Raw genomic sequence first — 121,896 nt, forward strand, 5'->3', positions numbered from 1 at the left:
CAGTGTCTGTCTCTCTCGGTGTCTGACAAGATGGAAATTTTGACATTTCTATGGCTTTGGAATTGGTCTGGTCCTCTATGGAAGGCTGCTTTGAAAATATTATGACCATATAGCTATAATGCGCGCTAACTTGCCGAAAAGAAAAGCAGCAGTTTTATTAAAATAATTCCAGGATCGGCACAAGCAGGCTACAGTCCCTTGACTACACCTGTATGGCCCATCCCAGTGTTTCCCTCAGGCATTAATTAATGAGAGTTATTGTCAGCTAATATCCATTTATGATAAAACAAAGAGTTCTCGATGCGTCATTAGTCTTAATTCAACTAGTTCTGTCTGTGAACAACATTAGAATGTCTGAGGGATCAATCTTTAAGTTGACATGATCACAATTTATTTGTTCAATAAAAGGACAACTGACGCTCGCACTGACAAAATCATGATCATTGGAAGCTGAGACTTGCATTCAGAGACAAACCTAAGAAAATGAGTCAGTCTATGCTATATCCTGCCATCCAGTGTGCAGTTCCCCCCTTGTTTTCTACACACTACAGAGATTACATCTTGTTTCAGTTATAACGCATCTTAAAATGTGCTTAAAATGCAGTTTTGATGCCCTTTGAGGGTCACACGTCCCCTACATGACAAACCAAGCAGACTTACTTTGGAATAAACTTAACATCACACACAGACCCCAAAGCATTAATCAATTGAAAACCATTCTGTTCCGCCATTTATAAAACGCCACGGCTTTGATCCTGGTGCAATTTCCCCCCAGTGAAAAACTTTCTCGTCCTTTCATCTGAGCAGCAGCTGAACGAGCAACTCTGTATGGAAACAGGTGTTCTGGTTGTTTGATGTTAGCCTGCGGTGGTCCAGCAGGTTTAGAAACATGAGGCAATCGTGACCCCATTCTGGAGACCTAACCCCCCCCCCTCTCTTTCTGATAAGGCAGCCAGGTGCCAAAAATACACACAGCTGTGTTGAATAAAACATCTGACACACTGACTCCCTGACTGATAGTGGGACAGAAGGAGCCACCCAGGGGACCGAGGGGTCTGGGACTCGCTGTATCCATACACTCAACTCATTACACAAGTTCATGAGAAAGTTTCTGTAAAGTCGGCTGCCGCGACGAGGCTCAGCCTCGACTGCTGCGGATGAGGAAGGGAGCTGTCCTGTAGGCTGTGGTGCTGAATCCGACTCTACTCCTGCCTCTGTGCTTATTCGAGCATTTAGCTTCTGCTCTGCAACATAGGGACTTTCACTGAGTAAACAGGGGAGTGTTTTGTTTGCTATAGCGCAAAAACATGGGACACAGTGGCTTGAGCCACTTGGACATACTGTATAAGGCACAGGTATTTTGCTTACCAATTTTCAAGTCAAAATATCCATATTTTATATGATTAATTTAACAGCATTGTTGTCACACACCCCTAAACCATGGCTGTAGCTGCTCGCAGGACGTCGATTGGTCCGATACACTGTGGCTCGAACACAAATGCATGATTTGAAGCCTGACAAGATGGATTATTGCGTGATCTTGTGTTATTGCGAGAATCAAGCATATTGTCGGAGTCTCTGGAACTCTACTGAAGGATGGACACCATTTTTATTATATCTGCTCATTCAGTGTTTCGAAGATGGTGGGTGAGAGCACGGTCTAACATAGTTTGGCCAAAATCTCCCATATGTATTCAACTGATGCTGAGAATCACATCATTTTCATACACATCAAACCATCAAGTGACCCCTTGTGCTCTGTACGGATGCATCTGCATTCATTATGTTTCTCCGCTTATTTATTAAAGTGCTTTTTCTTAATTTGTGACTCATCTGTATGCATATATTACATCATTTGGAAGGATTATATCATCACCTGCTCTGAGTCACAGATGATAAATGCATGTGTTTAGGGGTTGTTTAGCATTTGAAAGCAATTTATTCCTGGTAACACCATCCCACCATGTCATTAACACACTTCCTATTCATGACAGACGGCATCTCCAGGCCTGTGGAGGTCGACCTCATAGGAAGTGAAAAAGTAGTGCAGTTCCCACAAGGTTGAAATGGGACAAAACACAGCTATACACAGACAAACTGAGCCTCAAGTTATTTCTATTAACAGCCAAGGAGTCATTTTGATCCACATGCTGGCACACCACCAAGACCTAAGATCCAGCGTATTTAGGTACATATCGATTCAGATTTAAAAGACTAGTTCACTGGCTGTATCAGATTATGGGAGTCACTGCCCCTTTAAGCCTTTGAGCAACACCAAATCCTGTTTAAATAAACTAGGCTTCAGCACTTGGTTTTAAAACACAAGAATCAGGAAAGCAGGATTTACTGACTCTTTAGTAATTGTGCAGACCACCTGATGATCCAAATTCTGTTGAAGAATCTGTGCCATATTCAATAAATATTATGTCTGCTATGTTAACACAGATCTGGCCTGAGTCCCAGTCATTCAAAGAAGTCTGCAATGATGTCTCCTAGGCACAACGTCAAGCTCACAAACAATGTCAAATAAACATCAAGGGAGGGTTGGTGAAGCAGGTCAATGCAGAAAACAATGTAGCCTCTGTGGGACCATTTTAACAGACATTAAATTAATAATATTATACGCCAGTGAAATACGGTGTGCTTCTGTATTTCCATGCTCTAAACATCTACACATCTTGCAAATTCAACAAACCAGACATTGCCCTGTGGCTGTGTGTTTTCCACCAAATCTCTTGATATATGCATCCAGAGAAAGGATTACACCCAGAGAGAAACTGGTGGACATAGTCAGATGGGGAGAGATAGCAAAGAGGAGTGCAGGAGATAGGAGGTAGACTGAGGGTAAACAGAGAGCCAGTTAGTATGTAGTGACCCCAAAGCTTGGGATGGAGTCATGAGTCACTGACTGTGTTTACTGTACACAGAAAGAGACAGTGAGAAAACACAGAGGGACAACATAATTTACTGGCACACCTCTGAGATACGGGGACAACCAGCAACTGGTGATTTTCAGTAAGGATGCGAGATAAGAGGGTGTTTTCTGTCCAGAGGATATATTTTCCTGAGAGCAGAGCAAACCGCTTCTCACAATAACAAACTGTGTGCAAACAATGGGCTACTGAGAGGACAGAATGGTGACACATTTCTTGGATTTTAAGCTTCTCCAAAAAAAAGATTCCTAACATATCCAATTCATTTTTCACTGCTTGACCGGTCAAAGTATAGTATCTACTTTTTTTTCTTCTCAAATTATCAACGCAATGTGTGCGCGCAACATTGAAATCCATGTGCACCAGTGTTGAACCGAGGCCATTTAAGATATGTTAACAGCTCTTCAGAAATTAACACGTCAATGTGTGTGCTGCCGTTTGACGCTCAGCGGCAGGTCCACAAGTTATTCAAAAATTAAATTGTGAGACATTTAATTAGTGCTGATAATTTAGACGTAGACTTTTTCTTTATTTCTAAACAAAATAAGAGTTTAACAGGTCGGGGCTAAAGCATTTATGTAGTTGTGTATCATCTGTGGAATCTCGCCCGAGCTATCCTTGATTGTTCGATTCTTGGGTATTTACAGATGAAGGTGTTGTTGAGAGTGTATGTTACGCAACACTCAGTGGCCGCCAAATGTCATGTCCGATTCTCCAGAGGGATAGCCAGATTTCAGGTTGCAGCAGTGATTGTGATGTTTCACACTCTTCTCAGATCTGCTAACCATGGCTCAGGTTGGTGGGTTTATGGTTTCATAAAACTATGCTTCCTATTGATTTCAAAACAATGACACGTGAGCAACAGGTCCACAGCCAGTGCAGGGATTTCTGTCTGTGCTCGTCTGGTGCTCAGGCCCCACAGGGGCTCTTAGCTGGTTAGCCAGCCAGAGTGGGAGAATGGGCTCCAAAGTTATTGATTGAAGCTTCTCATAATCTGTGAGCAGGTCCAAAGGTGCTGCAGGGCTGAGTGAGGCGAGGATGTTTGTGTGTGCTGGTGTGATGCTCTGACATAAAGCCTTGCCCTTCCTTCTGCCACTGAATAGGTTCACCGTCTTTTCTTAAGAGCCAAGGTGTCTTATGCTTCCTGCATTTATGGTATACAGTAGGGATCGACTGATACTGGTTTTTCAAGGCTGATACTGATACCGATTATTAGTAGTTAATAAATGGAACCGATATGCATTTACAGTGAAAAGGAAAATCTTTAATTTAAAATTAAAATTTTAGAATGTTTAAAACTCCCAACACAAAACGTTGTTTAAATGCTTTAAGCAATTATTTAATAAATTAGAAACTTTCAACATAATACACAGTAAAAGATAGTCCGATAGTGTTGTGGGCGGGACATTAAGTCAGACTCAGTGGTGAGTGAAACCGAAGCAGAGAGACAGACACAGAGCTGTAGTGGAGCCAAAGTAGCACACTTTTTAATTAACTTCATCGGTTATCAGGCAAATAAAAACTGTCAAAAAACGGGTCAATAATCGGGAAGGGCCGATAATCGGGCTGATAATCGGTCTCTCTCTATTATATAGTGAAACAGAACACAATTCTAATATATTAAGAGCAGAGGTGTCAAGTAAGGAAGTACAAATACTTTGTTGCCTTAACAACCGTTATCTACCGGACCAAAGAGCAACGTGGATTTCGGTGCCTTATTTAGGTGCCACTTAAATGCCTTCTCTCTGATGCTCCAAAAACGGACATTAGAGGGAACTGAAACATCGCCGCACGGGACGCTAGTTAACACTACACCCGACAGCAAGTAACGTTAGCCTACTGCTAGCTAGCAGCTGGAGTAAACACGGTTAAAATGCTGACAGCTAAACGGTGTAAAAGTGGGTCTGTATTTCTCTGTAGGATTTAGGGGTGGTACGGTTCATGAAAAAACACCCGAACCGCTCGGTTCGCTAGTCTCGGTTCGGAGCGTGTGTGTACCACACGGTTCGTCAGTACACTGTTAATGGTCACTAACCTCTTACTGCCGTAGTGCCCACTTTTGACACCTACGTTAAAACACTTACTGGAAATGACGAGCGGGATGGGCGTGACAAACGCAACCCATGGCAGCTGATTGGACGATTGCGTCACATGGGTCTGGCTGGTCCCTAATTTCAAAACAGACTGTCATGGCGGCTCATTCAGAATACGATCTCATATTGAACTAAAATAGTTCACCGAAACGGGTTTCTGAAAACATTTTAAGCGAGAAATAGGCCGTGCAGTTGCTAAATCTGTCTTCATTTCAGATCAACAAAGGTCAGTTTAAAAGATTTTCGTCAGATTTTGGGAGACACCGAGCCGACCGCTCCTCAAGTGGAGTGGGGTGCCGCTGCAGGTCACGTCACGTCACCTGCAGAGATGTCCAGTGGGAGAGAGGCTGCCCAGAGCTGGAGGATGCGCCAGCGTCGTTTATAGTCTGGCGTGTGGGAACATTTTGGATTTCATGTTACCTATGATGAAATAAAACAATATAGAACTGCCACTGTGTGCATGTTTTGTGCAACATGCATTCAATATGCTAATTTTAGCTATATGCTGAAGTATATTCTGGAGTGTTAAAGATTAAAAGAAAAAATAAGAACCGTACAGAACCGAAAACCGTGACCCTAAAACCGTGATACAAACAGAACCGTGGGTTTTGTGAACCGTACCACCCCGTTGTCTGAAAAACACAGACTCAGAGATGTGTCACCTTTTTCAGCCCTTCTGAGTTTGCAGGTATGATTTTAATATAACATTATCGTCATTATTGGCCTTTAGAAAAATGTTTTTTTTGTGGAGGTGGGGTAGTGCACTATAGGACCCTGTGGGGCGGGCTAAGCTTTTGTCCTTAATGGCATTTTTTCCGCCTTACATTACTTTTATACTTTAAGTTGTTTTGAAACCAGTACTTTTACACTTTTACTTGAGTAAAAAGCTAGAGTTGATACTTCAACTTCTACAGAAGTCTTTTCAAACCCAAGTATCTATACTTCTACTTGAGTAATGAATGTGAATACTTTTGACACCTCTGATTAAGAGGGTTTTAGGTTTTGGACAAAAGATGTAAGAGTTTTTACAACAAAAACAGATAAAAAAAAAATGTGGTACAAAAGGTGCGTCATTGAATTTGGACTGCAGTGTGAATGGTCTTTGCTGGGGGGGAAAATAAATCTAATAATTGGTTGTGTTGCCTCCTGGAGAAGCTTTTGCTTTCTAGTTCATGGCTCTGTTGTTGCCATCGTGGTGCTTACATGTTGTCAGCGCTTATCAAAGTAAGTCGACTGGCTGAGCTTGTTAGAGGATCTCTGCACCTTACGACTGATCACATGGCTTCTAAATCTTCATTTTCCTTCAGCTGCCTTTGTTGCTGCTCCTCTGCAACCACTGTTGTTGTACCCAGTTTTTGGTTTTCCTGGGTTATAGTTACCTCTTTAATCTTCATAAAACGCCACTAGCATTGGTTATTAATAACCAAATGATTTTCACCAACATACATGGTCAATGTCACTCTTTGTCCTCCAGAGAAAACACACTGGACACCAGACTAAAAGAATCCAAAGCCTCAGTGGCAGGAGCCACAGGGGAGAAGCAAAACAGATCAATAGGGACTTAAAAAAGGGTTAGTTCACCAAAATCACAAACCATGTCATTTTATTTTCTCACTTACCCCACGTGCTATCTAACTCTGTCTCTAACCTAATACAATGTTGGTAAATGACATTAGAACATCATTTTGGAAACAATATCCTATTTATTTGGGATAATCAATAGATCTTAATGTGTTATTTCATCTTTTTGTGATTTGGCAGCATTAAAAAGGTTGAATAAACTGCAGTCGGCTACCACTTTTAATTGGAATACTTGTCGTTAATGGCGTCAAACTTGCAGAGTTTGTTTTGCAATGCACAATGCATACATAATCCACATTTGTAAGTGGCTGCCTCTTTATTAACAAGGTTTAAGAAATGAATGTGAGGAAATCCATCATTATCACAACTCGCAATCACCAAACCCTACAGCGGGTGCAAACTCATAATCTTAGGCAATTTGCATTTGCAATTAGTGTAAGCTTCAAGGAAAGGATGTGATTGACAGAACTGAAATGTTTCGCCTAGTTGGTCTGATTGAACCCAATTTAGAGAGTAACCATGGTCGACTTTAAGGGAACTGTTTTGCACAATGTATCTCTCAAGCTGGTTTGAGATACTACAGCAGATAAAGAATGACAATGCTATTTGACAGCTTGACCTCCAGGCCCCTATTGCAGCAAATATGTCCAAGAGATGGAATTTGCTCACCAATTTGTTGGCCAACAGCACTGTATTACCTCAACACACTTCCACTTTACTGGTGCACACAGCGACAACAAATACAACGACAATAAGGAAATTTCTTCAATTGTACGGCACCGTGCCCATTTTTCAGGATAGATTTGATGATTTTGCCACCATGCTAAAAAAACGAATGAAGCCAATTTATTTCATGTCAGAGGAGACACAGACAGACATAGGAGGCATTCTATTTTTTTTCCCCCCATTCTATCAAATTTTTCGCTCCACATCTTAAGATTATTCATCTTGCTATGGAGTGAAAATCAATGGCAAGAACAGGCCCGAGAGTTAAAGACCTGCGCTGAATCTCTGGCTGTGCATATGGGACGTGAGGGGGACAGCCATGTTTCATTAGAAATTCAAGGCCAGTCTGTTCCCAGGGAGGGGAAGCAGAATGTCAAGGTAATGAGTTAATTTAGGAGATAAGGAACAGCAAATGTAATCTCTGAAATTTCACCAGCAGCAAAATGGCTCCTCAAGCCTCAAGCCCAACCTATCAAACAGAGGGGGGGGGGAAAGTCACTCGTTATCATGATAGTCTTAGGTCTCGGTTCTCTACAGAGCAGTAAATATGGGTAATCATCCTCTCAAAATATTGTAAGTTTAACCTGAGGCTTCATTGTAAAGATCACATTGAACCCTCTGGTATGAATAACGGAGCGGGGTTGCTTCAAATGCTTTAGCAGCAAAGTGCAGGAGTCGAACAGCTTAAGATACCACAATAATTTCTGCCACTATCGTAGACTCCAGACTACCCAGTACGCCAGCATTATATTAAATTTAAGCAGATGCCTAGTTATTATCCCCAAGTGGGCCGGGTTGGACCCCGTGGCGCTGTGGTAATGAGTGTTTTTTTGTCTGACTGGGTGGACATGTTTTGGAAGAAAGGCCTCTGTCTGCCCCCCAATAAGCTTGGCTTTGAGAATGAACTCTGCTCAGCATGGACCTTTATGCCTCCACATTTGCATCATCCTTCATGGGAGCCCCAAACATGTAAGGCTGCTCCATTTTTCAAGGATGAAGGGGTTTGTAGAGTAAACAGGAGTAGAAATCGAGGCCACTTGCTGGTATATCTCTCCGTGTTTTGAGCTGTGGGCTCCTGCTGGTTGTACCATTATTCCAGCAATTGGCAGTGCCGGATGGTGGTTCACTCAGGTGAAAACATTCCTGTAGTTGAAGGTGTAATACTATGCAACATTTTTGAGGAGCTGCTTAAAAAGAGGACCACCTCAAGAAGGGGGGCAGGGACAGCAGTGCGGTGTCATGACAGCAGCTTATGAAGATAACTAGACGGACCGCGTAGAACGGTGTACAGCGCTCGCACATGGCATCTACAGTACAGCGCTAATGGGTGAGGGAGAGCATGGGGGAGGCGGCTGGCATGACAACCTACAGCAGGCAGGAGACTTGGTTGCCATGGCGACAAACAAGGATGTTTGCATCAGAGGCAAATCTCAGCGGTCGGCAGCAGAGGGCACACATGCCGCTCAACTAACAGTGATGGAGAATCGTTGGGGCCAGAGATGAGAAAAGGTGGGGTCAGAGGAAGGAATGCCTTTTCCTTATCACTCGGCATTCCCTCGCAATCTCTTTTTCCCCAGCAGGGCTGAGCCACACTGTAGGAGGGGGATTCCTGTCCAACAGGGGGACAAGGACTCACTGGTTCAACAGCTAATGACCCCGCTTGCCTTGCTGTATTAGAGAGAATAATTAAATCATCTTCACAGTAGGGTCACTTGAAAATATTAAGGCTGTAACGCGGACTTTGTGCCTCTACACGTAATTCATCCAAAATGAATTTAATAAGCATGCAATGACCTTGATTTGTAGCGAAACATTAGAGCAGCATTGTCGAACTATGCATGCTTTCCATCACATGTTGAAATTATTTTGACACATTAAATCCACCAAGGTCATTTGTGTCACGGACAGGGCAGTGCAGGACAACACTGATTTGAATTGTTTTTTTTGTTTTTTCCAGCATGCGCATGTATCTATATTCATCTTGCACACACTGCTGGGTGTCGTGTTGCTTTATGACTCATGCATCCTCCGAGGGCGCCCAGAAGCAGCGAGTGAACTGTAACAGAGCCAAGAGGTAACTTACTAGGACAAAGGTAGCAGAACGAGGGGTCACAGAAAAGGCTGAAATTCTGGGGACAGTGAATGCGTCATTTTGCTCAAATTGATTTGAACTGATTTGCCTTTGTGATACTCACTCCACATTACTTAATTCCCATCAAAAATGACTTTTTTTTACTCTTATAAACTCATGAATGGAAAATAGGCTGAAGAGTGGACACTAGTAATTTGGATTCCAGGCTCATCTCCATGCTGACACTTACTGTCTATACAGAATGGCTAAATCAACAGGGACCATCGTTGAGCCCCTCTAATCTAATCATTTCAGACATACAAACTGAACAATGTGAGCCAAAAAGACAATTACACAAAGAACAGCAGTTGGTTAGGTTATCACTGACATTATCCTGGAGGTAAGATGCCACTTCCTCCTCTATTTTCTTTTCTACTAAGTCACTGCCTTTATATCAGCAGGTGCATCATGGGATGCCCCCACCTGTCGTTAGGGCTGGGTGGATGTGCATGTGAGTTTCAGGTAAGCACAGGAAGGGAATAGTGGCCTTTTTTTCATGAAACATTGAAACCTGTGTGCCCTTCAGTAATAATTAATATAGTCTTTCATTAGGCAAAAGGGATGTTTCACCCACTACAGTATGTAGAGGCAAGGAAGGGTATCCGGAGAACAGACATGGAGCACACAGGGCAGGGCTTCTCTCCCCTCAGCAGTCCCACACACCCAGATGGTATTAATCTCTAATAACTTCCCCATAAAGCACCTTCGGGCAGCGGCAGGAGAAATGTTATGGGTAGATGATGCGTTTTACCAGCCCTAAGTATGAATCAGGATATTAAAAAATTGTAGGAGGGCAAAAGCAATTTCCCCCTAAAGGGGATTTTAAAATTACAGCTTTCAGACTGGAAGTTTTGCCATAAAATCACCGAAGATAACTTCTGTAAATGAAAATTTCTGACAGACAGCCATGAAATAAAGCCTCCTTAATTACACTTTGTATAGGCTATTGTACATTTATGACAGGCAGTCAAAATTAATAACATCCTGTAATAATATTTTTTTGCAAATACTTGCAAACCCGAATGAAGCCATTGTAACATTTATTTACTTGGACTACTCTGAAGCCATTCAACTTATGTGTATTTAATTAAGCAGACTGCAAACCGAGGCAGACATATCAGACACAGACTTGTTTTCTGGCTGGCTTCATTAGACATTGTTCCGACTGTGCCGCTGATCCTTTCCAACTCACTGCGACTTAACGGCAACTGTTTTGACCAAGTTGCAGCTGATAAATATGAATTTAAATGCAGTTGCATACAGCTGGAAGAATGGGCTTTTGTCGCAAACCAAACAATGCTTTGGTTCTTCTGCACAAATGAAAACATCCTTATAAGCTTTGTGGTATGGTGAGGAAAAGACCCACTCATGCTCATTGAAATTCAACAGCTGTACACCATGTGATGTTACTCTGTCAAATAAGCTGTGTGATTGAATACCATTGAAGTTTAGGTGACATTTTTTGGTGCCAAATTATTTATTATTTATTATATATTTTAAATTTCTGTAATGTTTGTGTAGTGCAATGATCAAACAAGGTTTTTTTTCTAAAAGTTGGCCTTCTTTATTTGCCTAGGCATGGTTGCTGCAAGTACAAAACAAAGAAACTACCTACTTTAATGGCATTATTTCTGTAAATATATGTGTCTCTGTTTAGCTATGTCAATAGAACGTGTATGTGTGCATTTGTGAGAGCATGTGCATGTGAATTGATCATGTAATCTGAGGCTTATCTCTGTGGGTCTACAGATATCAAGCGGTCCTGAGTTCTATACACCCTGTCAAACACTGAGCTTAAAATCAGGACTTAGACCAGCATAATCAGCTTATCAGTGTCAGGCCTTTAAAACAACCACCGACACCAGTTAGCCTAGCAATACAAGCTATGGGGAGGATCTTAGGGCTTAGTAGGTTAAATTGTCACCAGGATGCAAAGCAAGAGTTCAGTAGGGTGACAGCCGCAGGAAAGAAGCTTCCTCTGAACCTGCTGGTACGGGTGCGGAGAGACCTGAGACACCCCCCGGACGGGAGTGGGGTGAACAGGCTGTGGTTGGGGTGAGTCTTTGATGATGCTGTGCGCCTTACGCAAGCATCGCTTGCCCTGGATGGTATCGATGGAGGGGAGTGAGGAACCGGTGATGCGTTGGGCAGTTTTCACCACCCTCTGCAGTGCTTTCTGGTCATGGGCAGAGCAGTTGCCATACCAAACTGTGACACAGTTGGTAAGGATGCTCTCGATGGTGCAGCGGTAGAAGTTCACCAGGATCTGATGAGACAGGTGGACCTTCTTGAGTCTCCTCAGAAAGAAGAGATGCTGGTGAGCCTTCTTGATCAGGGTAGAGGTGTTGAGGGTCCAAGAGAAGTCCTCAGAGATGTGGACACCCAGAAACATGAAGCTGGTGACACGCTCCACCTCAGTCCCGTTGATGAGAATGGGGGTGTGTGTGCTAGCTTTAGACTTCCTGAAGTCCACAATGAGCTCTTTGGTCTTCTTGGTGTTGAGAGCCAGGTTGTCATCAGTGCACCACGATGATGATAGGTGCTGAACCTCCTTCCTGTAGGCCATCTCATCGCAGCAACAGTAGTTTTAGTTTAAGTTTCACTTAAGTTGTAAATTTCCATCAGATGTTAATTAAGTGTGCATTATTTCTTCTCACATTGTTGCCTTGGATACTATTTCTCCGTAAGTACTGTATATGTTACTACAAATCTTTTAAAAGTAATTGTACTTGGCTTATCTTTGGTTTATTGGAGTCTTCTAATGTCAAATCACTAAATTGATAGTTAACATGGCTATTAGTTGTGACTCAGCATTTTCTGTTGCTATAAGTTGTCGGTTTGCACTATATTTGGCTATCTGTATTAGTTTAATCTCATTTCGGTTTGTCTTTTGCTCTTTGTTACAGTTTTACAGTATAATAAGGAAAGTAAAGTTTCGTCATTGAACCTCAAGAAAAGTTATGCCTTGTGTTTTTTTTGGAGAACTTTACACTGTTAGCTAACTGTCGAGTTTTGAAGAAGCAACTCGTTACAAGGACAGTATAGATAGAAATGCTGTTAATGCTTGCTAGGTACACAGCTGCCGACGCTAGCTAGCTAATGTCACTTACTTGTCAGCCAAGTTGGGTTGCCCCCGGCAGACGCAGCAGAACACTACTTCTTCATAACGCACCAAGTCGAATTCATCTCTCCAGCTGTTCACAAATTTTCTTTCCATTTTTAACTCGTATGGTGCCGTTGTTGTAAGGTTAATTGTTCTTGGTGCTTTCCCTGGCACTTGGCCGGGCTGCGGAGCCTGAAGAAACATCACTCCAGTCTCCACCACTGTTCTTCTGAGGCAGGTAAAAATGTATAAACCCCGGGCGATTATTACTTGGACCGACAGTTCGATGGATTGTGGGGAAAAAAAATGTATTGGTTTCAAATCGGTAAAATAGACGTAATAAGTGGCACATAACGTGAAGTGACATGGCATTTTATTTTGTTTGAGTTTTAACTTGTCCAGTGGGGCAAGTTAATTTCTCTTCTACTTGCCCTACAAAAAAATCCACTTGTCCCGTACAAGCGGACAAGCCTTAATGTCGAGCCCTGAGGTTGATTCTGACCAAAGTGCTACAAGTGCCACTGAAAGCATTTGGAACTCTCCCTAAAGTATGTTGGAGTAGCTTCATCATGAAGCACTTAATAGGATTTTGGCCAGAAATGATCAGTATGATTGAAATGTCTGGGTCGAGCATGAACATAATATGCTGTCATTGTCAAGAAAATCAATTCAGGTAAATTATTTTGCTCTTTTTTTTTTAATTAAGTTTATTTAATTGTGTTCGACCAATAAATCAGAGTTTGATTTATGCACAACAATCTCCCTTGTTTTGTGAACAAACTTGAGCCTTCAATAGAAAAGACAGGATACATGGAGATTTGCATTCAAGCTTGAGAAGAGATTTAGAAGGCATATGAAAATATGTTTATATCCAATGTACATGCACTAAAGGTTAATTTGCAAACAACATTGTAGAAAATGATATCAGTCAGTGATGCCACGCTGGCTGGCTAACGGGCGCTGTTCAATATTTCATTTCCATGAAGAAAACAAACACAGTTAATAGAAAACTGTGTGCAGTCGTGTTTATTCAGAGAAATCGAAACACTCTTCAAGTTAATTTAGCTAGACTTCATTCTTAATGATAGAAGACGTTAGGGCTGCTCGATTATAGAAAAGAACATACTCTCAATTATTTTGGTCAATATTGAAATCACGATTACTCATTGACTTTTGGAAAGATGTTGCATTTATGTGCATAAAATACATAATGTGCAAAATAATCGTTCTTCTCGATTACATTGTTTTTGTGATCGTTAGGAGCTGAAAACCTTAACAGCCCTAGAAGAAGTACATTTGAGGAGTGATGCATATGAACTTTGTGTCATTCTTAGCATTAGTTTGTTTTACACAGAAAGCTGCCTCTCTCTTTCTGCAGCGGAACATATGCAGTTTAAAATGTGAATGAAAGATTTATCAATTATTGATTGTAGTGTCTTTTGCTGGTTCTCATTTCAAGGTCAGCTGGATTGCATACTACTTACCTACTGACCTACTGTAGCAGTGGCACAGTAATAGTGACTGGACTGTAATTAATAGTCAATTAATAATCAACTCCAAAAGGAACTCATTATTTCACATAGGACTCAGCTCCTTAAAAAAAGTATAATCCTGTAATCCATCACCACATTGTTATACTATTGTGCATTGTATTTATCTATACTTCCATTGATTGTGATGGTAAAAGGATGAGAAGATGATGATTATAGGGAGGTACTTGGCCATGGAGAACACACCCAGAAAGAAAAGCAGGAAAACTAGTCCAGAGGCATCCATCTCCCCCAGCACGAGTCGCTCTGTGTTGATAGTGTCACTGATCTGGGCATGTCCCTCCTCACAGGCGCCCACTACCAAATGGCCACACAAGGTCAAATCATAACACAGATGCCATTTAATGTCCTCCATTTTATATTCCAGAAACAAATCCTATCTCATTATTTTTCTGTCCTGCTGCTTCTGTTACACTGCTACACTTACACTCCCCTCATTCTCTAACTAGAATTACCACCTTGTGGTTCTCTGCCAGCCAGTCAAGTTGCAGTTTACAGTTTACATTGATGTCTGTCCAAACTCAAAATACATGTAGTCAAGACTTTGAGGCACTATAATAAAAAGGTATTAAGTGTATTTTTTGGCAAAACATGGCTGAGACACAGACACACACACACACCTTTAACCCGGCAGCACAAAAGATCTATACAACCACCAAGGTGGGGACCCAAGATTAGTGTCACCAATTCAGTATCTGACCAAATGTTTCCCCTTCTGAGTTATGGCCTTGAATGATGGCAGAAAAGTAGTTTTGCAGAACATTATGATGTCACAGTGAAGTTGACCTCTGACCTTTTAGCTATAAAATGTCATCCCTTTATCATTATTTCCTACTATACATTTGTGTGAAATGTTATATTTAGCGTAGGAATCCTTGAGTTATGGCCAAAAATGCATTTTGTGAGGTTACACGGACCTTAACCTTTGAACTCAAATCTAATCAGTTCATCCTCGAGTCCAAGTGGACGGTCGTGCATATCTTAAGAGATTCTCTCAAGGGGTCCTGAAATATCGCGTTCACAAGAATAGGATGTACGGACAACCCCGAAAACAATCCCTTCAGCTATGGCTGTCGCCAGCGCAGAGGCATAATAAACTGATCATAAGTGAGAGGCGTCAGCCAAATGCAAAGTAATCTTGGCAGATGCCTTTTTAATCTTTGCTTTTGGCTTTTTGAAAAGTTCACAGAGGATTACTCGGCCCAGACAAAAGGTTAGCATTGCTCGGACATCAGGTTTAGGACTAATTGGGCCTGTACTGCACTTCTCATTAACAACTCGTTAACAAACCTGATAAAACATGACGACACCTACGGTGACTGCTGACTGGTCACTTGTTTGGTTGTCAGTATATGCACCCACCCTCTCAAGCTTGGTGTACTGTAAAGAAGATTTAAAAAAAATAATGTGTTGAGCTTTTTACAGCTAAAAATAAAACTCAAAATATATGTAGATCTTCATCATGTCCTAAACTCATAGTTTATTTTTATCAATTAACAAAATGCAGTGAATGAACAGAAGAAAAATCTAAATCAAATCAATATTTGGTGTGACCACCCTTTGCCTTCAAGACAGCATCAATTCTTCTAGGTACACTTGCACAAAGTTTTTGAAGGAACTCGGCAGGTAGGCTATTCCAAACATCTTGGAGAACTAACCACAGATCTTCTGTGGATGTAGGCTTCCTCAAATCCTTCTGTCTCTTCATGTAATTCCAGACAGACTCGATGATGCTGAGATCAGGGCTCTGTGGGGGCCATGCCATCACTTCCAGGACTTCTTGTTCTTCTTTACGCTGAATATGGTTCTTAATGAACTTGGCTGTATGTTTGGGGTCGTTGTCCTGCTGCAGAATAAATTTGGGGCCAATCATACGCCTCCCTGATGGTAATGCATGATGGATAAGTATCTGCCTGTATTTCTCAGCATTGAGGACACCATTAATCCTGACCAAATCTCCGACTCCATTTGCAGAAATGCAGCCCCAAACTTGCAAGTAACCTCCACCATGCTTCACTATTGTACCGCTCTCCAGCCCTTCAGTGCTACAGTCAAATATTTCAAATTTTGATTCATCAGTCCAGAACACCTGCTGCCATTTTTCTGCACCCCAGTTTCTATGTTTTTGTGCATAGTTGAGTTGCTTGGCCTTGTTTCTATGTCAGAGGTATGGCTTTTTGGCTGCAACTCTTCCATGAAGACCACTTCTGGCCAGACTTCTCCGGACAGTAGATGGGTGTACCGGGGTCCCACTGGTTTCTGCCAGTTCTGAGCTGATGGCACTGCTGGACATCTTCCAATTTCGAAGGGAAATAAGCTTGATGCGTTTTTCATCTGCTGCACTAAGTTTCCTTGGCTGACCACTGCATCTACGATCCTCAACGTTACCGGTTTCTTTGTGCTTTTTCAAAAGAGCTTGAACAGTACATCTTTAAACACCAGTCTGCTTTGAAATATTTGTCTGGGAGAGACCTTGCTGGTGCAGTATAACTACCTATATACTATAATTGGTTGATTATACACCTGACTACAATCCCACAAAATCCCTGACTTTTTGCAAGTACCTATAAGAATTGATGCTTGTTTGAAGGCAAAGGGTAGTAACACCAAATATTGATGTGATTTTAGATTTTTCTTTTGTTCGCTCACTTGGCATTTTGTAAATCGATAAAAATAAACAATCATTATTTAGATTTTTGAAAGCATTCTTAGTTTATAGCAATTTGTCATTCCTGCCTAAGACTTTTTTTTTTTTTTTTTTTTTTTTGGTGTGCTGGTCTAGGGATTGAACCAGCAACCTCCTGGTCCCAAGCTTGCTTCCTTAACCCCTAGGCCACCACTCCCTGACATAACACAATAAAATAAAATAAAAAAGTCCTGGTCAGTGATTACACTCAGTCAGGGTTCCCTGAACACCAAACATGAAAAATAGCCTTTATGGGTTTCAAAAAGCTATTGCCAGCCAAGAGTCCATGATGCATCCATTGGTGCAGGCACAACCTCGGCCTGTCTGATTTAGTTAGTGCTTATGAAATGGAGCATCTGCAGAAGCTCCCAGAGAGTATGTAAACATAAGCTCTGCCTTGGGAAATGAGCTGAGGGGTCATTTAGACTTGGGTGGGGGAAAAGCATGGAGTGCTGCCTCGCTCGCACTCCCTCTGTCACCTGGTAACAGTTTGATACACGGGAGCTTCCTGGTTAATGTATTCCAAGCGCTAGGCTAAACAGCAACACCTGAGCAACCCCAGCCCACTCCCCTCCTCTCACTCTTCTTTCTCTCCCATTGGCTGATCCTGCCTCCTAAAATATTAGGTAATCCGGGAGTAGGCGAGAGGTGATAGGCCACCCATCTTTTAACGATACATTATTTGTCAGCGAAGCCACACTACAATCACCACGGATTTGCTTGACATGTTTGCCGAGAGCCAGGAGCCATCCATTCCATGTGCAGTAGCCATTCGGCAATCTATCAGTGAACCTGCGGGAGGTGATAAGCCTCCTTTACAGCACAGGGGGTTCCCGCCAATCACAAAAATAGCAGAGATATTGTATAATGTATGCAACTCAAGTGGCTTTTCAAATTGTATCTGCTCACTGTATAGATTCCTAAGCTTAAAAGATTGCGACTATGAGCAGGAATTCATTATCACTGCTGAGTTTGTATATTAGATTATCAGCACAAGGTAAAGAAAGGAACAAAAGCATGCAAGAGAAAAGTCAGAGGATTTTTTTGTTCTCTTTTTAAATGGCATTACAGCTCATTTCCGAATCAATAGCTTGCCTCTTTCCTCCTTGCCCAAGATAAACCCATCACAACTGAAGGATGGAGAAGAGTGGAGAAAGAGAGAAAAAAAGGAGGAGAGGGCACTAGAGCCACAGCCGGCCTATTTTATCTGATGGAGAGAGGTGAACAAACGGAGGGATTAGCTTCCATGGGATGAAAGCAGCTGCTCGTCTTCCTTCTCCATTCCCCTCGCCTCCCCTCCTCGTCTCTCCATCCGCCCCCACACATCCACACCGTGGTCTCCCCTCGCAACCAGAGACATGCTCTATATGTTGTTGCTGATCTGATATTGCCAGCTGCGCTCCACCCTGTACCTACAGCAGTTTCACAGCAAACATGCCAACACAAAAAGCCTTTCAGTGCACATGTTGATAAAAGGCACGGCGAAAACGGGCGCCAAAAACTGTGTCGTGGGAGAGGGGTTGAGAGTTGTAGCAAAGTGTACTTCCCCTGTGGCACCCTCAAAGCACCCACACTTCCTGATAATGTCACCTAGACACCGATACATCAACACACACCCCGCCACAAAAACACACCCACAAAACCAACAAGGGACACCCCATTTCTTTGTAACTTCTGTGGTAGCCCAAAGAGGAAATGTGCGCTCTTACCTGGCAACAACAGCACACCTTCAGCTCCAAATCTGCTCGCCCTGACAAGAAGGCACGCTCATCTGGAGTAGGAGAAGATAGTCTTGGAGTGAGAGTGTTTGTGTGTGTGTGTATGTGTGTGTGTTGTGTATGTTAGTGTGAGGCTGGGAGAAAAAGAGAGGGGGGACAGAGAGAGAGAGAGAGAGAGAGCGAGAAAGAGGGAGGGAAAGTGAGAGGTGGAGCTTGGTTTGGAGGAGAGAGGGAGGAGGAGAGAAAGAGGGCTGGATGATGACTCTGTCTGCTGTCTATACAGCCAGTCTTGTGGGAGCAGTGTGGATGGCGCTAGTTCACCTTCTGTTCAAACACAAGCGGCGGATGCACCTCGTAAAAAGCTGGGAGAAAAAGGAACCCCGGGGCAGAGAACGGGAGGAGGAGAAGGAGGTGTGAGAGAGACAGGAGAGACTCTGGGTTGTTTAAGCCAGCATTGTCACGCAGCAGTTCCTAGGAATCCCTCCAGTAAGAGGGGCACTGCATCACTGAGTCCTTGGCTGTGATTGGCTGGGTAGTGGGGAGACGCAAGGATGTTTGGCAACAGCGTGTAACCTAAGATGACCCTTTCTACACATATTAACATGCCCTGTTTGTGTTCCTCAGCCCCTCTGGGCACCCGTCACTTTCAAGGACACTTCAACAAAATCCCCTCCCCTAGGATCTGTGGATCCCTGGGAGTGTGTGTGTGTGTGTGTGTCAGTTCATAGTAAGCCAAGCCTGCCCTTACACATGAACAAATACAAAAACACACACATGCATGCACACACGCAACATCCTACAAGAAATTGTCCATGGTGGGAAGATGATTTCCCCAGAGGAAAGCCAACAAACACCTGCAGAGACAACCTTTGATTAGAGGGATTCAATATGTTGTCAAACTGACCTTAAAACCACTGCAGATATGATATAGTATAGTGTATATAGTGTAGATAGGCCTATAACAATTATTACATAATTGTCTTATTGTCAATTATTTTACGTAACTGCGGTTTCTTTGTTTAACCAAAATGTATTGCTAACATTAGCTAAGGTCTTAAGGGGTATGACTGTTGATGGGAATTGTTGATTCAGTTTGGATGTGCCAAACTGTAATTATATAAGTGATTATTGGTCAGACTGTTGAGCTTAAGCTATGCTTTTTGTTATTGGTTGGCACCCAAAATGACAAGGGGGGGTACAGTTAGAATTTTTTTTTTTATCAAAATAAAGAGGCATGGTTTACTTCATAGGCAGTGTATTTGTGTTATTACATTATCTGGGTCACATAACAGTGATATATAACCAAACGATGTATCCTGGGATTCATTCAAAAAACTTTGATTTGTGTAAAAAAGTAATCAAATAAATATTTTTAAATTTGACTGAAAGAGACATTATATTGTTAATCGCAATTACTTCGGAGACAATTAATTGTACAGGAAAATTTGGAATGGTTACAACTAAGTATACACAAAATCATATCCAATGGGTAATTTAACACTACTGATGTTGTATAATTCAGCTGTGCATATGGGTTGATTTATTATGTTTAATTATTATTGATGAACTTTAATTTAATTTAAACACAATTGTCATTAAACCCTCAATCTTATATAAAGGCTTAATTTCAAGAGGAGGAAATTGCTCCAGCAAAGTGATCATGTGACACGGGATTCATGAATATGGAAAGTGGCTGATGAAGCCATTTTTAGCTGCCTCAGGTAGCAAACCAGGTTTTCTATTGGCTGCACAAGAGAACTGAATAAAAGCAGCGCCCAGCTGCACTCATAAAGGTCAGACAGAAACCGACAGGCTGCAGGATGAATAGAGCTCTCTGTCTTGTGTTTTCCCATGAAAACATAAAAACAGTCCACATGACGTGTTGCTCAGGAGGAGCCATAAGGGTTTTAAATAGGGCTGGGCAATATATCGATATTATATCGATATCGTGATATGAGACTAGATATCGTCTTAGATTTTGGATATCGTAATATCATGATATGACATAAGTGTTGTCTTTTACTGGTTTTAAAGGCTGCATTACAGTAAAGTGATGTACTTTTCTGAACTTACCAGATTGTTCTAGCTGTTCTATTATTTGCCTTTTCCCCACTTAATTATATCCACATTACTGATGATTAATTATCTAAAATCTAAGTGTGAAGATATTTTGTTATAGCACCAATTGTGAACCCTAGAATATCGCCGCAATATCGATATCAAGGTATTTGGTCAAGAATATTGTGATATCTGATTTTCTCAGTCCTAGTTAAAAAAAAAAAAATATATATATATATATATATATATATATATATATATATATATTTTTTTTTTTTTTTAGGTGTTTTCCTTTATTTAAAACAGCTGAAGAGAGACAGGAAATGGGGGAAAGAGTGCATGGATGAAATGATATGTCTATATGTTAAGTCCCCCACGACCCTGCAAATGATAAGCAGGTACAGACGGATGGAAGTGCAAATAATTTTCTTAAAATATAACTCAAAATGATACGGTCAACATAGGTTTACATGGTTCAATAACTTTAAGGTATTTTAAAAGCTAGATAATATATGGTAATATATTCATATATGAATATGAACCTCTTAACATAAAAAAGGTATGCACTTGGATTGAAAATTGTATTTAAATATTTACTCTGCATGGTAAATAACACTTCTGATGCCCAAATGAAGACACAAAGTCAATTTCAGATTTAGACATTGATGCTCTCAAAACATTTCAGTTATGTCAAAAATGTGACTAAATATGATCAGTAAAAAGCAATAGTAAAAGTAGAATTCTAGCTCAAGCCCAAATCTTGCCTTGTAAAACATTTGGAATGGATAATAGGGAATGATTGTACAATTTCTTTTTTTACTTCTTTTGAAATTCAAGTCTTGGATAAAAAGTGTAACACTGAGTATGGCTGTATATTAGCTTAAATCAATCCCAACATAAGGTGTATAATGCATTTCTTTCTTATCATATCATTGTTTTATGGAATCAGTCTGGTCAAACCTCCAAAGAAACCATGAAAAGACAGTCTGTTTCCACTGGTGAGTCACATACTGTAGCACCCTGTGGAGATCTCTTTATCAAGCACTTAAAAAGGTCACCCTTGTCTCCAGCATAGCTTTGTTTGTTTTTATAATAATCTAACAATCAATAAGGTAACAAAACATTTTCATTCACAACAAAGTGAGCATATTCTGGACATGACCAAAAACGGTCTTCACTGATAACTGAAAAAACAGTTTTACCATAAGATAGATGTAGTACGGGTTCTGGAGCTTTAGTCCATATGACATGATGATAATTTGGAGTAAGATTAAGTGAATAGTGAGGATAATGTATTGCCTAAAACAAAATGGACATTTGAGCATCTACAATTCCATGACAATTGGGTACAGTCCACTTGCTGATGAAGATAATGTGGTAGGACTGAAAGATCCTAAACAGCTACTAAATGGACCTTATTTTGGGATTGTTTTCTCAACTGCTGTTTCCAAGGTCAAGAATGAACTTTGAAGCTGAACTGACTAATGTCTTATTAGGACTTCAAATGTTTGTGCCATGATCAATGAGCCATTGACGCTTTGCATTAATACCAATGGTAATGTAACCAGGTTGCTAAGCAGCTGTTAAGGCAAAGTGAGGCAGTTTAAAGCTTTTCCTCAGTAGACCGTGGTATTGAGGGAGCAATGTTTACTTTTGTGTAAAGCCCGATACTGGCCTCAGTGTATTAGTCTACCCGAAACAAAAAATCCTGCCAAAGTAAAACCCCTTGTCCTTGCTTATCCCCAGCCAAAGGCTCTGACCATGGGTTGTACAGTGATTACTGGCCTTAATGGCGGTTTGTCTTGATATGAAGGAGCTCATTGGCTCTGGAGGAGCTCCACTGGCACACCAACACTGTCAACAACAGGAACACCAGCTGCATCCTCCCTGGTCCTGTTCAGAAATAGCTTGGCACCAGTCCTGGCCCTCCCTGTCCCAGCCAGAGGCCCCCCACCAGGCAGGCACCAGGCCCAGCCCCAAAAGCCTGGCTCAGAGTCCTCCCGTTCGAGGACAGAGGTGTCGCTGAGGACAGGGAACGATTGGGCAACAAACATCACTAACCCCTCGCTGTATAAGCAGTGTCCTCTGTGACAGAGTCTCTCTTCTAATGGGCTCAGAACAAAATCAAAGTGACAATATTAATCATGTGATGGGGAAAATAATTAGAGGGGCAATAAAGGACTGAGTCCCTTCCCCCCCATCTTCCACCACACAGCAGATAACAGATTACTGCTTGGCTCAGTGAGTGATGAAAGGGTGCTGGGATGGTTTTGATTGTGGCCATCAGTAGCCAATTACTTCACAGACACCTGAGATCTGGCAGCAGCTACAGCATAGGTGCTATGGTAGGGTATCGTTCAAAGATTTCCGATACCATGAATTTGATACCAGTTCCTTTCCAGGTCCTTTACACCTATGTGATGCACACTGTATTCAAGCCTCTCAAAAATACACACACAGCGTATTGGAGTGTTTTTCCTGCATGCCTCTACGACGTGTAGACAGCCAATCACAAGCATTATTAGATCTTGGTACAAGCATGCTGCATGCTTATTGGCTCACTGACGAGATCTACCCCTTAGGTATTAAAATGTAGTATTGAATTAGAGCTGCAAAGATGAATCGATCAATCCATTAGTGATCAACTATTAAATAAATCGCCAACTATTTTGACAATAGATTAATTGAGAGAAAAGGTACTTCCAGCTTCTTAAATGTGAATATTTTCTAGTTCCTTCACTCCTCTATGACAGTAAACTAAAAGTATTTGAGTTGTGGACAAAACAAGACATTTCAGGACTTCATATTAGGCTTTGAAAAACACTGATCAATAATTTTCTGATATTTTATAGACCAAACAATTAATTGATTATTCGAGAAAATAATCTCCAGATTAAGTGAAAATAAAAATATGTTAGTTACAGCCCTATATTGAATGACAAGGCTTTTTCAATACTTCAGTACCCAGACCTAATAGGTGCCAATCAATAGAAATCCATCACACTAGTGTCATTACTTTGTCATCAATAATAGTTATCTTGAGAAAAAACAGACATTGTAGAATTAACTGTACGCCGCGATATAAATCTGCCGATATGTATTTAAAAAAAAAAAATCCAGAAACATGTAACAAAACAAACAGATTTCCCTAACAATAGTTATTTGTAGTTAGTCCTCACTAAAATTATTAGTGATTTATTTTAATGAGTTGTTTGAAGGGTGTGTTGTGTATAGCCAGACGGATATATCTGTAGGCCGATAATATTGGCCTACAGATATATCCGTCTGGCTCTAGGAAAAACTCCTGTTGTCAGTTTCTCCCAGTCGATTCATTCCCTCATTAAAAATAAAATGTCACAAAGGCCATTGATTGTTTACATGCTTCCAACACGGCCAGTTTCTCATAAGCAGTATTCTTGGGGAGGCATTAGTCATCCACCCCTAGCTGTCAATCAAAACCCTGCTTTGGTCAAACCAGCCAGTGTGCGATTCATAGAGAGAGAGAGGCTTTCCCTGCCCTGACGTGCGCATGCTGCCCCAGGAAGCCTGGTGTTTCTCGCTCTCTTGTTTACAGATCGACAGCATCTCTGGGAGAAGCTGGGAGACAGCCTGTGACAGACTGATGGATGATGTGACACTCATGCGCCACTGTGTCATCCCTGCATCTACCTCGCCCATTCTCCCCTCACCCACTCTCCGCCTGAGGTGAGGATGGAGGATGTGGTTATGCATGTAGATCAAGCTTCAAAGTAGCACCTTTTTTCCCCAAATCATTCATGTGTATGTAGAGAAAAGCCTGATGGGTAAATGGTGGGTGCCTGTCAGCTCGCCTGATTGTTAACGGCCAGATGACAAGGCTAGACCCGCCGCAGATGATGATGCTCATGAGCGGGTAAGAGCAGACAAAAAGGGTGGCAAATAGAGGTGACAAGACTCAAGGGTGCCAAATGAATCTGCATAAAAATGAGCAAGCTCCCCCAAAAAATGACACCGCTCAAAATTTCATTGCAAAGAAAAGATGATGTTGGTAAACCAACTACCGCTACGTTCAGCTAATGAACTCCGCCTGAGAGATCCCCGACTGTAGTCATACTCTGGAGAAAATGTCATGCGTTAGTAACGGCCATCGACTCGTCAATGCTGTGGCAAGTCACATCAGCAATCAGCAGGATGAGTCACAGTGTAAATGCTCAACATGCAATTTGTTGTATTTTAGCAGAATACTAAAAGCAGCAAAAATGCAGAACTGGATACACTTTTATATCTTTTATCGCAAGTAATATCGTTATCGCGATATTCGCACAACGCCCATTTTCCTCATATCATGCAGCCCTGCACCTCATCTGAGAAAATGAGAGTGAATAAATAAGAATAAAGAAGTATGTCTCTGCCAATTTACCAGATTTCTAAAATGAGTAAGCATGATTTGTATACTGTTAGATGGTCTAATCTTCCCATATTGATTTTACCTACCCTGCCATCACTTAAAACCCTCCAACCACATAGTCATAGAAAAGATGGCAATTAGAGGACCATTGGGCTCAGAGTCAATATTGAATGACAAAGCTTTCTTATGACACCTTCTATGATTCTCAATCACAGCAGCAAGGGAGATCAATAACTTCCTCCACAACACTCAATGATGTGGAACCTGTTACTTTGTGAAGTTGTTATTTGCCTCCCAGCGTTTCCTACAGGACTTTTTTTTTTTTTTTTGGGGGGCGCTAACTGAAGGTCCGTCTCCGGAGCTGGCCCCAGCCCTCTCCTCCCGGCAAAGTAGTCTTCCTGCGGCGGGAAGTGACCTAGGGGTGCACTAGCTAGCAAATTCTTTTCTAATTTTGTGGTCTGATAAAGACTAAATTCATCAAATTCTGAAGCAGCGGAAAAACTGCATTAGGAGAAACAAGTCTGTTCGTACTCACAGCCAGGTCTTTGGATTTTGTAAAGCCATTTTAAGTCATCACAATTATTTGAGGTGAAAAGGAAATCGATAGTGCTGCTTACTGTCTTCCCCACTATTCACCTCCTCTCCTGTGAATGATTACTGTCAGAGGTCATCAGTTACTTAGTTCCCAGTAAATTAGGCTCTGCTTTTAAAGGCAATCAGATGTGGCTTGGCAGTAGTCCCAGTGGAATTTGTCACCTCCTCTCTGCTTCCACAGTGGCTGTGGCCTCTGCTTTGCAATAGGTCAATGACGCTGCAGTGTTCCATGGCTTCGTTGATTTGCTAATCCACCTCTTCACAGGACTCTTCCCCCCCTTTTTTACAAAAAGTGAGAAAGCCTCAGTGGAATGCAGGATTGTCACTCAATCTTTCTAGAAGTCTGTATGACAACTTAATTGGTACAGGATGAAAATACATAATTGTAAGATCCACGGCAAAAACAAATTAAATTTAATTTCAGAAAAAAAGTAAAAACAGAGTTATATATTGTTTATAAACTGACTAAGCAGTTTTGGCACTTAACTAAGCCAAGAATCCTGAGGCGGTAAAACTCCTGTAATGTTTTCCCATCACTGACTTTGCTAATGGTTTCTATTGTGATGGCAAAATTGAGTTCTGGAGATTAGTTTTAAGCTGAGACATAGTGAGGTAATTCTCTAAATACATTAAGCACATCACTGACTACAATAATATCTTGTCTGTCACGGAGGAGCAGGGATCCTTATTGGTGGCTATTTTTAATGACAAGCAGTCGTGCATGCTTATGTCATCAAGAAGTTTTAAAGATAAACATACTGAGACGATGGCTGTTTTTCAATCTCAAGAATGCAAAGAACGGACTTGTGTTCTTGGGGAGAACGTTCTTGCTGGTTGTTCTTGGAAGAATTGACTCGCAAGTTCACAAGCACAGAAAACGCTGTTAACAATTTGAGACGATGAGTTCTTGAGAGGCTACCTGCAGTAGAAATAAAAAGCTAGAAATAAAAACCACAACAATATAACCACTTTGTATTTAAACAATCTCCGGACAAGAAAACCTCACAATGTTGCAATAATATTGAAAAATAAAACTTATTGATCTTTAATTTTATTGTTTAGGTCAAACACCCCTAACTTATTCAAAAGAGTGGAACGCGATCCCTACTATTATTAGTGTATAAGTTTAAGTCAGTTTAAATTAAAAAAAGAAGTAAGCCTACGCATTGGCGTGTCCTAGGTGTCCCTATTAGTGTTATGTGGAATTATCATTTCTATATTATTGTAGTGAACTGTATATGCCCAGGGATAACAGATGGAAATTAGCAATTAAAATTATAAAAGATTGGTGTCTCCCCTTTAGTCTACATAACATGCCATAGAATTTATTCACAACTGTTCATTTATCATACAGACTGAAACTCAACTTCTAATAAATCAGAAAACAAATACACAAAAAAAAAGTATGAACTAAATACTAAATCTAATATAGCCTGTGTCATAATTTAAACATGTCTCCCGAAGAGAAACGGGTATCTCTTTAGCCCGCCTCTGCCTGTTGCGCTGTGGTCGTGTGTGTGTGTGTGTGTGTGTGTGTGTGTGTGTGTGTGTGTGTGTGTGTGTGTGTGTGTGTGTGTGTGTGTGTGTGTGTGAGAGAGACGGCTGCTTGTGGAGTTTAACTCTGAAAAATGAAGGACACGTGTTGTGATATTTAAACAACGATCCGTCAACGGCGAAGTAAAAGCCTCTTATTTACGGGATCGGTCTAAAAGACCTCTGGGGTCTCCGAGCAGGACTGTCCGAGCAACGAGGTAGCAGCCCGGCACGCACTAGCTGGCTGTCGCGTTACTTTTTTTCGGAGTTTCTCAACTCCAAAAACTTTGAAGCAAATTGTCAATTGGGCAACGATTTTCGCAAGACTACCTATATTCAAAATCTAAACCGTTCATTTCTCGCCTAAAACGTTCTCATAAGTGAATTTAGTGATGAAATTTTTTTTAAATTGTCCCGTTAATGGTCTGTCTATGTACCGGAAACCCAACCCTCATTGAATGCCGAAATCAATGTTGGGATACGGTTGCTGCCAAGTTCATACAAGTTACCAACCAATGCATCCTCGGTGAAATGGGCGTGCCAACTTGTGTATTGGGACAGTACACAAGATGACGTTTCACAGGGACACAAGAACACAAGTCAATAGAAGAACATAGACTGAGAAACGCCAGATGTCTGCAAATCAAATCCTCCACTTACAAAAATATATATTCGAACGAAATCAGCTCAACGTAAACACAGCTATGAGGAAGTGTCCCGCACAGCAGCAGTCCTGATCCTCTCAGGGGTCATTTAAGTAGAAGGTGAGCCACTTCCTCTTATCAGTGAATCCAGACCTCCAACAGGCCTTATCACCAGACTTACCCCCGAGATGTTTGGACCAGCCATGCACCAACGCCTCCACTTGACACATGATAAACCTTTGATCATACATTGACCGGTCTGTCAGCCCAGTCGTTTTCAGGTGGTGATAAATGGGGCTAGCATGTTTGCCTGAGGGCATATTGTCTACTTATAGGAACCAAGATGGCTGCCTGTCTGCCTCCAAGTGACAGGGCAGCAAACTTCACATAAAGTGCCTTAAAAAGGTAATATATAGCCTGCCTGTTGGATACACTGATATGCTACACTGTGGTTCAATCCCATGTGAAATAACCCTTGATACATGAGATTTTTTCTCTGCTCACCCAAGGGCAACAAATCTTGCCCATACAGGAAATAATGTGGGCAGTGTCGTTATCAAATGACACATTTCTGAAAAAAAAATGGTGGTCTTTAAGTCTTCTTACAAAGATGGAATCTCATATACAATAGTATTGTCAATTAGAGCTGTCAGTCTTCCTCTATAATACCATTTAATTTCTTTTTTTTTTTTTTTTTTTTTATATTTGAATATTTAATGCTCATATGCAGCCTGTTATTAATATGTACTACACTACTCAGGCTTATGCATTGGCAATGCCACTATAACCATGTGATTGTTGTTACACATTCTGTCCTCTAGAGGGACTTCCAACATCAGCTTGGCCTTGAAGGGGACCTACGTCAAGGTGCATCACATTTCTGGTACGCCGCTCTCCGTTTACATTATATTCCACCACGCACACACAGCAACAAACACAAATCAACAAAACTCTGTACTGAAACAAGTGTAGTGAAGCGGCTCTGTTGTAAAGGCTAACGGTGCTCAGTTAGCAATGACATCATGTTAGAAAGCACAAACGAAACGATTCGTCATAAACTAAGTAATAGTAGTAGTCATGTTACTGAGAATACAGCTGTTAGAAGGTAATATATGAAGTCAAAGCTAACGGACAGCTGTAGGGCAGCTAACATTACCTTTAGCTGTCTCCATGAAGCTCCCAGCTAAGCTCCTATAACTCGCGACGCAGTTAGGAAACCAGAACGAGTTAACTAATGATAACATTAGCATTTTGGCTCGGTGGATGTCGATTTTAAAGTCTTTGCCTGGGTCTGATTTTTCCCGCAATGTCACAAAATGATTTACGGCAGGTAGACTGCGCTACAGAGCACACATTCTGATGGGTCACAGATTTCGTCTGAACACCGGAAAAGCCTGTGTTAGTGAGTATGCAGGTAAAAGGTAGCAGGAGATTTCTTTATATAGGCTTAATTGTATTTTAATTTTATTTTAGTTATCTGTTGCAGTTATGGCCGATACTGGAGCAGGGCCATTACAGAAAAGAAGTAAATTAAACGAAGAACAACTAAAAGCTAAAAAGGGAAAGTGAAAGACGTCGGGCAAACCCCGAGTCACACTTGGTCGGGCTTTCAACAGATGACAATTACAGGATTGTAAATGATTGAAAACCGAAACGGAATTGGCCCTCAGGTAGGTTATGTCTATTTCATTCACAAAATAACTTTAGTCCGCGTTATGTGGTTGTATGCCAGTAGCCCACATTAAATTACATCCCCCTTTTATTTAGCGCGGGCGTTTTATTCATTTTTGTCCATGTTGGTCTACTGTTTTCCCTTGTCCCCCTGTACCTGTGTAAAGGGTCCTTGGGTTTCATGAAATGCTCTATATTAATCCAAGTTATTATTACGTTGATTGCTACAAAAAAACTCTGTTGCTTTGGCTCGTAACACAGTGACAGTGATAACATTATCCGTTTAAGCTCACGATACATCCAAAGTAGGCCAAGTTACCGTGTGCAACACTTGAAATGCAACAATGCATCTGTAAGCTATTCTCTTATTGTAAATGAATGATTTTCTGTCTGAGCAAAACGTTTATCGCAACTATATGACCTCCCCGTAACACTAACTCCTAGACCTTTACTACAGCAGGTGTGGTAGCAACACTACCACATTTGTCCAAAGGGGCCGCTGAAATCAACACAAACTGAAAGTTACATATAGCCACTTTAAACACCAAAAATGCCAAAGTCACTGTGTGAGCCGCCTTTGTTTACTCAGCCCTCCAAGGTTACAGCTAGATTCATTTTCTACCGATCCATTCTCAAGTCAATTAGCAGCATGCACACCTGACAGATACCTAGCAATAGCTGCATCGAGCAAATTATTCTGTCACAGGCTTCGCTGATATCGTATTGTTTCAAGGCCAAATTATTAAACCCTCTCTCTGTTGCACTGCAGCCGCTGCTTCACTGATGATTTACCATCATGTCGTTTCCCTCCAGCGGGCCTATTCTTAGTCCCGGTATCATCCTCATCATGTGTTGGAGAGAGGGTTATTTTTAGTCAGGCTGTCAAGTGATGTCAGTGCAAGTGGAGTCTCACAGCTGTAGGCTACTGGTACAACATGTTACAGATCCACAGATCCCAGCCTGGCACAAAGGAGCTAGCATCCTGTGGATATCAGGACCTATTGAGTAACATCTCCTTAATAATTCAGACATATTCATCTACTACATTTTTACTACACTCTGGTGCTCTGGACCAAAAAAAAAAAAAAAAAAAAAAAACCTAGCCACTGAGGTTTCCTACTGCATTAACGCTGTTGGAAACAAAAATGTACAGCCATATTTCCAACAGATAGATATAATTTTGATGGTCTGCAATGAAGGGGCACAAGGGCACCTTGGCAGTGCCCAGGAGGTGAACTGGCACCTCTCCAGCTACCAGTCCACAATCAGTATTTCAGTCCGTACAGGGGACTTAAACCAGTGACCCTGCGGACTGAGCTACTGCCACCCCCAATATAATAAAAAGATTGGATTTCATACTTTGCATTTAAACAGTTCAATCTCTGAACAATGTCCGCTGACTTTGTCCTGCTTTGTAATTCATAATGTGTGAACAACCCACACACTTGATTAAGAGTCATTGAGAAACAATGACAAAAAAAAAAAAAAAAAAAAAAAAAAAAAAGGTAATGTAATTACTAATTCTAGATAGAGGAAATGTTCTTGGTCAGAACTATAAGCCCTACCATAAATTATGAATTAGAACAGTTTGTATGCTGCTTAAAAGGGGTTTGAATAATTTATTTTTTATGTTTAGGTACCAAATGTATGCAAAAGTCACAACACTGAAAACTTCTTATTTAAATGGGAATTATTCCCACTAGTATTGCTGGAATCTCTTCTATAACTTTTAATTTATTCAGAAAGTTAAGTGACTATTAACATAAAGAAATACTAGCTATTTGAAGCACATTTTGAGGCACCGGTCCAAAGGAGGTAGTGTAATTATAAAGTATCACTCTGCAATTAATGTTTTGATTACCACCTGTGTTCTAAATAAACCGGAGCAAAACTAGTTCCCCTGAAGAATAAACAGATTTATTGCAAAGCAGATCCATCCACACCTGTAGGGAGCAGAGCTATTCTCAATGCCAGAACAATTAATCACAGGATGGTTAAGTAGAGATGACAGGAGCGACTGACAGCCTATAATTTTCCTGGGCAATAATTTAGCTCATTACATAACACACAGAGACTTCTATCATTACTGAAATGTGCTCATTTAGGTACCATTTCCCACCACTTTCTGAAGAAGGGAAGGTTTTGTCATGCCATCTTCCTTGATACGGCTGGTGGTTCTGCACTGTAATTTTCATCTCCGATCATCCGCGGTTATCAGTCAGGGTCAACAGACCCACTGGTCCCAACTCCCCCATCAAAAATAGTTTGCCTTGATGGTTTCAAAAAAGTGGAGGAAAATGAAAAGGAGGTGGACCCGCTTACAAAAAGTTAGACGAAGAGGAAGAGCCATCATTCTGTCAAAAGGCTGTAATCTTAAAATTTCTTTTCTTGAAAGTTTTTTGACAGAGTGTCACAACAGCAGGGGAAAGAAAATGGGAGGTCAGGCATCATGTCAGCCTTAAGCTTCTTCCACAGATGCTTCTGCGCTACGGTCTTTAGCACTGTGCAAGACTGCAGACTGGAGTGCAGCACTTGTTATAGCTTAGGGGCATTTTCAGTTTGTCTGCTCTGGTTGGAATCAGTCAATGAGTTCATAAACTGTGTTTTTCCCTTGGCTCAGTTTCTTTTTACACAGAGAAAAATCCAAGTGAACCAAAATGCATCACTACAAACCATGGGAGAAAACCTTCACTCCACTTATTGGCCAGTTGTGTCTGGGAAGTAAATACAGGAAGAAGGTCCTGTGTTTTAGACTACTGCATATTTCTGACTACAGTCAAGCTAGCCATCTCTTGCGTTTCCACAGTCAAACAAGCCCATGTAATTCAAATTAAATCCAGACATTGCTTCGCCGAGACGTTGCTGCTTTGCCTGTGGGCTGTGCGACTTCAGTGGACATCGTGATGTATTAAGCCGTGATTGGCCGGTTGGAAGGAGAGTTAAAAGTTAGTTTCAGAGTTCTGATGGCGATATGGGATTTCTGCTTTATAATACTACAGTGTTTTTTTTATTAGCAATAGCGGAAATGTGTAGCTATATAAAGTTTTTATTGCATAATCCTGTCGAAGTTTTAACTGACAAGCCAACAGGCCAATGAGAGTTTGCTAGATAGGGATTGTATGCTTTATATTTAGGTGGATAAAATAACAAAACCACCTGGCAAAATCATTCAATATAGTAGTACATGCGTAAGGCGGCCCCCTGAAAGTCAATGGAGGTGAATCACTCGTCAGTAATCCTCCGAGCCCTTCTTTTTTGTTTTAGCCAGTCAGTGTGCATTACATTATATTTTTATATTCTCTGAGGCAAGCGCGCAACAGTGTTTCCTATTGGTGGTCTATAGATTAATAAAAAAGTCACACCCACAAAGAATGGTAAACAAGACAGTTCAAGATGGGTCGGGTGGGTTGCTGACATCACCGAAGACCCCTGGCGTAATGAAGACAGTCCGCCTCGGTTGACGGCTGCCTGCAGGCAGGGAGGGCACAGTAAACGTGGAGTCTGCGGCCCCGGGAAGCGGCGAGGTGCTGTAAAGCTTACGGACGGAGCTGTCAGCCACCTTCATCCTGAGCCTCGTCAAGCCGCAGTAGAGCCGGTCGCGCGCACCGCCACAGAGGAAATTCCGAAAGACAAGGGGGATCCTCTCACACCAAGAGGCCGCCCTGATGAGTTGAATCCCCCGGGCAAACTACTCCAGTACATTATAAAACTGTGGCGGGCCGCATTTGACCACACTTGACTATGTTAATATGGTTGAAATCATCCCCGAAACTCATGCCGATGGATTTTCCGATTGCCAATCGGTCTGTAGGTTATGACGAATAGTCAAATAGCCAAATCCGATTCGATGATCTTGGGTACAGCCCTAATAGAACAGTAACACCAATGTAAAGCACTAAAAATAATCAACACAGACTCACCAAAATTGTCCAATATGTTCCATTTTCATAAATATAGTACACATGGAAGGCTGTAGTTTTTGACTGCATTAGATTGTAAGGCGCACGTCATTTTGTCCGCTTCCTGTATAACGCATTGAATCACAAGATGGATATGGTAAGAGTAGTTCCCCATTCTTGAATCTCATGAAACTGCATTTTCTGTACAAACATGTACAAACAAACAATCTTCCTCTCCTGCTTTAAATTAGAGGGGACATTACCAAAGCAATTTTACTTTGCGTATTATGTCGGTTAGGCTTTTAGGAGAACAACAGCTTCAGCAGCTCTGGTAGTCATTTACTACTGAAATAACAGGCATGTCTCATTTTAGCCCATTTTCCAACAGATCAGAGCTCTCAATCCAAAATGTGAACGGGTGTAAAATGAACCCTGAAGCTCTCAGGTTATAAAATGTCATTAACAGTTTGGCGAGGCAGCCTATGGAAACTGGTGAAGGGCATGAACGTGTCATCTGGTGGCCCATAATCAACACGATGACATGGTCATCCTGACACACATTGTTAGATTTCAAAATAATATAAAATGACCTTGTGAAAAATCTTATTCTAACAAATAAGCAGCTAAAGGCCACAAAGTGGGTAACCATTCCTGACCATTATGTGCTGCTCCGTTTAACACTTAACTGTCCGTGACATTTGTGACTTTTTGTATTAAAGAATAGGAATACGATTGGAAATGCATGGAACATGCATGGACCAGTCAGAGCAGGAGGGCTGATTGCGGCTCATCAGCCTGTCAGCTGGACGTGAGTGGAGCCCATGGTCGAGTGGCTTTCCCCGCTGCCACATTTTCCTCACTCGAGTGCAAATCACTCTGTTGTTTCAGTGTTAAGATCAGTTAAGTTGTAGAAAAGATGAAAGAAGGTCTATTATTTGGCACGTCTCTGCCTGTTTACAGCCTCCATTCCCACGTGGTAAGAGAGGCTGAGAGAGGCTTATCATTTGAAAAGCAGATGAGGCCCCACTGAGGCAAATGCAAATGTGCTCTTGCTGTCCTGTGCCTGCAGCTAGGTGCCATTGTACGACCCATTATAGCTGAGTCTCCATGTCCGTACATTCCAAGCTGAGCTTATCCTACAGATTTCACTCCTTGGATCCTATAGACACATCTCCCAGCATGCACTGCAATCCACTGGCTGTTTAACACGATTAAAAGTAATGGAAGTACACTTGAGAATCTCCGGCCTCCTCGAAACTGAGAGTGAAGCACTCCATCTCTTTGTCCAGCCCAACACATCGGCTGTGCAAGCTTAACGCTGCTTCCTGCTGAAGCACTTTTCTCATGATAACGTGACCGATTCAGGCTGCACCAGCTGCAGAAAATGGACATAACGTCACGGGAGTACATTGAGAGAACTGCCAAACCCTAAAAACAACCATTAGTACAGCAATGTACATCAGCACATTATAAAAACAGCCCAGAAATAAAATGCTACTCTATGTACTAAGCACATTTAAAGGCTTATGAGAATGCTTATGTCCGTAGGCCAGGGGTGGTTTTCCAATTTTGGTAATATGCCATATAGTAGCTGTTCTACATTTCCAACAACTGGTAAATACACACTTTTATAAATTTAGGGATCCCAGGCAGTTCACGAAGAGCTACAATATCTTCAAACACCAATTACTCCAGTTGCAAATATAGAAATAAATTAGCAGCAAATATCCCATTATGCCTCTCAATTACAGACTTTTTAATTAGGGACAGTAAAAGTGTTTTGGGTACACAGAGATGCCATCAATTCCAAATGTTTTCTTTTCATTTGATTGTCTCACGGTCTATAAAGAAATGGCAGCTCAAGCAGACAACCTCCCACATAAGTGCATACCAAAGTCCTGATACCAACATTTTAAATGTGTTTTTGAAAAGCAGTGATTCTGGTAAATGCCAATGTTTAGGACCGGTGAGAAGTGTTTGGGGAGATGTACTTTGGAGAGAATAACGCCCATATCTCAGCTGAGAAAGAAAATTGAAGAAAAGATAGTAAAACCACAGACAAGGCGAGGTCATCTGTGTTTGTGCAAAGAAAAGCCGATGTGCTGTAAGAAAGAATGAATACCGCTGTGTCAAATCAATAGTTAGAGGTTTGTTTCTCTGTGGTCTAACACAATCACAGCAACAACTCAAACTCTGGGGGTTTTAGATGAACGAACTACAATAGCACAGCTCAGTCAGCCAAATCATGGGTAGCAGATTATTTTATGTGAATGCAGAATATACAGTTGATATTTAAGTATCACTGCCAACAAGCCAACACCAAGTGCAGCACAGAACAGATGTGGGAGTGTGATAATGAACTTCAACACAGGGGAGTTAGGAGCCTACAGGTGGATTCTGAGGTAGAGATAGGACTCTGCAATGAGTGCAGCAGCAGTGTACTGTAGAGCACAAGCTCAGGTATAACTTCACACATAAATCTATTTACTTGACAACTCATTTCTCTAATAATACGTGCATACAGGATGGGGTTGAGTATGGGGATTATGTAAATGTGCTTACACGGTATGAAGCACATGAAAAAAAATGGCCATGTCTAGTTTTACAGGAAATGCAATATCACAGTTTCACAGTAAGCCAACAGAAAACACCAAAACAAGGAAACAACCTGCAGCAAAACCCGTTTAAAACATAGAGCAAAACGTGGGAAAACGAATGCATTCGATGATACTAAACTGCAACATTAAAATGCTCTTACATGTCTTCGTTAGTGATAAAAAAAAGAATAATTTAACAGCCCATTATATAATATTGCATTTTGAAAGAAGCCATTCTGCATAATAAGTAGGCTACTTTTATTTTTGATACTTTAAGTAAACTTTTCTGGTAATAGTAATATACTTTTACTTGTAACATTTAGGACTTTTAGGCCTACTCGTAATGCAGTATTTTTAGACTGCCATTAACTCGATTTATGCTAGTTACTGGTTACTGTAGCTAACTGTTGGCACCGGCAGCATATTCTTACCTTGGTGTTGTGAAGCGGTTGGTATCCTAATAAATCCTTTGGGGATGTTATTGGGAATCAGTAACAGCAGGACAGGAAAACTCCATAGACAGTATGGAAAACTCCGGCTTGGAGCCATGACACTTGACGACGTTAGTTTAAAGTGTCGCTAATCTACGAAGCAGCTAGCTAGCTAGCTATAACTGTTAGCGGCAGCAGGTAGTCCTATTACTTCTTCTAGAAAGTCCCGAAGCGACATGTTCAGACTTTTGGTAGTCAGACTTGCTTATTTAATGGCACATAAGCAGCAGTGGTAGCAGCAAGTGTTTCTAACTCAGTTAACAAACCGAAAAAGAAAATAAAAAGCTTAGAAAAATAACACAACGGAGAAAATAAGTCAGCTGGTAAAAACCACCTCATCATGAAGGGTCAGGTGCGTTAGATTTAGCTATGCTGCAAGTCCTAAAGGCTTTTATTTATTTGATTGGGCAGGTGTAATTTCGGCTATTTTTTGTAGGCCATAATTAATATCGCATTGCCAGACCTACTTCCACAGCGATAGGCAATGATGAATCGCCCCCTACTCTGGAAGTGGTGGAAGAAGTAGCCTTCTCTAACCCAGTCTTACGGTTATGGCGGCCACTAGAAAAAGTAGCAATACCATAGTCACGGTGTCGAAATACATAACAAGTCAGAGGGATGCATTCAAAATTAAAAAGTAAAAGTAGCCTACCAAAGTATTATACTTACATAAGTAAAAGTAGGCCTACTCATCATGCAGAATAGCCCATTTCAGAATAATGTATATTGTTTGGATTATAATTATTGATGCAGTCATGTGTACATCACTTTAAAAGTGATTTAGTTAGCTCTGTGATAAAAGGCTTGTAAAAGCTCACATCAGCTTCTAATCAGCCCAGTCTTCTGATTGGGCGACTTGGTGTCAGTCAAATCTAGCAACTTTGCATGTGCTTGAACCAGCTCTATTTCAGCCATTAATTTTTCAAGTTCATATTTCTTACCAATAACCAGTGATCAAAGCAGACAGGTGCAATTGCAGGTGGTGGAGTGGCTATACAGTGCCTGTAAGGGTAACATAATGTCTTCAACAAAGGCCTTGTGAGGCTCTCGCTGTCTTTCATCTGGCTGAGGCGAGGGATAAAGAGAGAGAACATGCGAGAGAGCATCATTACAAGTCCATCTACACTCTTTATCTAATCACTAATGGCTTTGGAGAGGAGTTTCAAAACCATCAACACTGCTGTTTCACAATGTTTCCCGCAATATTGCCCTTGCAGCCAGCCATTATGTAAACTAGAGTAGAAAATATGCTGCTCCAGACCATTCTTGCTCCCTCTCTGTCTCTTTCACTCCATATGCCACTGTCAAGATGACCTTTTCCATGGTGATGGATGCCAAAATTACAGTGGTCTCTTGTGGACTGGCAGAGATTTTAACATCTGATGTGCCAGATTTTTAAGTCCTTCGGAATGGATCAAGGTGACCCCCATATCTGAGAAAAACAATCTTGATGTGTAGACTGTCATACAATAAGACAGACAATGGAAGAAGAATGACGTTTGATGGAAGCTGCTCCTCTTTGTGTTAAAGGTCAATATTTCACATGCCTTCCTGAAGGCTACTTCTTACCAGCCAGGTACAGCTTATCCTGGATCTATACAGTACCATCATGTGCCCAGTGGATGATTCCTGCTAGTATTGGATCATGGGTAGCACCACGTGGAGAATGACCTTTACAGCCATGTGTCACCTGCCCGTGATGCTCTGGGTGGCCTTCTCAGCATAGCGTGTCTGAATGTGTGTGTTGTAATGCTCCAGTGAAGCAAATAGACCTCAAAAAATGGGAAAGAGGATTACAGCAAGATATAGGAGTCAAGCCAATGGCGGTTTAAAGAGGGGCCAGTCCGCCTGTAATATTAAGCCTGGACCCCTCTCTGCCAATGAAAAATTGTCATGGGCATTTTCAAAGGGGGCCCTTGAACTCTTATCTCACGATATCTGAATGAAAATGCTTTTTTTTTTGCATGCCGTATAAATGTGTTATTTTTGCCTATTCTAAATATGGTGTTTTTAAATATGTCTGCATAATGGGATCCCTAAACAGTCTTGGAATTGCATACATTGGGTATGACTGGAAAGCTGAGACTCTACACGTGTGATGATGTTAGTCCCCATAGTAACCATTTCATTGTAGTGAAAATGACCTGTTGTGACCTCACTGCCTCATGAAACATCACAACCATGCACTCGAGACCTAGGGCATTCGGAGGATGTATGGATAAATGCTCAGCAGTATGTAATAAAATCCAAGCCATTAATGAATGGGCTAAAACATCCATGTGGAGCTTTATACATGAACATTAAACTTGTTCACCTTCTGTGAGCAACAAGTCTTGAGGGGAGGTTTCCATGCATATAAAGTCCAACCCCTCCAGGATAGTGCACTTTTTAGCTGGAGTCAAATGACACCTAACAGGGATAATTACCTTGTTTGGACTTCCTATGAAGTAAGCTCCCCAGTGTGCTGCCACGGGAAACGTCATGCATATATGGATGAATCCCACACTCCTCCTCCTCCTCCTCCTCCTCCTCCTCCTCAGCTAGTAACCACCTGTGAACCGTCTGCCAATGCACGTATTTCATAGATAGAGCAGGTAGCTGTGGGTGGAGATGGCTGACTGGTGAATGGAAGGACAAAGAGGACGGAAACGGCCACGTTTTAGTGGTTGACAGACATTTTTCAGAGTAAGTGAGGGTGACAGATGGGTGATCAGTGTACGTGTCTGGCTTATCCATCTGAACAGTCTATTCATACTTTGTTTACATATTGCAGGATGGTAGAAAGAGGTGAAACTCCAGCCACTTTGGCTTCTACACACCCAAGCAGATTAATTTTGATTGCTTGATGATGATGATGTGTGTGTGTGTGTGTGTGTGTGTGTGTGTGTGTGTGTGTGTGTGTGTGTGCGTGTGTGCTTCTCCCAGGGGAAAGCTCAGGGCTGAACATGCACCTCTGCCTCTCCCCTGCTGACTTGGTAGTGCTGATGAGGAGCTCGAGGACGACGGTGACAGGGGACGTGTGTTTGTGTGTGTGTACATGCCGAGCAGGAGTTGTTGTTTTCGCACGCATCCCAAGGCAGGTCCCCCTCTTCCATCACGCTACGCAACAACAACACCAACAACTTCTCAGAGGGAGGCCGGCGCTGTCATGGTAACAGCGTAGAGTGACCTTCAGAGGCTGTTGATGCTCCCCAGAGCCGCTTCCTATTCTGCTTGGCATGGAGTTTGTGAGTCATCAACAACATTCATATTCACATGCTCCCTCTCTAGAGCTTTGGGCTTATTAAAATGGATGAGCAAATGGGAAAAAAATGATGGAAATGGCAACAACTGAACAGAACTAACAGCATTTGGAGCTTGCGCAACCCTGATTACAAAAGCCAACGACAAATCTATCGTAAATAAGATTATTATAATAGCATGTGAAGGATCAAAGGGTGTTGTGTTCCACCATTAATATATCCACAAGGACGAAGGCTGTTATGTAACAGTAATTCAATATTTTTTTTACAAGGAAGTGCTTCCTTGCTGACTAAGAAGACACCCCACTGAAGAAACCACATGTGGAGTATGAAATAACTCTTTACATCAGGAGGATTTGGAACTGGATACCCATACTAATCACTGCCTATACCTGTTTTATTATTAGAGAGTTCTGACAGGAGAGCTAGTTACAACGGATCACATACGCCTGTAAAAAAAAAAAAACACACATCAAAGCCATGATAGGCAACCTCTTGGTATCACACTGATGGGCTCCAGACCTCCAGACTGGGAACAGTGCCACCCACTGGAGGAGAACAGGAAGTGAGGCGTGGTGTGTGTGTGTGTGTGTGTGTGTGTGTGTGTGTGTGTGTGTGTGTGTGTGTGTGTGTGTGTGTGTGTGTGTGTGTGTGTGTGTGTCTGTGTGTGTGTGGGGGGGGGGAATCTATCCACTTTCTTCAGGATGTCTCGCAGGCCTAGGCTTAGTTTCTGGAGCACAAATGCTCATTTTTAATCACACAGTTCACATAAATGACGGCAGTGCATTCAAAAGATAAAGCATTGATAATGTTTCCAGCAACCATTAAGAGTCTGTGGGTGGCAAATGTAGAGCAGCACTTTGTCATTACATTTATAGTAAGTCTGAGTCATCTATCTGGCAGTCAATACATTGGCATTTTGTGCACAGTGTGATGGCTTTATATAAATCCTGTGTTTTTGTTTTTGTATGTGTGTGTGTGTGTGTGCAATAGAGGGGGGTCCTCACAAAGCATGATGTGTCTTAGATGGATGTGATTGGACAACCAGACACAGAATTTTTTTTAAAGATTGATTGGGATACACATGTCGTATCCCGTTGCTATGGCAACCCCAGGGGGCCGGGAAAGATATCTTCGGAACAGATGCCTTAATTCCCAAAGGAGAAAAAACAACCCACTGAAATCTGTCATCCTTCCCCTCTGCTGTAAAGGAGTGTGTGTGTGTGTGTGTGTGTGTGTGTGTGTGTGTGTGTGTGTGTGTGTGTGTGTGTAGCTACGGTTAGTTTACCATGCTTAAACCAAATGCAACATCCATGTGAAGCCCATGCTAATCAGATTGTGCGTGTGCGTGTAGATTTTTGTTGTTTGCCTCCACAGGACCGAGTCTCAAGGTGACAGTGGCATTTCACTTCCCACAAAGGTGAGAGATTGAGACGATGGTGAAAAAAAGTGTATGTAATTGTACAGTTTGCCTCTGGGCACAGAAACTGGGGTGCTGATATTAATATTTTTTGTAATTTTTAGGTCATAATTTGTGCATAGGTCAAACAAAATATGGCATGCATTATATTGTTCCTTTAGAGTGGTAATCTGTCCATTCTAGGACACAAAAACTAGAATGGACACAGAATATTTAAATTCATGACTGAAAGAGCTCTTTGAGGGGAATTACAGCTTTTTTGGATTGCTTAAGCACGATTTTCAAAACAGGGCCCGTGTTTTCAAAACACTACACACAATTAGCACAACCACACACCCAATTAGCAAAACACTACAGATCCTTTGCATAATTAAACACTTTACATCACAAAAATACACTTTTGTTTAAAAACCACACTTTGTTACCATATGAAACACACGTTTCACATTACTATACTCTGTTTGTACGAGTTACACTCCATCCATCCATCCATCCATCTTCGTCCGCTTATCCGGTGTCGGGTCGCCGGGGAGCAGCTCCAGCAGGGGACCCCAAACTTCCCTTTCCCGAGCAACATTAACCAGCTCCGACTGGGGGATCCCGAGGCGTTCCCAGGCCAGGTTGGAGATATAATCCCTCCACCTAGTCCTGGGTCTTCCCCGAGGCCTCCTCCCAGCTGGACGTGCCTGGAACACCTCCCTAGGGGGAGGCCCCAGGGGCATCCTTACCAGATGCCCGAACCACCTCAACTGGCTCCTTTCGACGCAAAGGAGCAGCGGCTCTACTCCGAGCTCCTCACGGATGACCGAGCTTCTCACCCTATCTCTAAGGGAGACGCCAGCCACCCTCCTGAGGAAACCCATTTTGGCCTCTTGTACCCTGGATCTCGTTCTTTCGGTCATGACCCAGCCTTCATGACCATAGGTGAGGGTAGGAACGAAAACTGACCGGTAGATCGAGAGCTTTGCCTTCTGGCTCAGCTCTCTTTTCGTCACAACGGTGCGATAGATTGAATGTAATACCGCACCCGCTGCGCCCGATTCACGACCAAATCTCCCGCTCCATTGTCCCTCACTCGCGAACAAAACCCCAAGGTACTTGAACTCCTTCACTTGGGGTAAGGACTCATTCCCTACCTGGAGAAGGCATTCCATCGGTTTCCTGCTGAGAACCATGGCCTCCGATTTAGAGGAGCTGATCCTCATCCCAACCGCTTCACATTCGGCTGCGAACCGACCCAGTGAGTGCTGAAGGTCACAGGCTGATGATGCCATCAGGACAACATCATCTGCAAAGAGCAGCGATGAGATCCCCAGCCCACCGAACTGCAACCTCTCCCCACCCCGACTACGCCTCGATATCCTATCCATAAATATTACAAACAGGATTGGTGACAAAGCGCAGCCCTGGCGGAGGCCAACCCTCACCTGAAACGAGTCCGACTTACTGCCGAGAACCCGGACACAGCTCTCGCTTTGGTCGTACAGAGATTGGATGGCCCTGAGTAGAGACCCCCTCACCCCATACTCCTGCAGCACCTCCCACAGTATCTCCCGGGGGACCCGGTCATACGCCTTCTCCAAATCCACAAAACACATGTAGACCGGTTGAGCATACTCCCAGGCTCCCTCCAGGATCCTTGCGAGAGTGAAGAGCTGGTCCGTTGTTCCACGACCAGGACGGAATCCGCATTGTTCCTCCTCAACCCGAGGTTCGACTATCGGCCGAACCCTCCTTTCCAGCACCTTGGAGTAGACTTTACCAGGGAGGCTGAGAAGTGTGATACCCCTGTAATTGGCACACACCCTCTGGTCCCCCTTTTTAAAAAGTGGAACCACCACCCCAGTCTGCCACTCCTTTGGCACCGTTCCAGACTTCCACGCAATGTTGAAGAGTCGTGTCAACCAGGACAGCCCTTCCACACCCAGAGCCTTGAGCATTTCTGGACGGATCTCATCAATCCCCGGGGCTTTGCCACTGTGGAGTTGTTTGACTACATCAGTGACTTCCGCTTGGGAAATTGACGACAATCCCCCATCATCCTCCAGCTCTGCCTCTACCATAGAGGGCGTATTAGTCGGATTCAGGAGTTCCTCAAAGTGCTCCTTCCACCGCCCTATTACCTCCTCAGTTGAAGTCAACAGTGTCCCATCCTTACTGTACACAGCTTGGATGGTTCCCCGCTTCCCCCTCCTGAGGTGGCGAACAGTTTTCCAGAAGCACTTTGGTGCCGACCAAAAGTCCTTCTCCATGTCTTCTCCAAACTTCTCCCACACCCCGAGTTACACTCTTCTGTGATAAACCTAAAACACTTTTAGCACTTCTACTTCCCTATGATTAGAGTAGGCTACCATCAACAAAGTACAAATATAATGTAAATTCACCAAACACTACACAAGACCAATGTTGCAGACTGAAGAAACTCATTTATTTCTCAACACGCCCAAAATGTTGACATGGAGATTCATAATACTGTAACAAAATGTCACTTGTACGTATTGTACTGTAAGTTTACTGTAAAAAAAAAAAAAAAAAAAACACAACAAAACTAGACATTGTCTCTTCGCCTAGCTGGATCTGGCCAGAGAATTTGAGAACATTGCAGGCAATGTTGTCTTTAGCAAGACACCTTGGAAAGAAACGTCTTGAATGACGAATCCATCCTTGCATTGCTGCTACCTCCATCTGGTCACAGGCCTCCTCCATGGCTTGGATGAGGGGTACCTCAGCCTGGAGACGGAGATCATATACCTTCCACCGCCATGCCGAGAAAAACTCTTCTATAGGGTTGAGGAATGGAGAGTATGGTGGAAGATATAGGACGGTGAAATGTGGATGTTGCTAAAACCAGTTCTGAACCAGAGCAGAGTGGTGGAAAGACACATTGTCCCAGGTTATGTTGTGCAATTGGTCCAAGAATGTAAGTATGAGTGCTGTGTTGTAAGGGCCCATATGGGCATGGCGGTAGAGGACCCCATTCTGTGTAATGGCTGCACAGAGTGTTATATTACCCCCATGTTGCCCTGGGACATCGACTGTAGCCCTGTGGCCAATGATGTTTCTTCCCCTCCTTCGTGCTCTCGTCAGGTTGAACCCAGCCTCATCTACGTAAATGAACTCATGCTGGATCTCCTCTCCATCCATTCGTAAAACTCTCTGAAGAACAGTGTCAGGCAAAATTGTGCAGTTCAGTGTAGATGTAGTATACATATTACAGTACAGTAAAAGATTATGAGACAGTATGCAAGATCACACTGCTAAAGTGAATACATACCTCTGCATAATCATGCCGCAGTCGTTTCACCCTTTCGGAATTGCGCTCGAAAGGCACTCAATAAATTTGCTTCATTTGAATGTTTTTTTTTTTAGGATGCGTGCCAGTGTTGATGTTGAGACCTGACGGATATCATTGAAACTGGCGTGGTCATTGACAATGTTAGTTTGGAGCTGATTGAGTGTTATAGCATTGTTGGCCAAAACCATGTTTACTATCTCCTTCTCTTGCTGTTCTGTGAACATAGGAGGCCTTCCCCCTTGTCGTTCCTGACCCTCAATCCTATGTGTAAAAAAAAAAAACAGTATAAAATAGTGCAGTAATTTCACAGGAAAAGGTAACAGAAGTGCTGATAGTGCATAGAATACAGTACTGTAAGCAGTTACTGAAACCGTGCAGATGTGTTTGATATGATGATATTTTTACAATACCTATTTTCCAGTCGAAATGTTCTTATCACACTTCCCACTGTGTATCTGCTTAGAGTTGGCTGTACTCACAGTTCAGCCTCCCTCAGCGTCAGGCCATGGTTGACAACGTGGTCAACCAGTGTTGCGCAGATCTCATTTGTCAGAATCGGTCCTCTTTGAGCACCTTCTTGTCTTCCTCTTCCTCTACCTCTACCTCCAGCATGGCCTCCATCTCTTCCTCTTCCTCTGTTGATTCCTCCTCTGTTGATTCCTCTTCCTCCCCTTCTTCCTCCTCCTCGTTCTCCTCGTTCTCCTCCCCGTCTTACTCTTTCTCTGACTCTTTCCATTGAGCTTGAAAACCGATGAACTCACCTGCTGCTTTTTATAGTGCTTACACACCTGATTGGTGTGTCTACAATTAAGCAAACAAGTGTTTGCACACCTGATGACTGTGTTGAACCAATTGGTTGGACGGTGCGGTAATTTGACAGTCAGTGCTTTGGTATTGCAAGGAAGTGACTTCATGATAGATTTTTGTGTGTAATGTATGTTAAGTGTGTTTAGTGTTTTGCAAATCCCTGTGTGTAGAGTTTTGCAACAAGTGTGAGGTTGACAATGTGCTTATAGTTGTGCAAATATGGGCTGATGTTTTGCTTCTTGAGTGTAAGGTTTTGCTAATAGTGTACTACTTTTAATTTTAGTGTGTAAGCAATCCAAAAAAACTGTAATGCCAGGGTCATTTAGAACACTATCAAAACAAGTATCTTTTTAATTTATTTTAAAAAGTACCTATTCACATGCATGTGAAAATAATATGACAAATATTTAGTGTTGATTCTCTGAATCAATAAGGTGATTGCTGTATGCATACAGTACACACATTTAAAAGCAACAGAGTGCATGCCCTAGTTGATGCGCCCAGAACGTGATCTAATATGAGTCTAATTACGCTCGATACTCAATATATTAACTCAAAATAGAGGCAAACCAACATATCAGTGTACTACTATTCTAAACCCCTGGGGGCTTCTGTATGAAAAGAGAGACGTTCAGGTGAAGTGAGAGGAGAAATTGTTTGTCTTTTGTTAATTCCAAATGCCGTGTAAAGTCAAAGCCCCCTGCATACTCTGTTAGCTGGAGGAGCTTTGTGTTTATTCTCCAGCCTGCGGAGCGTCCTCATGAATATTGGAGTCCAAATCAAAGTTTGTTTCTCGCCAATTACATTCAGAATGTTTTATTTCTTACTGTGACAGATTTTTTTGGATGTGACAGAATTGATTTTTCTTTATTCTACACACAACTCCACAACTTTACTGTTTCAAAACACACAAACACACACATTACTGGACAGAGATCCACTACACAAAATTAACAGAGCTGGGTCCAAAGCTTAAAGAAAGAAGATGAAACAAAGTTATAGAAGCCAGACCAATGGAAACACCAGCCAACAGGCCAAAGGACAGAGCAGAATATGGGTTTGTAAAGTAGTGCCATCTCAAATAGATCTCTTTTTTTAGGATAATGGGTTATGAGGGGTAGACAGAAGTCATTTTTGGCGAGAGAGTGATTTAGGTGACAGCTGTGGTGATAAAATGGGCCAGATGGAAAGTGATATGCTTTATAGCGGCTGATAATGTAATAGCTGCCGGATAAAGTAATAATCACTTGTCAGAATGTAACAAAATAACTTCTAAATAGGTTGAAAACAAATTATATCAATTTGATCTATAAATTCCTAACTAATAATATAGCATTATCATTTAACATTTATTGGCATTAATTTTTATCATTAATTTAGATTTCTGGTCACTTTAAAGGCATATTTTACCATATGTCGACAATGTGTTTCAATTATCCAGCTGCATCTGTTATGACTTCTTGACGGTACTTCAATATTTCCTCCGATGAGTTAAATTATGCCATTTGGTAAATGTCATGCTTTTAGACTGCCATTGGTTGATTCCTCTCAGTTTGTGAACTGTTAGTATCCCCTTGACTTTTCCAGGACATTTCAACAAAGGGCAGCTCCACATGTGGCCCAGGTGTTGAGGGAAGTGCACGTGATGCGTCTGAAGTCTTGTTATTGCAGTTCCAGCTCCAATGCAGTTGCTGTTTTATCTTCAGAGAATGGCTGACAGTGCGGCGTGACTCCAAGACGCACTTTCATGGTGGGCGAGACAGAGAAATCTCACTAACTTGAAAGACAGAGAGAGATTATGCATTCTGCTGAAAGTACAGTGTGACATTAGGTCCTGGACAGAAGGTCTGAACGCAATAATTTCCCATCACCAAGGACACTTCAATTTGAACAGTGTCACCTCAGATATCACTTAGTTTTGAGATAATGAGGTATAAAAGGTGCATGGGTAGGCAAGTCATTTTCAGGTTGATGGTTGAGAAAATAGGCTGCTGTGATAAGGTATACCAGAAGGAATAGGCTAAGGAAATTGCAGAAATATGTCCAGTATCTTTCTACCCATCCGTTCTCACTCTGTCTGGCATCCTGACCCCTGCCATCCTCCCTGTGTGGATGAGTGCTTCCCTGCACCAGGGACCCTGGAGATTGAAGAGATTGGCCGGAGAACCAAGAGCATGAAACCAACTGATAATGAAATATGGCTGGATATCTACAAGAACAAGATTAGACCTGCCTCTCATCTTTGTCCTGACTATCAGCCTCTCAGGATCTAATGCACTTTGTGGAGGAAGATGTGTCTATTCACAGCCGTACATACAAACAAACCAGATTGGACACATGATCATCACTACAAGGTATGTTATAGCAATAGCAAAAGTCAAATATGGCTTATATATACAAAGAGCTGTTGTTCAATCAACAGCACAAATAGATAAAGGGAGACATACATTTGCACTGCCAAAGGCTAAAGACAAAATAAGCAAATGTATTAATGCAATTTGGCAAGACAATGGTGTTGAAATGTGGACATTTTGTTGCCATTTCATGTCAGGTATGTTACATTTGACAGTACTCCATCTTGTTTATCTTTCAACTGTTTTCTGTGTGACTGTTGAGTGTACTTCCCTGGCCTCAAAACAGGTATATACATTTGTCACTCTTGTTTTCCTGGACACAATTCAATGTCCACAGGCTATTGACAGTCTGGTGTGTCAAATGGATGAGTTTTCATTTTGCTGCAGCCCCATCTATTGCAGCCAGAGAAGGTTTGAAAAAACGGATGTGTTTTTTAGGAACATAAAAATGAGCATGATATGGGACCTTTAAGTTTTTTGCATTTAAATGGAGCAAAGAAATTATTTTGGAAATCGACAACTGCTTACAAACTAAATTAAAGTAATTGTTTATTTTTAGGCATTTTTTTAGGCCTTTATTTGACAGGACAGCTGAAGACATGAAAGGGGAGAGAGAGGGGGGGAATGACACGCAGCAAAGGGCCACAGGTCGGAGTCGAACCCGGGCCCGCTGCATCGAGGAATAAACCTCTATATATGGGCGCCCACTTTACCAACTAAAGTAATTTTTGTGAAGATTTTCATTTAGATAAATGTCTGTTAAGTCACTATCTGTCACCAAATGAGGTAACACAATTGTGATTGAGCCTATGGCCCACTGATGAAAAAGCCCTTGCATTTACAGTATTATGAACTGGGTGTCTGTGATTTGCCTGGGAAAAAATCACAAGCGTACATAGTTAGTGACGCATTTTTCATCACTCACCAGTGGTTGGTCTTTCAGAGATGGTGAGCAGAACTAACGCAACAGACTCACTCTTCAACTCACTTGTGCGTGATGCGGCGTACTGTTTTTTTCCGGACTAGCGCTGCGAGTGACTGGTTACTAAGGCCAAACAAGAAAGTGCCATGACTGCAGACGATGAAACTTCAAAAACAAGTGAAAATGAAATCCAAAAAAGACAGCAGCAATCACTGCTTATTGCCAAAAAGAACGAAACGGAGATCCTTGAGATTGAAACTTTAACTGAATTAAAATAACCATCAAAACTTTATCTCTATTTTCCTTTTAATTACTGTGGCACTACTGGTAAATTGTTACTAAATAAGAAACTCATGACTTACATGGGCACTTATCTCAAAAGGTCATAAACATCATGACATTTTCTTGCAAACCTTCAAAACAAAAACAAAGATCCACTCTTTACAAAGACGTTTGCTGACAAACTACGTTCACACGCAGCGAAACCTACTATAATTCACTGAGGGATCTAACGCCGTCAGAACTCGGAGGTTCTGACGCTGCTGGTAAGAGCGAATGAGCAGCCTTTTGGGACAAACTAGGGGCAGATATGAATTGTCTTTGCCCTCTGTGACTATTCCATATGACAGACCCCTACAACTTTTCATAAAAATGCTAATAGGGAATATAGAGAGAGCCTGCAGCACTTTCCATCAGCTAAAAGAGGCCATTATCTGGAGATTTAGTTGACATTAGTCCTGATATGCCTCCCCACTTCGTCACCAGGTGAAGGAATTAAAGCATTTCTATAGCGTAATAGAGTTTCTGTGGGGTGGATGGAGCTTTCTTTTCCCAGGATGGTGGCCTTTATGCAGTCAGGTTGGTGATTGGCATGTTGAATCATCATGAATGTGTGTGTGTGTGTGTGTTGAGATCCAGGCGGAGGAACTAAACCCCCCGCCACCGTCACATCGCATTACCGACTCAGTGGCATGGTATCATCACATCAAATTAGTCTTAATGAACACAAGCGAGCCGACTGAGGAGAGAGATAATCAAACTTTTATTAAATGACTTAATCTTCTGTACATGCATAATGTCATGGAAAGAGAGATGGGGTCTGTGATGTCTGTCTGCGAGGGAATGATTTCCCCCCTTAAAATATGTGACTGTACATGGAAGCAGAGCTATCTATCGACCGTCTAAAACCTATAGTTCATTTGCCACAGTGCAGGAGCTCGCTGAGTAGCTCCTCAGTGGAATAAAATGATCTAAATACAGAAAGTGAGTTGCTACTACCAGCCAAGCCTGTTTTGCTTGAGTAAACAAAAGAGATGCATTTCAAATAGTATGTTCCTTCAGTTCATTTGGTTATCATACAAAAAATGCACTGTAGCTCACTCCACACATCTTAGATGCCATAAACAGAGCAGCTAAACACCTATCAAATATTGCAAAGACGTAACTTGTAAACAAATTACAGAGAGCTTTTAAAAAAAGAAGACACATATATACTAGGCAAGGGTTTCACCCGAAGGAAAAGTATAATAGTCAGATGTTAACATTAAAATGTGTAAAGAATATAATTGATCAAAACTAATTGATCAAATCTTTAAAAAACTACGGCTGCCCCCTGAAAGTCGAATATTCAAATCATCAGTCGTTGACCCCTCAGTCAACTGAGATTATTCAAGACAAGCACTTTTATTTTTTTTTGGTCAGTGAGAGTGAGCGCCCCCTTGTTTTCACGCTTCTCTTCGGGGGAAAATCATTCCACTACGCCAAGTCGTCCCGTCTACTCGGTGAAGATGTCGTGGGTACAGGCAGCTGTGGAACGGAGCCAGGCTGAGTGGTAGTGAGATGGAGACAGCTGCCCGGAGGAAGAGAGGCCTTGCCCGGTCAGGCTCCGAGATAACGTTATCTTCTGCATTCTGCTTAGAAGTGGTGAATTTATAGCTCACAGCAACTTACTGGCTTTTGTTTGATATCTAGTATCTGCAAAAAAAATGCTGTTAGCGTGGTGTAACCTATTTCATTTTGGGTTAGCAAAATGGTCTTGGTTCAGATTGCGGATCTTCTATGTTTTTATTTTATTACCATTAGCTACAGTAGTTATTGTGCATTCCAGTTGAACTGAGAAGTTGGAGTTCCCAGTTGGTAATGACAACTGGAATGCCCGCTGAAGTCGGATTTCCCACTCAGAAAGTCGGGAGAAACTTACCAACCCCGACTTCACAATCCAACATAGCTTCAACAGTAGGGAAAACTGTATGAATATACTGTTTTTAGCACTTCTGTCTTGTTTATGTCTCATTAAATCAGTGGTTCACACAGTACTGTCTGTCTATCTGTGCACATGTTGCTACGGTGTTTGCAAGTGCAAAATACCGCATAATGTGATGTTATCAACTGGTTTATTGGCTTGTTTACTTTATTACTTGAACTTGATCTCATTCAAACATCTGTCATTTCAACAAAGTGTTGCTTGATACTGAATACCTGGAGAGAAAAAAAGGAACGAATAGTCGAATAATTGTATTGAACAGCCAATTCTGATTCAACTGACAAAATTATGAGTTATGTAAAGCCCTATTTAAAATAAAATTTTCTTCATTGAGGTTTGTAGATGCCCTATTGGGATTTAGATGTAAATATACATTATTGGAAAGAAGTAAATCTGGCACTAATGTTCAGTAATAAAGCACCAGGCTTTAACTGTACCATTTTCTCAAAGAATTGACATAAAAAACCTCACATGTATTGCAAGGCACTATGCCCACTTTGGCTGATGGTAATGTAGCAGTAATTATGTTGAATTTGGTCCAAGAGTTCCTCAACAGAAGCTCCATCGTTCCATAGTTCGCTAATGAAACTGCACTCAGACACAATTTCAACCTAGTAACTGGAGATCTTTTTAAAAATGTGCCTAGGTGACTGCTGCTAGGTGCACACAGTTTCTTTTTTAACCTCTATACAAGTTTTAAAAGATTCTGTGTGCACTATTTTGTGCAGCACGTACATTCATTTTACTTTTGCTGTTGAAGACCTTATCAAAAATCCCTCAAAAATGAACAATCTAAATGGCCTATATACAATACATTTACATTAAATATGCATATGATGAGACTGTCAGGACTTGAGAATGTTGAGCCCCTACTAGTTTACTCCGCTTTCACAACAATGGAATAAATCCTCCTCTGGGGGATGTTTTTAAGGCTGTGGGGCTCTGAAGTCAACTACTTTACAGTTTCACCTCTAACATACAAAGAGACAGAATCAAACAGATTAAATGCCATGCTGCTGGACTTGACCCAGGGCATGAGGTCTGGACAAAGGAGAGAACTGAAATGCTCCATTCATCGGGGAGGAGGCTGGGTTGTTTGTGTCGGGTTCTACCTCGTCAGCTGGCCCACCACTTTCAGCAGAGTCTTGTTCTCCTGTTTGAGTTGCTCATTCTCATCTTCAATGTCATCCAGGTCCTGGGGGAAAAAAATATCAAAACAGACAGCTCTGGGGTTAGCACTTTCTGGACAGATTTAGGCACATGAATATTCACAACCCTGCCGCTATACCTTTGAGGGCCCAGTCAGGTTGGAGTGTTAGTCGGAGAGTTAAAGCGAGCATTACTTGCTGCCAGGTTTGCCCCTTCAGCCAGGCTGCCTTAATAGCAACAAATTAGACATTAACAGCTCCAATTAGATGCAAGTGACAAAAGCACTCAGTTGCCACAGCGCTGTCTCATCAAAGTGACACTCCTCATTTTCGGTTTCTTCCATCACCGGTCATGATCTCCTGAGAATGAGCTCAACTGCACTTAGAGGGAAGTCAAACTAAGGAGGTCACATGTTTCTGCACGTAGGAAGAGTGATATAAAGAAGCTCGTGTTTAAAGCAGCTATAATATGGCAAGCCCTTTGAGCATTTATTCCATATCCTTGATATCAAAAGTCAGGTTCCTCCACTAGTTAACTAGTAAAAGCCAAAAAAATTACTAGTTCACTAGTTGGCCTGTTCCTGGATGTTACTAGTTAACTAGTGCGGTCCAAAATGTCCAAAAAAGTGACAAGTAAAAGATTATGTTCAACTAGTAAGACAAAATATCCAACTAGTACAAACAAGTGTCCAACTAGTACTGACAAAAACCCAACTAGTGGAGGAACCGGACGTCTGATATCAAGGATATTGAACAAATTCTCAAAGGGCTTGCCATACTACAGTGGGGGAAATAAGTATTTGACCCCTTGCTGATTTTGCAGGTTTGCCCACTTACAAACAATGCAAAAATCTACAATTTTAATCATATGTACATTCTAACAGTGAAAGACAGAATCCCAAAGAAAATTCCAGAAAATCACATCATATGAATTTATTAAAATTGATAACCATCTGATGAGGAAAAACAAGTATTTGACCCCCTGGACAAACAGCATGTTAATATTTTGTAGAAAAGCCATTATTGGCCAGCACAGATGTCAAACGGTTTTTATAGTTGGTGACAAGGTTTGTGCACATTTCGGCAGGGATGTTGCCCCCTCCTCCCTGCAGACAGCCTCCAAATCATTCAGGTTCGAGGTTGTCGCCTGGCAACTCAATTTTAAGCTCCCTCCAAAGATTTTCAATCGGATTCAGGTCTGGAGACTGGCTAGGCCACTCCAGAACCTTGATGTGCTTCTTCTTCAGCCACTCTTTTGTTGCTTTGGCGGTGTGCTTAGGGTCGTTGTCGTGCTGAAACACCCATCCTCGACCCATCTTCAGCTCTCTCACTGAGGGAAGGAGATGTCGGTCCAGAATTCCACGATACATGGCCCCGTCCATCCTCCCCTCAATACGATGGAGTTGTCCCGTCCCCTTGGCTGAAAAGCACCCCCAAAGTATGATGTTGCCACCACCATGCTTGACGGTGGGGATGGTGTTCTTTGGGTTGTACTCGGTGTTCTTTGCCCTCCAAACACGACGAGTTGAGTGGAGGCCAAAAAGTTCTATTTTGGTCTCATCTGACCACATCACCTTCTTCCAGGCCTCTTCTGAGTCGTCCAGGTGGTGAATGGCGAACTTCATGCGGGCCTGTACATGTTTCTTCTTGAGCAGGGGGACCTTGCGTGCGCTGCAGGATTTCAATCCATGACGGCGTAGTGTGTTACCAACCGTTTCTTTTGTAACTGTGGTCCCAGCTGCCTTCAGTTGATTCATCAGTTCCCCCCTTGTGGTTTTGGGATGATTCCTCACCGTTCGCATGATCAGGGACACCCCACGAGGCAAGATCTTGTGTGGAGGCCCAGACCGAGGGAGGTTGGCGGTGGTGTGGTGCTTCTTCCATTTCCTGATAACTGCACCAACAGTTGATCTTTTCTCTCCAAGTTGCTTTCTGATTCTCTTGTAGCCCATCCCAGCCTTGTGCAGATCAACAATCTTGTCCCTGATGTCCGTAGAAAGCTCTTTGGTCTTGCCCATGGTGGTGATGTTGGATGCTGGTTGTTTGGGTGTCTTTTATACAGGTAACGAGGTGAGGCAGGTGTATTTGATGTAGATAATTGGTTCGGATTGGGGCTGTGTCTTAAAGAAAGACTAATTGGCTTGTAGGAGCCAGAATACTTGCTGTTTGTCCAGGGGGTCAAATACTTGTTTTTCCTCATCAGATGGTTATCAATTTTAATAAATTCATATGATGTGATTTTCTGGAATTTTCTTTGGGATTCTGTCTTTCACTGTTAGAATGTACATATGATTACAATTGTAGATTTTTGCATTCTTTGTAAGTGGGCAAACCTGCAAAATCAGCAAGGGGTCAAATACTTATTTCCCCCACTGTATAATAATATATTTTTGGAACAACAATGTGACAATGTGCTCATAGTGATAACCCTACAGGGAATTATTACCTGAATTTGCAGCTTGCCTCGGCTTTATGGAGCTTTATAGTTTCTTTCTTTATTGTTTAGCTATAGCTTCACTGTTTTGGTTAACTTTCAACGAATTTAACATTTCAGGTGTTCATTTCCATACAGGTTTAGTGGCTTGATGGTTAACGGTGGGATCTGCTTCGTGGAGTTATTTTGTCGACTTAATTAACCCAACCCAGGGTGAGTCTGATGAAAGCTGATGTATCTGCATGATTCAACTTTGAGATTTTCTCGCATTGCACAGCGCTCTGAAGGAATAATCTCCAAGATTAGACTACGTTATGTTCTGTCTGCTCACAGCAATTTAATACAATAGCAGGAAAAGAGTCTGATGATGTGCAGGTTACCTTCCCCCCAAACATGGACACAGATATATACAGATACGTCTCGCTTTATAAGATAAATAGCCTGCCTATAAGTGGCATCATGCTCTGTCTGCACTGGTTGTGCCTTGCATGTGTGGGATTCTGATATGTCCTTAAATTCGGGAATGGTCGTTTGTTTATTCAAAGTCAGAGACCGTCCAAAGTAGTGCAACTTTGCACATTTTTTGGGATCTGAGGTGTATGTCACATTTTAGCTGCCAAAACTCCACTGCTCTCTGTCTCTGGTCCTCTGGGTGAGAGGGGGAGTGGCCAGTGGATAGAGCTGCAAAAGCCAGTGTGTGCTTCTTTTACCTATATATTTAATGATATATTTAACGATATCTTTTGCATTTCTAATCCAAACAACGTCAAACTTGGCACTGCACTTACTCGTGCCCGTAGCAAGACACCTGTCAAGTTGAAATCCATTGGACTAACTGTTCGAGAGATATGCACATAACACACACACACACACACACACACACACACACACACACACACACACACACACACACACACACACACACACACACACACACACACACACACACACACACACACACACACACACATTCCTGCAATTTATAGATAGATATGGAGCAGAATTGATGATGTCTCATGTTATAATGCTCAATGACATATTTTATTTGTTACACAGTGAATATTGAACATTACTATGAACAACACTATGTAACTTTTAGCTGCAGCTGTAGTTCCAATGAGACAACCTGTAGGGGGACCGAAGCGGGAAAAGTTACACAGTGTTGCTTTAAAATCGCAAATCGAATCGTAATCGCAGAAAAATTGCAAATAGATTTTTTACCCAAATCGTTCAGCCCTAGTATTTTGACAAATTTGGCCTCCTGTGATTTGGATATTGCACTAGTCCACGCGATTAAAAAAAAAATAATTCTGATTAGTTCAGCCCTACTCTCACGGCTCTCATAGTGTTGTTTTCGGCAAAGCTGTAAAACCCCACTCTACACTACATGCTCAGCACCAAACAACAGACAGACAAAGTTAGCATCTAGCTGGTAAAGTAATGAGCCAGATATTTCCCTCAGGAGTTGGTAGAGACCAAAACCAGAACTAAAATAGAGTGAATATTGGACTTACATTCATCAGGTGGCCAGAAACAACACTTTTAATGAAATTTAATGTAGCTCTGTATCTTTCTAGATGTGTAAATAAGCAACTGTTGGCTGACAAGTTCGCCATATCAACTTATATGTCAATGTTGTGTTCCACTGCCCCAAGTTGCCAAAAAACAACAATCCAAAACAGTTATTACAGGTTTAACCTTTAAAAATGCAATGTCTACAACTTGCTTCATCATTAGATCAAGGATCTCATTAGCTTTATTTGCACTGATATATGTGTTTACAGGGATCTGAGCTCTCTACAAGACACAATTTCTCTCTTCAAAGTGTATCAAGGGGGAAATATAAGTCCAGCAGTTAAGCTTTATCTTTTCTTTCTCTCTCAAATAAACTTCTACAGTGACTGAGGGTTCAATTTTCCTCTGCACAGAGACGGCAGACTGGAACAGCTGTTATCTCCTTCTTTCCCATCAGGCCTTGCGGGAGCCTCTCTCAGGGACATTTCTGATAGCTATCACCACGTTGACCATCCTTACATAAAGGCCTTCTCATATGACCAGCTTCCTGTCTGTGTGATGCTATCAGCGTGATGCCTCCTGCAATATTGCACTCTTAGTGTTTGCTGATGGGTTGTGTAGTGTGTGTATCATGATGACTAAAGTGTTGAGATAATAACCAAGCAACATTCATTTGACTAGTTGCTGAAAATGTGCACAAGTCTTTGAGATGTATCCCCTCCTGTTACGTTTCCCTCAAGAAGATGCCAAAAAACAGAGATGTATTTTACCAACAGCCTTTTTGACCCAGAAACACGGGCAAAGGCGAGTAGGAGTTGAGGAGGGATTGTTGACAGTCTGATGAGGTTTTACTCTGGCGGCTAAATATAAAGAGACATCAGCCTACATGAATATACCCCAACCTTTCAACCCTGACCACAGTGTGAGGAGGTAACAGGACCCTGACCCATGAGGCCAAACCAAACTTTAAAACACACATGACTCCTGCTAGTGGGTGCACTTCAGTGTGAAACACTCCCAGTGTGATGGCTACAAGATCTCTCAAATGCACAATAATTTGAAAGTAAAGCAGCATTTTCTTAACTGATTATCCTGAGAGAAGACTTTGAGTTCTCTTCTTCAGAGAGACTAGGAACAACAAATAAGTCTCAGCAGGGACCTGTTCTTTGTATGTAAATAACTTGAGACTGTCCTCCCGAGAAGAATGACAGCATCAGTCGTTTCAGCGAATGACTCAAAACAACATTAAGTGACAAAGGCATTTAGTGACCGTAGTAATAATGACCACTGTTCAATTCCCGTTGACATTAGTTTGACGGACTTGTTGGATAATTGAGAATTATTTGGATTTTTTCAAAGGTTTCAAATTCAACTGGAGCTGTAGTCATAGCAACAAGTCCTTAAGCCCAAAACCTGCAAAGGTGCGAGTACAAGCTTATTCACATTTAGCTGGATTATGACCAAGATTTGTTGGTGTGAACCCGATACATGAACTGAATTTCAAATGAATTTTACAAATTACGGCTGGCAGGCAGCTGTGAAACAAAGCCATTCTTCTGATTGTAATCTTTTTCTGAACATCAGAGGCAGATTGACCATACCACACTGATTGGCTGAAGATGGCGAGGGTGTAATTTGGTGATCGTTTAGTTTGGCCTGTGGCTCTACTTTACTGAATGTGAAATGACACAGCGTGAGGTTAAATTTCACTTTGAATGTTTAAATTGGAGGTTTTTTTGAATGCTCTGAATGTTGGGCTCTACCTTGTACTATCCATGAATCATACTGCCTGAGAGTAAATCAAAAGACAGAAGAAAGAAACTGTGTGTTTAACAGTTGAAGACTGTGGTATTTGTTGTGTTTTCAGCTGTATATTTGTCGTGTTGTCGTGTTTTCAGCTGTCTTACTTATTGATCTCCTTCGATTTTGCTTTGTTTAATAAATGACCAGTCCAAACCCTCTAAGATCAGGACCACAACAGTGTTTGTCCAGTATGACTGAAAATACCCTCAAATGTAAGATGACAAAAAGTCAAGAAAGTTATTCTCAATTAACTTGAGACATACAATCATGTCTGAAATTCTTATCCACCGGGCAGCCAAATTGTTTCTGGTGAATAAATCCATAAGACAATAACTTCACCTGCGACACTGTGAAGCATTAACTTTGAGACTCAAATGTCATCAAACCATTGGGGAGTTTTAAAAATGCAAATTGCACATACAATGCCTCTGAGTAAAATATTTGTATCTATCTATCATAAAAAAACACAGCTATTATACACAACTCCACTAAAATGCCAGATGATGATTTCCAACCCACACGAGCCACCCACACATGAAAACACAAAGGAACGCATAAAAAAAAATTTGAGTAAAAAATGAGGTAGGCTGGACTCACTCTGTTCAGCAAGTCAATTTCCTCCCTCAGCTTCCCGATGAGGTCGTCTTTGTCCTGGTGGGCCTTCAGCAACCTATCGTTCTCCTGACGCTCTCTGGCCAGCTCCTGAAAACACACACAAATTAGCAACATCATTACATGGAATTATAAATCCTTTCACCATTGCATTGCTTTTAAGCATTGCTGCCAGAAAGGAAGAACTCAAAATTTTAAAAGGTTTTTAGGGGTTGGGGTTGCGATGGGACGGCCTTTACCTTAAGTAAAGGAGTTCAAGTATAATGGGTCTCTGCAGTAATGTGGGCATTGTACCGGACCATTGAGGTGAAGAGGAAGTGGAGCATGAAGGCGACTCTCTCGATTTACCTATTGATCTATGTTCCAACCCTCGCCCAATGGTCATGAGCTCATTGAGAGGATAACATCGCAAATCAATGCCTTTTTCTTGGCAGTTGGGCTTCACCCTTATGACGGGGCAAGGGCTTTTGGTCAGTCTTTCGTGTAAAGGCCTTCATTCATTTATGGTGTTGACTACACATGAAAAGTGACAGAAATAGTTGTGGGAAGAATTAAAAAAAGCTGCCCCAATTATGAAGTGGCAAAGGTGTGTAGGGAGAGGAATACAGACGCCGTCCAACAAGCACTTTGTTTGATTCATACAAATGCTTTAAGGAGTAGAATTGCTGCTCTGTGCTATTAAGTTGTATGAAGATCTAATTAGGATGCCTTGTGGTGGAGTTACACCCAACTGGGAAGAACAGAATATCCTGGAAGGATTATACAGTGTTTCCCATCTGGACTGGGAAAGGCTTGGGATTCCCCAGGAGGAGCTAGAGAAAGTAGCTACAAAACATTTTACAGTTTGATTGTTTTCTCTCAGACTAATGTTTGCACGTGTTCTTATTACCTGTGTTTTATTGTAATGTTTGGTTTGGATGCAGCAATTCCCCTAAACCAAGACGATTTCCTCCTATGGGTGATAATAAAAGTAACCTTAACTGTACGTACACACCGCCGCCGACTTGAGCTGCAAAGAAGCTCTGGCCGCCCTGTCAAGGACACTTGTCTAAAAGTACGGGGAAGCTGTTTGACGCTTTGGCCGCTCTGACGTGGCAGCATTCTTCGATCATGTTCAACTCACAATTGAAGACAAAGCACAAGCAGCCAATGCACGGCCAATACACTGACACTAGAAACCTTTTATAGATTACATATATAATGACAGAATTTGTATTGTTTGTTGGTCGCAGCGGTGTCTGTCAGTTAGCAGAATGCAGGCAGAGCGAGCAGCCACCAGCTGTTGATCCATGCAGGAATTGTTTAGACTGTTCAGAGAGCATGTGACGGCACGTTAACTGGTCCCTATACGCAAACAACGTCATATCATAAATGATAGGGGAACCCAGCAACGGCGATTATGAGATTTCCCTCCATTTTCATGGAACTAATGTCTTGGTAGGAACAAAGGTTTACATCGTATGTTTCTCCAGAATCAGCCAGCGAGAAGGACGTCTATATTCCGATTGGTTGCTGCCGTTTGCCGCTGCTTGCCACTGAACCGCGTCATAGCTCATTACCATAAAGTTGACCAAAGTTCAACTTTCTGATTGACGCTCTGGACGCTCAAAACGCCCAAAACGCGACGCCGACAGATTTGACGCTCCTTGCAGCTGAGAGAAGCCAGCTTCCATTGAAAATGAATGACTTCCCGTATCTTTAGAAGCTCAAGTCGGCGGTGGTGTGTACGTACAGTAACCTTACTACTGTCCGGCATTAGGCCGGCTACACACTGGCTGCGTGAACGTGCTGCTAGCCTTGTCTGTCTGTCTTATTAATATGTATTTGTGTCAAAATGACATATAAACATATTTTCCTATTCTATTTTGCCTGGAAACGCTTCCAACAGGCTTACGTGTCGCATGAAAAATAGGCATGCACGTGTTTAGGCGCAGCTGCGCCTGAGACGTGCGTGTCACGCAGGCAGTGTGTAAGCTCTAACCTGTTAACGTGGGAGCCGAAATAAAAACCGACACGCCATGCAGCTGACACGCTCACGTGACACAGCCAGTGTGTAGCCGGCCTTAGAAAGCCTTGGATGTGCCAAATCAAAACAGCTGTATTCAACATTTGAGAATATTCAGGCCTGTGTATTAACATGTTGCCATGTTAAGCTTGCATGGCACTACTTCATTGAAAGCTAATTTTTCTTCCAAAAGCATCTGGTTTTAAAAGGCGTTAAGACTTAGTCAATAAAAAGTATTGACTTTTTGCCGCATTACCGTTTTAAACTCTATATACAGTACAGGCCAAAAATTTGGACACACCTTCTCATTCAATATGTTTCTTTATTTTCATTACTATTTACATTGTAGATTCTTACTGAAGGCATCAAAACTATGAATGAACACATGTGGAATTATGTACTTAACAAAAAAGTGTGAAATAACTGAAAACATGTCTTATATTTTAGATTCTTCAAAGTAGCCACCCTTTGCTTTTTTTGATAACTCTGCAAACCCTTGGTTTGCTCAATGAGCTTCATGAGGTAGTCACCTGAAATGGTTTTCACTTCACAGGTGTGCTTTGTCAGGGTTCATTAGTGGAATTATTTCCCTTATTAATAAAAAAGCAAAGGGTGGCTACTTTGAAGAATCTAAAATATAAGACATGTTTTCAGTTATTTCACACTTTTTTGTTAAGTACATAATTCCATATGTGTTCATTCATAGTTTTGATGCCTTCAGTGAGAATCTACAATGTAAATAGACATGAAAATAAAAAGGAAACGCATTGAATGAGAAGGTGTGTCCAAACTTTTGGCCTGTACTGTATATGTGTATATATATATATATATGCACATTTTTATTTCTGAATTCAACATATTCTTTAAAAACAAGCAATATGTTTTATAACAGAACAGACTGTCAGTAAACAATGCATTGATAGTTCCTTTTTTATAGTGCTTTTGTGTTTCTTTCAAATTGTACTTGGTTAAAAGCCAGTGTGTTACTAACGGCAGTGAAATAAATGGATATTGTTCCTTAATGAGAGAGTTTATGTAAGCTATAAACACAAGGTGTTAACATGCACAAATGTGGAAACTGCTGTGTGCTTATGATGGAACTGACCAGATTTCCACTTTCCAGATAAGCCTGAAATGGTTTCCATAGTAACTGATCAGGCAGGTACAGTAGAAGGCAGAAAGCATTAATGTAGCCCACATCAATATACGTACACACCAATGAAACTCTTTTCATCATGGATTTTAAAGGTACTATAGATAACTGCAGCTTTGAAGTCTTTGAACAAACATCTTTTACACCAATAGAGCTGGCCAAATCTCCATTAGTGGTTTTGTTCTGAATGTGTGGTCTGATCTGGCTCTGTGACTCTCCTCCCAACCTGGGTTGGGGTTAGATACCTGTCCTACTTGGCTTTGGAGAACAGGGATTTCTGTAAGAGTTATATATTTATGAAGCTCAAACATACTGTACATCTCTGTACTTGTGAGGCTTTTAAGTAAATGTTTAAGGACAATGTAAAGTTGCCGGCTGGAGTCACAGAGATTTACCTGCCAGCAATCTCATATGAACAGACCATTGACACACACACCTCCGCCTGTAGAAACATTGTGCACAAAAAATAATAATGTGTGAAATATTTCAAAAGGTGTTTCTAGTCATTTAACTGAGAGAAATACCTGGCACGGAAGTCACTGAGGTCAAAGCAGTACTTACTTTAAAAACCTTTTTTTCCGAAAGCCACCCAAGTGACATTTGATTCCGAGTCGAGTTTCTACAGTGGCAGCACTGAGGGGTTTAGGGTCTGATAGGAACGGTGTAGGTGGAAAAGACATATCTGCACTTTAAAAGGTCATTGCTTCAACAACACTGAGGAGGATTTCTGCCAGTGCTGAGCCGCAGTTACCAGCCAGAAAATCAGAACTCGGGCGACCGCTCAAAGAACTCAAAGTGGAAATTCGTCTGAAAAAAGTGCAGCTGATAAAGGAATCAGTCAGCCAGAAGAGTTGCGGATGCACCCTTTCAAAACTTAAAGAACATTGAAAAGTTTATAGGATTTGGTAGTGATAGCATATGTCAATCATAAAAAAAACTACGCTCCCTCTGTGATTTTACATTTACATGGTGCTTGGGGTCGAAATAGAGGAAGAAAAAAATCCCCTGAAACTCAAGTTCCTCAGATTTGCTCTCATTCGCTGATATTTCAAGTCCTATTTGTGAATGTCCTGTGGAGTAACTGACACCTTGATGGTCAAACAGTGGGCACACTAGAAGAGGAAATCATACATGTTTTGGTTCAGGTCCATTGAGGACACTGCAGTCATGTCCTCAGTATTGTATTTGGCGGTTTTACAGATGTTAAGCCATGTCTTTAAATGTGTGTTGTATTTTTCCAACAGAGTTCTATTCCCGACATTGTAAAAAAGGCTTTGAGACAGCTTTTAGATATTAGATACTTTTAGATATTTTTTTAAATCCTGGCTACGACACTGTTTCAGGTGTGACCTCTATGTCTCTATATCTTTCCCCACCCGGCCAACAAAAAACTATTTGCTCATTTGCTACAGTATCTGGTTGAGGATAACTTCAGGAACTTGATCTAAAAAACAAAACAAAGAAAATGTGCGTAGAAGACAACAAACTCATGCAAGTTATACAATGATAGTGCACTATTAAAAGAATAGTTTGACATTGTGGGGACATTTTGCTGTCTTGGTAAGAGTTAGATGAGAAGATTAGCCAGCGGGCATTTAGCTTAACTTAGCATAAAGACTAGAAGCAGGGGAAAACAGTCAGCCTAGCTCAACATTTTAAAAAGTATGCCTTCAAGCACTTCTAAAGTTCAAAATGTACTGTTTTGCTGCTGAGCAGCAAGAGACAGTTATAGCATTTCATTTGCTTGTTTTGTTTGTTTCTGTGTTAAAAAGTGATTCTAGGGCACCTGGGAAGCTCGCCTGGTAGAGCGCACAACCATATACAGAGGCTTAGTCCTTGACGCAGCGGCCCCGGGTTCGGTTCCAACCTTCGGCCCTTTGCTGCACGTCATTTTACAGTGTGTTCAGGGGACAGGCAGCTAGCGGATAGTGAGGAGATGTTTGCTGTATGTGACAAGAAATGTTGTAGCCTAAACAACGCGTGACATCGCTTAGAGCTCCTTTAAGTGGTACTGGCCAGCATTATTTTGGAGTGAGCTGTTTCTCACTGCCTCCAGTCTTGATGCTTAACTAAGCTCATCTCTTCCTGGCCCTACAGTAGTTCCATACTGTAGTTAACACAGACGTGAGAACGAGTATTGATCTTCTCAACCAACTCTTGGCAAGAAAGGAAATACTCTTAAGTATATTTCCCAACATTTCACACTATTCCTTAAAAAACACAATGTAACTGGCTTGTATTTCTATTGGTTGGAGTATTCATTAGTAATAGCAGTGATATGAACGACAGGGTCAGAAGACTTACCTTCTCCAGCTCCTCCATTCTTTTCTCCAAGCTCCCTGGTGGTGCTGCAGCTCCTCCATCTCTGCCGTGACGGTTGTGTCGTTGTCTGTTGTTACCACCCAGCTCTTCCTCAGATCCCGGCGCTGCAGAGCTGTTACAAACATGCACAAAAACATACATGTAAATGTACTGTGTTTATCATAACTACAATACCGAATACAACTCAAATGCTTAAGTTCTTTTTCTTCACATGAAGAAGGAAATTGAAGGAGAGTGAATTTTGTGGCAATTACCACTATTCAAAGTGTCCAATACTGTATTCACACGGAGGCCGTTTGAAGGTATGAATCATACCCACATTATTAAACTTCAATGGGGTGACACATGCATCATCAAAAGAACAGGTGGGAATATCTTCTGCGTGTTTGCCCTTTCAATTAGGCATGCATTATTAACAGACCTCTGCCTTTTATTCCATTAATGGAGAAAAGGCCGTCAATGGTTTGCAACTCTGGTGCAAAAAGAATTCTGATTATGAAACCATTTACATATTACAACTTCAAATAGGCTCAAGAATGGCAGTGGCAACTTGTGCGTCACTGTTCTTAAGCTGGTGAGAAAAAAAAGTTTTTGTATGCAGCTTGAGCAGAACATTAACCTTATCTCCTCCTCCACTTCTCGCTACTTAGAGACTGATTCTCGGGCAGCCGGGAAAGAATAATTATGTGCAGTTTATTTTCTTACTGACCTTATTTCAATAATTGTTGACGTGGAAACTTAGTATCAGTTGCTGCTCTGCACCCCCCACCCCACTGCAACTCTCCCCGGTAGGAACAGATTGTGCCAGGTTTATAAAATCTCCCAGGGAATCAAATTATTCTGTGTTTGTCTGTAGGCTTCACTGAATTGTCTGAAGAGGGCTGTCTGCATATTTCTACAGCTGAAACAGACAGGAAAGCTGCTGGCAAGACAAAGGACAAATATAACTCCTTTGTACCATCTGCGCTCCTTTCAGAATCTGCCAAATATGATGTTCCAATTATTAGACTACTTTGTGAAACCATTTATAGGTTAAATAACCACACAGGATATATTGTTTTGGGAAACAAAGGTACTTTATCACTTGATATAAACAACCTGTAAATTCCACCTTTTCAGACTACATCTGGACTTACTTACTGATGTCTCATTTGTCATTTTCTAGAAGGCCCTAAAAGTAATAATAGATTAGAGAGCTATTTTTTTGCCAAAACTAGAACAGTTTTGGTCATTTAGATTGTGAGATGTCTGTGGTTTTTGAATCAAATCTGATTAAACCACACCCACATAGTTCTGATGAAGCAGATTAGCAGAGTTTTTAACTGTTAAACTCTTACTCTTGCTTATTATTTAGGCCTAGTCATGATATTTAATGTTATAGAGAAATACTTTAGAGAGTTAAAGCCAAGTTTCCAGCGGCTTTAAAGAAAAAAACAACAAAACAATTTATGTCCTGTGAAGATTTTGTTGAACAATGGGTTGTTAAGGGTAGGGACGGACCAATTATCGGCCGAGGCCTATTATCGGGCTGTTTTTTGGCAGTTTGCAGATGATCTGTATTGGTGTTTTTAATTGCCTGATAACCGATAAAGTTAATTAATTAAAAAGTGCGCTACTTTGGCTCCGCTAAAGCTCTGTGTCTGTCCCTCTGCTTCGGTTTCACTCACCACTAAGTCTGACCTAATTTCCCGCCCACAACAATATCTTATACCTCGACTTTTACAGAACCAACAGCTTATTTTTGCTCATTCTTACAGAGAGCCAAACACTGCAGCGGCCATCGCTTTTGAAAAAGAGGGAGTCCTTGAAACGCTCCCCTTGGGGCTTGCCTGCGCCAAGATAAAGTGCGTTTCATTTGTCTCTTTCATTGTAGGCTCTTCAAGGCTACTCATCCTTCATTGGCATAAGCACACATGCTTGTGCATGTACAGTCACGTATACATTACAATGCATGATAACGAAAACTGTATGTCCCCTCACCATTAGACCAAAAAATGAGCCAAACACAAAGCAATGACATGCCCTGCGTGTCTACGTCCATGCATGTCATCTTGTTTAAAGAGATATCTCCCTGGTCTCACACACACACACACACACACACACACACACACACACACACACACACACACACACACACACACACACACACACACACACACACACACACACACACACACACACTCTAGGGTGCTCAGCGGGTGTTGAAGCTAAGCATAAACATCCATGGCCTCAATACTAAATATCACACCGTGGCCCATTAGCACCCTGCAGCATGAGGTCTGGGGGAGAGAGAGGCTGAGCCAATCACACACTCTCGGGAGCCTCAGCAGGTGGGGAAGGAGAAAGCACAGACAGGAAAGCCTTTAACAGCATCAGCCACAGATATAACAACATCTCTCACAAACTTAAGTGGCCAGTGACAAAACTACACTAGAAACCACAACACACAATACTAAACCATCTGATTAACACCCCGCTACACCCCCGATACATGCCATTCCCCTAAATAGCAAGAAAACATCTAGGCAAGGTTTTGAGCTGGTGGTTTAAAGATGTAGTCAGTAATATCTCCCTGTCCACTTTGCACAAAATGACCACAATTTCTGGGTGCGGGATTGCAATTGTAGTTGATCAATGCCGGTCACTCCTCTTCTATCTCAATGGCACCTGGGATTTCAAGCTTTCTAAATAGGCAGGGCTGGCCTGGGTGTGTTTTGTTTTAGAATGCTCCAATCTCCCAGGCCCCCTGAACTATTCAAGATGAGCGACAGAACGCAAGTGGTTTTGTTTCTTCATTTGAAAGGTAGATGGAGCTTGAACTGAAACATTTGTGTTGCAAGGCTAATAAGCTGCATGAGCTATGAGTTTTATCAGACGGGTCCATCTACCAAGGCCAAGGCAGACAATAATAAATGCTAGATATCTGGATGGTGATTTGATAGGGGCTGCATTATAACAGAGTTTTTTTTTTAACATTGCAAAAGGAGTTTTTGAGAAGAGCAGGATCAAACTGTAACAAGTGAATGGCTTGAATCTAGAGAGATAAAAAAAAGATAAAGTGACTGAGACAGGAGAGGGTTTACAGAAAGAGAGTAAATTAGAGGGAGACACATATCTATATAGTTGCTCTATCAAGCATCTAGTGCTGCCCGGCCCACCTGGTGGATTGTCCGTTTCAGAACTGCGGAGCGTCCAAGTGTAGCCAGGCCAGCTGATGAAAGCAGCAGCCATAATTACATAGCCAGATTGAATGTCAGCTGGTGAACTTGGCTGTTGGGGTTGGCGGCCAGCCAAATTGTGGCCAACCGTTGGGCCAAAGTTTGGTTGCAAATAAACGTAACAATAAATACACACTGTTGATTGTCTGTTACAGGCTGCATTGTAAGAATCTAATCAATATGCTCCAAGAGTTTGTTCCCTCCTTTTAATTTGCATTGAAGTATAATGGAAGCAGATGAAAGAACATTTATTTTGATCACAACTTTGTGCTCTCTGCCAAACAACAGTAAACTGTATGAAATAAAAAGAAGAAACATCTGCCCAGAGGGAGGTGCCAGTCTATCTGCAAATCTGCTCTCGTAATGAATGAGTCAAACTGCTGTTTTTCATCCCGACCTCTGTTCCTTCTCTTGACACATTTCAAGTGATGCTAAAGCAGATAAACTCCACTTTCAGTGTCAGGATAATAAAATGAGTCTCACCTCTTGTGGCGCCCGCTCCCAGATCTGGGGGTTTCCTGAAACAAAAAGGAGAAGATTACCTTTAGTCCACAAACAATAACTCAAGAGGCTACAGATTAAATTTTTTTTTAATAGTAGCGCTGTTATGGCTCTAATTTCAGAAAAGCATTAGATATCAGAATGACTTTTTAGGTATCATTTGTTATGTTCATTTGCCTTGGGTGTGAAAAAAAACACAAAACTCCATCTACAGGATAAGAGAAATTCATCAGGAGCAAGCATTTATAAAAAGCCTTTAGGTTGTGTATGAACGTTTGTGTTGTTGCAGCTGCTGAGCTGATATATGGATGAGATTTGTCCCATTTAATAGTTCAACAGGGTCCCTATAGCCCCAAGTTGTGAAAAGCAATCTGCTTTTTGTAACATGGGGGTGCGTGTTTATCTTCTTTTCCCATTATTGTATGATCTAAAGGTTGTTTAGATCTATACAGCAGTGATGCTCCAATAGAATTGCCTTCGGTAAAATAGCGTTTCCCTCGGAAAAAATGAGGTGTGTGAGATAATTTCCTATGGTGTTGTGCAGTGAAGGGTCCCAGGTTTGATTGAGGAGCCTTGGCTATGATAAAATCTATCAGTCAGATGATGGCTTTAGCGGGTGAGGGGGAAACGTTGTGCCCGACTCTTTGCATGCACCAGCCTTTCTGTCTCGGTGACATATCATCCATTACCTGTGGATGAAATCCCGACCCTCATCTCTTCCCTGGCTCAAGCCTGGATAGATTTACTAAGATGGAGGATGGTGAGAGGGCAGTCTTCGGCAGCAGCAGGTCATACACTAAATAATACATAATCTGCGCATAAGACCTGGTTTAGGCAACACCTGGATTTAAGAGCCCTTTGATGAAATTTGTTTTCGAAACTGACATTTTCTAGGATTTGGTATAATCCCACAGCTGCGATAGCTGGACTTGAAAAGCCAGTACTATAGTTGTATCTTTTCAACAAACTGTCTTATCATGAACTTAGTCAAAGGCAGACAGATGGTGCTACTCTATTCTTAAGTGTAATGCACTCTAATGTCAGACTTGGCCTGAACCCATTAAGTTGAATACAGAGTACTGTAGGACTTTAACCATGGAGTTGGTTTGTCAGACTGTGCGTACTGGGGACATAGACAGTATAATTAAGGAATAAGTGAAGGCTTTCGAAAGTAGTTTAGTTTATAAAAAGGCAGAAAATAGTTTAAAAAATGTCCATCACTATTTCCCAGCATTCTTCAAATTGCTTGTTTTGTCTGATTTGAGTAGTTGCAATCATGATTACACATTTATGAAAAGATTCCTTTTCGTTGACTCTGCCTTTCAGTACTACTACATCCCTGTCCCAGAGTACATAATTAGATAAGGGGTACCAAATCAGTCATGTAAAGACAAGACAGAAAAAGAGGAAGAAAGAGTCAGGCCTCATGTAAAACATTTTTAGTTGAGATGTGATGCATATAGATTTCACAGCAGTTGAACTGCACTATAGCTCTAACAGAGACAATCAATACAGATCACAGTGTAGAAATAAAAAATGCTGTCTATATGTAAATGTGTGTTTGATCTTGCTTATTGCCTCCACAGTCTAGTGTAACTTGAATAAACCAAGAGAATTCTTTGAATATACAACTGACCTGGAAACCAGTCTGCTGGTTTCCAACAAGAACCTGACTATGTAGGAAACAACTGTTTGGTTTTACATTTCCCAAGTTAATACATCTGTTTTGTAAGATCCAGCACAAGCAAGTTTCATATTCAAAGTCTGTTGGCATACTGACAAGGGTCAGCGGACTGGATTTTTATTTTCTGAGGTAACAAAGAGTTGAAATATGAGTCAAAACAACAATATGAGGGAAGGTCACAGCGGTCAGCAGACGTTGTGAGGCTTTGCCAATCCTCATTTGCACACAGTCAAAACAAAAGACCAAGAATGATTCTTATATGATACGGAGTATAGATTATAGAGCTAAAGAGGGGTTTCATCTCCTGCATCTTCTGGCTAGCACAAAAATGTATGAACTTTTTTGGACTGGTATAAATGAAATCCCAGTTAAAAAAAGGTCAGATCTTTATCTTGCGAAAGAGACAAACTAATATCAGGGCTAAACTGTGCAGCATTAAACAAGATTTAATCATATACATTAGCTTGCAGGCCAACATTCCTTCTATAACTAAGGGATAAACTGATCACCCACATCCATCTGTGGCTGATATGCAGCCGACAATCTGAGAATGAAATCATATTATGTTTACAGAAAACATCCCAGACTTCATTTGCCACATTACTACTGCAGCTTATGGCAATGTTTCACAGTGCGGACCTCCAGTCTAGGACATGAATCTGTGAGAAAGGTCAGCGTAATTCACGTACGACTTCTTCAATGCACACAATGCAAGCCCGCGCAACTTTATTTATCATGTTTGAGCTGTGCTGACAGCTCCCAGAAGCCCGACTGCAGAGCTACTAAGAATACTTGAATTGAAATACAAGAGAGACAAATATCAACAATGAAACAAGTACTTCATCTCCAAACTCGAGCAGATAGCCACATGATGTGCAGTGCTATATGTGTAAGTGTAACGAACATTCCTTGCCTCTTTGAATGTCTTGGTTGGACATTAATGGCTTGATGTGATCTATGATTCATGTCTTGACAGCTAATTAAATTCAAAAATCTCTGAAGGAATGCCGTCTTACTCCATGAAAAGGCGATCTTTGGCTTTCCATCCAGCTGCCTGACAGTGCAGCGCTCAAGAGCATTTCTCTGTACAGAGCTGATAAGGATCACATTTTTTTATGGAGGCATTCAATGAATTCAAGACAGAGAGAGAGAGAGAGAGAGAGAGAGAGAGAGAGAGAGAGAGAGAGAGAGAGAGAGAGAGAGATGCTTCTTCAAATAAGCATGATTGGCATTAAGAAGAAGCAGGCAGGCCAAATACACGAACCAGCAAAACTAGGCTACTGGAAATTCCCTATACTGGGAACAATCACTGACAAGTGCTGTATATGATTGTGTGAAAACATTTGAATCATTTTCCCTTGCTTATTGCTGCAATTTATTTACATTAATAATTATAATTATGTGCCAACATTTTACCTACTGTGGCTTACTGCTATTTTGTTTTAGTAGCCATGCTTTGCAGTTTTCTTACACACAGTTTTAATTTAGATGCTAACCTCACCTAGCTGTCTTTGATGATGAAGAAATAGATGTCTAAATGCCAACCTGGAACATAAATCGAAGGCTGAAGATGAAAACATGGTTATAACCTGCAAACTACACACCAAACAGCTGCACAAAGTCATGTTAAAGGTCCCATGACATGCTGCTTTTTGGATGCTTTTATATAGGCCTTAGTGGTCCCCTAATACTGTATCTGAAGTCTCTTTCCCAAAATCCAGCCTTGGTGCAGAATTACAGCCACTGGAGCCAGTCCCACAATTAGCTTTCCTTAGGATGTGCCATTTCTGTGTCTGTAGCTTTAAATGCTATTGAGGAGGAGAGAGGGGGGGCAAGGTGGAGGGTGGGGGTGTGGCCTTGACCAACTGCCACTTTGCTTGTTTGCAAGCCACGGTGTCTCTCTCTTTCTCATGGGTGGGCCAAATTCTCTGGGCGGCCAAAGCAGAGAGGGGAGGTAACCTTGCTTCTTATGACCTCATTAGGAGCAGATTCCAGATCGGCCCACCTGAGCTTTCATTTTCACAAAGGCAGAGCAGGATACCCAGGGCTCGGTTTACACCTATCACCTTTTTTAGCCACTGGGGGACCATAGGCAGGCTGGGGGAATGCATATTAATGTTAAAAAACCTCATAAAGTGAAATTATCATGCCATGGGACCTTTAACCTCTTTCTCTGTTAGTGACGGTTCAGTTATTGCATGTGTATTAGCCAAAGGTATTTCCCCTGTGTTTTCCTAAGGTTCTTAAAAGAGCTTTTCTTGCAACTAATATCTTTACTAGAAGAAAAAAAATGTTTAGGCTGTTTAAAGCTATAGTATTTTGTTTATGTTGCCCCAATTAGGAATTCTAAGAAATGACAACAAAACTGTTACATCCACATGACACAAGCAATACATGATCACGCTCAGCCCCCACCCCTCCTCCACACACTTGCTAGTAGCCAAGGAGGACACGGAGGATTAAAAAAACACGATGGACTCTTCAGAAGAGGTCATTATCTTCATTTGAGTTTCTGTGTGGGGAAAGTCACCAGACAACACAATCTTCTGAACATAGCCATACTGAGAAATACAGAGAGAGTTTTGTGGAGCTGATAGTCTTAATTAGCTTTGTAGCAACTCATTTGGCAAAGGCTTGAATGTAACGGACGTTAATTAATATAAAACAGTTACGCACTAAAGTGTATAAAGTGAAGTGTAGTGTTCCTGGTTTGTTGTGACGATTTAGTTTCTCACCAACTACCTAGTAAGTATTTTTGCAGGTAGCAAAGATAAATATTTGTGTGCTTCAGTTGGCTTATATAACAGTAATCCTTAAAATCTTGAATCAACAGAGGTGTGAGTGCGATCGAATATTGTTTCAGGCAACAAGATGAAATTCAGTTTGCTGCAAGCACAGGGGCTGCTGCTCCTGGATAGACATGCCATGTGATGGGCGGGGAACATTTCCCTGCTGTTCGGACAAGATGCTCTGCATCAGCACCATTTTTTGGACTGAAAGGTGCTAATTAAAAATGCAAATTAGGCTTGTTAAAAAGTGCTGGATGGCGATTGTTAGCAGAATGTGTTTTCCATGTGAGAGACAGGCAGAAAAAAGACCTGAACTGCTTTGTTGTGGACCTGGCGCCACTTTAAATGCAGATGATCCTGAGGAATGTTCCATATGGTTCTGACTGCTGGATCACTGAAACAGGTTTTCTTGTAGGACCTGCATACCAGAGAGAGGAAAGGCCTGATAACCAGGACCACATGCCTGCAGAGGGCCTCTCTCACCAGGCCATCACATATCGGATACATGTGTCCTGTCACACGGAGAAGAGATGTGTGTCCACGCACAAATACAGCACACACACGGAGAGCACACATTACCTCAGTAAGCACACCTAAATGAAACACAGGTCCTCAGAAAGAGATGGAAAATGGATATCATTACAGAATTTAAAACATCTGATAAAATATTTTTTTTAGAGTTTCCATTATGTCTTCAGCAGCAAACGGAGAAGAGTTACAGCTTGTTTTGGTTGGGAAACCTGGGGAGACTGTTTAGAGGCCTGGGTTCTTTTTTTTAAAAACTTTTTGTCCAGATATCTTGATACCAGCTTAGAGGCCTGACTGGACGCTGTATATCATAACGGACCCGACATGGCAATTGCTTGTCTCCCGTTGATAAATGGGGCCCGAGAGGAGCAGCACATTTTTGGGATGCTCCATCTTTACAGATGTCTAACTGACAGCTCTGTAGTAAATCCGCTGACCGTACTGGACCTTTTCGGCTCAGTTTTATATGAGTGACGGTGAGACATCTAATGGTTAGTTTCTGCATAACTACATCTGGTCTACATTAGGCTTCATGTTGTGATGGTAAGAATAGATTCAGCATGCATGGATGGACATATTCGGTTTCAAATGATGACTCTCTCTCTCTCGCTATAAATGAACGCATAGTGGGGAAGCTGCAGAAAAGTTGTTTGACTGAATTGCTTTGTTTATGCATACTGCAGACTACCTTAACTAAATAGTCAAATGCTTTGCTTTTTATTTTCTATCCAGGCCCCATCTCAGCAGGTGCTGTCACAATCTTCCTGTTAGTGTGCTGTTTGTGTAGTGCACATATTTCATAAACAAGCCCTCGCTTTGCATACTGTAAACAGCCTCAGAAGGTTCCAGCCCAAAACAAAAAAAGCCTGCTGATGCATAACAGCTGATCCATCTGGAACGCAACTCTCAGCTACATCCACAAAAGTTGTCACTCAGTGGCAGAGCCATCATTTGTATTTTTTATTTATTTATTTCTTTCAAACGACATGTAAATCAGATGGCGTTTTACAGGAATACAAACAGACTGGAGTGCTTTCAGTCTTTACCCAGCTGGATACTTTTCATATCCTACATGTGCTCAATTTCTAATGGAAAATCACTCTGTGTATTTGAAGTGAGTTTGAAATTGCAAATACCGCACCACTGAATATGAACTATACTATTCTTGAGGAAATAAAGACTCAAATTAGGAGCGTGTCAGTTCTAATTTGGTTTCCTTTTTTCTAACTGGATTATGTCCTCACTCTACAGACGGCTCCTGGACTCATTTGGAGGAGGAGCAGACCGTCTCTGCAGGAGTTCACTTTTATCAAATGAACACAATATTGCTTCTCAAGATTAAAATACTCATTTTGTAAACGTCAACAGTCCCTGATTCCCACTGTTCAGAACCAGACACCTTATACACAAAGCAGATCCTAACACTGGCTTTCAAATATAGTTTGATGAATATGGCTTTTGAGCTGCACAGAGAAATGCTGGGCAGTGTGTGATGTAAAGGATAGTGCTTAGCTACAGAATCTATAATTCTGCTGATATTTTGCTACGATTACTCATTCACTTTGTAGGCAATGAAAAAAGCCCAAGCTGACATCTTCAAATTGCTTCTATTGTCAATATAATGGTCCAAAATTTACAATGATGAGAAACTAAGAAAAGCAGCAAATTATCATATCGCAGAAGCCTGAGCTAGTGAATATTTGGTATTTATGCTCGATAAGACGAATAATTAATTGCTGATCAAAATGTCTTTTCAATCAATCAGCAATCATCAATTAATGGACAATTCATCCCAACACTCATATTGTAACAAGCAATATCCATCTCTCTATAAAGCCACATGAACAATACTTGTATTATCAACCCGCTTTAGGAATAAGAAACTTAAACCACCCTAGACCTGTGAAAAACCATCTCTCCTAGTAGCTTTAAAAGCATTTAAGAGAAATTATTTTTGCTTTTTTAACGGATTCCGCAGTGATGATGAAAAGCAGAGACACTTTTGGGTTTTGCATCATGGCAGCTTTTCACACAAACTCGGCTCCTGAGCCCTCCGGGTATCTCCCTGAGCAACAGTGCCTCTGTTTGGCAGCACCGATGTATCAATCTGTAAAATATTCTGCTTGAGTGACGTGTGGTGGAAAAGTAGAACATCATACGAGTCTGTGGCAGACATTAAAGACTGGAATACACAGGCAGTACTGCAGAGACATCATGTCTCTTCTTTGATTCAGTCTTTTTTGTTTTGGCAATGAATGACTTCTCGATCAACTCTATGTTCATACTGAACCTTCATTGAAATCTCAGACACAACCATATCTATCTGCATGGTTAGATACCACCAGAGGTTACTGATAAAATATGAATGAATGTGCAGCTCTGTCCTCCTTCCTCCTGTCATGTCAATTCTTACCATTAAGTGGCCGGTGGCAGGTTCAGCTATCATGGACTCGTTCTGGAAAGTGTTGGCCTGAACCAGCTCCTCCTCCTCCCTTCTGTTCTTCTCCCCTGTGTCGTCATCGTCCAGCTCATCCAGGCTCTGAGAGAAGAGAAAGAGAATGATAGATGAGATTAGATCAGCCTTGGGTTGAGCAATTACAGTCACAGAGACTATGTTTACATGCACACAAGAAATCAGGTTATGGGGAAACCAGATTAAGGCGAGAAGAAGTTTTTACTAATGCCGTACTTGCTACCCATGCAAAAGCATGCAAGAACTCTGTGGGACTTGCAAATTTGTCAGCAAACATTCGTGAAATGGGACGCAGCCACAATTTGCTGAGCTAGAAAATCGCTTTTGTGAAACAGGCCCACGGTTACTCTAAAACCTGCGTTTACATGCAGCTTTCTTCACTAACCAGGCCATATTTTTTAACCACGGCTGGTTAATTTGAAGTGCATTTCAAAGATACTTAGTTATTTTTTGTTAGAGAACAGTCTCACGACAAATTATGCCTCAGCTATACTTTCCAAGTTTGAAGTTTTGTCGTGCACATGGGCTCTTGCAATCCTGTTAGAAACTTGCTAGAGAACATGGCCAAGAAATCAGCTTTCGCAGACAGAAATCTTGCTGTGCTAATCAGCTTTCTCTAATCTCTTGCTCTGGTTTGAAGGAATCCAGTTTCTTGTTAACATAAAGTGAAGAAATCCGTTCCCTGAAGAAAGTCGACAATGACTCGGTCACTTTAGTGCATATCGACACACTGACAGATGTGTGGTGACAGGCGAGGTCATTCCCACAATAACAGCGATGTTGACCTCTGGCTCAACACGGCCAGGGTCTCCTCTTAATCCTCTTAAGACATGATCACATTGACTTCCAGCAATCCCTGAGGAGCTGCAGCTTTAAACACTACCAAACACTAGATTCTGGACTCTGTAGTCAGGCAACAGGAAGACGGCCTGTATGAGGGCCTTTCACCTCCTGGGGACAGTCAGAGGGGATTTTTGACCAGTGGAATGTCCCTAGAAAACACAATAAAAGACATGTACAAACATACAGAGAGCAAACATCCCTTTGACAGAGGAGTGGGGAGTGAGCTTTCATTCTTTAGAAAGAGATTTTGCACATTGCATGGGAAAACCTCCAACTTCACTCCTCGTAATCTTAGCTCAATTATGATATATGTGAATGGCCTCAGCTATTTGCATTACTTTACAGTGAACTGTGTTGCAGAGTTACTGGGTTCATCTGTCGGGAGCGGTGAAGATTCATTGCGTAAACAGAGCTCAACCTTAGGATGGATGGTTGGATCGTGACGAGAGAGAGATTGCAGCCAAACTCCCAGAGGGTCACAATGCAAAACCAGTCTTTCCTGTTTCATGCTGCAGGGGCGAACAAAAGGTGCCCACTAAAAAGGCCCTTGAATGGTAAAAATAGCCTTAGAAGGGTAACAAGGAATGCAGTCATTTGCAAGGCCTTTCCTGCCAAACGGTTATCAGTTGTCCTTTGGAAAAACGCCAACCTCTTTTCTTTCTAATGCGAGCACTTTCCTTCTCCTGGTGTAACTCAGTGCTCACCAGTCCTCTCCATCTTTAACGTGCATGCACACAGGGTTGGACACAATAACAGGAACAAGCCCTGCATTAAATACTACCTTATTTATGTCAGAGAGAACTTTATTTCCATATAGTTTGTGGTGTTCTTGCATTGGATTGCACAATTTTGTACTTAGTTGCAGACTTGACATTTCGAGATTAAGACTTTACAATATGTGGGAAATAAAGGGTAGAGGTTTTGGAGATTAAAAAAAACTGAAATTAAACAGAAGTTTATCTGTGTCAACACAAAGTGAATTGTGCAGTGACTAACCACTCTGCTATGCACAACCTTGCCTGAAATGTGGAATTGAGATCTCAAAGTTTATTTTGGATAGAGATGCAGCCCGTTTTACCCTCTAGTATTCCAAATTGCTGTGCTTTTCTATATTCCAAATAAAGGGAAAGTGGGATCTGTGCGTGCAACCATATAAGGGATGTTTTTGCTCCTGAATGTATAAAAATGAGACTGTGTATTTTTCTTGCCAATTTCTTACCTTGGACCATGGAAAGAATCAGGGAAGGCGTGGAGGGATGAACAAATGATGTTTGGCTGATGTTTTGAGGAATGTGTTAACATTTAATCATTACAAAGGGTCAAAAACTAACACGTACTAAAATATGTCATCATTTTACACAAATAGTGTCAAAGATACAAAATACTGTTCTTTAATGTCATGATTATTCTCCTAAAGTTTGTAAATGAAAGCAATGAGAAAATGTGTACTGAAAACACATAACTAACAGCTTATTTACATATTCCAAATGAACACATTGTTTTTTTTTATGTAGTGTATATTTAATGTCTAGGTTGAATACTTGCACATCACCCTTTTAGCTCAGCATCAACCCAGGAAAATCCCATCTGGCTTTTTCTCTCCAAAAATGGTCATTTTAAAGTCTAACTCTAAATATTAATTACAGTTTTGGTTTGCTGGGTGCATGCTGCCCTGATGCCACTGATTGATACTACACCAGAACTTTCAGAAAAAGATCCATGATTTAGGCTAATACTGTAAAATGCAGCCCAAAGTTGATACACATAAATTGATCAACAGGGGTTCCTTTTGATGATGATACATGCCAAGTTGAAGAGATTAAAAAAGATGAGCGTGAGCTAAAAGGACCAGCCAGAGTTCCAGAATCATGTCTTACATCCTGTTTACAGCAGGACCAAGAGTCGGGGGGGTGGATCAGAGTGACAAGCGTGTTTACTTTAGTAAAACACGAATCCTGGTCTGCTCCAGCCTCGAGACCAATGTCAGTCACTTTGCACATGAAGAATTAAAGAAGCTACATCTGGAGCAGAGCTTCACGGTCTAATAGGATGTCTGTTGTGGTTGGAAACTCTTTTTGGGGAGAAGAAGGATAAATAATCTATTCTGAAGCTCCTGGCAGCAAATATCTGCATGCATCTGATTCTTTGTCTGCACAACAGCAGGCAGCGGGCTTTAGTTCCCCTAGTCTGGCATTTGCCTTTTTAAGTGACTGTCAGAGTGATGCTGTCGCTTGGTTCATTTGAGTGAGCTGAGCACATTGTGTGGCAGCACTATAGACCTACAGCATTAGACAGAGTATACGTATACAACAGGTAAGAAATGATGCACTGCCAAAGGCTGATGCCACCTAAATGTACTCTCAGACGTTGTTTGGAGGGTACTGAAGAATTTAGCATTTTATTTAAACGGAAACATTTGACATGGACATATGAAGCTATAGAAGAAGTTCAGCCAGGAAGACTATACTTTTGCATGCTTTATTCCTCACACATCTGCATTCAATCCCCATACTCATGCTCACTTATTATTCCTCTGGTCAATTATCTTATCAGCTGGTCACATCAGCTGACCTCATCTATCCAGTAGCTCAGCGACACAGCTACATTAATCCTGTTGCTGCCTCTTTTTAAATATGATTCTCTCTCTGCCTTTAGTACATTCATGCTGCGGTTATGCCAGTGGTATGTTCACTGCTGTTACGCATTTAAATCGGTTCTCCTCTATGTTATTGTCAGCTGTGATTTCAGTGCCAATAACAAGTGCCTTAACCCATAAATATTAGCCTTTTTAGACTTCATGTAAACACACTGAGTTAAGTATATCCTACTTTGTGCTAGCTTACTTTTATGTTTGTCTGGATTCATTATGGTCTGACCAGTTCAAGATAGTAGACTTCTGGACCGGACTGGTTAGCTAAATGTTTGTTTAAACATCTCTGGTTGTAGGTATTTATTATATAGAATTCGGTTTATTTATTTACTAAAAACTGTGATTTAACAGTACATTTAAGGCCGGTAAGGGATTCACAAGGCCGGTAATTTTGGGTAATTTTGTTTATTGTCCAGCCCAACAAAAATGTTCTTGTCAGAGAACCTATTTGAGATCCAAGATGAACATCCATGCTGCCTTGTCACCCTGCCAGTGCCCTGTCCACTTAGCCTACAGATTTATCTGTAAACAAGAAAAGGGCACCTTGGCCGGAGGCATACTCTCATACAGCAGGCTTAATAACTTGTGTGTATTAATCACCTGCCGCAGCACAGTGGCTTCATTAAGATGATCTATTAGAGAAGAGAGACGCTTGCACACTGATGCCCACTGTCATTTAACCAGGACTGCCAGTCACAGGCACAGCGCTGCGTTCAGGTATGGCAGAGATCAAAGAGAGGACATCCACCCCGGAGCTGCTGGCTGATTAATGGGACACTACAGGCTGCCAGGGTCAGTGTTAGGTCCAGGAGGGCTGTGCCATCTCTGAGCAGGAGTGAGACATCATTTGACAGCCTCAAAAAGGTGTGACTGAAGCTCCACTGATCTGTGGCCAAAAATTCCATTTAATCCTGTACGGAAAACTAATATGTTCTGTCACCTGCTGTGACCTTTATCCAAAAGTATTCTTTAATCAAAATATCATCAAGATGGTACTGGTATGTCTGAGCGAAAGGTAGAAGTGGAAGGTCCTCCATTTTAATCAAAATATCATCAAGATGGTAGTGGTATGTCTAAGCTAAAATGGCAAGTGTGCTCTGCTTTTCTCAAACAAACTTTGCTCAACTTTTATTTAACCAGTAGGCTCTCCTGAGATCAAAATATCAAGTTGAAGCCAAAATGGCAGCATACTTATGTTACAGAGAGAAGAGTAATTTAAAGAAAAAACTAAAGAATAACCACCATTCCATTCGAGATTTATCACCATAGTCAGTCTAGTTTTCTTCACTCTTTCCAAAATCTGATGCCTTTTCATTTGATTTAAGTCCCACAAATTACACAACCGAGTGCTTTGTTGAAGGGTTGTTTGGGGACAGAGTCGAGTCAAACAGCATACAAGCTATTCTCAAGAATCAGAGCTTGTATTGGCCACAAAGCCCCGGGTTGCTTTCTTTAAATCATGTGTTTATCAAGTAAAAGCCTTGCAATTTTGGCTTTGAACTTGAAGTCTGCTTGACCCTCATTTTCACCTCAAAAGGAGTTTGCTTTACATGGGGGGTGCAATAAAAAAAGAGCCAAACAAACAACAGGGGTCCGGCAGTGAGTGTTGACCTAGAGATAGCAGCATCAGCATTCCTCTGGATGTGTCAGACGGAGCAGAGGCCTGAGGGCAGGCCGGTCAGACTCAGCAGGGCTGGTCAGAGATCTTCGACTGTCTGAAAAAGCTTTAATACATGAGTGGGAAACAGCCCTTTGCACACTTTAAGTTTGCCAAACTTGTTCTCTGGTCTATAACCTCCACAATAGGTTGGAACAGAGCAGCAGTTTTTGGCCAGGCTCGTTAAGAGTTCACTCAGTATAAATGGGACTTTACACTCCAACACCGCAGACCTCCACAGAAAACCACACGGCCCCTACTCAGTCCCCTGCTCAGTCCCCTGCTCAGAGATGACAGGTTTGGCAAGAAAGCTGAAACTAGAGCGGACCACCGATACATCAGCAGAGATATCGGTGTCCGCATGCATGTTGGCAGATATGCAAAAAGAAGTCGCAAGGCAGAAAACGGTTTTATTGGCAAAATCTGCATGTATCTTTTCAAAATATCAAGGTTTTCCGTGTCAGTAACTGTCAGTCATTCTCCCAGTGCCTTCAAACTGCTTGCTGTATGGCTAACCGAGCTCTTCAAAATGGATCACAACACAGTGAAGTGTATGACAGGCCAGTGGAAAACCTTAAATAACCCTCTTCCCTGCTTTAAACAGGCTTACTGCAGCCCCACGCTGGGACTCTGACCCTCAGCAGACTTTTGTGACTGTGACACCTCGGCATGTCCAAACCGACAGGCTTTAAGAGTAACGGTAGTTTACCAAGCTTTTTTTTTATCAACGCCACTGGCGCTGTATGAGCTCTACCTAGCTAGTTAATCCAATGAATCACCATATCAATCTGAAAAACAGTACTATTTTGCCTGTCAACCTCAGGTGCAAAGCAAGCATTATCAATTCAAACCAGTATCCAGCTGTGGAGGGGTCCTAAAGTGCTTATTGAAGGCGTTAAAATCAAGAGGCAGGGGAAGTTAAAAGTTGCACGTAAGTGACACAGAGTCAAACAGTAAAATTAAGGGTTACACGACGGGAAGTGTAAAACTGTAAAACATTGCTAATGGATGACATTAACTTATTCTAAATTAATACCAACAAAGCATTCAAGATCATGGAAAATTGTGTAATTACATGGTTTTGCCTTGGATGCCAGATAAATATTTAGCTAGCGGTTAAATTTATGCATAACAGATTGGTTTTACATAACTGTGGAGAAAATGCCAAATCTGCTTTTCAAATGACTTAGGATGCCATTTCTGCTTCGCAAGATAAAAACCACCACCTCCATTGCTGCCAGAATTAAGGGTTTTAAAACTTTATAAAGTGGTACATGTACCTAAATGTAGGTTATGAATATGCATCCATGGGACCTAACTAAGGCAAAAACGTACAAAATTAAGATCTAAATAAGGGCAATTTACCAGTGTGTGAGTGTTACATGTACTGTAAGTCAAACACATTTGTTTTTGGTTCATAAATCCAGAAGAATGCCTGTTTCTGTGTTTTGTACTCCGTTTCCTCCAGGTATAAACATTGTCATCCCAGGAAATTGAAAACAGGTTTAACTCTCCTGTCCTGTTGTGCTGGAAGTCTTTATCTTTTTGTGCATTTGCTCGAGCCCCCATAAACACTGCCGACTTGCTTCTGAATGGAGATGCAGCTTATAGTTACAGCCCCATTAGCAAGTTAGCCATAGTGTTTGACCGCAGAAAAGACCAACCAGCACGAATGGGTCAACAAAATAGAAACTTGTAAAAAGGGATATTAACAGTTCAACACTAAATTGAGGATATGTTTAGGAGGAAATCAATAGCTTAAGGGGTTTAAATAAATACGATGGTTAGCGAATACAGCATTTAAATGGGAATTTTGATGAATATGGTTGTTACCTGCAGAGTAACACAAATGTTCAGCCATCCTGACATGCCCATACTGACAGTCATCCTCGTAATACTTGAGATTGAGTAATAACTGCATCATCCCTCAGTGAGGACAAGAGCTTTAAGCTGTCTAGAGAGAGGTAAAATAGTTTCAACATCTGTTGTGTCCCGACCACAGACCTGGATGGCTGTAACTCAAGCCAGATAGAGATGGGGGCGGGCTGGTGGTGACTGCTGTTAGAGCGTTTATCCCAGCAACCTCTCCTGAGTGCTGCGTCCCGGTAATGAATCCTGTTATTGCAAACCCGCAGTAATAACGGGTACGGAGGCTGCGGGGGGGGAAGTGGTCCTGTGTTTTGTCTAACCCCTAATCTTGTTTTCACCCCGGTGCTGGCATGCGCACTTCTTCTTCCTTCCTGTCCTGATGTTGTTTTGCACAGCGCGGCACAAAAGATAAAATCACCAGTCCTGTTAATCTGACGCAAAGCGTTGGTGTTCCAACACTTTTACCATACATGCTACATGTTTCTAGCAACACCTGTGAACCACTGACTTACCCTCTTGTTTTATATCTTACAGCCCATCCTACAAAGGCAGGTAGGGTTTAGAAAAAACAAGCAAGCAAGCAGCTTGGGGGCGACAGTAGCTCAGTCAGTAGGCAGTTGGGTTGGGAACCGGAGGGTTGCTGGTTCAAGTCGCCATATGGACCAAAAGCATGGTGGTGGACTGGTAGGTGCCAGTTCACCACCTTTCCATGGGCAGCTCCATAGATATCTATGGGCAGCTCCCTCACTCTGACATATCTCCATTTAGTGCATGTGTGTGTAATTCAGGCCTGTGTGAAATAACAACAGAGGGAAAACATTGTAATTTCACTTTGTGGGATTAATAAAGTACAAATTATTATTATCATTAAAATTATACAACGAAGAGAAAGGACAATGAAAAGCCAAGAAGCAAAAATGCACAGATACAGCATCCAACATCCTGGTGCTTTCGTGTGTCACACTTAAGCTTAGCCTCTATTCTCTTTTTGCTCCTCCACAGTCTGGCTATTTAGGTTTTTACATAAAAAAAGCTATCTAATAAAAGCCATAAAATGCCAAAAGTTGATCCAATCTTAAAACATAGTTTAACAATGAAAAAAGTTCTCAATCAAGACATCATGTACTTTAACTGAAAATAACACATAGTACACAGGCACATAGAACCGGTATAAGTGGTAAACCGGTTCTGCAGCCTCCACAATCTTGCTCCTTGGAATGTCTGCTATCTCGTCACTTGTACAGCCGATCCTCACCCTGGCCCACGGCACGATGCCGACTGCGTTGTTTAACATCTGGTGTCCCAGAGCATTCTTCTATTTTACCCACAAAGCCTCTTTGAGTGTGTTGGCCCTGGTCTACCTGGCATGGACTGAACTCGTCCATTTGACAGAGGAGAAACAAGCCCAGCACTTAGACGGAGAGCTATTGTGTAAGCAGAGCCTCCTCACGATGGACACCCTCACAAAGAGAAGGGATGGCTCGGGCCATTGTGGAGCTCTGACACTTGAGGAGCAGAAATCTGTCTCTGCCTCTCTGTTGATTGGGTTTATCTAATGAGAACGAGAGCTGAGTGCCATTCAGTGCTCGCTGCCTTTCTCCTAGGCTATCGTGATTTTTGGCTGCCGACGCTGGGTTTTCTTGGCCAAGGGCTCGTGCTTATTCAGAGCTCCAACAACTCTGGGACTATTCAGGTTTCATAGACCTATCAAAAGAACCACAGACATGCTGGGCAGGAGTGAAGCCAGGTCGAAAGCATCCAGGAAGCTACAAAAGTGGAAGCAGTAACCACAGTGCAAACGGCTTTCACACATTGTCGAATAGCTCAATGATTACACTGCCCAACATGCTCAAAAATGCAGAAATTTAAAAGCAAAAATCACCCATCTATCCTATTCACTACCAGTGTTGGGAGTAACGCGTTACAAAAGTAACGCAATTACAGTAATGTATTCCTTTTTGTTGTAACGCAGTAATATAACACATTACTAATTAAATTTCGGTAATATTATTACCCGTTACAATCTCAGTAACGCGAGTTACAACGCCTTTTAACGCAACATTTTTTAAGAATTTCCCAACACCGCAAAGCATTTGTTCACAGGAAAAAAAAAGCCATAAGTATTATTTCATAACATCTGTGTCCCAACAGGTGACGATACGTGGCGTGGACAGCAGTGTGTCCGAGCCGCTGACAGATTTAAACATGTCGGGAATTAATGTTTAGGCTTGCTTACACGTAAATCATTGCAGTTTATCAGCCGTGGAGAGTAACACAGGCTGTATTGGAATGGCTTGACGACCAAAAACGCTTGTCTTTTACTGTGACCATTTACTGTTCAACACGTTGTTGTCATGAACGGTAATAATTATTACAGTTGCAGTTTTACAAACAAGAAAGTGAGCAACTTAGCTTGACGGACATTTTGCATCCATAGACAGTATTTGTTGCATCAACATGTATAACAGTTGCATCTCAGTAAGCTAGCAAGAGTACACAAGGTACACAACCGACAACTTCCGTGTAGGCTACTTCAAAATAAAAGCACTTCCTGTGACGTTCGCAGTAAAACTAAATTACTGTTAAACAAATAAGGTTGTGTACCTTTTCACATGTCAGCTGTAAATCAAGTACTATAAATAATGTAAATAGTGAGTTTTAATCACACTATAATTGACAATTTCCTTTAGACTGTTTTAAACTAAACAACATTAATTTCTTATTCAAGTGCTTTAAACAAACATTTTACAACAATGCCGTACTACAATACAACTGTAAGGTACTTTTAATTGAGTATTTTCATTTTCTCCTACTTGCCTATTGTACATTTTACTTATCTATTTTTTATAGCATTAGTTACTTTGCATATTCATATTAACTATACAAAATATTATGAATAATCTGTGATGTATTAAAGTGGATAAAGATGAGACTTTATTGATCCAGTGGTGAAATTCACAAGCTAGCTGCCAAGTCAAACTTCCGCTGTTATTTTGGTGAAAGTAACTCAAAAGTAATGCAAAAGTAGTGTAACGCATTACAATTCAGAGACAGTAATATTGTAATATAACTAATTACTCTCAAATGACAGTAACTAGTAATCTATAATGTATTACATTTTGGAAGTAACTTGCCCAACACTGTTCACTACAGTACAACACAATACATAATCATGTTCAGGGCTCGACAGGATGTTTTAGAACTTTCAAAGCTGGCAAGAAGACAAAAGATGATGATACAAACCAGGAGCGATAATGGCCCTGTGCAATTACACTGTATGCTCCAATGTACAAAACATTATTCATATCATGCTAGTCCCCCGGTTTTCTCTATTGCGGTCTCTGACACAAACAGGTTTGTATGAAATAGATTTCTCTATAAAAAAAGTGACTTGTCTTCACAAATAAGCCAAAACAAAAATGAACAATGTTACACCAATTCCAGCCTGTTAACTCTTAATAGAGCAGTATATTTCCTTCCTGATTTGCTCCATTTGTATTTCAAAGGGAGTTGCTGTGTCTCTTATAGACCTCTCTAAAGATTCATTTTTTTGGATGCACTTTTGTATCTCGTCACTGTTTGGCCAAGTTTCTGTATCCCTATTATTTGGGTTTAGCTATATCGGCATTGGTAGTCGTGTGGGTATCCTTTATATCTACGTATATCTACGTTTTTCCATTTTCACTTCACAGTTAATTGCTTTACCAATTCTGATTACAAAATAATAATATGACAGCTTCGCTCTTGTGGACTATTCTTTATAGGAAGTAAGGAATACCAACAAGGGCCGACAAGGCTAACCAGAATGAAGGAAATGCTTGACAGGGATTCAAATCTGGTGGTCCAGGGAATCTAAAACTAGGACATTTTAAATTCAACATATGTTGGATTTCTTGCTATGTTAGGTATTGTATGTAAATGGACTGTTCTTATATAGCACTTTTCTAGTCTCAACGACTACTCAAAGCGCTTTAACATTGTACAGGAACCATTCACCATTCACACACATTCATACACTGTGGGCGAGGCGGCCGTACAAGGTGCCACCTGCTCATCAGATAATCAGTCACACACATTTACACTCCAATGCGCAGCATCGGGGGCAACTCGGGGTTCAGTGTCTTGCCCAAGGACACTTTGACATGGGACTGCAGGGCCAAGGATTGAACCACCAACCTTCCGATTGGCAGGCAACCGCTCTACCACTGAGTCACAGCCGTCCCTATTAGGGATTTAATTTTCACTAAACAATTCCTGACATTGAGGTTTGAACTCACTGAGCTTCTGTCTCGAGGCTCAATGCTGATTATGCATGTGTCAACACATGTAGAGTGTTTGAGGTTTTCTTTGGTGATTACATCGATAGTAATTGTTTGGTTTAGTATGATGCCACCCAGTCACCTTGCATTTTACGTCCTGGACGTTGTGTTGTACTTGATATTTTTGAAGTTATGTGTGTTAGGATGTCTTTTATCACTAAACTGAACTAAAATATCCTCATACTCCTTGTCCTATCATGACATGTGTATTTCCTGCAGCTGCTGTAAGAATGCAGTGCTTTTGATGACCCAAATTATTGCATCATGCACCAGAAGCAGCTAATGCCTACATGCTCAACTTAAGAGTGGTGTGTGGCAAAGTAGAGAGTATATTGTTCTTAGTTTTTTTACAAAAAAAATAAGCCCTAAGATGCCTACAACATGACTGTGTGGAATAATAGAGACTCTACTGCACAGCACAAAAGACCATAACTGAGACAGCCTGTACCTGCTGAGAGAATGATTATGCAGACAGCTGTTGAGAGAACAAGAAGTGGCTTTTCCTTCAGTGTGTGTGTGTGTGTGTGTGTGTGTGTGTGTGTGTGTGTGTGTGTGTGTGTGTGTGTGTGTGTGTGTGTGCGTGCGTGCGTGCAGCTGGAGAGCAGTAGCAGCCCGAGGGCACCTGATGGCAGTGCTTAACCATCCTGTTTCCCAACCAGCACCTGAACAACACACCTGGCAGTAAAAGGTTTGCAGTTGTGTCACATCTCCTGGCAAACGCCAGTGCTGCAATCATGGAGTCTCACAGGAGAAAGATCAAAACCTGTCCTGGAAAACCTCCAAGTGGCTGAATGGTCTGTATGCATGTGCAGGTCCACGTATGTCATAGTATAAGTTTGGGCCAAAATGATCTCAAGTGATCTTATTTTTTCTTGTTCTTTTATATTATAACAGTATTGTCCCCTCCCACTTGGAATAATCCTTCACCTTTGCAACTTTCTCACAGCTCACACCTCTACAACTTTTGGTGGCATTGCCAAACAGGCTCAAACCAGAATAAACCTCGGTAACTGAACTTATTGGGCAGTTTAATGGACAATAAAATCAGCTGGACCAGGGATTAGTGGCTGTAACTTATTTTTGTTCTTATGTCCATTAAACTGATAATTCCCAATCTTGTTTGGGTTATTGTTATGTCCAAGCTTGGTATTAAAGCAAATTTTAGATACAGGAAACATCTGGCACCAATTTAAAACAAATTCGCCAGTAATTCCTATAGGAGGTACATACTTGAGCCAGAAGGGAATGTTGTCTCTTTCAAAACACAGGCCAAATTTAGCATTCAATCAAATACCACACAAAAACACTGTGGTCCTCTCAAGATGCCAGAGCGCTTTGGTATTGTAGTTTCCTCAGAGCCTTGATCCAGTCATTAGTGTAGAATGGCTTGCAAAGCAAAGGTTTCCTCCTGAGATTGTTTCCTTTTTTGTCATTTTAAAAAGGGTCTGGCCTTTTGGAAAGGAATTTCTGAGCCTAAATCACCGCCTAATTAAAGATACAGTGTCTTGCAGAAACAAAACAAATACCTCTGGCAAGTAGCACGCCCTGCAGCTTTGGAGCCGGTCACAATTCAATTATTTTAGACGATGCGTCTCGTTAGGCTAGGACTGTCTCTTAAAAATAAAATTTAGCAATGGGATTAGGCTGCGTTGTGGGAAATACATTTGTATTCTTTGTCTTGTTAGGTCTTTTGTATTTTCCACAACATGTTTCCTTCTTTAAAAAGAAAACAAAAAACGAAAGGTAAAGTTTTCCCTTGTTGTGAAGGAATGGACATTTTCATAGCTGTAATAATTTTAACAGAAAAATGCTTCATGCATATGGTGCGGTTTGTAGACATAAAAAGACAAACTGACACAACTAGTCTGTGAATTTACAATTTCCTGATAACTGATACCATCAGAAAACCAACTCCCTTCCACTTTACAACAACTGAATCCTTCATAATTTATAGTGTACCCTCTGTTGTTTGTTTATATACCTTTTATTGTGGGAGGAAAATCAATCACAAGATATGACATTTCCTTGGATTACTAGAGGAATTTGCCACTATAATGGTACAGTAAGAGTGAATACAACCACACAGGGCTGGACTGGGGTAAAACTAAATCAGCCCTGGACTTTTGAGACCTCGACCAGCCCACCACAATCGGACGGACACCAACCGTCCTTGCAGTCCCCTTCAACACATGCACATACAATCAGGGTTCAAAATTTGCACCATCTACTAGCCAAATGCTGGTAAAATATGTAAATGGATGGTAGATTTGCTTACCTCACCAGCCCCCCCAAAAAAGTAAAATTTGAACATTCACTAACCATTTAGCTGGTGAACAAAAAGTTAATGTTGAACCCTGCATACCAGCCCCTAATACTCTCACTTAGCTGAGTGGTAGGCTAAGTAAGAGAGTATGATAATGTACTCACTGAGTCAAAAAGGCTGCCTGGCTATTGATTGCAAGATGGCTAAAGGTTAAGTGTGGAGCATGGCTGTCATCAAACGTTAGTTAAGTGTATAACGTTAGTTAACAAGTGATAAGTCTTTAAGTTGTTGTTATTTTTGTTGTTATTAATCCCATGTATGTTTGGATGTTTTTGGATGTATGTGTATGTCCTCATTTGGATGTATGTGTATGTCATTCACTGTTTGGATGTATGTGTACGTCCTCATTTTTAAACGAGCTACCCAGGGATGTACAAAGAATTTCAGCCTTTGGCTGACAATAAAGTTGTATCGTCGTCGTAAGTTAGGCTAAAGCTGCATTAGCGATCATGTGATCTCTCTTATCTGTGGGCCGGTCAGTCAAAGACCAAGGATAGACATGAAAGACACACAAGTGGGCCAATCATGTGACTTCTCTTCTCTCTATGGGTCAATCAAAAAGAAAGGTTTTCGAGTGCAGCCCATTCAGCCCACGCAAATCTCGTAAATCTCCCGGTACTCCCGATGGCCAATCCATGCCTGCAAGCACATCTAACAATATTAAGTTCTTCTTCTATGTTTTCAATTTTGCTTTCAAGTTCCAAAAAAATGTTTGCACACCCAAATCTATCACCATGCATTTTTAATAACACAGGCGAGCCACATGCACAGATGGTTTGGCTATGTCTAACTCTGGTCAGAATAGTATTCTAATTTATAGTCTTAACAAAAAGGGGGGTGGGTAAATAGTGGCTTTGGCGTGTTGCTACTGGCACAGGTGAAGATGAATTTTCAACCAGGAAGTCACAAGGCTTTATCTTCTGTCACAACAATAGCGAGGTCGACAACAGAATTATACAGATCACGTTACAAAGTATTCTGCATACATACGCTGACATTCAGGTTAGTGTCGAGCCAGGTTGAACTTTTTTGTTGGACAAACCTACCTACATTGTTTTGCTGGAGCCTTCTACATTGGGACTCCTACTGTGCCAACACAGGGATCTCATTTAAATGAATGAATGCACTGCATTTTTTTTTTTTTTTTTTTTGTGGCTTCAGTGTAGGGCTGAATTTCAATTCGAAATCACAATTTGAAAGAATCGTTAAGGCTGCAATTAATCAAATGTGCAATATTTAGTTGAATGTTTGGTGTAACATTTGGTTTAACATTTTTTATTATCATATTTGCTGTTTTTTATAAGATAAATGCTGGAATAATGTTACATGTCACTTGGAAAGCTGGTGATATCACGCTGAAAATTCATATCTATGTTCCTCGCATAAAGATATAGAGCAGTTTTGATGGTGTCTCATGTTATAATGTTCCAGGACATGTTTAATCTGTTACACAGACAATATTGAACTTTAGCTAAACTTTAAAAAATAACAATCGCAAACTGTTTAGCCCTACTTCAGAGCTAATCCTCGTCTGAATATAGCCCAAGGCCAGGAGTATTAGTATATTGAGCAAAACTAGATACATATTGAACCAAAATACATTACATACTCTGTACTGCACACTTATTTTACCATATATGTTATATTGTGTGGAAGTTTGGGGAAATACCTACAAAAGCAACTTACAAATATTTGCACGTTGCAAAAAAGAGCAATCAGGATAATAAATCCCATTGGGTATTATGAGCACACTAATCATCTGTTTTTTAATACACATTTGCTGAAATTTATGGACATGGTTACATTTAAAACTGCACAATTTATGTTTTAAGTTAAAGAAAATAATTTACCATGTAACATACACACAATGTTTAATGAAAGAGATGGGGGATATCATCTAAGAGGACATTGTATATTCAAACAACCTCATTACTTGACCAATACAGAAAAGAATAGACCGAAACACAGAAATGGTACCATTACATTGTAATGTAAAGGTATTGTTTTATATTGTTATAAGTTATTGTAAGACCTGAAAAATGGTATACTGTAATTGCATATCTATTTGCTTTGTAATAATATGATTTTGTGAAATAGGGGCAGGACCAAATAAGCTATTTGCTTCCGCCTGCTCCTTCTCGAACTAATCCTTTTTTATTTTAAATTCTGATTGTTTTGTGGTTTTAATTTTAAATTTTCTTTTGCAACATTGTTGATTGTTCGAGAGAAATAATACAATAAAATAAAATGAAGTTGATCACTAGTAGGTGTATCTCTGGTAGGATGTGTGCCTTTAGTATATTGCCTTACCCATGTGCCATAAACCCACATGCAAAAACCAAATCCAAGAAGTGCATCAAACCCATGCCAAACCCAAATTTTGCTTGATTTTAAATCACAAAAAAAAATGTGGAATGAAAGAGGATGCCACATTTTAAATGCCTCTTAATGCCAGGTCTTTAGCTCCCATTTGTGCCTCATATTGCATGACAACCTGCGTGGCTGAACCCATATGTGGAATTCACAGTTGAGCCCAGTTATAGCCCAAAGGAGTAGCTCTCTTTCAAACAAACAGCGGACTGAGTACCATCTACCTACCGCACAGCACAGCAAGAGAGGGACCTCTGGGACTATTTTAGCTATGATTGACACGGCTTAGAAAGAAAAACAATGAGTGGAAAACACAGGGAATACTTCTATTTAAAGCCCACATCTACCAGCCTGTTCTCCATGCAATACCGTTCCCCTTTTCATTTCTCTTCATGATGTCTCCTGTTGAGAGAAGGACCATTTCAGATGAAAGAGAAGCAACCTGGATGATGGATACACCAAAAATGAATTTACAATCAAAATAAATGGGGGTGACACCCTCAAAGTTCTTTCTCATGAACGGTATGAGTGGTGAAATAAGATGATCAATTGGGATGCTTCTTTCAGTGTCTATGTTTGACAGCTGTACACATGTTGTGAGTTTGCAAGCCAGGCAATACCGTCACCTCAACAACACATTCCCAAACCATTTGGTACCATTTAAGACCAAAGGTCTTTGTCAACCAAGACAATTACAGAGTGTTCACAAGGACTTGATTCATTTATCTTGGTTGTAAAAGTTATGTCAACTTGAGCTAGAGGCAGGTGGCATGTGGATAAAGTCGACTTGAACCATTCAAAAAAAATGGCACAATAGCTTGACCTAGCTCAACAGATGTGATACAATAAAATGAGATGTTAATAATCCGTATGTGTCTGTACCTGTATTCAGTTTAAAAGGGGCCATTTTTCAAAACTTCATAACAAGTGCATTTTGCTGGAGATACTTCCGTACTTTTACTTAATTACATGCCGTACTCTGGATACTTCTTTCCCCACTGCTTTCCTTGTACTTCAACATGGCATCATGACTTTGCGTAAATATACATGCCACTTTCATGCAAAATGGCGTGTTATTGTATGCATTTTCAGTTATCCACGTGTATGCCTACGCTGTATACAGCTGATGTAAACATACCCACCACGTGGCCTCGCCACATTGCGTGTTATCGCGAGAACGCGACGTACTATCGCGAGAACTACGTCACACGCCTGTTAAAAAAAAAAAAAAAAAAATGGTTGGGTTTAGGAAAAGAACACAGGGAAAGGCTTTAGTAACAAAACAGTGACAAAAACACGGAAAATAACGACAAAAAACACGCTTAGGAAAACAATAAATGGTTGGGTTTAGGAAAGAAACATTGGGTAAGGCTTATTAAAAAAAAAAATAAAAAAAAATAAAAACAGCTGAAAAATCACCACACAGGACACAAACCTGTGTCTCCCGGGTGAAAGTCCTGCAGCAGAAGGAGGAGAAAGGAGGAGGAGAAGGAGGAGGAGGAGAGAGGAAGAGCAGGAAACCGACAGGTAGAGGGGCAGTGTGCAGGGCTGGGTAGGCATATTAGGCATATCAATCAATCAGATATTCACATATAGGGTAAAATGCCAATAGTTCCACATACTAGATAATAATTTAACTGAAGCACAGATTGAATTAGAAAATGTTTTATTCTTAGTCATATTTATAACTGATGTTCTTCTCATGCATATGTAGCTGCACAATCAGTAAGCAGAGGCAAGGTCCATCACAGGGCAAGCTGAGCCAGGGAGAGAAAGTAAGGACACACACACACACACACACACACACACACACACACACACACACACACACACACACACACACACACACACACACACACACACACACACACACACACACACACACACACACACACACACACACACACACACACACACACACACACACACACACACACACACACACAAATCTCTATTTTATGGGACTGCATTGTAGTTTTTGAGTATATGAGTGTGAGTATTTGTAACTATTTGATCAATCCAACATGCTGGTAGTTAGCAGTATACTGGGACTTATGTGTTCGAGATTAGGTTTTGCTGACCTGGTTGTGTTCAGTGCAGTGGTGACTTGCTTATACAACCTGAGGAGGCAGGTGTCATCCTAAAGTTTCTTGAAGGTCTTCAGCGTAATCTGATTCTCTTTATACCATAAAAACACTATTAGAATTAAAATAAGTGCACCAAGGGCACTCGCATAAAAGGCCGCTCCATCTTAAAGTCCCGGGCTGAATTTCAGTCCAAGTACGGCCCTGTTGGCAGGATTCCTGTGAGTTGAGAATAACCATTTGCAGGACAAAAGCAACAAAAAGACATGAGAAATAACACCCAAGAACAAGGGCAGAAGTTTTTTTTTTTTTAAATATGAAATTTAATAAGAACCACAGTAGTGATGGTGCGTGTGAGTGCGAGTCTCTTCTTCTGGAGGAAAGGATAATCAGTCAGCAGTGAGCGGCGAGCCAGGTTCCAATATCAGAGGAATTTCAATGAACTGCGAGTTGATCCCCAGAGCCACGGCAGTGGGACACTCATCAAGTTTCTGTGGGTTTGCTTTGGCAGGTTACACCACATTCTCTCCAGAGTCGGCTCTTCTCGCCAGGAGAGATGAGTAGCAGACACTTAGGAAAATAACCTTTCCCCCCCACCGTGAAGCTGCCGAACATGAAAATTACATCTGGTGGAACAATTTAACTTGTGTGGCCACTGACCACTCTGGCCAAAACCGGACTTGCTCTCCTATTGCAGATGTCCGTGTGAGTAGAGTCAAAATATTAAGTACTTCCTCCAGGCCAAGAGCTCTAAACCTAGAAGATACTGTAGTGTTGACTTTGCACTGAGAGTAATTCGTTGTGTGAGATTAATTTGACAAGACAGGCTGCCGGTCCCTGAACAGAACCAGTGTTCAATAAGTGAAAAGATATTATCTAAGGCCTCACAATAAACAGACTTAGACACAAGTCTCATTTCACTGGCGGGTACAGTCTTATCTTACTTCAACAGACGCATATCAAAACACGAGAAAACATAGATACTGCAGAGATGAAAGGGAGTTACTTTACTTGTGCACTGTTGGGCTTGCTCTGCATGCCATACCCCTAGGCTGAGGACAAACAAAGGATGTTTTGCCACGACTGGCATTTACAGTAACCAGCTCCAGATATAACACAAAACAAACATGTTCGCTCATCTTCTGTGTTCTGATGCTCGGTTGTTAGTTAGGGAAGATAAAGGGGCTGATAAAGTAGCCCTGCGGTGGAGCATATGGTCTGAACTCCATTAAAATCTGTTAAATCCCAAACTACATACATACTACATATATTTTCCTGGTATATTTTTTGTGTGTGCAGTTTTCAGGATTGCGTTCCAAAAAGGTTGGTTTAATAACTGTTTTACATAATGTTTTGTCTGCTATTATATGCTTCAATCTCCCACTATGGGCCTGTCATGTACAGTATATGTAGATAGATCGATAGATACTTTATTCATCCCGAGGGAAATTTTGGGCATCCAGTAGCTTAGACAATAATCATAATCATACTGTCCTCAGTGAGGAAATTACAATTTACACTCTGTTTGTTAGAACACACACAAGAAATACACACAGATGTCCCCACAGTGGGCTGCCAGTGCTGGACCAGCGCCCTGAGCAGTTGGGGGGTACGGTTCCTTGCTCAAGAGCACCTGGCAGTGCCCAGGAGGTGAGCTGGCATCTCTCCAGCTACCAATCCACACTCTGTACTTTGGTCCGTACTGGGACTTGAACCAGCGACCCTCCGGTTCCCAACCCAAGTCCCTACGGACTGAGCTACTGCCACCCCTAACATAACATAACACAACAAACACATACACACATATATCTCACATACATAAAAAATCACTTACAGAAATGTAAAGAGTTGTATATGTGTAGTATATAGCCCCTTTCACACGTGCACTGCAAACCTGAAATAATCTAGACATTACCCCACGGAGCTGTATGCGAGAAACCAAACTGTCCGAATCAGTTGGACTGGACATTAAAATAGATAGATAGATAGATTTTTTTATTGATCCCAAAAAAAATGGCATTTACCCTGCCAGCTCCTTAGTACAAAGTCTGCGTAAAGTCCTATTGAGCCCACGTTTGAATAGAGCTGCTCATTGTCCGAAGAATTCACAGCGAACCAGTGGTGACATTTCTAATCGGCTCTCGTGAAACCAGAAGTAAACGAACATCTGAGGGTGAAGAAGAAGGGTGATGTACTCGAAGACGCCAACGAAAATGTATAACTGGAGAGATGATGAGATTCGCAAAATTCTGTTGCTAAGGGCTGGCGCCCAAATTATCAGACCAAATGTTAAACCAGCTACGTAACCGCGGTGTAATTCGTGCAATGTCCTGTCTGCTGCATGCTCTACCCAGTATTTTCAGTGAGAATGTGTCTAACACTATCAATCTAACCTTAACCCTGAGTTCATATAAGAAACGGCTTAAAGCAATGTACAAAACATTGTCATTTCCTGTATCAAATTATGTAATCTTTCCAGAAAAAAACCTTTTTTTACGGTTATGCAAGCACTTGGCTACATTTCTGCTTTCAGTTTTTATTATTTATTTTAACCTGAAGACGAAAATAAAGATTTTGAAAAACAATTACTGCTTAGTGTGAAGGAATTCACATATTTTATGGTTTTGCACAAACAGGAAACCTGTACACGCCATTCATTTGGGCTTTAATTTTTGGTTAGTTTTTAGTTTTTGTGCTCTGATGTTCCTGGAGTGGTCTCACCACAGCCCACAATTTGTTAGAATTTTGTCCAGCAGAAGCTTCACCTATTACAAAAAATAGTGACTTTAGTATGCACACTGACATCTTTGAGTAAATTTAAATTTGTTGACTCAAAACCTGCTCAGAATTCCTATGACGTCTGGAATTGGGAGACAGCAAACGCTTCCTGCCCAAAATAAACTCCAATACTGGAAGCTCTTCAACAATGGGGGTTTGCTAAAGGCAGAAGAAGCTGGAATGGGGAAACTGTGTGTGTGTGTGTGTGTGTGTAGCCTTTGATTATGTTATGTAATTTCCACTTGAAGTAACAATGGTTTGCCTCTTACTGCTGCATGCCTGTGGCCCTCTCTGTCTCTCTGTGTCTCTCTCTCCTCTTTTTCTCTCTCTCTCTCGCCACCCGGCATTAATGGGGTCAAAACGGGCCCTTATCTTTTTGGGGCAGGGGTCTGTTTTTCCATGAAGGCTGACTTTTGACATGCCCTCCTTCCTCATCCCTCAAGAGCAAGAACACACTGAGGAAACTTTAAGCTGCCATCTGCTCTCCTCAAGGCAAACTTTCATAAGCCATCAACGGTGCAATTCCAACCATAAAACAGTGGTTAAATGGATTTCCCCGCGGACTCAATCGAATTTGGACTGTAGAAACCGAAACAACCCTTGAAGTCTTGGTTTAAGTCAACTACATATCCCAACATACTTAGTATAAGAACAAGCAAATCAAGCAGTAAATGTGAAAAAAATAACTTGCAACAGTTACACAAATTACAGTAATTTCAAAATTACTTCCTTTCTAATAACGACTGCAACTAAACACAAGTTCCGAAGAAAGTGATCTGATAATGTGTGTTCACATCCAGCAAAACACGTAATCAAAGTAAACACTGACAGGACTTTTCCAGAATCACATTGACGTCACTTACTGTTCTCTACGTCTGGAAATACTTTGTCTTTATGTTGCTGTGCTTTTAGTAATTAATGTTCAATTACTGCTGGCTTCATAGAGGCTTTGTTGTCACAGATCTTTTAAATGGCAAACATTTAGCCAGTGATTAGATTTTGTTACAGAACCCGTCATGACTAATTTAAATTGTCTACAATGTACATTGAGATTATAGTAGAGTAAAGGTCAAAGCTATTATTAGAATAGTCATGCAATTACTGGTGTCACATAAAACCATTGCATCATGTTTCTCTTTGGATCATATGGCTACTGTCCTTTTAAAGGAATACGCCACCACGTTTGTTGAAATAGGGCTTATCACCGTCTACCCTGGCTGTAGATAGGTGGGCCAACGCATTTTTTGTCTTAGTGGAAGTAACTAGGTTGTTTTTTTGTCTTTTGTTGGCTCACTTTTACTCACAACACGCTAACCGGCAACATAGGATTCCATTCACTACGCTAAGCTAACTAGCGGCGGCGCTGCCGGTGTTGCACCAGATTAAAACAATGCATGCACAAAAAATGCGTTGGCCCACCTATCTACAGCTAGGGGAGACAGTGATAAGCCTGATTTAAACAAACGGTGGCGTATCCCTTTAACGGTTTTACAGCAGGACCTACTACAGGTCAGCCAAACAAAGCAGAAAGATCCCATTTGGATTTGTGCTGCCCAACGCTTTTACCATTCTTTGTCTACTAAAGTTGTCTTTGGAGCCTTCCTTGGGTGCATTTGTGGCGTTGAATAGATAAAGAAAGGTTTGGCGGGTTACAGAGAGATTTGTTTCACCAACATGCTATTGTGTTTCTTGTACTTCATGTGTTTGCATTCCACATTACAGAAATATACTCTGTTAAGGGTTTTGTGTATTTACAGATGCTGTAAAACAACAGATTAAATTGGTCCTGTAACAGACCATAAAGTTGAGGTCTGCAGGGAAGTGGAAAGACAAACAGCTGTACTCCTATATGACTGTTATAGAACTGCTTTTACATACCCTTTCACCCTCCAGTTTCCACCTCAGGGAGTGGCTCCACTGCTGTAAACTGGCTGTCTTTTCTCTGGGTTACTTTGGTGTCAAGTTAACTCCTAAATAGCAAAGCTAAATGACTATTTTTGTATGTGCAATCAATTTGGACAAGTTTAAGTATTCATCTTGACATTGTTGGACGGCCACTATGCTTTAAAAGGCATGGAAGACACCAAATGCTTTAAGTTTTCATTTGTGTAGTCTTCTGTGCATTGTACTGAAGAGCCTGTAGACATGCAAGTGGTCATGGATTAACTTGCTCGGAATTTACAATATCTGCTGCTGACACTGTAAGTTATACCTGTATTTATCTTATTTTCATAATGTACCTGTTCCTGTATCCTGCCTGTTTTGATATTTTGTGCTTAATGGCTTTATTTCGAAGCACAGAAAATGCTATATAAATAAATATTGAGTTACTTCAGTCGCCATAGCAATACAATGGATGTGTTAAATTGTTTTTACTGCTTGAAGAATTGAAACTTGACATTTACAAATCCAAACATTGACATGCATTTCCAGACACAATGCCCCAGTTATTCTGACTGTAAACAGACTTTATTGGAGAAACTTTCTAGAGAAGGTAAAATAAAAGTGAAACACTGCCACGCTAAAAGGCACTGGTTGGACATCTGCCTCTCAATATTTTCAGTATTGGTGTTTGTTTTGTGCTCTAGCAAAACCAACCACTTAACTCAAATGAACCTGAAATCAAAATAAGTAGGCTACTTTGATTTGGAGCTTAAAATTAAGGTGCTGGTTAAATCCAGTGATAGGCAACTTGCAAGCGATAATGAGATGCAGGAAGTATAGAGTTCAGATTCTCTGCCCGAGCCCAAACTTGACCCCTTGATCATGCACTTAAAATAAAAACAGGGGAATTAACTTTGAGCAAGTTTGGAGGAAAGTCGGAGGTATGGAACCATTTTAAACAAGTCGTTGGCAGTGACAACATATGCGTTGGCTTTGTCGAGTGCATTAAGTGCGTAGGTGTACGCATCCTGTTAGGGCATGCTGAACAGCATCAGACCAACACCCCTCTTGAAATGCTGATTCAGATGATGAAACATTGTGACATAAATGAAGAACACAACATACTGTACCTATTCTGGATTATTCTTATCATTACAATTTTGCATTAAAATGGTTGAAATGGTCAAGATACAGATGGCTATATGCCGTTACACTCCAAAAAATTGTAATCACCTCAATGCATCAATCAAGACCAACTCAAATGTGAATCCTCAGTTACTGGACACTGTCCCGGCTGTAAGCTAATACATCTTGGCAACAATCTGTTGAAAGGAGGACAGGGAACTGGACCCGGTGCAGCATGTGATACACAGAGCTTTGATCATCATGTGAGCGACTCCAAGGCGGTCAGTTGGCTTTGACATGTGGAACAATCCGGGGCGTTTTGTGTTTTGACTGCCGTTTTCTCCAACCCTGACATCTCTTTATCCAGTCGACACACTGACTGTCTTGTTTCAGAGGGATAGGGTTGTCTGGTAGATATGAACCATGAAATGGCCAAACAGAGAGAACTGGTACTTGGATGACAACAGTAATTGGTTCTTTGACCAATTGTTTGACCGTGAGTCGGTAAATGGTTGGCTGGCATAAAATGAAGGCAACCCACCTCACCTGAGATAAAGAGCACCTCTACCGACGTCAGAAGAAATGATTACACTTGAAATATAATAGGGTTATTAAGCTTTAGGGAAAACGAGCAGCCACGCTACATCACACAGCAAGGGCCCGGTATTTAATGAGTGAGGCGATTGTTTAAACCGCCGTTTAACTACATTGATAATGAGATGAAATACATCAGGATTCAGCTCAGCAGGCAACTGATTGTTCAAACACGTCATACATTCGCTTCAGTAACTAACCAGAGGGGCATGTCACACTTTCAGAAAAACAAACAAAAAACATTTCTGAGTTTTTACAAGTTGGGAAAAGTAGAGAAAAACAGCCCAATACCTCACAATCAGGTCCTGATAATTGAGAAAATAACTCACGGGTTCCGAATTGCAATCCAATTATACTTGTGTGTTATCACACAGTGCTGATGTTAACAAAAAGCTTTAAAAATCTTGAATAAATTCTTAGATTTAGTTGTCACCTATTATTAGCGAGTGCATTAATCCCAATGTCATTGTCACCAGTCAATCAATCTGAGTGACAGTTCCAAAATCTAGTGCTTTGAATTTTAGCAGCAGGGCCGCACTTCAGGTTGCAGATGGAAAACAAATTGTGCCTTTAATGTGTAATTTTACTGAACTCTCTATGTGCAGCAAAACTGTTGGAAAATTAGAAAGGTTAGGTAAATACATTCTCATTTATCATAATAGTAATTTTTCAAGTGAAAAGACATATGCAAAATTCAGCAGTGGTTGACTCGCTTGTTCATGAACAAAATGTGCAAAACGACACAAACATAATTAACCTTTTTACAGAAAAAGCAATAAGTCAATTTGATGGCCTTGCCTTCAGCAAGACATTCAGATATGTGAGTGCCTCAAAGCTCTACTGTCTGCTTTCTGCTGTCAATCATTCATTTCCAAATGGAAAATAATCTTAAAAATACACTGGAGGAAAAGAACAAAACCTTAATGAAAAATGTACTGTGCTTCGGGCCAAACCATCAAACCATGTGTAGTCCAAGATTTATTTTTGTAAGAGTGCAACTGCTTACAACATTAAATTAAATCACCAGAGCTGCAATATAGTTTTACTGCAGGAAAGTAGAGCACAGCATGTTCTAGGAAACATTACGTCTTATGCATCAGCTCAGAATAAATAAATCTCTCTGCTATGCAAGGCACGCAGCTCCTGTGCAGTTTTTGGCTTAACTGTTCATTCATTGTCTCATTAAATACTTTTATGTCAACACAAAGAACTTACGAAACACTTCTGTTTGCATACCTGCAGGAGGAAAACGACACATTGTGACTAATGCTGAATGGTGCTGATATCTGAAGATGTTTTACAAAATGACAGGTGAGGAGTTATGGAGGCGGAGAGAGAGTAATGAGAAGACACTGTGAATACAAGCTTTTGTTCACTGTGGAACAGTTCGGCCTGGTTTACTGATTGTGTCACAACATTCCCGTCATAGCGAGAGAAGAAGGCAGGATTGGAAACATAAGGCGGGTTCAGCTCTTCCTGGAAGACCAAGACAATAAACATGTCCCACTGCTATAGCAGCTTTCTATCTTTATGTCACTGTGTCTTGTATGGAGAGAGAGAGAAATGGTTGAAACCTTGCTAGTGTTTTTTTTTGTCTTGGTTTCAAAGTGCAGACAATAGGCAATGTGGCTGGCAAGGGCAGGGCAGCACAGTTGCGTGATTAGTGCATTCCTCACCACTCCACCCCACCCGGTGCACCAGCACACACACACAGTCAATGGACGAGCTCACAGCAAACAATAACAGTTCCCTTCTAGCCATCTCTAAAGGGCTGATTCAACGCATCGCTGCATCCCCGTATTTACATACAAATAAGAAAGAGGATGTGGATAGTTATTGCTGCCTGCCCACCCGCCCCCTCCTCTGCGTGCCTGCACGTCTCTGGTTATTTGCCAGATTTCCTCCTTTAAAAACCCCAAAAAGAAGCTGTGGGGATGTCAGATTAGGAAAGCCACTCGGTTCCCTGAGGGCTATTAGAGCTCTAGATAAGCCCTTAACCTGGATAAGACAACACAAAGAAGATAAGAATGACAAATGACTGAGGACTTCAGATACCAGCCAGCATCACTGCCTTGGAACATATAGGTGTGTGATGACAGCAGCAGGGGAAAATAGACTTTTAAATAAAGGTTTGTGCATGCCAACTTCTTCCTGTGAGAAGAATAAATCAGGGCTCATCCACACTGCCCCTGAGGCAAAAAAGCCTGCATCTCTGTTGTGTCTGTTGCTCTATTGTAGCAGGTAGATTCACAGCATGCTCATCCCACTGCTCCCTTTTCTTAAGTCTAGCCTGATGAGAGGATCACCCCAGAAATTTGCAGTAAACTCTGTGGGGCTTTCAGAAGCAGCCTGAGAATCTGAAAAAATCTGAGAAAGCAGAGAAGAAGAGCGTCAGAGTGAACTCCCACCCGTGAGCAAAGCTCTGTTTGTTATTCATGAGAATGCTGGCTCTCTGCGTGAGACTCTGGGAAAATTATACTGTGGGTCTGTACAAATTAACTGCTTTTCTCCAGCGGTGGTCAGAAATGGCTGCCGTCAATTCACAGACTTCCACGACCCTGCGCCCTGCTGTGGCTTATCTTGCTCAGCAGAGTAAAGAGAAGAAAATGGGATGGAGGGTGAGTATGTGAGAGGAGGGAGAGACAGAAAAAATAGGGAAAGCAAGAGATTGAGCGGGGGAATTAGTTCAATTAGATATCCTTGGAAGAAGCCCAACCGCTCATCAGGGCATGGGGGGGAAAGATGGACAAAGAGTGCAAAGCAAAAGAATGTGCATTCAGGCATGTCCTCCGGCCGAACCCAAGCTCGTTGAGCCCAAACTTGATTGCAAAAAACGATTTGAAAGAAATATATTTCCCTTTATGATGTTATGAAGTTACGGTGTTATTTATGCATTGCTACCCTGCACAGAACATTCACGCTCTAGTCTAAAATGTGAAAGCCAATGCCTACTTAGAGGCGCTAAGATATTCACACACCTGTAACATATCTATATAACCACAGACAGCTGATTGCACCCTCTTAATTTTCCAAGACTAAAGCTCTTTATCTGCTTTTTGAAGCATCACTTGGGAAAAATGGCAGTTCTAAGCTTCAAGTGAGAGAGAGCGGCAGAGCTTTGCATGCAAATGAGGAACCTGGTTGAAAAACACGGCCAGATTAATTGAAAGTGCCTCTCTCCCGAACAGCTCACAGCATGTCCTAAACCAACACTTAGACATGTCACAACATCCCTGATGCCTGCTGGAAATAATAATCCAGAATTTAAATAACACAGCAGCTAGTGACTTGCAAGTTTGTCTCGTCCACAAAATCATCCTTCTGACAAAAGACTGGCAGTATATCAACGTAGGCCAATCGATCCCCTTTAGAAATCATTCACCACTGAGGCAGTTGTGGATTTTCATGGCAGGGTTAGGAGGACGGCAGCATCATAGATACACAACCCTCACCGTTTCATCCTCCTCCCTCCTGCGCAGAAAGAAACGCTGAATCCCCACCTAAACGGAGGGAGGAGAAGCATCAAAGTAGAGGGTGAACACTTTCTCAACAAGGACAGGCCTCCCATTAACTCTGAGTGAGTGGGAGGAGGGTGGACTTGCGATAAAGATGGCTAGGAGTGCCACCTATTGTGTGTATTTTAGGCAAGCTTGTTACTCAGCAGCATTACTGAAACACCAAGACATATCCTTTGAATCCTCCAAGAGATGGGATGAGAACAGAAAGTCTGGAACACACAAGGATAAGCCTGATAGTCAGCATGTGATTGGCTGCTTCTTTAGGCTGTGCCGCCACAATAATCACGCTAATGTTCATGAATGTGCCACAGGTCCCAGAGGAGCTCGACTTCCCGGCACTGACATCAGAAGCACTGCTCTGCCTCACGTACTCTTCCCGTTTAAAGACATTTTTTTTTTTCAAATTAAAAGTAATAAAAACTGATATTTCAAAAAGAGTGACATTCTAGTTCTTTGTTTCATCAATTTTCTTGACCGTTTCTACTGTGATGTGTTTTCCCTTGTATTTTCTTTTAATGGGTGGCAATCTTTTCTCTAGGTATGGTGAAGGGTATGCGATAATGTGGGGCTATTTTAATTTCAAAGGCCAAGGGAACTTTATCAGGACGCATAGTATCCTGGATCCATGAAATAACTGCCCTTTAAAAATAAAAATCTGTCTGCCTCTATGGGAAATTAACATTGGAGTGTCTATACTTATGCCCCCTGTATTTTAAGGAAGAACATTTATTTATTTACGATACATTATTCATTCACAAAGAAAATTTGTGTTCTCAAAGGTTGGATATTTCCTAATTTTTCAATTAAATACTCATGAGCAGCACTGTAAGTTTACAACAACTCCTTAAAGTTAAAAAAGTTGTTGATGAATGGATTTTTGTCCAGATGTTTGCCAGCACCTTTCCACTTTTCAACCGGTCTATCTGATAAACTAGACAGCTAAAAATAAAAATAAAGTGCAATGGATAAACACCAGCCAGAGATTTTTCATTGTTGCAACCCAATAATTGTTTGTAGTGATGACTTATAACTGATCTATGAAGGGTGAATCATTTCTAAAGCATGCCTTTTTAGAAAAAAATACCTGTTTATTTATATGAAAATGTGCAAAAGCAACCAAACTACTAAAACACAACTTGACTGACTGATATTGCCAATAGCTTCCAGATAAATCACTTGTATTTGGTTCTGTGCCAGCATCATATTTAGTATCTCTGAAAAAAGTGTGTTTTTGTTTGCACATGTAATGTAGGTTGGGAGGTGCGTTGTGGAGTGCACCTTGCCTGCTTGCCGAGTAACACAATACACCGATATACAGTATCGGAAACCGTTGAAGCATGTTTTACATTCCAGCAGAAGAGAGGCTGGACTATTGTGTACAGAGGCCATTGTTTTTGTCCACTGGCAGACACCAAACCAGACCATGAGTCATGCTAAGTACAGTCTGAACTCCCCCACCAGCAGCTAACAGCATGGGCTGGAAAGGTTACAGCCCATTCATCACACAGACTTTGAATCAGCTCTAAATTCAAGTCCGGTTCTACTTTTACAGTACTTTGACATGACAGATGACACAAGTACATGAGCTTGAAAAACTGGTTTACAGTAGAAAAGCATGCAGTATGTAAATAGTGTTTCCTACCAAGACAAGTGAAACCGTGAGAAAATGAGAAATTCAATTCCACTTGTCACTCTGGGTATATCACATGGTTGCTCTCCTGTAAGCTGTAGAAATTGATTCATGTTTAATGTTTAAAGGTTGGTTATTCCTTACAGTGTAACTACCTCCTGTCCTGGTAGAGGAACAATGAAGGATGTTATCTACATAAAAGGTACCAGCAAAAAGGCATTATTAAACAATCTACTTGGACAATGAACAATCAAACAATGAAAGCCTCAAATGGAAGTGACAGGCAGCTGGAAAATGTTGACCTACAACAGCCAGGAATGCACACAGCACTCCCATGATGAATTATCATGCTCTGTAATAAAGGGACAAGAAGCAAAAGATGTAGGCTGTTTGTAGGGCCAGTGAAGTATTTGTTCACTGCTGTTTAGGAGGCTGTGTTATCTCAATGTAATGCATAAAATGGTAAACTGGAAGAATGCCACTTTTTACTAATTACTGCAGTTTTTCACATGCAAAATAATCTGATTCAGAACCCAAAACTCAAGACTCAATCTCCACAAACAAACTACCTTGTAACTCCAGAGGTCAGGGCATTTTCTAAACCTTTTCATCTTAGGCAGCCTTTAGCCCCAGGCCAAATCGCTCTCACCAAACAAACCTATTTTAGGGTTGCCAAAACAGAACCATTTCTTATCTAATACCTCAAAACTAATCACTTGGGTTATGGATCTTGTTGGTAGCAAGCCATAGCATCATAGGAGCAGCACTTATGTTAATGTACAGCCTCAATCCAGGAAAAAAAAAGGTTAAATTGTGTGTACACACATAAGTAATTCCATTTTCTTTCACACAATGGTAGCAATTTGTAGTGCAGTGTTTTCAAAAAGCTTTGAGGCCCAATAATCACATCTTGAAGAGACTGCATAGGCCCAATCTAAAGTGCCTCAACTTGGTGATGCTCCCTTCTGTGGCTCCACTTTCTGATAAGGCGGGTGTATTTGGAGGTAAACATCCTGCGTGGTGCGACTTGAAAGTCAGATAAAGAATTGTCAGGCTTTTTTTTTTCCATCCATTGTGACAATCATGAAGTTGTTGCACTGCAGAAGCACCCTGTTTACATTCAGTAACGTCTCCAAAGAGGGGGAACAATTCCCTCTGTCCTCTAGATGATGGTGGGCCCACAAGTGTTTGCACTTGATTGTGCAACCTTTCAGGCTGACGTGAGGAAGATAAATCCAGCCCAGTGGACAGATAGAGCTGGTGACACCGGGCCATTCATCCTGCCCTTGACAGCTTCACATTTGGCTACTGGACTAACGGTGAAAAAGGGGAGGAAGGAGAAAAAATAGAGCTCAGGAGAAAAGAGAGAGGAGAGGGCACACAGGCCACACACACACAGCTATACCTCATGTTTACTTATGAGCTTGAAGCCTGAAATGTTTGAACGCAAACAAATATGGATCCATGCAGGATCGAGGATCTGATTTACTAATGTGCTGAGGACGGCGGGATTTTTAGTAGAATCGGAGAAGGAGAAAACAAAAGGGAAAAAAGGAAAATAAACCGTATGTATTCACACAGGCCAAATACCAGACGAAAGATGACATACAGAAAGAAAGGGACCAGACAAAAATACAAACAAGGAAGTGGTGGTGAAGTAAGAAAAGCAGGCAATCATCCAGGTTGGCTCGTGATGAAAATCCAATCTGTCATGCTGACCTGAGAAGTTTCACTGGCTATGAATCTTTCAGGAGGCCGTAAGCGCCACGGGCCACCGAGGAGAGAGGGATACAAGACACTGCTATGATAAATATGACCGCTCGGCTTCTCTTTCTTTGAACATGAAGGCATGGCTCAATGTCTGTCCATTCAACTTTCACTTATGGGTTTGGACACAGGTTTGGGGTCAGACAGCAACAGGGAAAAAAACAAACATTTTGCTATTAAGTGAGGGGGGAAAAGGAGAAAAACACAGAGAAATAAATTCTGAGAATAAATTAAAAAACTGCAAATATTCCAATTCTCATCCTGAGGTATGGGGTATTAGCATATTTATCATTGCTCATTCACTCAAAGTCTTGTAACAGGTTGTTCTCTTACATTGCAGATCTGATGAGCTGCTCATGTCTGTGTCTCCTCTTCTCACTTACTGTGAAGATACCAGAAAGCCAAAGTAGATCTGTTGATACTGTGTATTGTTTAAATGATACATTTGAATCTTCAAATCATCACAACTAATACTTAGCATGATGCAAGCAAGACAGGGTGCTTATGTGGCAAAGATCAGAGTAAACACAAATCCAAGTGTCTAGTTCCTGCTCTGTGCCTTGACCTTCCCTTTCTTACGTGACAGGCATCTTAAATTAATTTATTGCAGTCAGGCACCATCAGTGTGGGAGGGCAAAGAGCATGTTGTATTGCAGAGAGCTAGACAACAGTGGCAATAGATATTTTCAGCCGCAATATTGAACACCTTTCACTTTGAACAAAGGAAATCAGACAAGCAAAATGCAGTATTTAGCATCAGTCTGTCTGTCTGTCCTGCATCCCTGTGTGCATGCCTAAACCCTACAGTTTGTTTGAAAATGGGTTGTCAATAACATGAAGGGCATTCTAGTGTCATAACCCCTGATGACCTGACTATCAAGGTGAGGTTAACACCCACATATCAGGGAAGTCATTACAACAACATATGCTGCAATACAAAAGGAAAACACCGCAAAGGTTAATATGAGTCACACAATACTTGCTCAAAAACACGGTTAGCAGCTGATGATCCATTAGGGCATCATCACATGGGGGAAGCGGAAAGGCCACGCAGTGATGCGGATCTTGTTTGGTTGTTGTTGGATAGGTCTTAGACCAGCAACACCGACACAGTTTGCAGTGTTGGCATATCCAACAGAGTACAAGATTTCACAAACTCAAAAGAAAAAGCTGAAAACACGAAAAGGACAGAGAGTCACTGAAAGCCAAGATTTGGCAAATAATAGTCAAATGTCTGATGCAACAACATCCTCAGGATCCTCTCTATGTGCTGCATTGTATTGGTCTTAGCAACACATAAGCCACACGTTTTTGTTTGTTGTTGTTTTGTTGTTTGTTAGCAATTTGGCAATATCAGTGTGGCCATGATGTTGTAGATTTCCAGTTAGTCTTCCCCAGCAGCTGCAGTAGCAGCATATGCTAGCAGACAGTTGTCCGTGTCCGACCGCAAAAAAACAACAACATAAACATCGGCCACTGCCCTCGGTGAAACTGGCCTCTTTGACTGCCATCGTCCTATTAGGACGATGGCAGTCAAAGAGGCCAGTTGCATTTATCTCATTTGAAATCCAGTCTGCTGGTGTTTAGAAGCAAAGCAATGAAAAACACATCATTGTCCTGACACTCTGTTTGCACTGTACTGTATCAGTGTCCACAGGGTGTGCCTGGTTATGGTTGTATTTGTCTACATGTTGCTAGAGCACCATGTTTACTCCACATCTCCATATCTCAATTTAACCTGAGGTCTCATGGCGTCATAATGTAACTATAAAGCTTCTTTTATGGTTCTGCGAAGGCTCCATGCAGAGCTTTCGCCATAGCCTACACAAGCGGCCTGGTGTTTATACCTGTGCGCTTGTGTGTGCGTCAAGCCGGCATGTGTGTGGGGAGTGGGTGGTAGAGCGGTCTGCGGGGGTACGCCGTCGATTCGACGCAGAAGCATAAAAACGGCTTTAAGTCACTGATGAACTGGGACTGAAATCACGCCATCACATTCACTCATACACTATTCCCCAATATCATAAACACTCAGTACTGTACTCGATTAGTGAGCAGTTAATTAAGATTTCAGACACTTATCATTTTACATGTAATGAGGCATTCAACCCTCAGGAGCAGATGGTGAAGATGTGGGATTTTTAGTTCATATTATTTTGAAATTAGATGGACACACAGATAAAATGTCATACTCAATCTCACTTGCAAACCTGCACAATAACACTGCAGTGTACGGTATGTTAAATATTTAATGGTTTAATTGCTTCTGTCAGACAACTGTTGCTAGCTAGGACTACAATACACGGCACACCTTCACATCCTTTCTGTGGAAGTTGGTCATTTACTTTGGCTATTCTAAACACATGCAACAGAGCAGATGTGTTGGTCAAACTCACGATAACTGGAAGGAGCTAGTACATCAGGTATTTCTCAGACAGAATATATTACCCTCAGACTTCCCAGTACATTTAATGGTTGTCTCCATACAAATGATGTAATACTATGAAGAGCAGATGAAAACGCAGTGTTTCCAGAACTTGCTGCCTTATGCAAGTATTTAACTACACAATGTAAAAGTACATTTAAATGTCAATTTGATGTCCAATGCTCAGTGCTTTCATAGCTTATATTTGACTGTTTTTAATACTAAAAATTATATATATATATATATATATTATAAAAGCAGGGTTTCCCAAGAAAGGGATTAGCAGGGGTGGTAAGCAGAGTTGTATAGTAACGAAGTAGAACTACTTCACTACTGTACTTATGTACTCTACTGGAGTATTATTTTTTTCTCCTACTTCCACTTTTGAGTACATATTTTCGATGGGATGGATATATAAAGCTGTACTGAAATGATTTCACGAGAGGAAATTAATGTACATGTATTACACGTTTGTATTATACAAAAATGTCTCAAAACAAAGTGCCAAAAGTAATTTGGCAGCAAGAGAGAACTGGGATGAGAAAACAAAGCATTGTGTAGGTGGTACAGTATAAGATCCCTACCTCCAGTGTTGTATGTCAAGTAGCACACTGCCTTGGTAAACCCAATACAGACACCAGTACATGCACAAACACAGACACTCGAGCTTCAAGGCATGAGCCTGATAATAGGTAGGCCCTTCTCCCGACTATAGCAGGTTTCAGGCTCCTTTGTTGGGATGAAAAGCTTAAAGATCAAGGCTTTGTGCGTTTGGCAGTTTAGAGCCACATATTTAATCCATTTCAAGGGTTCAACTGCATTCCTGGGCCGTTTCACTGAGCTGCGTTTTCAATACTGTGTCCTTTTGAAGTGCAACTTTCTGTGGCCTATGTGCAATTTCAAACAGCCACTGGGATACAATCCTGTACATCTACCTAATATTCAGGCTGGTCTATCTAAAGTCTAAATCATTCCACTTGTGTTGAAAATATTTTCACTTTGGCCTAAATTGCCAAATAAATCCTATTTGTTTTCATTCAAGGTCAACACATGTGCCAAGAGCACCACTGAAGCTCAGTACTGAAATATTTTTCTCAGTTCAGTTTGTGTTTGGCCTTCTCCATGGTAAGAAACGAGAAGTAAAATTGTCAAGCAAAACACTGGCGGGACAAAAACATTCTGTTCAGCCAACATTCCTCCGTCTGAGTCTTTCAATTTGCCTCTTAACCGACAGGAGGAAAGTGCTGTTTGTTCATCCTTCCTCAAAAGCAGCTTTTGGTTACACATGTGTCTGATAACCGTGGCGCTTATCAGGAGAAAACAGTGTGAGCAAAATCCATGGTGACATAACACACAGAGGCAGTGCGTGAAACCTGTTAGACTGAAGACAAAATCTGTCTGTTGGTGTGCATTCACTCATACAAATATAACTGAGGCTTATTGTCCCTCATGCAATAAAACGGCAGAGTGAGCAGAGGACTGTGGCTGCGTCAGATATGAAATATCAGACAGCACTGGTTTTGATATGGAAGAAAACATTTTTTTTTAGAAATTGCATTAGTTGAGGATTGTAGGAGAAAATAATCTCATTTATAACGTGAATCAATATCTTCCAATTTATACATTAAATATATTGACTGGCCTTGTAGTCATGTTATAATTTATGGTCAGATAATAACTTGGTTAGTTACTGATGCCTCCGTTCCACAATACAATTGAAGAGTCCTGCTAAAAGGTTTGAGTAAATTTTTGCTGTTAAGACATATTACTATAGTAAAAGTATACTTTTAACTTTACTTTTAACATTGTTGAATTGTTACTTGTACTTAATTCAACAGTAGCACATGTAGACATGAGCAATGCAGTCAGCAAACTTTCTCATTGTCTCATGTCATTTGTAAGAGGAAGTTATTTTTTTATTTCATAAAGGTACAAAGTCTTGCTTTAAAAAGATCCTTCTTAAAAAAAAAAAAGAAAATCTGAATTCTTCCCCCATTGACTGACAGAGCACAGACGACAGTGTTCAGAAGTGTGAAAAACAGGCATACCAAACAGAACAGAGTGGGAAAATGGAGACTGGGGTCCAAGTAATTCTACTTTAATGAATACAAACAGATCGGCTCCCAAATGATTTATCATGCAGAGTGGCCTGTTTAGGGCTGACTCCCAAATTCCCCACAGTCATCAGCAAACACACAGGAATGTGCGACAAATAGGTTGCACATTACAGACGCACAAAATCACTACACACACTCACCAACTCCTCTAATCCACAACTCTCTTGCTTAACACCCCCTGCCGCGTGTGTTTGTGTGTTTGTGTGTTTGCGTGCTGTCAAACTAGCAAGACGCCCGGCGGCTAAGCAGAGAAAGTTCCCCAACAACCACACAACGGAGGGAGACTTATTTCCAAACAGCGGAAGCATGAAACTGATTATCGCTTATCTCTGCATGCCTCCATAAACTTTTAGGATTAAAATCCCAAACACTAAATTTCTATAAACTGCATGTCAGTTACCACAACACACACACCAGATCGTGTTAATGTTCAGAGCGTGAATGCTGGTAATGAGGAAGAAAAATATGAAAAGGGAATAATGATAGAGGCTCGGGTAACGCAGAAATTAACTTAAACAAAAAGGTGTGAACATTTCTGAGTGAGGATGGTTTGACTTGAACTTCCACGGCAAAACAATGGCCAGAATCCAGGTTCAGACGAGGATGAGGCTATTCACTCTGACACTGTTTTGCGCTTGCAGAGAAAACAGTCAAAGTGGATTTGGTTAAATATTTACATTGGTTATGTAACACACGGGGTTCAACCAGTTTATTCAGCACGGACTTTACAACATCTGACTGATGCAAATTCCACAGGATCAATCACTTCTGCTCTATTTACGGACTTATTTTAGAATTTCAAGTTGACACCAATACAACAATAGTTTAAGTGCTGATATTATGCTTTTTGGCTTTTTCCCTTTCCTTTATTGTGTTGTATATCTTTTTTGTGCACTTTATAGGTTTACAAAGTGAAAAAGCCCAAAGTCTACCCCAAAGGGACTTACCATCTCCAACAGGAAACACTGTTCACAAACTGTTCCAAACAGCTCTATTGTAGTCCCGCCTTTAATTCTGTGACGACACACGTTATAATGCTCGCCTAGCTGCTAGCGTGGCACGCCCTCATACTCTGCAACTGACTGCAAGGTAGCAGTGCTGATCTAGCTACTGTCAGACTGATCTCATGAATTGGCGTATGTATGAAACGCCAATTTGTATTCCGTTTTTGCGTGTTATCCAGACGCATAATCGCATTTTTGCGTGTATATCAACACAAATCGGCCGCCATTGACTTACATTGCGAATCAATTTCTGTTAAGGAGGTAGGTTGGGGTGGCGGATGGGTAAAACACAGGACTTTCACCCGGGAGAGCCGGGTTCGTGCACAGCGCGTGGCGATTTTTGTTACTAAAGCCTTTCCCTGTGGCGATTTTTCAGCCGTTTTTTGCTGTTTTATTTTTTAAGTTTTTGATTTTAATAAGCCTTACCCAATGTTTCTTTCCTAAACCCAACCATTTGTTGTCCTAAGCGTGTTTTTGTCGTTATTTTCCATGTTTTTGTCACTGTTTTGATACTAAAGCCTTTCCCTGTGTTCTTTTCCTAAACCCAACCTTTTTTTTTTTTAAACAGGCGTGTGACGTTCTCGCGATAGTACGTTGCGTTCTCGCGATAACGCGCAACGTGTCAAGGCCACGTGGTGGGTATGTTTACATCAGCTGTATACAGCGTGTATCATACACGTGGATAGCTGAAAATGCATTCAATAACACGCCATTTGGCTTTATGAAAGTGGCGTATATATTTAGGCAAAGTCATGATGCCATGTTGCTACTGTGCATGTGTGACTCCCAACAAAGATGGAATAGAAGTGCAATGCCTCAATCTGTAGCTAAAACAGAGAGCTCAACACACGGGGTGAAAAGAGGAGCTGCAGCAATGTGCAGTACAACAAAAATATGGTGTTTTCTGAAAATGAAACCACATAACCCTAATCCGGTACAACCTCTAAATACAATTATGAACCTGAAAATGAGCATAATATGAGCACTTTAATTGATGACAGACTTTGATTTTTCCTGGATATTTACACAGTCGGCAGTTAAAGATTAGCCACAAAGACAGCAATTGTGTCACTCAGGCAGCAGCAGGGAGGTGAGTAATGTCTCCTGCAGAGTCCTGATGCATCTGCCCTCACAGACAGCAACATTTTAGTGGTCGTCCATGCTGAAGTCGGCTACATTACTCTCAGTTGACCAGAGTTTTGGGATAAAGCACACTGAGATCTGAGAGTGCATAACTCTCTGAGAGAAAATCTGAGAGGATGTATTAAGGGACAAAAGCGGAGAGAGCGAGGCTGCCCTGCAAGCACAACAGGCCGGGCTTGCCCTCACTTCTTCATGAGACGTTTGCATGCAACGTCAGTGCTCGGAGGCAGTGCAGGTTTTTGCATGACTGTGCATTCCTGCGCATGCCGTGCAGGAGGCAACGTTGTTCTGCAGTAATGATCTACAGTCTGTTCCGAAGAGTTCCTGAATGGCCATAACTAAAGAGCAGTGACCTGGATTAAAAAAAAAAAAAAAAAAGACTTTGGACTTCATGTGCAAATAACAGAAAGACTCAACTGTAAATATCAATCAGAAAAGACTGGTTCGTCTAATACTACTCCACCACCGTCACCAAAGCTAATTTGATAGGTATAAAATAGATTATGATCAAGATAAAGATATTTATTATTCTTTGTGTCAACGGACAAACTGCAGCTCAGTCTGTTTCAAACTTTCAGTTAACTTCCATTAGAAAAACCTTTTAGTAAAATTATTAAACATTTATAAAAAAAACAAAATGTCATATTTAATAATGATGTAGTACTGAACACTAATGCTTTTGCAAGAAGGTCAAATTGACAGAAAGAAGTGCTTGAAAGGGTTCCATGAGTCCAAGACATTTAAATCATGAACATCTCTAAAACTGTAGGTACATTGTTTTCATCCAAAAACAAACGAGCTGGGTGTCTTTTGAAACTTCTCAATACAAATACCGCAGTTTCAGCAATGATAAATAACAAAACAACCTTTACTTACCTTACTTTGAGGTATGCAACACATGTATGTATAAAACCCTCTATCATGGTATTTGCGATATTGACTTAACATCATACATTTTCGGGAAAGTCAGTTGAGAAAATGATAAAATTGTAGAAAAAATAACCAAACCAGAATGTATTTTCTGGTGAGGTAAATACTACAAATCAACGTATTTCATCACATTGATGCAAAAATCATCCACATGAATCCAATTCTACAGCAGTAGCACGTGCTCATTGATTAGCAAAATGAGCAACGTTTTGGTAGTTGACTGTTTGTGATATTCTGTGCTACAGACACACTCGATTTGAAGTAATGAGGTATTGAGTTGGTTCACTTGTCGCTAACTCGCTAGCGATTGTAACATTTCTCTCTCACAGCCTCTTTAGCTCTAATCCAGTGATCTGATGCCATCTGACAGCATCGTGGACGCTCACCTAGTCAGGGGTCGCTTTAATGGGAACGGAAGTTTATGTAACATTCCTACAACCTGGACAATACCACGTGCCACGGCCTATTAGAAGGGCGCTGCGTGTTTTATGAGGTGCTGAGAGACCCCGAGAAACCCGTGTGGAAAGGGGCTGAGTTGGTAAAGACTTCATTGCAGAAGCAGACAACACAATCTCTTTCTTTCCCTTTTTTCTCCTCCTTTGGAATTCCCTTAAATTTCACAGAACAGCTCAACTGGGACTTTTATTTCCATTAGTCACCCCTTTGAAGCGTTTCCAGTGACAGTGGCCCTGGTAAACAATCCAGAGTTCACTCCAGTAAGTCAACCATACAAAATGTTCTTCTTGGGAACTGGTGCTTCTGGCTTGGGAAACTTCACTTTGAGAAACACGTTTTAATTAAAGAGTTTTAGCATTCCTGTTGTTCAACTAACAAGTGAAAAGAAGGAAACACAACACCCTGCCTAAATAGCTCCTTGCTTACCTAAGTCGACGATAAAATCCCTGTGGTATTTACTGTGATGATGTGACCTTTTTTGGAGAAGGTTTTAACAGCAAATGCAACCACATGCAAATTAACATTCTTGTATTCTTTTGCACAGCTGTGAATTAAGAGCCTAATAATATTTGATAAACAACTTTGAGGATTTTTAGGTATAGCGAGTAACAAAACGTAGGATTCGTGTAGTGACAAAAGTCACAGTTTATTTCATGTTTTTCGGGCAGTATAGAGAATGCAACTTACATTTCCACTGTCAGTTTGTTTTCATGGAACAAAAAAAAGGAAAGAACTGGACCAAAATACAACTTTTAAACACCTGAAGAAACCTGTTAAAATAGAGAAAGAGGCGTCTACTTTAAGGTATGGACCAATGTGGCTAAAGAGTAAATATGTGGACTGTCTGGCTTTGCCAGACTTTCTTCCACAGCACTGCGGAGCTGCGGAGGAGGGTCTGGCTAGTCCACACAGCATTCCGGGATGGGAGAAAAACATGCTCTGGTTTATTGGCATTTCTGTAAACCAATCAAAATCGTCATGGGCGGCGCTAAGCGCTGCATGAAGTCCCGGTGCCGCTGGAAAATAGCCTCGGGAAGGAACTTGATTTGGTGGAACGTGTACATTCAAAAGTTGTTTTAGTCATGCAACAGAAAACTCAGATTGGACAGATAGTCTTGCTAACTGTCTGGATTTGCCCTGCAGAGATCTGAGGAGCAGTTAACCATAGTCCTCAGAAATCCACCGGAGTTTAGAATTCCAACACAAAGGAAGCGTTAAGTAACGGAAATCTGGTTGAAAAAAAGGACATACGGCAACGGGGCAATCCCGGAAGTGGAAGGTCGTGGATATAGACTAATATGTGGGTAATCTACTGTATATTCAGAAATTAGAGGGTGCTTGTAAAGCAGCAGCAGTAGTAGTAGTGAAGAAATAAGTTTAGTTTCTCACAAATCTGTGGTTGCTCTTGTTGGAGAGGCAACTAAAACACACACACATTAGTGCTCATTTCATTAAACCAGTGTCAAACCATGAGTGTCAAACCATGCATTCTCTGCAACTGCATTGGGGTAAAACAGGATCTAATGTTGTCTAAACTCTGCTCTCAGCTTGCCCCAAACACACAGCACAAATCGAGCAGAAACAAATGCGGGCACAAACAAAGCAGGGGGCATTAGCTGAGCAGCCAGTTAAGAGTTTAAGAGAGCAGATGCAAAGAGCCTCATTTATCCAAGTAAGTTGATTGAGAACAATTACTCATTTGCAACGATGACCTATCACTCATTCACACAGTTACACATTCATATCTGGAAGCTGCCCAGTTCAACCACAGTCTGATCTGCTGGCCACTGGAGTGGTTGGGGTTAAGGGCCTTGCTCAAGGGCACCTCAGTGGTGGTAATGAGCGAGGGACAAGCGGTGCTCTTTCACTTTCCCCACCCAGATTTTATCCCGTTGGTCTGGGGATTAACCTATAGGCCACCACTGCCCTATATGATGCACATTGTCCTACACATACCCTAAAATGGCCTGAAACAGGGATATCTGTATGTAAAAAAAAATTATTAAAATTGAGCTTTCATTTGCTATACATGAATCAAAAAAAATAATGATGTAAAACAATCAAGGAAAGACATTTTTTGCTTTAAATGTGGTTTGCACTGAGTAAAATTGAAGCATTGAATTGGCAAACCAACTCCCTTTTCCCTTTTATTACTCCCTTCAGTAGCTTTAAGGTAGTTAAAGTCATACTTTTTCACACTTTCTGACAGTAACACATCCTATATCTCCCCGTTTTTAATGGCTGCACACCATCATCAAACATAAATATAATATTCTATTCACATCTTGCACATAATCTTGAAAAGGTTTTCCCTAAATTCAGTTTGTCACATGTTTGGCTTCTTTGGCATCTCCACTAGAACTTAAAATAAACGGCAGAGTTTGGCTGCAAAGCATACGTTCATACTGACGGACTTACTAGTGGTGTTTAAGAGGTTAAGATAAGGTGAGGTTTGTATAAAACATAAAACTTATTAATAAAAGGATCAGGTTAGACAAGGAGCCCTCTTGTCTGCCATGTCCTCCTCTCACCAGAGTGTTAACTGCCTGAGCGCTCGGCACAGTATCGCATGTTAAACCTGTTGACCTCTTCAATGACGCTGCAGACAAATAGCTCCACCAGCAGCCTACAGAAGCGTCTGTGGGGCAGAACCACCCATTCACATGAAACAAAGTTCACACTCCCTGAATGGAGCGTCTGACCACAGCTTCATAACTCACTAAGGTCGTAAAAAGCTGCACAATGAGCCATCAGACTACACACGGCGTGTCCTATGGGGAAAACATGCTTAAATCACAAAACATTTTCAGTTGACAACTCGAACCTCACAGAGATGCTCAAACTCTCTCCACACACGCACTCACTCGTTTCCACATTCCTCTGTTGCGTAAGCATGTCGTGAGCAGGTCAAAGGTCAGCATCAACAACAATGCCCTCCAGTTTGAGGCAGCGAGCAGGGTGAGAGAAAGGAGACACCTTCCTGGAGCACAGGAGGCGGTTTTGATTGATGCTGTGCAGTACTGTCTTTTCTCCAGTAAAGCAGGGAGCCTTTATCAGGCCATTATGGCCTCAACAGGCAGAAGATTGGGTTCCCCCGATGCTCTGAAATAGCTATTATGCTGCACAGAACGAACGGGGAGATAATCCCAGGCATCTCTTTTCACACCTGTCCACTCATATTCACATCACAAAGAGAGCTTGTGTGAAGGGAGTCTTCATTTGCATAGTTTGGTCCTCTTTATATGCAACAGGAGGAGAAAGGGAAACATTTGACAAAAGGAATAAATGTCTGCTTGGGTGCCAGATTTAGCATTTCTAGGTTTCTCTCTGATTTTCAAAGCTTGCGGAATCTCAGTTCACGAAGATCTGAGAGATAAAGCTTCCATTATTAAAGTGGGATGAGAAAACTCGAGCTTGTGTTATGTGTATTATTTAGTTCCAGTGTAGCTACAGTTAGCTAATCATGAATAATGTGATAGATAGTAAAGAAAATAGGGAAAACTGCCAGTTTTGTCTGACCAAAAGTCCAAAACCCAATGATACTCAATTTACTATCTTTGACTTTCACTTTCTTTTCAGCATATCATTATATTCCTTGTTTTCCTGACTTGCGCAAAGACATAATCGAGACACTCCAAAATGATAATGTGATAATTTACTAGTGGACATGTAAGCATACTCAATGTATCTCACAGATAGGGAGCTGACTCTGGGACACTTCTACAAACTGTACTAAGACCACAGCTCCAGTTGGGATCAGAGACTTCCTTTCTCTCTGCCTCACTCACACAAATCAGTTCACCACTTCATCAGATTACCTCCCACCCCAATAATAGTCTGTTCACCCACTTTACTACATAATCAGCTGCCTATGGGCTCGATCTAACATACCTGGCACAGCCCAGAGTGCTGAAGCCCAGTATTACAGCCTGGCTTGTGACCAGTTTTCAAACGGCTTTGCTCGGCACTGCTGAGCGCCTAATAACAGGATGTGGAGCGCCAACTGAAAAACTGGTCAAACTCCAAAGTTGTTTTGCCCTGAGGGCACCGTGTTCCGGGTGGCTATCAAATATAAGAGAAGGGAATACGGGAAGCGGCGTGGTTAATATGGAGAAACACCAATCCCGCCTTAGAAAAGCATTTTTTATTTTTTTTAAATGATTGTACATAATCACAGCACTGGCCATGAATGCTTGTTGGCAGGCACAGCTTCATATCAGAGTTCCTGCATGTGTCTGAACCACAGGAATTAGGCAAGAGTGCAAAATGATTTAAATTCAATAACAATGAATGCCTCAGCAACACACACACACACACACACACACACACACACACACACACACACACACACACACACACACACACACACACACACACACACACACACACACACACACACACACACACACACACACACACCACCAGCCGACAAGCCCTCCCTCCCTTTGTTTTGTCTCCCACTCCCCACCATCTGAGAGCTGCTTACATTTCTCTCGCAACAGAGGGTTGATTAAACCAGACACATGTATGGGAAGAATTTGGAGACATTTGGAAAACAAGTGCTTTTCTTTGATTTCAATTATTTATGGATTTACAACGTCAAGGAATAACATGTATTTTTCCAACCTGGTCCTAAGATGTTAAAAAGAAAGCCAAGAAACTTGTAGTTATAAAATAAAGAAGCCAAATTACCGCAGTACAAACTAACACTAAAATGGACATCCATATCAAATATAAGACTAAAATGCAACAATAAAACTAATAATTTGTCACCTTGCACCAAAGATAACCTGACCCCCATTTCCCTCTGCATGTGGACAACTTGATATTGAATAGAAAGCAGGTCAACTGTTGGGCTTCTTGCTACTTTATTTGCTTTACCTAACTTTATATGAAGACACACTAGTCGTGGTGTTATAGCCATGATTGATAAATATATGCACAACAATCATCTTTTGTTTGCCTGACCGAGACAGCAATGTGGGCCAATTATTTCAGCCGACGTTAGCTTATCACAAATCTATCGGTATCTGTGTATAAGTAATAAAAAATTGCAGGACAGGCAGTCCAAGTGAGTACTGGTAAATGAAGGATAATTGAATACATAAAGACCCATTAATCACTGGGGAGACAATCTAAAATGAATGTAAGGTTCTTAATACAAGCTTGTCCACACCACACACTACTTCTTTTAATGTTTTTCATAGCTCAGTTTTGTAACTCACATTTTTTTTGTCATCTCAGTTTTGTGTAACTTTAAGTTTGCGGTTTGTAATTCACCGTTACGTTTTAGAAACTCGTATTTAGTACTCAAAAGATTAGGATAAGATGATCAGCTCAAACTTAATCAACATCCATTTGTACTATAGTCGATTAATCATTTAAGTCACGTATCAAGTAAAAAAAAAGCCAAAGATTCACTCATGTGACGATTTGCTGCTTTTCTCTGTTTTACATTGTTGTAAAGTTAAAACATTTAGGTTTTTGACTTTTGGTTGGACAATATAAGCAACTTGGAGACATCATAATGGCCTTTGGTAACGTGTGATGACATGTGTCCCTCTTTAGTAACAATATAGACTAAACAACTGAAGTATTAATAGACAAACAAAAATTAAAGTAATTGTTTTATTTTTCTGCAGAATGTTCCACTCTACACTCTTACACACTTTGGTGATAACTCTTGACTCTTAAAAAGGGATTTTATAAAAAATGTTTATGTTATTTGTTACATTAAAAACAAATAGCAGCTGATAACTCAGCTAACCTTAACAGATTTTTTTGCAATATTGATATTGGCCCAGTAAAACGCGTTACTGTCTGTCTGTATGTAACTCCTGGGGTGTTCTGACTTTACAAGCAGCAAACATAGAAAACGCCTCTTTGCAATAGTTTTGACAGCCACCCTCGTTACATATCATCACACTTTGTGGCAGCAGGGTGAATAAGACAAAACTCCTTACTTAAAATCCAGTTCATCAAAAAATAATCCCCTATCCTGCTGAGGTGAAAATGTTGTGCAGGTGCTTTCCATGCAGGGGAATAAACATTTCACAGAAGTAGCATAAGCAGTTAACTGACTCACCTCGTTGGATGGTATGCTGACAACACCTGTTGATCTCCTTTTTTCCCTCAATTTCCTCTTCTCAATCTGCCCTTTCCCCTTCCTAGCACTGGGACCGGTGCTATTCTTCTCCTTGACTTTACTGGGTGATGGGCTTCCCTTGTCACTGTCATTGCAAGCCATGGGGCTGGAGTCCGGGGAAGCGCACTGAGGCTTCTCTGTCTGAGGCGGGGCCTTCTTCAGGTTGCTCCCCGGCGGTGAGGCTGTGGGGGAGGCAGGGAGGGCAGGGTAAGGGTGCTGCGTTTCCTCCTCGGGTCGCTTTAAAGCCGTGCCGGAGGAGGACCGAGCCACCGTGTAGGAGGAGGGGAGGCAGTTCCCAGCGGCGGTGGTTCGGTCAGGGTTGCCGTTATTGGTGAGCTCGGTGCCCGGTGGGGCGTTATGGCGGTTACTGTTGTTGTTGTTGTTTTTTTTGCTAGTGCTGTTTGGGTTGCCGGCCCCCAAGGGAGCACCAGTCGCTGCGGCTATGTCCCCCAGCATTTTGGCTCTCATTTTCTCACGTTTTGCCTTCCACTCCTCCAAAAAGTCTGTCGTGGCGTTTGACTTGAATCCGCCTGTGGCCATGATCCCTTTTTTTTTTTTTTTTTTTTTTTTTTTGATAAGTTGGTTAAAAATAACTTAAAAGTTGTTTTGAAGTTTCGGCTCTCGGCTCCCGTCGTCCTAATAGCACCGCATTCCTCAAGTGATTAACCGGGTGCTGTAGACAGGTAGGAGGAAAATAAAGTCACGACAAACAAAACTTGCTGTCTTTTATTTTTTTAATGTCTCTTAATTAAAACCCAGATACGTTTTAGTTCCACGTGGCGACACCTAACATGTCTAACGTCAATAATAGCTGTTTCTTAAAGTTTGCTGCTAGTTTAAATGCATACAAGTTGCAGCTCTCCTGGTAGGCTATCTCTGGTGATATTCCCCCGAGTAAAAGTGCCTCAAAGTGTTTAAAAACTTCACCAGAAGTAAAAGGTCAGGTAGAAACTCACCTGTGTGGAGCCCTTTCAGTCGCTAAACTGCTGTCTTCGGTCCGACCAGGTGTGTCCGCGGTCCTCGCAGATGAATGGCGCTATTCTCGAGCGCTGAGAGCCGCAGCGTTCGTTCTGCCCTCTGACACACCGGTTGAGTCCGACAACACCCGAACACTTCCGACTGAATCCGAAGCAACTGAGGAGCTCGGCCCGAAAATAAAATCATCGTAATGGTCCTTAATATTCCCCATAGGGGTTTGCACTTTTGTCTAAGGCGATTTATGGTAGCCAACTTTTTTAATGGCATTTGCTTTAGCCTATTCTATGGTATTTTGTTTTATTCCTATAAAGATTGATTTATATATTGCCGTGCTTTATCATACCTTTGGACTTTTATGTTATTATTAATAGATAACTGGAATTGTTGGGTCTAGACCTACTCTATCT

The 121,896-nt window shown here is 41.3% G+C and overlaps 2 protein-coding genes across 4 annotated transcripts in view; both read right to left on the bottom strand.

The window, feature by feature from the left end:
* syt1a (synaptotagmin Ia) overlaps nt 1-36,930 on the bottom strand; it is a 216,405-nt gene extending 179,475 nt beyond the window's left edge. For all 3 annotated transcript variants that reach the window (XM_028570627.1, XM_028570628.1, XM_028570626.1), the window contains exon 1: nt 36,336-36,930. The gene's annotated coding sequence lies outside the window, so the exon portion shown is untranslated. The remainder of the gene's footprint in view (nt 1-36,335) is intronic.
* Nucleotides 36,931-49,454: 12,524 nt separating this feature from the next.
* pawr (PRKC, apoptosis, WT1, regulator) lies at nt 49,455-121,632 on the bottom strand. The gene is made up of 7 exons (XM_028571032.1): nt 121,468-121,632; nt 120,452-121,184; nt 74,824-74,949; nt 67,392-67,426; nt 63,673-63,802; nt 58,196-58,300; nt 49,455-51,893 (listed from the first exon to the last, which is right to left on the bottom strand). The coding sequence occupies exons 2-7, from the start codon at nt 121,049-121,051 to the stop codon at nt 51,807-51,809; spliced, it is 1,083 nt and encodes a 360-aa protein (XP_028426833.1). The 5' UTR covers nt 121,052-121,184; nt 121,468-121,632; the 3' UTR covers nt 49,455-51,806.
* Nucleotides 121,633-121,896: the final 264 nt, after the last annotated feature.

The sequence above is a fragment of the Perca flavescens genome, chromosome 23 (assembly GCF_004354835.1).
Source record: "Perca flavescens isolate YP-PL-M2 chromosome 23, PFLA_1.0, whole genome shotgun sequence".
Classification (NCBI taxonomy): Eukaryota; Metazoa; Chordata; class Actinopteri; order Perciformes; family Percidae; genus Perca; species Perca flavescens.

Bases quoted from the DNA above. Each gene is read 5' to 3' on its own strand.
- pawr (XM_028571032.1), bottom strand. From the start codon at position 121,051: ATGGCCACAGGCGGATTCAAGTCAAACGCCACGACAGACTTTTTGGAG. The intron at 67,427-74,823 runs GTAAGAATTGAC...TTTTTGTTTCAG, and splicing joins CTGCCACCGGCCACTTAATG to GAAACCCCCAGATCTGGGAG. The intron at 58,301-63,672 runs GTAAGTCTTCTG...GTGTGTTTTCAG, and splicing joins GAATGGAGGAGCTGGAGAAG to GAGCTGGCCAGAGAGCGTCA.